This window comes from Phaenicophaeus curvirostris, chromosome 23, assembly GCF_032191515.1.
Source record: "Phaenicophaeus curvirostris isolate KB17595 chromosome 23, BPBGC_Pcur_1.0, whole genome shotgun sequence".
In the NCBI taxonomy this organism is placed as follows: domain Eukaryota; kingdom Metazoa; phylum Chordata; class Aves; order Cuculiformes; family Cuculidae; genus Phaenicophaeus; species Phaenicophaeus curvirostris.
The window spans coordinates 2,800,326-2,936,192 of record NC_091414.1 but is presented as its reverse complement, the minus strand read 5'-3'; the positions used below and the strand labels follow the sequence as shown (position 1 = coordinate 2,936,192).

General features: G+C 51.7%; 4 protein-coding genes and 2 long non-coding RNA genes across 7 annotated transcripts; 5 read left to right on the top strand and 1 right to left on the bottom strand.

Moving 5' to 3' along the window:
* Positions 1 to 81: 81 nt before the first annotated feature.
* On the top strand, positions 82 to 3,279 carry YRDC (yrdC N6-threonylcarbamoyltransferase domain containing). 2 transcript variants are annotated; one of them, XM_069875115.1, is made up of 6 exons: positions 82 to 236; positions 999 to 1,194; positions 1,427 to 1,541; positions 1,859 to 1,978; positions 2,648 to 2,790; positions 3,068 to 3,279. In XM_069875115.1, exons 1-6 carry the CDS (start codon positions 98 to 100, stop codon positions 3,129 to 3,131), a joined length of 777 nt encoding a protein of 258 aa, XP_069731216.1. In that variant the 5' UTR covers positions 82 to 97; the 3' UTR covers positions 3,132 to 3,279. The 2 variants fall into 2 exon arrangements, with proteins under 2 accessions (XP_069731216.1, XP_069731218.1); XM_069875117.1 differs by lacking the exon at positions 1,859 to 1,978.
* A 17,510-nt stretch (positions 3,280 to 20,789) lies between these two features.
* On the top strand, positions 20,790 to 23,479 carry LOC138730326 (uncharacterized). The gene is made up of 3 exons (XR_011339008.1): positions 20,790 to 21,788; positions 22,353 to 22,572; positions 22,708 to 23,479. It is a non-coding gene; the product is annotated as an uncharacterized lncRNA (long non-coding RNA).
* Positions 23,480 to 32,415: 8,936 nt separating this feature from the next.
* LOC138730327 (uncharacterized) lies at positions 32,416 to 35,686 on the top strand. The gene is made up of 3 exons (XR_011339009.1): positions 32,416 to 32,514; positions 34,464 to 34,519; positions 34,760 to 35,686. It is a non-coding gene; the product is annotated as an uncharacterized lncRNA (long non-coding RNA).
* Positions 35,687 to 38,523: 2,837 nt separating this feature from the next.
* EPHA10 (EPH receptor A10) lies at positions 38,524 to 85,294 on the top strand. Its single transcript, XM_069875335.1, has 17 exons — positions 38,524 to 38,644; positions 40,801 to 40,865; positions 42,417 to 43,086; positions 61,222 to 61,377; positions 62,346 to 62,687; positions 70,538 to 70,662; positions 73,639 to 73,801; positions 75,337 to 75,445; positions 75,713 to 75,768; positions 77,043 to 77,168; positions 79,533 to 79,718; positions 80,332 to 80,393; positions 80,784 to 80,987; positions 83,196 to 83,345; positions 83,498 to 83,691; positions 83,787 to 83,951; positions 84,970 to 85,294. Exons 1-17 carry the CDS (start codon positions 38,524 to 38,526, stop codon positions 85,082 to 85,084), a joined length of 3,009 nt encoding a protein of 1,002 aa, XP_069731436.1. The 3' UTR covers positions 85,085 to 85,294.
* Positions 85,295 to 111,236: 25,942 nt separating this feature from the next.
* CDCA8 (cell division cycle associated 8) lies at positions 111,237 to 116,494 on the bottom strand. Its single transcript, XM_069875105.1, has 10 exons — positions 116,410 to 116,494; positions 115,787 to 115,915; positions 115,548 to 115,588; positions 114,927 to 115,002; positions 114,464 to 114,603; positions 114,081 to 114,160; positions 113,647 to 113,745; positions 113,192 to 113,318; positions 112,803 to 112,889; positions 111,237 to 112,462 (listed from the first exon to the last, which is right to left on the bottom strand). The coding sequence occupies exons 1-10, from the start codon at positions 116,489 to 116,491 to the stop codon at positions 112,418 to 112,420; spliced, it is 906 nt and encodes a 301-aa protein (XP_069731206.1). The 5' UTR covers positions 116,492 to 116,494; the 3' UTR covers positions 111,237 to 112,417.
* A 226-nt stretch (positions 116,495 to 116,720) lies between these two features.
* Positions 116,721 to 118,319, top strand: AIRIM (AFG2 interacting ribosome maturation factor). The gene is made up of 4 exons (XM_069875398.1): positions 116,721 to 116,980; positions 117,074 to 117,253; positions 117,330 to 117,448; positions 117,822 to 118,319. The coding sequence occupies exons 1-4, from the start codon at positions 116,727 to 116,729 to the stop codon at positions 117,887 to 117,889; spliced, it is 621 nt and encodes a 206-aa protein (XP_069731499.1). The 5' UTR covers positions 116,721 to 116,726; the 3' UTR covers positions 117,890 to 118,319.
* Positions 118,320 to 135,867: the final 17,548 nt, after the last annotated feature.

The window sequence follows — 135,867 nt, the reverse complement described above, 5'->3', positions numbered from 1 at the left end:
CCGCCTCCCGCCGCCATGGGGCCGGCGCCGGAAGTGCGTCAGCGCCGCGTCGTGCGTCATCACGCACGGCGTCGCGGCGGCCGGAAGTGGCTCGCGCATGCGGCGGGCGGCGGTGGTGGCGGCGCTGGCTCGAGTGGCGGAGGGAGGGCCGGGACCGGGCTTCGGCCCCGGGGGCAGCGGCTGCGGGGCCCGCCTGCTGCTGCCGCCCGGCCGGGCCCGCCCCAGCGACCACACCGGTGCGGGGGCCAGCGGACGGGGCAGGGGAGCCGGCACGGAGGGGAGCGGGGCCCGGTGCTGACAGGGAGGGGAGACCGGGTGGGGGGAGTCTGGCCGCGTCGCCGTCACCGCTGTTTCTGCCACAGGGGCGGGCAGGCAGGGAAGGGGGCTCGGGCCCAGGAGCGGGGAGAGTGGGAGAGTGGGGAGTCCGGTGTCGGGGATGCGGGCAGAGAGGGGAGTGGGCCCTGGTGTGGGCAGGGAGGAAGCCGGGTCCGGGGAGGGCAGCTGGTAGGGAGAGGAGCCGGACCCGGTATTTGATTTAGAATCATAGAATCACCAGGTTGGAAAAGACCCATCGGATCATCGAGTCCAACCATTTCCACCAATCACTAACCCATGTCCCTCAGCACCTCGTCCACCCGTCCCTTAAACCCCTCCAGGGAAGGTGACTCAACCCCCTCCCTGGGCAGCCTCTGCCACTGCCCAATCACCCTTTCTGTGAAATTTTTTTTCCTAATGTTCAGCCTAAACCTCCCCTGGTGGAGCTTGAGGCCATTCCCTCTCGTCCTGTCCCCTGTCCCTTGGGAGAAGAGCCCAGCTCCCTCCTCTCCACAACCTCCTTTCAGGTAGTTGGAGAGAGCAATGAGGTCTCCCCTCAGCCTCCTCTTCTCCATGCTGAACAACAAATTTGAGAGATTTGAACCTGATGTCGGTGGTGCTGGTGGGGAGGGAGACAGGGCACAGCGGTGCCGGTTGCCCCCCTGACTCTTGGGTGTCCTCAGGCTGGGGGGAAGCAGTGGCGGCCACCGCGAGGGCTTTGCTGTCGGGAGGGCTGGTGGCGGTGCCGACAGACACGGTGTACGGCGTGGCGTGCCTGGCCCAGGACACCGGCGCCGTGCAGAGCATCTACCGCCTGAAGGGACGGGATGGTGGGAAGCCGCTGGCTATCTGCCTCGGGGATGTGGAGAACATCCACAGGTGGGTGTGTGGGGCTGGGCTCGGCGGGGCTGGCACAGAGCGAGTGGCCTGAGAGTTTGTGGCGTAGAGCGGCTGCTTTCTGTTGAGTGCCATGAGGGTGGGGGGCTGGAGCGTGGTTCCCTGGGGCTGGAGCGTGGTTCCCTGGGGGCTGGAGCTGCTCGCAGACCCCAGCAGCCCAGGCAATGCTGTGTGCTCACCATGAGCACACACACCTGCTTCCTCTCACCCCCAGGTACTGCCAGGTGAACGTGCCACACGAGCTGCTACAGGACCTCCTCCCAGGGCCCGTGACCCTGGTTTTAAAGCGGTCAGAAGAGCTGAATAAAGACTTGAATCCTTTCACATCGGTAGGTCTGTGCTGCAGGGCGCAGCTCTGTGGTTCTCTGCTCCAGTTTGCTGTTTCTGTGCTCCTGCTGCAGCAGCTTTCACTTTAAGCCGTGTGCTCCGCGAGTTTAGCAGCTACTGGTGTGCCAGCCCTGTGCCGTCGTGGCTGATTTGAACACAGCATAACCCAGCGTGAGGCCGACTCGCGGCCCATCTCGTTATTGCTCGTTCAGCAGGTGCTAACGTATCGGTTCTTCAGAGAGAAGATGAGAGGACTTGAAGCGATACAAGGTTAAAAATGGTAATTGCCTGTAAAACCGTGCTCTCTTCTTCCTTGTAGCTGGTCGGTGTTCGCATTCCAGACCACTCCTTTGTTAGGGACGTGGCACGAGCTTGCTCCGGGCCCCTGGCTTTAACAAGCGCTAACTTCAGCTCTCAGGCCAGCACGCTGACTGTCTCGGTAAGGCTGTGATTGCCCCTACGTGACACTGTTGTGGTGGTGTCTGTCAGAGCCCCAGGCTCTTGCTGTTTGAGGCTGGCTTTAGCAGTAAAACAGGGATGTCTCCACTGCTGTTATTTTGATTTTCTTAATGATACTCTCTAATTAAAATGTGGAGATGTGTGGGGCAGCTGCCTGCTGGGATCCTCACCTTAAAAAGCGAGGAGGGCAGAGCTGATGCACGTCTTTGGGGGTTGGTGTTGTGTCTGAAAGACGAAAGCTGCTGTGAGAGAGGTGGCTGCGGAGCGACGCTGCTGCTGTGTGTCCAGCTCTTCACAGCGTGGCTCTGGTGAGCCTGGTGATGGTGCTGTTGGGCACGGAGCTGGACATGTGCCCTAGCCTTGCCCCTAGCTGTTTCTGTTGATTTCTGGCTTTTTTGTGCACTCCTCAATAAGCATCGGTGCAGCAAAGAAGTCTGCAACGAGGGAATCCCTGGGGCTGTCTTGCCTATCTGAGATAAATCTGTTCTCAGGAGTCAAAATGGGGTGTGTTCATGACAGAAACAAGTGCTCTGAGCTGACAGGGAGGAGGGAGAGGCCACCTCCCTTGACACTGGAGCGCCCAGCAGTGCCTGTTAAAGCACCATCACAATCCACCCTCAGGGCTGTTAGCCATATCTCTCTCTTTCAGGAGTTCCAAGACCTGTGGCCTCATCTGTCCCTAATCATCGACGGAGGCCCCATAGGGGATGTCCAGAGCCCAGAGTGTCGCTTGGGGTCGACAGTGGTTGACTTGTCTGTGCCGGGGAAGTTCAGCATCATCCGGCCTGGCTGGTAAGCACTATGGCTTTTTCTTTAATTTAAAGGAAATGAAGCTTTCGAGTTCAAGTGGGTTGTGTTTTACTTCTTTTCCCAGAGCAGTTAACCTTCATGTTAATGATGTTTAGCTTATTTACCAGCCCAAAGCCTCTCTGGAAACACTCCAGTTTCCGGAGTCCGTGTCCTTCTTGATTCAAAGTGCTGTACTGCATCAGGCTGATTGCTCTTTCTGAGAAAATGCACTTTAATCCTTAAAACCCTCTCATTCTGATGGTTCTCTTTCCCCCCTCAGTGCGCTGACATCGACAGTTGAAATCCTGAGGCAGAAATACGGCTTGATACCAGGATCGTCTTAAGGCTTCAGGCTGGGAAGAGCTCTGCAGAGCTGGTAAAGCTGGGCACCGTGTGCCTGCACATTCAGAAAATGGGTGGTCATGACCTTGTTTAATGAGGTCGATGGGTTATGTCATGGTAAATAAAAGCTAAAACAAGATTAAAAACTCAGAGCAGTCGTTGATGGGTGTCTGTGCTTTAGTGTCACATCTGCTGTGGTCTGGGAAACCAACCCAAATATGTATGTGGACCTCTTTGTGCTGCTGTCCCATTCCCAAATACACTTCTGATTTATGAATGAGGCCAGGCCTTTGAAATACAGTAATTTGAATGTCATGGTGTTCTCAGGATGATGCGATGAAGACAGCGGCTGACATGCCCTCCCTTTAACACTTCATTTGTGTTGAAAGAAAAGCAGAGATGGAAAAGAGGATTTTCTAGCTTTGGCTGTGATGTCCTCTGGCTTTTTTTCTCTGTTCTAAATGCAAGCCAAACCTGTGGCAGGGACAGAGGCAGCAGGGCTGGGTAACCCTGCTTTGATGGGAAGTTAAAATTGCTCTGTTCAACCCCTCAGCCCACAAGCAGCTGCTGTCGTTTTCTTTCAAATAGCTGCCTTTGGGCTACTCGGCGCAGTGAAGTTGCAGAGCGTGGATGCTCCAGGGAGGTGGGAAGAGCTTTTTCTTTCTGTGTCTGGTGCCAGGGACCAGGGGTACTGGACAGAAATCTGCAGACCATGAATTTGCTGTCAGTCTTCTCCCTCTGTGAGTTCAGTGCTGCTAGAAAAGGTCTTTGAAGTTTAATTTATGAACTGGCAGATGAAGGAGCTGAAGGCAGGGCAGGACCATCTCAGTAAAAGTGATTTGGAAGTACTGAGCCAGGGGCTGTGGTTTTCACGTGTTTTAGGTCTAACAGCCACATCTCACCGGGTGAAACGATGGTGTGGCTCAGTCTGGGGCTCCACGCTGCCTGCGTGGTTTATGTTCCAGCAGCATCGCAAGGATCAATTTTTACAGAGTCTTATCTCTAGGCCCATCTGACTCACCTGCCCTGCAGCACAGAAGGCCCAGAAACACCTAAATTGGCTGCACCAGGACTGCTGCGTTGCTGGAGGTGATGCTTGTCCTAAACTACTTTCCTGTTGGCTTCCCTAATGCGTCCGTTCACATGGGTTTGGTCTCTGAGCAGCATTGTGAGTCGAGCTGGACCTCCAGCCTTTTTGATGCGAGGTGGCTGAGCTGCTGGAGTCACGTCTCCTGCCGCTAGATAGAGCCAGGCCCCCTGCAGGGAGCCTTGGAGCTCGTGGTTGGACTGAACTGGCTGCGTGAACGCTTGCTTAAAAGCATTTGTAAGCGAGTGCTGCGCTGGGGCTGTGCAGCGTGATCTTGGTGTGGTGCAGATGCGGTTTGCGAGCTGAGCTGCCGGGGAGGGATGGATGTGGTGCTGCTCTGCCTGTGCCGGCTCCTTGCACAGAGTATGCTGGGATTTTTCCAGAGGTGATTTTTCCCAGTGCTCAAGTGCCACAGAGCGGGGATTTGTCTTTATTGCGTGTGAGCAGCTGTCTCAGATGCTGTTAATGGGCTGTAATACAGACAGAGCAGACCCCTAAATGATGTCTCTGCAGGAACTGTCTGTAAAAGCCCAGAAGAACAAGGCTGGGGGAGTTACTGTTGACTGCAGAGCGTGTGGGGTCCCTGGGTGCTTCCCATTCTTGGGGTGTTTGCTCTTACCTCTTTTCTAAATCTGGTATCCTGTGAGATGGAGGGCAGAGGGAAATAAGAGGCATTGCTTCCCTTCCTCTGTCCCTCCCTGACTGTCCCTGTGGTGCTGATAGTTCCTGCTCCGAGCAGAGCCCAGGGCTTGGTGGAGGGAGTGAGCAGGGCATGGAAGTCAGTCCCTCTGGGCACTGGCTGGTGGGGACAGTGGGTGATCTGCCCTCTGCAGCCCCCACTTTGCACCAACCTTGAGCAGAGCCAGAGCTGGCTGCCCGATGCCTGGTTTCCCCCGTGGCAGGGCTATAAAACCTCTTTGGGGTTCGCTGTAATGCAATTTCCTTACCGATTGTGCTCCCTCTGGATTTGCATGGCGAGCTTCGCCCGCCTCTGCCTCAGCTCATCAGCTATTCATTGATCTCTGCCCAGCTCCTCCAAGCGCTCGTTCATCACTCTCCCATCCGCCATCCACTTTCCCAATGTTTCCTCTTTTTCTGGTGATCTATTTCCCTGTTCAGACAAGCAAATCTCGTGCTATTGGTAATGGGGGGTTGGCTGAGCTCGTGACCTCTGGGCTGGCACAGGCAGGGTTCTCTGCTTTATGAGGATGGGGAGGTGCAGCCCCAGGGCCCCCCAGGAGCTGTGGGTCTCTGCTGCAGGAGGTCGTTCCTCCCCGTGGGGACTTTTAGTTTGTGATAGGAATGGTTGGACTCGGTCCAATGGGTCTTTTCCAATCTGGTGATCCTATGATTCTATGACTTTGAAGCGTGTAGATGATGTCCTCACAGCCAGGAAGGGCTGTTTTCCCATAGCTGGGGGTGTGATGGTCTTGGAGAAGGTGAAGAGAAGCTCAGAGGTAGAGAAGTCTTGCTGGAAAGGGGCTGGGTTTGTGCTCTGCTCTGGGGTGCCTGGAGCCTGGTGTTTGCTGCAGCCTTGGTGGGCAGAAAACTGGGGAATTATACTGGCATCTCAGCTGATGCCTCTTTCTGGCTCGTTCCACGCTGCTGGTGTTCAGCGTCCCTGCGAGTGACAGCTTTATTTATGTCACCAGCATCAAGAGGATGAGCCATGCGTCAGGCATGGGTGAAACCGCCAGTGCCCTTATTCCCTTGCAGGAAATGCAGGTGCTATAAATTACCCCTTTCCTCTGGCTCTGGGTGGCTGTGGCTGCCAGGGTGATGGACTCAGCACCAGCTAAAGCGACCAGCCTTGTGTCAGCCAGCGCCGGGGCACTCTCAGCACCTCAGGAACGCAGCAGCATGGAGCAAACCCATGCTTGGGTGCTTATTGAGGTGTTCTTAGTGCTTTCCACCAGGGGAGGGTCAGGCTGAACATTAGGAAAACATTTTTCATGGAAAGGGTCATTGGGCACTGTCAGAGGCTGCCCAGGGAGGGGGTTGAGTCCCCTTCCCTGGAGGGGTTTAAGGGACGGGTGGACGAGACGCTGAGGGACATGGGTTAGTGATTGATGGGAATGGTTGGACTCGATGATCCAGTGGGTCTCTTCCAACCTGCTGATTCTACGATTCTATGATTCCAAATCCTTGGGGCCAGGACCAGCGTGCGCAGGGCAGACACGGGGTTGGGATCGACAGCGATGGTGTCTGGGACGCGGCGAGCTGTCTGCTGAGGTGTGTTGTGAGAATATACTCCTTGCCAATTAGGACATATGGATTAGACAAAAGGCTTCTGCTGGAGTGGAGAGAGATGCCTTTTTAGATCTTGTAGGAGGAACTACCAACACTTCCATAAGCCAATTCACGGGAGTGGCACAGATCAGGGTGACTCTTGTGTTTGCGAGCCTTGTTGAAATCACATTGGCATGAGTGCTCGGAGCAGGAAATAACATGGTTTGCATTTTAATTAGTGCTCGCCCTCCAAATATAAATGCGTCTCTAGGACCTCATTAGCACAGCCAGTTCAGATTCATACAGTGATGATTCAAACGGGCAGCAGCGGAGCGGGGAGGCTGAGTCCTGATACCAGTCAGAGGTGAAGCTGCTGCACGTCTGACCCTTTCTGTCCCCGTTGAAGCCATTGGGGAAAAATACTGTCAGGGGGTTGTGTTTGGAAGCTTTGATCGGAGTAATCGGGTCTGTCTGATGTGAGGCAGCTGCTGGGTCACTCTTGCTTCTCACCGTGCTCTTATCTCCTGATGTTTATGGAGCGCTGTCACAATGTCATTCGTGCTGCTGCAGCTGGTGGCTAAAAGCCTGTAGCTTCTCATACCCTGTGGTTTATTTCGGGTGGCTGTTACATGGCAGAGGTCCTTGTGCTGAGAACTTTTCCCAGCCGGTATAGTTGGGATTCCCTTTATCACAGACTTTTGGTTATCGTTTGGAGTGCTGTAGGAAGCAGGATGTAAATTAGAGCTTTTCCTCTCATGCCATTGAGGGCGAGGCAGCTGTGTCCAGCAAGGCTGGAGCATCCTCCTGCTCACAGAGCCATACAGGAAACCACCAGAGCACTGTTCATGCTGCAAAAAACAGCCTCCCCCCAGAATCTGGTGGCCCGAGGCACCTGCTAGCCCCAACCAGGGATAAACACGCCTCCATCACCACAAACAGAGACCTGCAAGGCTTCTTCTAAATGCCCTCCCTCAACTTCACCACACAGAGCAAAGAAACCCGGCTAATTAAGCTGCAAACATAACATTGCAATTTGTAGCTGATTAAATCTTTCAAACAATATTTATGTTAATCTCCTTCTGATTTCTTTTCTTACAGTGTCTTGTCTAGGAGATCATCCAGGGCACGGGGAAACGCTTCCAGATGGAGCCTGGTCCGCCTCGCCAGATGCTCGAAGCTCCGAGTGAGGATTTTTCCCTTGCTATGGTTACAGTCGGGAGAGATGATCTGGTCCACCTTGGCTGCTTTTGTACATAGAGGGGGATGCTGAGCTGCAGTTCTTGTTTTTACTGCAGGAATGAGTCCGCCTGTGACAGGAGAGGGCTGGGAAGGGGCATCCTGAGACAGCTGCTTCTGGGCTGGGGCTGTTCTGCCTCTCCTACACGCACACCTTGCAACTCTGAGCTGGGGCGTCGCTGACTCAAGAGGAGGCTGTTAGAAAATGCTCCTTTGAGTTTATCTCTGGGGAATATAGGGGCCTGTTGCAAAAAACCCTGTTTCCTTTTACACGCTGCGCATGCATATCCACTTAGAGTGTCCTCCAGCCCTTCTTCCAGCTCCCGAGCTGGCAAGATGCCTGGCGAGTTTCCAGAGGATGCTGATTTAAGGAATTAGTCTGTAGAAGCCTAGACGATAGAGACAGAAGGGACCTTGAGGCCATCTGGAGAGCCCGCTTCCCAGACATCACCTCCTCTCCTAAGTCACTCCAGACACATTTGTCAGATGTGATCTCAGCTCCCTTTTCTGGAGGAAATCCCACCTGGCTGCTGCTCGTCTTCCTGTTCTCTAGTTCCTTAAAAAAATATTTATTTGGGCTAGAATTTTTTGGGGGCTTAAAGGTAATGTGATCTATGTACACCCATCCCTTCCCTTTTTCTCTCCCTTTACTAAAAGAACTTGTTCAGCCTGGAGGAGAGAAGGCTTCAGGGAGACCTTCGAGCAGCTTCCAGTGCTGAAAGGGGCTCCAGGAAAGCTGGGGAGGGGCTCTTGATCAGGGAGGGCAGGGACAGGAGGAGGAGGAGTAGTTTTAAGCTGAAAGGTGGGAGATTGAGATGAGATTTTAGGCAGAAATGTTTTGCTGTGAGAGTGGGGAGGCGCTGGCCCAGGTTGCCCAGAGCAGGGGTGGCTGCCCCATCCCTGGAGGGGTTCAAGGCCAGGTTGGATGGGGCTTGGGGCCCCTGATCCAGTGGGAGGTGTCCCTGCCCATAGCAGGGTTGGGACTGGATGGGCTTTAGGGTCCCTTCCACCCCAAACTGTTCTATGATTCTGTGATTTCCCCTTTCTAGCCTTGACACCTTGGAGGTGGCTGCAGGGCGAGGCTCCAGGCGGCGCAGGGCGAGGTGGGGATGTGCCAGGGGCTGGGGGTGCCATGGGGTGCCCGAACCAAGTGCAGGAGAGATGAGCAGGCGGTGCTTGCCAGCAGGGTAGCTCCAGAGGTCAAGGGGTTTTCACTGCGGAGTTGTTAAATTAACTATTCATTTAATTATATTTTGATTAAATTAGATTCTCGCCTTTTTTTTTTTTTTTTTTAATTTCACCAGCAAATGATTCTCTGCATAATTAATGCTGGCTGGGGCTGCTGATTCACTTACTGCTGCTGAGGGAACGGAGGTTTCGGTTCCCATCTGAGCCACGTGAGGGTTTCCAGGAGCCGGTGCTGCCTGTGCCATGGCAGGAGCCCATCTCCACACTGGGGAGACTCTTGTCCCCAGGGTGTGGGGACCTCCAGGACAGAGGAAGGAATGGAGCAAACCCTTCCTTGCAATGAAGCTGTTGGGTTTTATTCATGAGCTGCTCTCCCTTGGGTGTGATGATGCTCGCCGTTAACTCTGGCTGTGAGTAGCTGCCTCAAGCTCCACCAGGGGACGTTTAAGCTGAACATTAGGAAAAAAATTTACCCAGAAAGGGTCATTGGTCCCTGGCAGAGGCTGCCCAGGGAGGGGGTTGAGTCCCCTTCCCTGGAGGGGTTTAAGGGACGGGTGGACGAGGTGCTGAGGGACATGGTTTAGTGATTGATGGGAATGGTTGGACTTGATGATCCAGTGGGTCTTTTCCAACCTGGTGGTTCTGTGATTCTATGATCACTGTTCAACATGGGTTGTTTGCATGTCCTGTGCCTTGAGGTCTCATGGTGGTCATCAGGTCTGCCCTTGTTTCATGCCATTCCAGCAGCAATGATGGAGCTTTCTGGGCTGCATGGCTGTCGCACCAGCAGAAGCAGCCGGTGTGGTGAGATAGGACTGAAAATGAAATGCTGGTGTGCTTCCCAGCACCGGGCACGCTGCCCTATGGAGAGGAGCCGGGATAGGAGGAGCTGGTGGTCCTGCAGAGACCAGCATCTTCCCACCTCACCCAGGACCTGAGCAGCTCTTGGAGCCGATCAAGGAAGGCAAACTGGGGTAAAGCATCTTTAGGATGATGCAGTGGCCAGCAGCCACGTGTAGGGCAATGGAGCAGCAGAGGTGCCAGCTCTGCAGGACAACCAAGAATATGGCATGGCTTGAGCCTGCTTCTCCTTGGGGACAAACCCCAAAGCATCTCCCACTTCTCAGGGCCGTGCGGGAGCTGCGGAGCTGTCATTGCTGCAGGCTGAGTTGATGAGCTGTCTCCTGATGAGAAACAAATTTAGTTAACCTCAAATTAGTCAGGAGAATGGGAGACTCTTCTTTGAGACGATGTCATTCAAACCGTTGCACCTGAAATTATCCCCACTAGAAATGCAGCTGGAGATAGTAATTAATTCACTGCACTCTGATATTAATTCTGCAGCCGCTGTACTCCAGCATGACTTTGACGAGCCGTGTCCGGCAGCAGCTCTGGGCAGGGAGCCCTGGGGCAGGCAGCCTGGTCCCCCCGGTTTCGGTGTAGCTGACCATCAAAAAGATAATTTTCGGGTGTTTCTCCTTGGTGTGTGGTTTATCCTTTAAATACCCTTCAGACTCTGACAAGCTTCCTGAGGCGTGGAGAAAGCACTTCCCTGCCTCCAGGTGTCTGAAGGCAAAAGAAGTGGTGAGTCTACAGGGATTTGGGGTTTTAATCGTGTAAGATCATCTTTTAAAGTGTGAGCAGGACAATTGGTTTAATTATTCTGAGCGTGTTTGGTCAAAATCCTGTGCCTGTTAGGACACGGCCCTTCGCGTCTTGTCTGGGATGGGGGGCACAGTGGGACGGCTGCGGGGGCAAGTGGTGGAGCAGGGATTGCTGGTGGAGCAGGAGCTACAACAGAGCAGGGATCACTGGTGGAGCAGGAGCTACAACAGAGCAGAGATCCCTGGTGGAGCAGGAGCTACAGGAGAGCAGGGGTGGCTGGTGGAGCAGGAGCTAGAGTGGAGCAGGGATGGCTGGTGGAGCAGGAGCTAGAGTGGAGCAGGGATGGCTGGTGGAGCAGGAGCTATAGTGGAACAGGGATTCCTGGTGGAGCAGGAGCTACAGGAGAGCCGGGATTGCTGGTGGAGCAGGAGCTAGAGTGGAGCAGGGATGGCTGGTGGAGCAGGAGCTAGAGTGGAGCAGGGATGGCTGGTGGAGCAGGAGCTACAGTGGAGCAGGGATTGCTGGTGGAGCAGGAGCTACAGGAGAGCAGGGATTGCTGGTGGAGCAGGAGCTAGGGTGGAGCAGGGATGGCTGGTGGAGCAGGAGCTACAACAGAGCAGGGATTGCTGATGGAGCAGGAGCTACAGGAGAGCAGGGATGGCTGGTGGAGCAGGGATTGCTGGTGGAGCAGGAGCTACAGGAGAGCAGGGATGGCTGATGGAGCAGGGATTGCTGGTGGAGCAGGAGCTACAGGAGAGCAGGGATGGCTGATGGAGCAGGGGTTGCTGGTGGAGCAGGAGCTACAGGAGAGCAGGGATGGCTGATGGAGCAGGGATTGCTGGTGGAGCAGGAGCTACAGGAGAGCAGGGATGGCTGATGGAGCAGGGGTTGCTGGTGGAGCAGGAGCTACAGGAGAGCAGGGATGGCTGGTGGAGCAGGGATTGCTGGTGGAGCAGGAGCTACAGGAGAGCAGGGATGGCTGATGGAGCAGGGGTTGCTGGTGGAGCAGGAGCTACAGGAGAGCAGGGATGGCTGATGGAGCAGGGATTGCTGGTGGAGCAGGAGCTACAGGAGAGCAGGGATGGCTGATGGAGCAGGGGTTGCTGGTGGAGCAGGAGCTACAGGAGAGCAGGGATGGCTGATGGAGCAGGGATTGCTGGTGGAACAGGAGCTAGAGTGCGCCAGGGGTGGCTGGTGAACAGCAGCCGCAGTGGAGCAGGGGTCACCAGCATCTGGGCTGCCCCGGGAGCCCCGAGGACTGGCTGGAGGAACAACCAGTGTGGTCCTCAGTGCCTGGCTTTGGTTGGCAGGCTGCGATCATCAATAAACCCAACCTCAGCATCCAGCTTGTCCCCGAGAGGCCAGCGAAGTGCTGCTGGTCCTGCCTGCAGTGCTGGCAGCGCTGGGCGGCTCGGCCGAGATGAGCATTCGGCACAGAGACCACGTGTGGCTCCACTTGTGCTTTCCGTGGTTAACGCTTCTGCGAATAACCTCTTCGAAATGATTCCAATTAGGCTAGCACATCTCTTTGTAATCTGGATCCCTGTTGTGCTGTCAGACTCAATTCAAATTTAATTTGCGGAAGGTGTATATCGGGCAGCTTTTTTACTTAGCACAAAACTGAGAGGAAGATAACATTGATGGAAAAAATAATACAAGTTCATATTCTTCTTACCTTAAGGAAGGAAAAGAGATGCCAGAAAACTTAACCAAATTTACATTTTAATGGGAAATGTTACAACTGCCTGCTCTGGGAGGCACAAATTGCTTTCCGGATGGGACCCCGACTTTATACCAAAGTGCAGGGAATTAAATCTAGCAGGCTCTGAGGAGATGAAAGGGATAACTGGAAATAAGGAGCTGCCACCAGCGAGGACAGCCCGGGTGCTGCTGTCCCATCCTGCAGGACAACCAGAGGGACGGAGGCTGCTGGACCAGCTCTGGGAACTGGAGATGTCGTGCGGGGAGCTGGAGGGCTGTTTGCAGAGCAAACCTTGGGGTAACCGATGCTCCCCCAGCACTAAGTGGGTGACAGCAGAGGAAGAGCTGGCCGAGAGCGCTCTGTCCTTGTTCCCTGTGCAGCGAGGTGGAGGCTCCTGCAGCATTGGCGGCGTTTGCACAAGCGCCACTTTCCCGCTGGCAGCTGGATCAGGAGCCCTGCCGAGCGCCCGTGTCAGAGGCAGCCGCTCTCGTCAGGCTCTCTTTGCCCTCTTGTCTAATTGTTCCTGATCAGAGGAGCTCGAGCCTGCAGACTGGCTCCGGCAGTGTGTCTCAGACCTTCACGCAGGGAAAAAAGCGATGCCCAGGAGGAGCTGCCGGTGGTTTCTTAGCATCTTCAAGCTCTTTGAAGATGAAAACACAGCGTGGTGCTGCGTAGTCTTATCTCTCTGGCAGCGCCTGTCACCTGCAGCCATTTCTGGCACGTTTGTGAGCACAGCAAAAGCTTTATCCCTGCTGGGACTGTGTCTGGGGAGTCACAGGGCTGAAACGAGGAACGTGGTTTGCGTCTCCTGGGGCTCCGCTGGGCTCAGGCACAGAGCAGCTTGTGGCTGGGGCAGGCAGCTCATCTGCTCTTCTCTACCCCTTGCACTTGCAACAAAAGAATCCGTGAGCTTTTCGTAGTCCTCTGCATCTCCCACTGCTGCTGGGGTGTCCCAGCTGTCCCCCAGTGTGGTCCCTGCTCCCCTCTTCGTGCGTGCGGTTGCCCTGTCCTGGTGCTATAATGACCCAGCCAGCCTCTTGGGGGATTCTCCAGCCTTTGAGCTTGTTTTTCAGATGATTTCTCTGTGCTTGAGCCTAGCTGCTTTCATAAACACATTGAATTTTTTAATATTGGCAGCACAATAGGCAAAGAGTTTTATTGGCATCAGATGTTCTTGTTAGTAACGACCGCGGTGTCTGAACAGTTGAACTGACCATTAATAATTCAAGCAGCTCAGCTCACCGACTATTTATTTACTTCCAAAAGTTGCTGGTAATTATTTTTCCTGCTTTTAAAGTGAGAGAGGCTGCAACTGCCAGTGTGGACTGGCAGGGTCTGGCTGTGAGGAGTGCTTGTCTGTGCCCTTCGCTCCTGCCCAGCTGCTCCAGGCTTTTCCAGCCCTGGAGAGGCAGAATTAGAACTGAGAGGAGAGGGGAGAGCCCCAGGGCAAGTGGATGCAGGCACTGGAGTGGGATGCAGGCACAGGAGTGGGGTGCAGGCTTTGGGTATCACACTCACCACGGTGGCTTGTGCAGTGGGAGCATCTGTTTGAGAGAATTTGAGCAGGAAAAAGCCATCAAGGAAGAGGCAGGGGGCTTGGAGCCCCTAAAATGTTGCCCTAATTTCAAGGCCCCCTGCCTCAGAGCTGGGATGGGGGTGCTTCAGCAGAAAAAAAGAGCCCCTGGGAGGGTCCAAGCGCATGGAGAGGCATGGAGGAAGGGTCAGCTTCCAGCTCTGCAGGTCCCTCGCTCACAATTAAGATCATGCTGAAAGGAGCCGCTTTCCCCTGGAGCAAAGCATCCTCTGCTCCTTGTGCCAGGCAGGGCAGGGGGTTCGCAGCGGGGCTGGTGGAGCCGAGCTCATCCTGCTGGGGAACAGCCTGCGGTTCCTGGGCTTTATCCTCTCCCCAGACGGTGCTTTTCCAGTTGTCAGAGCAGTTGTGCGCAGTGGATGGGATGTAAATTCACAGTGTTGTGTGGCAAAGGCATCACTCAAACAAGCAGACAGTGAGTTTATCGGGGACGCTTCCAATCCAATAAAGAAAGCAAAAACATCGTTGTTAGAGGCTCAAGCAGAGCAGATGCTCTGGCACCCATGAGGCTGCTTCCCTGGGTGAAGCAGTGTCACTCTCTGGAATCCAAAGCAGTGATAAATCATAGGTGACCTTCAGTAATTTATTACTGCCTCGCGCAAAACACTGCTGTTTCTCTGGGTATCTGCCTGGGATCACAGTAATTCCAAGCTTTAGCGTCGTAATGGGTTTGTCATGGGTTAGGTAATGATAAAAGGCAGGGGATGTCGGGGAATGGTGGATACTGAGCTGCTAGAAGCAGAGCAGCATGTGCAGCAGTGGCAGCTACCGCCGACATTTGCTGATGTGGAAAGGGCTGTCCTGGGCTGTTGGGTCTGCAGAGCCAGGTGGGATCTCTCAGAGGCACTGGTGGCTTTTTTTGGGGGTGGGGAGAGGTTGTTTCTAAAGTTTTCAGGCTGCCAGACCTTGTGCTGCTCTCTCAGTTCCTAGCAGTAAGACTAATGCTGTTAGCGGTAAGTGACGGGAGAAGCACTGAACGCTCCGTGTTGTTTGCAGCCTGGCAGATGTTCTGTTAATGATATGGAACAGCTCAGAACGAGCACCGTGGGTTTAGATTTTACAGCAACGCGCTGAGCTCCTGCCCAGACGTGGAGCTGAGTTTGGAGGTGGCGGGACAGCAGCTGTAGAGCCCGTGGGTTGTTGGGGTAAAGCCGTGGGACAGAGCCCCGTACGTGGTGGAGTGATGGGTGCTTGGTCCTTCAGAAACCTCGGAGGGCACCTCTTTGGGTTTGAAATCCAAATTTAGGTGCTTTAGCTTGGATAGTCAGCCTTGCATCGTTCACAGCAGCAGGGAGCTGTGTGCCTGCTCCATCCTGAAACGCAACAAGGGTTTGGGATCCTTCCTGCTGGTGCAGGAGCAGGAGAGCAGCTGGTGGGGCTCACCTGGTGGTGGCTTTTGGGAGACGTAGTGGGGGCTTGCAGGGTTTGCCCTGGTCCTTGATCTCACCCTGCTTGCTCTCAGATGCTTCTAGGTCAACATTTCAGCATCTGGAAGGCTTCTGAGGACCCTTTGCGATGCTTGAAGCCAGGTGAGCTCCGGGGTGTGGGTGCTTGAGCTTAACCATCTCACTCTGTGCCCATGAGAATTCTGTGGGCTTGGCTGGACCGAATGTTATTTCCCCCCCTCTAAAAGTCACAGGGAGAGAAAAAGACTTTCTAACAGCAAAAAAAAATTCCGCCGATACTTCAGTTGTGAGGCAAAATTTACATTTTGATTTTGGGAATCAATTGCAATTCACAAATAATTCTCCTGCGCTGGTACAGGTCATCCATCAGCTTTGGGGCTCGGCTCGATAGAAGTCATTATTGGGTTTTGTTTGTTTGTTCGATATTAGTGGTTTGTTCAGCCGTTCTCCTGGTCTGTATTATAATGACAAATTACAGACTCGTGGGCTTTTTTTTTTTCCCCCCCGAACAGTCCTAGGAAATGCAGATGGATGATATCACGGCAGCGCCACTGAGCCAGGACACACCAGCTGGGAACATCTGGGATGAAACAGAGCTGCAGAGGGCCTGTCTCCATGCAAGTGAGAACCAGGTGAGCCTCTGGAGAGGCACCTTGGGCAAGATGATGCCTCCGTGCCCATTCGTCCTCCTCCCACATGTTTATCTTCGTGCTTGGTGACAGGCTAGAGGGGCTCTTTGAGTATTCCTTCTTCTCTCTGGTCAGCCCCATCCCTCGTGCCTGCGTTCCAGTTATGTGGTGGGCTCGCAGCGTGACGTGCTGGAGGAACATGTGCTGCATGGCTCTCTCCAACTCCCTGAAAGGAGGTTGTGGAGAGGAGGGAGCTGGGCTCTTCTCCCAAGGGACAGGGGACAGGACGAGAGGGAATGGCCTCAAGCTCCACCAGGGGAGGTTTAGGCTGAATATTAGGAAAAATTTTTTCACAGAAAGGGTCATTGGGCAGTGGCAGAGGCTGCCCAGGGAGGGGGTTGAGTCACCTTCCCTGGAGGGGTTTAAGGGACGGGTGGACGAGACGCTGAGGGACATGGGTTAGTGATTGATGGGAATGGTTGGACTCGATGATCCGGTGGGTCTCTTCCAACCTGGTGATTCTATGATTCGGTGGTGTGGTGCAGCCCACCATGAATGTCCATGAGTGATGATTTCAGGGAATGGAGCAGCCGTGCAGAGCCCAGAGCCTGTGAGGACACAGGAAAGCCCTGAGATGGGGTCACCTTGGGGAGCATCCATGAGCCCAGAGCTGAGGCCACCCCAGACTCGCTGGGCTCTGCAAGCACAGGGCTGTTTGCCAGCACTGGACTTACGCTGTTATAGGTAAATTACCTGTAGAATGCCTTTTTAACACTGAAAGTAATAACTTGATTAGTAATTATTGGTGCAGGACACTTGGGGAGTCTCTGCAAAAGGCGAGGATGGGCGGTTTCGCTGGAGCTGCCTGTCATTTTTGTCATCTAATTACAAGACTGTTCGGTGCCAAGGCTCTGGACAGAGGGAGGAAGAAAACCCTCTGTGTAATCGTATCAGTCAATTTTGGTAGCCACTAATTGCTTGCTTAGCGATTAATGTTTCTATGGCTGGCTGGGGAGCTGTCATGGCCATGGCTGGATCGAATGGCTCAGTGCTTCTCATTGCATGGCTTCCAGACCTTGTTAAATGTGGAGCTGGGTGGAGAAGAGCATCAACCCCTGGCTTTGACCCCCCAGCAGCTCCAGCCCCACTGCAGCTGAGCAGGAGGGTCAACTCGGTTTTGCCCAGTATGTTGAGTTTTGGGTCACTCACTGCTAGAAAGAAATTGAGGGACTGGAGTGTGTGTGGAGAAGGGGCTGGAGAGCAGGAATTATGGGGAGTAGCTGAGGGAACTGGGAGTGTTCAGCCTGGAGAAGAGGAGGCTGAGGGGAGACCTCACTGTTCTCTGCAGCTCCTGAAAGGAGGTTGTGGTGAAGTGGGTGTGGGTCTCTTCTCCCAAATAACAAGTGATAGGTCAAGAAGAAGTGGCCTCAAGTTGTGCCAGGGGAGGTTTAGGTTTGATATTCGGGAAAATTTCTTTATTGATAGAGTGGGAAAGCCCTGGCAGAGGCTGCTTTGGGCAGTGGTGGAGTCTCCATCCCTGAAGAGGTTCAAAGCTGTGGGGCTGTGGCACTTCACGACATGGTTTAGCAGTGTTATCGGGCTGATGGTTGGACTGCAGGTTAGATCTTCCAGATCAGGGTTACATCTTCCAGTTGGGGTGGGAGAGGCTGTTGTAGAGAGCTGGGTGCTACTGCTCGTGGCTGCTCTGCTGCGGAGAAAGGCAGAGCGTGAGCCTGAAGGAGAGGAGACACAGGTACTGAGGTTATTAATTGTTTACTGTTTGTTTCTAGCAAACATCATTTTCAGCTTATTAATTGTGGCAGGACGTGAGCAGAGTGAAAACTGATCTGGACAACAGCATCTAAGTGGTCAAACTGTTAAGTACCTATTTTACGCTCTCTAAACAGACATGGTAATTTTTCTCTTCGCACAGTGTTTTACACCAGCTTAATTCCAGCAGTAAATTGAAATCAAATGAAAAGCAGCTTTCCAGCCCAGAAGGCCTTCCTGGCACATGTGTATGGGAATCATAGAATAGTTTAGGTTGGAAGGGACCTCGAAGCCCATCCAATTCCAACCCCCCTGCCGTGGGCAGGGACACCTCCCACTGGCTCAGGGGCTCCCAGCCCCATCCAACCTGGCCTTGAACCCCTCCAGGGATTGGGCAGCCACCACTGCTCTGGGCAACCTGGGCCAGGGCCTCCCCACCCTCACAGCAAAACATTTCTTCCTAAGATCTAAGGACATCGGAGATTTGTGTCCTGAAGCACCAGTACCAGATGAGCAGAGTTGGCAGACAGATGGACCAGGGCTGTGCCTGTGTCTGTATTTGCTCGCTGTCTCATTTGCCATTACCATGGTGCTGCTACAAAATGAGGCTGTCCTCAGCCTTGCAGGTCGAGGAATCACAGGATCATAGAATCAGCAGGTTGGAAAACACCCATCGGATCATCGAGTCCAACCATTCCCATCAATCACTAACCCATGTCCCTCAGCACCTCATCCACCCGTCCCTTAAACCCCTCCAGGGAAGGGGACTCAACCCCCTCCCTGGGCAGCATTGTTGTCCACGTATGGGATAAGGTGCTGGCCCTGGAGCTGGTGGCTCCACCTGAGCTCTGTGTGCTCATAAATCAAAATCTTGATGTGCACTTTAGCAGCATCCATAAATTCTTCATTTATCATTATTAAAGATACGTCAACATGCAAAAATTGATTTATAGCTGGTAATTTAGATCATGGATTGTCTCTGATACAGTAAACTCTTCCTATCCAAAGCCCATCAGGCAGTTTTCTACTTATTAGGAATTAATGACTCATATAACAGGGCCAGAACAGGCTGTTAGTGTGAGTGAAGGGAAGGCTGTTTCTGTTGGGGTTTCCCTCTGCAGCAAGAATGAAGGAACCCCTCATAAACCCTGGGTCCATACAGACTTTTGAAGATGGCTTGAGCTGGGCTGGACGTTGCGGAGGGTCTTGGTCCTGTTTGGCTTTGGATGGGGCTTGTGCCAACCACCATCAGGTTGCACCATCAGGTCCTCTTCTCTTAAATTTTACAATACATATGTTAAACCTCCAGTTCTTCTTGGCACTGGCAAAGCTTTAAGTCCTTTATCTCCAGGAAAGACCATCTGTTGCTTCAACACCATGGAAACGGTTTTCGCCAGATAAAAACTTCAGTTTATCATTTTAATTCAGCACCAAATGCCATCAAGCCAATAATTTATCGTGCGGCTTACAAGGTATTTCTCTAAGTCTCTAGGATGCCTGTTGTTTATTTCTAATGTTGTAGTGATTTTGCATTTGTGTAAGTGCCCCAGAATTGATGTTGGATAACGAGACAGATTGTCCCATCTTCAACGGCGTCTCGTAGTAAACCAGCAACAGCTGCTGAATTGATGTGCTGTGTTGATATACCTTCATAAATAACATATTAACTCCTAAAATAAAACTCTTCTAACATCTAAATTAAACGGAACCAAAGCTTAAATCACCAGCTAAACACTTCTGCAGATGCCAGGACATTGTGGGCGATGGGGTTGGGTTCTGTGCTGACCCAGGCTCCCTCTATGGCCACCAGCAAGTGTGAAGGGAGGATGGAGGCCCAGGTATGAGTTCAGGTGAGGTCTAGTAACAAGGTTTATTAAGCAGAGAAGGTGGCTACAAGATTTTGGGTGAGATCTTAGGCAGTGGTGGCTGCCCCATCCCTGGAGGGGTTCAAGGCCAGGTTGGATGGAGCTTGGAGCCCCTGATCCAGTGGGAGGTGTCCCTGCCCAGGGCAGGGGTGGAACTGGATGGGCTGTGAGGTCCCTTCCATTCTATGATTCTGTGATGGTTGGTTTCATCTGGCTTTGTAGAGGGCATTTTGCGTCTCAGCGCCTGATGGATTAAAACCTGCTCACCCTCTGTGACAAACAATTGTATTTTGGTTAAAATCTTTCAGAGTGATACTGATGTGATAGAACACGCAATGTTATCTCTAATAAGCAATTATGTTTCATAATATGAATTAATTAAAATCTTACACTTTATCCAAGTAGCTAATTACAGACCTTTTAGCTTAATAAAGATAGAGTGCGGAAAGGGATAATATATACGGTGATTATTGAGTTAAGCAGAATGTAATGTGCATCTGGGGCTCACTTAGGACATTCTCAGTCAATACTTAATTACTTTACTGTTCTCTGAAGTCCACATGGCATCTGGCTGCTCTGCTCGTGCTCCGCCTCCTGAGACATCGTCACCGCTGTGATTTACCTGTGTGGGATGCCAGTCAGGGACATGGTTTAGTGTTTGATAGGAATGGTTGGACTCGATGATCCGGTGGGTCTCTTCCAACCTGGTTATTCTATGATTCTGTGATCCTATCTCACAGGGCTGATGTGCTGAGGGAGCCACAGCCGGCTCTCGGTCCATGCCTGAGGTGTGGTGGACCTGTCCACACTTGGCTCATCCCATCCAACCTGCAGCTTGTGCACCAGTGGCTCAGCTCTGCCTGGCTCCTTCCTACGGGGTCTATGCTTGGCTCTGGGCTCCAATCACAGACCCTGCTCCGTTCTTCGTAGCCTGGTGAAACACTGCGGGGTTTCTGCCATTGCTCTGTTCTGCAGGGATGCAAACACATGCCTGGTTTGGGCATCACGAGCTGCGGGTCTGTGCTGGCAGCTGGCAAAGCTTCCCAGCCCCGTGGTGTGCCCCGCGCAGACCCTTTGCTCCTCCAACTTGCCTTGATTGAGCGTCGTTCCCGGCACCGCGCAGCCCTTACGGTAACACAGAGGAAAAATTTATTTAGCGGGGCTTAAGGTCAGGTTTTGAGCGTTAACAGTTACGAGGTCGGGAACAGGGAGTTACAAGAGAAAACAACACAGAAACCGCAGTCGTATGGCGAGTGCAAGGGCCAGGCGGCTGCCTCGGCTCTGGTCCCGGTGCCGCAGGGCTCCCACAGGGACGCGCAGAGCCCCGCTGCCTGCCCGAGGCTGGCTGCGAGTGCCTGTTCATGACATTTGCTGCCAAGGAAAATAAAGGTGATGCTCCTCGTGCCTTCCTGCAGGGTGAGGATAGATCGTCATCGCAATCCTGACTGCCACATTCCCTTATGGGGACGTTCGGTGAGGCTAAACCTTTCCGCAGGCGAGTACACGGCCCCGGAGAGCTGTCAGTGCTGACTGCAGCCGTCCTGGTGCTGTGATGACAGGATGACATGAGCTTAATGACTGGCAGGTAATGGGTCTCGTTGGCTGGGGAAACTGGAGCTTGACACAAAGCCAGAGGGGTCTTGGCTGGAAAATTCAGGCTTGTTTGGGAAAGGCCACTGCGACGCTGCAACGCTTGAGCTAGCTGGATTGCAAACAGCTCCAGAAAGCCAGTGGTAAATGGAAAGTGGGATAAGATTACAAAGTTGGTAAAGGGTTTACAGGGGAAGTCGTATGAGGAGCAGCTAAAGTCGCTCGGTGTGTTCAGCCTGGAGAAGAGGAGACTGAGGGGAGACCTCATTGTGGTGTGCAGCTTCCTCACAAGGGGAGGAGGAGGAGTGGGTGCTGAGGTCTTCTCTGTGTTGATCAATGATAGGACCCAAGGGAATGGCAGGAAGATGCCAGGGGAGGGTTAGGTTGGCCGTTCGGAAAGGGTTCTTCCCCCAGAGGCTGGTGGAGCACTGGAACAACTCCCCAGGAAAGCAGTCATGATGCCAAGCCTGGCAATATTCCCAGACCCATTTGGCCAATGCTCTCATGGCGAGAATGTTGGGGTTGTCCTGTGCAGGGACAGGAGTTGGACTCAATGATCCTTGTGCATCTCCTCCTACTCGGGACATTCTATGATTCCATGACGTACCACGGGTTCCTCAGCGAGTGATCCGGGCAGGTGGCCGAGCATTATTTCCAGAGAATTGGAGCGCAGGAGATTTACACTTCACGCACTGCAGTCAATTGTGAGACAAACTGCTGGATAACACACAGCAAACCGAGACTGGAGCAAGAACAGTGAGGTGAGGCACGGGTGGACGAGGTGCTAAGGGTCATGGTTTAGTGTTTGATGGGAATGGTTGGACTTGATGATCCAGTGGGTCTCTTCCAACCTGGTTATTCTATGATTCTATGAGTGAGAGCTGGGTAAAGATGGAATCCACGGGTAGATGGCGTAGGGAGGTGAGAATCCTCCTGGGAGGACCCCTTGGGGCTGGGAATGCACTGCAGGCGCAGGGCACTGCTGGCTCGTGATGCTGGAATATTTCAGAGAAAAAGGCAGAAGCAAAGTAACCAGGTTGAAATTTATAATTACAAGGTGCAGTGCTGCAGTGCTGTGCTTCAGGCTTGGCAATGCTCTCTGCTGTGGAGTTTCTCAGCTAGAAACAGCCACAGTGGAGAAAGACCTGAGCTTATCAGTGTGTCGTAAGATGATTCCTTCTGGCCTTTGATGCCATCATCCTCTGGCTTGTGGAAAATGGCCTGGGTGGTTTCGGGAGGAGGTTTGTCCAGTAGATGCAGGTCTTATAGGGCTCGAGCACCGGATTTTGTGTCACAGATATCTCTTCACCCTTTGATGCCTTCAGACGTGCTGCAAGCGGAGGGCTCAGTCTCATCTCCAGCACGGCCACTGCCCGGAGAATGTGCTGGAGGGACGGTGAGAAGAGAGACCTGCCTGATGCTGCCAGAGGCGTGGGGTCCTGCCAGCATCAGCTCCCATCCTTGAAGCAAGTGGTGGCACCGTCTCCACCCCATCAAAGGCCAAACGCTCATTCCAGTCTGAGCAGAACGAGCTGCTAATTGTATGTAAGTCCCTTCTGTGATATTTGATTTGTGCTTCCCAACGCACCCCTGTGAAGGGTTTGAACAAGGTTGAAAGCCTCCTTTTAGGAAGAGAGGCTGTATGATTAAGCAACTCTCTTCCTTTTCACTCCTGTGCAGGTTGGCAGCTGCTCTGTGCCGGCGATAATTATGTCCAAGCCTGGGGTGCCATCAAGGGTCTCCAACCATCTGCAAGTGAAGAGCTTCTTTCCAATTACCACCACTGGCATCCCATGTCCTCTTTGGTCCGAGACAATGTTTGCTGAGGGATATTGGAAGAATTAGTAGATATATTTCTCTCTAATCCTGTCCCAAGTGACAGCAAAATCAAACTAAAAGAGCACCAGCTTGTGGGCTGTTGTTTTAGGCAATAGCCCAGTGGTATTAATGAAGGTTCTTATCATTCCAGGAGCCGCATTGATTTAGAGAATGAAATATCCAAGGTAACAAAGCTGGGTGAATTAAAAGCTTAACAGCCTGAAGAAGTGTTATAGCACCACAAATTCGTTGGGAACTTGTCTGGGCTATCCCACTCCTTCTTGAGGCTGGCATCCCTGCCAGGCAGTCTCATCCTTCCCTCGGGGGTTGTTCATGCACTTACGTGCTGGATTTCCTCTTTCTAAGGATGCAGGAGAGTGGTGATGCTGCTGCTCGTCCTGTTCCTTGCCAGGGCTGCCTGTCCCAGCCCCCCAGGGTGACCCGGTGGTCACAGCCATGGGATTTACCAATCCCCACGACCTCTCCCACAGACACGCTGCAGCTGGGAAAGAGGCAGAACAGTGGAGAACTGGGCTTTGCGTTGGTGATTTGGCAGGGACACAGCGTGGTGGGGCTGTTAGGGGGTTCAAAAAGCCAGGAGGACATTTATCCCTGTCTGTGTTTTGACCTATATTTGATGAGCCAAATAATACCAGTAAATGGGGTGTATTTGCCAAGGTGATGCCGCTGCATTTCTGACTGGGGTAAACAAGCAGCTTTGGGGAAGAACAGCAGGGTGGGGATGGTTCTGAGAATCTTCTTCAGTCATTGCTCTTCTTTCCTGGCAGTATCAGCAAGCTCTCAAGCACCTCTGCTCTCTAATCTAATCAGTCCTCAGAAAACAGGATTTGCCACAGTGTCTGACCACTTAGGCACCCAACTAGCAGAATAAAGACCAGATAGATTTTGTAAGAATGGCCAAAAGCTATTCTAGAAACTTTAAAATGCGGTGATGGGGTCTCCAGGACCTGGACCTCTCCCTGCTTTGTGCTGCTGCTCCAAATTCCACCGCTGCCAGCTTTGAGGAGGACTCTAGCAGGCAGGTTCATCAGAACAGAGGAGGATTTTTACATGGAGAGCTCCAGAATAGGGAAGTAATTGCTGTTCTTTCTAAAGCCCTGTGATGAGGGCTGGTACAGCAGCTCATCGTACAGCTCTGTGCTGCTGCTTGTGTGCGTTTCTAAGGGAAAAAGTGTTTCAAAGAGTGTAAGGAGCTGCTTGTGCCCAGAGTCCAATGATAAAATGTGTTTGCTACCACTGCAGTTAAAAACGGCACTTTTGAAAATATGGCTTTGCTTTTCCATGGATCTGAGCTCTGTCAGCTCTGGCTGACCTGCCAGTACCTGAAGGGACTACAAGAAAGCTGGAGAGGGACTATTCATAAAGGCTTGTGGTGACAGGACAAGGGGGGATGGGTATAAACTGGAGAGGGGCTGATTTATGCTTGATGTAAGGAAGAATTTCATCACTGTGAGAGTGGTGAGGTACTGGAACAGGTTTCCCAGAGAAGCTGTGGCTGCCCCATCCCTGGAGATGTTCAAGGGCAGGTTGGATGGGGCTTGGAGCCCCTGATCTGGTGGGAGGTGTCCCTGCCCATGGCAGGGGTGGAGCTGGATGATCTTTAAGGTCCCTTCCAACCCAAACTATTCTATGATTCTATGATATAGCCCATCCCATCCCTTGGAGACTGCAGGTGAAGTGCTATCATCCAGGTGCCAGGTCAGGACTCATTAGTCCAACTCTGGCTTCCAGGTGGCAGGGTCCCACTAAATGACTGCCCAGTTTCTTATAGACCTGGTGTCCAGATGCTGGTTTTCTGACTGCATCACATGTGTTTTCCAAGCAGCAACCAGACTTAGTGGTAAGGCAGGGGAGATTCGATTACTCCTGTTAATGCTCCGTTATTAAAGCTCTAGTGATGGTCCCTCGGGGCCCATCGGCCTGAGGAGTGTGAACCTGGCAAAGCTCTGGCTCTGGATCCAGTGTCTTCATCCTGGTGGCTGGAGAGGAGCTCCTATCATAGAATCACAGAATCACCAGGTTGGAAAAGACCCACCGGATCATCGAGTCCAACCATTCCCATCAATCACTAACCCATGTCCCTCAGCGCCTCGTCCACCCGTCCCTTAAACCCCTCCAGGGAAGGTGACTCAACCCCCGCCCTGGGCAGCCTCTGCCAGTGTCCAATGACCCTTTCTGTGAAAAAATTTTTCCTAATATTCAGCCTAAACCTCCCCTAGTGGAGCTTGAGGCCATTCCCTCTCGTCCTGTCCCCTGTCCCTTGGGAGAAGAGCCCAGCTCCCTCCTCTCCACAACCTCCTTTCAGGGAGTTGGAGAGAGCAATGAGGTCTCCCCTCAGCCTCCTCTTCTCCAGGCTAAACACCCCCAGCTCTCTCAGCCTCCACTCCTGGTGTCTGTGTCTCTGTTGGGTTAAGGCCTTGGTCTCCAAGGTGTGGTGACGGGGTTGGACGGCTGGTATCGCGCAGGAGTCGTGTCGCTGGAGCCGCTGCCCCGTGCTGCGAGCTGCAGTGCTGGGGCTTCCCTGGGGATGCATTAGGGGATTTATGGATGTCTTCCAAGGTTTTCTCTTTTATGATTCTTGATTAGTAGATAAAAGGCCCATTTCTTGTTTTAATGTAGTCTCTGATGTTAATGGCCTCCTTCCAGTCAGATTAAGGGGCTTTGGCCTGTTTTACTCTAATAGAGGATGATTGAGAAGCGTCTGGCTGGTTCACAGTTGGTTTCCTCGCACGTCTTGCTGTGCCGCGCTGCTGCTGCTGGGAAGCATCCTGAAAATGAAAAAGGAGCTCATCCCCTCCCTTCACAGGGGCTCCAGCGCTCCCTCCTCCCAGCCTCTTCTTTGCTGTGGGCACGAGTTGGGATGGTCCCAAGGAGACCCAAGGGATGGGAGTGAGGGAAAGGCTGCGCTGGAGCTGTGTCCACCCTGCTGAGCTCCTGGGGTAGCTGGGGTTGTAGCTGTGGCCTCCTGTGATGTGTTGGAGCTGCGCTACCTGCCCTCCCGCGTGTACCGTCCAAGGGCAAAGCAAAGCTCCGGAGTCTGCAGGATAATCAGAGCTATTAGAGGCACTCGTGTGTGCAAGAGGGTGTGAAATGCAGATGGATGGAGGCCCCTGGGGAGCAGGAGAGAACGAGTAGGGATGTGCCTGTGTCCTTGCTGAGGCTGGAGCAGAGCACGGGGCATCCCCGTGCCCTGCTCTGCCCCGGGCATCTCTGAACCAGCATGGAGCAACTCCCCAGGCTGCAGCCTCCTATTAACAAGGCACCGTTTCTGCATTTTAAGTGCGTGCTCCTTGATGTTGTCCTGCCTCTAAACGATCCTGGAAATGTATCGTCTACTTAACTACCTTTTAATTAAAAGTCAAGGATATTAGAAAAGAGAAATCAATTCCTGTCACAATTAAGACTTGGTTTGAACAATTGCAGCGTGTTTCAGCGAAGGATCCTCTCTGGACTTATTGATCTGTATTGTCATAATGTCTGCTTTATTACCATGGCTCAGACGGTCTTAAATGAATATTTCACCTGAATTATGCATGTCATCTGGCAGGCAGAGGAAGCTGCTTGCTGCCAGTCAGAGGCTGCAGGGCTTCCAGACCCCTGTGCCTGCTGACCAGGTCCAGAGCTGGGGCTGAGTTGAGCACCCTCATCCTCTGTAGCTGTTGGGCTCATCTGCGAGCACGATGCTCACACCGAGGGGAGTCTCGGTGTTTGCAGCCCAGGAGCTGTCTCAAAGCCTGGAGGCAGCCGCGGCGAGTGGTCCTGAGCGAGCAGAAACCAGCAGTGCCCATTTGGGTTTCCCACGCGTAGCGCGGTGCTGTGGGTCCCTGCTGATGGGAGCGGGGACAGGACCAGGGTGGGCAGGCTGGCACCGAGGCTGGAGCCTTCCCCATGGGTGGTGGTGGCTTCCCCAGCCTCAAAAGCCTTCCTCTCACTTTCCTTCTCCCTCTTCTTCTCCTTCTCCCTCTCCCTCTCCCTTCCCTTCTCCCTCTCCCTTCCCTTCTCCCTCTCCCTTTTTTCTTCTTCTCCTGCTCCCTCTCCTTTTCCTTCTCCCTCTCCCTTTTCTTCTTCTCCCTCTCCCTCTCCTTTCTCTTCTCCCTTTTCTTCTTCTCCCTCTCCTTTCCCCTCTACTTCTCTCTCTCTCCCTTTCCTTTCCCCTCTCCCTCTCCAGCGCTTTCCCCTGTGAAAGTAGTGGGGGGGTAGGAGGCTGATTAATCAAAATCTAACATGATGAAGGACCTTTTTAAAGGTAGCAGATGTCCCAGTTATAGTTTCTCTGCCCTTTAAAAGTTCTTGAGGAATACGGGGTCTTGGAGGAAGGAAAATTGATTTCTCGTGGTTTCTTTTGTACCTCAGGGCAGAAAGTAAATTCAAAGGGCCCCTGACATGAAGGGTCAGAGTCTCTCTTGCTGCGGCTGATAATGAGAGCTCTCACAGATAAATCAAAACACCTGGATTTCACCACGGAGGATCTACTGGTTTAACCCAAGATCTTGGGATTAGGAAGAAGAGAGGGCACGTGCTACAATCTTGTCTGCCGTGGAAGCTGATGTGGCAGCTGGAATGATGCAGCGTATCCTGCTGTTTTGTGGTACCTGGCACGTCCAGTTACCCTGGGATCAGGGCTGTATCCTGCTGTTTTGTGGTGCTTGGCCCATCCAGTGGTTCCCTGGACTCAGGGGCTGGAGAAGGAGAAACCCGCAGCTCCCAAGGCTGCATCCTGCTAGATACCATTTGCTTTGTGATAAATAGGATTCGCACAATAATTTCTGGCTCTTATTAATGCTGTTAATCTGCAGCCCTCAGGAGCAGTCAGGCAGGGAGAGGTGAGCCAGGGAAAACCGGGAGAGAGAGAGATGCTCAAAGAAAAAGGCAAGCAGCAGAGAAAAGTGAGTAGGATGAACTCTTTACCTCTTTATCCCATTAGCACATTCACTGCAGATTGCAAAATCCTATTAGGAGCCGGCAGCTGGTGGAGCTGGAAGGCAGCAGGGTGCTGGGCAGTGGTTCAGCTCTGAGGCCATACCTGGGCTCACAGGTGGTGCAGGATGGGGTGTTGGGGTGCCAGGTGCCTCCCCTCACGTGGACACCTCCAGCTTTGATCCGTGTTCCTCTCACTTGTGGGTTAAGCGGCTCTCGGGCTCCGCGTTCACGCCTTTGGTGTATGACTAATTGGAGAAGCGTCTAATCTTGTCCTCCACCGATGTCACCGTTACACAGCCTGTGATTAAACACGCTGTCAGCCACTGCTGTTTACAGATAATAATGCTTTCTCTTCATTCCTACACTATCAGCCTCATTAGGAAGGTTTACAGATAAATTAGTCTGTCTGGGATTGACTGATGTCCCAAATGCATCCACTGAGCCCTGCGTCCTCCAACGGAAGGTGGCTGGGGGGGGACTCCAGTGACCCTGAACCACGGTGTGGGGCAGAGACCCCACACCAGGATGACCCCCAGCTCCAAAGCCTGACTGCTGTCGTGAATGATAGAATCATAGAACGGTTTGGGTGGGAAGGGATCTCAAAGCCCATCCAGTCCCACCCCTGCCATGGGCAGGGACACCTCCCACTGGATCAGGGGCTCCAAGCCCCATCCAACCTGGCCTTGAACCCCTCCAGGGATGGGGCAGCCACCCCTGCTCTGGGCAACCTGGGCCAGGGCCTCCCCACCCTCACAGCAGAATATTTCTTCCTAAGATCTCATCTCGATCTCCCTTCTTTCAGCTGAAAACTATTCACCCTCATCCTCTCCCTGCCCTCCGTGACCAAGACCCCCTCCCTAGCTTTCCTGGAGCCCCTTTCAGTTCTCAAGCTGCTCTAAAGTTTCCCCACAGCCTTCTTTTCTCCAGGCTGTATGACTGCAAATCTCCCACCCTCTCCTCGTACAGGAGGAGCTCCAGCCCTCGGATCATCTCCGTGGTCTCCTCTGGACTCACTTCAACAGCTCCATGTCCTTTCTGTGCTGAGGACTCCAGAGCTGAATTCAGAGCTGAATTGAGGTCTCACGAGAGCGGAGTAGAGGAGCAGAATCCCCTCCCTCACCCCACTGGTCACGCTTCCTTTGATGCCCGTGTTGGTTCTCTTCGTGGAGACTTTCGGAGGTGCGACCCCCCACTTTTACTACCAGACTGGAGACAGCGGTAAGTGTCTGGGCTGATAAAATTCGCTCTGATGCTTCATTACAGCGGAATCTGCAATACATGAAAAAGATGCTTTTTCTACTCTTGCTGAATGAAACATTCATACACTTCCAGAGAAAGCTCCTGGTACGGATGGTGCATGGCCTTTCAGATACAGTAGGAACAAACTGCAGCTGCGGATGGGAACAGGTTGTTTCTACCATTTGTTATTCTTTCCCCTAATTATAATGCAGATTGGACGCTCTCTCCAGCATTTCCTCCTTTTCTGTTTATTTAAGCAGTATTTTTGCAAACCTGCATGGCATCTCGCCCTGGGACACGAGCGCATTGTTATAATGAATATGAATTTATTGCTTCCCCAAGCTGGAGGCTTTTTCCCTCGATTCTTTTTCTGCCAGCGCTGAGCCAGGGGCTGAAAGCAGAGCTGGATGTGCTGGTTGGGGAGGATCCTTTTCCATCGTTAGGACTGAGCAGGTGACCTGTGGGACAGCGTGGCCAGTGCCTGGTGGTCTCTCTCGGGGGGCTGCACCCACCCTGGCACAGAGGCAGGTGAAGCAGAAATCCCCGTGGGGGTGGGAATCCATCCAGCTCTCCGCTGCGCAACAAGCGCTCCGTAATTAACACAGAGCTTTAATGGAGCTGGACATACCATGCTGGTGCCTTATTTAGAATCTACCCGTGTGCTGAGTCCTGGAGTGCAAAATGCATCTAGGAATTAGCCCCAGCTGGAGTAAATTGCTAATTATCATTTGCAAAGTATATTACCCTCTTTTATCATGGGCAAATGCAAAAGCCTGGCTCTGCATGACCTGCCCGTCACCCTCACCCCGTGACTAAGGGATAATTGGTGAGTGGCTTGTGGTGATTGAGTTACTGAGCGAGTCCTGGGATGTCCTTCTTCATCAGCGTGTCATGCAACTTGCATCTTTGATTGCCTAATGAGTAGGAGATGGAGCAGCTTTCACCCCAAGGAAATCCACTGCAGCTCAGTGCCGTAACTTCTGTGTCCTTGTTGTTACCGCGTGTTTGCTGCCACTTTACTGAGGTGCCAGTAGAGTTAGACGTCCTGGTAATTGATTTTAAATCCTGGGCTGCATCCAAAGCAGCGTGGCCAGCAGGGCAAGGGAGGGGATTCTGCCCCTCTGTTCCTCTCTTGTGTTACCTCATCTGGAGGATTGTGTCCAGCTCTGGAATCCTCAACATGAGAAGGAGATGGAGCTGTTGGAACGGGCCCAGAGGAGGCTACAAAGATGATCCGAGGGCTGGAGCACCTCCTGTATGAGGACAGGATGAGAGAGCTGGGGTTGTTCAGCCTGGAGAAGAGAAGGCTCCGAGGAGACCTTATAGAAACCTTCCAGTACCTGAAGGGGCTACAAGAAAGCTGGGGAGGGACTGTTTACAAAATCTTGTAGTCAGAGTTTGGAACCAGAGCAGGCACTGGCTTCATCTATAGCCACGTTGGAGCATCCTTCCCATCCCTTGAGGCTGGGGCAGCTGTATGGCCACCAGGACCACTCTGCCTGAAACGCGTGTGACCATGAGTGATGGCCACCTGCTGCAGATCCCTTTGTAAAATATAAACAGCCTGCTGTGAAATTATTTCCGATGCCACTGAAAGTGAAAATCCTAATGACAGCACTTCAAACAGAACTGCTGCAAATCGCTATAAGTGATTTTAATGAAACCAGCCAGGAATACAAGGAGAGCAAATCAAAGCTAGGACAACTCCTTTGTTCAAATTACACATAATTGGTATCAAAATTATGATAATGGCTGTTTGCACCATTATACTTGAGGTGTATCATCATTTCTATCCCAGACCTCGGCTCTAAGAGGCTCAGACACCTGAGCTCTCAGTCTGTAATTCTCTCTTTCAACCAGAGTGCGAGTTGAAGAAGCAGAGGGGCTGTTTGAGTGTGGAGAAGGGTTGTGCCAGGGATGCCATCAGCTCCAGTAGGTTCTGGGGTCCTGCTAGGGATGGAATTGGCCTCTGTTTTCTGAGGTTGTGCTGAGGATGACACTGGCCCCAGCGCCTGAGCTCGTTGGCTCGTTGAGAGTGCAGGTAGATATTTCTGATCCTGGTGCTCAGAAGTGACTGAATGGGTGGGGCAGGACACAGTCCCAAATTCAATATGTTTACTTGAAGTAATTGGCCATTAATTGGTGCTAAATTACAACTGGATTCCTGTTGAGCTCTAAATTACTTTATTCTATTAGCACCAAATAGCTTCCCCTTGGTCAATGCAACCCAGGGAAGCACTGGAGCCATGGTCAGTTGTCCAGAGAAGAGCAACGAAGCTGGGGAAGGGGCTGGAGAACAGACCTTATGAGGAGCGGCTGAGAGAGCTGGGGGTGTTTAGCCTGGAGAAGAGGAGGCTGAGGGGAGACCTCATTGCTCTCTCCAACTACCTGAAAGGAGGTTGTGGAGAGGAGGGAGCTGGGCTCTTCTCCCAAGGGACAGGGGACAGGACGAGAGGGAATGGCCTCAAGCTCCAGCAGGGGAGGTTCAGGCTGAACATTAGGAAAAATTTTTCCCGGAAAGGGTCATTGGTCCCTGGCAGAGGCTGCCCAGGGAGGGGGTTGAGTCCCCTTCCCTGGAGGGGTTTAAGGCACAGGTGGACGAGGTGCTGAGGGACATGGGTTAGTGATTGATGGGAATGGTTGGACTTGGTGATCTGATAGGTCTTTTCCAACCTGCTGATTCTATGATTCTATGAAATGAGTAGTTCTTTCTCCTTCATGTGTTCCAGCCCCACATCAGACCCACATGAGGCTCTGAGTTCTGCTGTGGCTGGGCTGGGATTGGATTTGTCTTGCTTTGTCGTGGCCAGGGCTCCCTCAGCTCTCCTGCCTCAGTAATTTATATGCCATTGTGTGACTCTGACAGAAACCTCCTATCAGATAATTGCTTCCCTTTGTTTATTTGTAATCCTTTAAAATCTCCTTTCTGATACTAATTACCTATCTGGGACCTTATCCGGGCAGCAGGTGGGTTTCTGCCTGGCCCCCAGCTCAGGGCTGTGGAAGGGCAGGAGGGGTTGGGAGAGCCCTGGGACCTGCAGGGGCTGGGGATGCCTCAGATGCCACCGAAGGAGAGCTTGATGATGCTGAGTTTGCCTTCCCCCAAGCAGCTAGTGGCTTCGCTGGCCTCGTCCTCTCAGCACGGGCTCCGTTTCTGCCACGCACGCACATCTCCACGTGTCACCGACACTGAGCTGCACGGCTGTGGGTCTGAGTCCCCTGGGAATAGCGCAGGGATTCCAATTAATGCTTCTAATAAATCTGCAGAATTAGGTGTCCCATCTGCACTTGTGCATCCTTTTCTTCCTCCTCCACTGAGATAATTACATCAGACAGCTCTTAAAATAGGTGCTTTTTCTCTTACAGGGGTTCTGTGAAGGCAGCACGAGGGGTTGCATCCAGCCTGGGCTGAAGCACTTCGGGATGTCTGGGTCCTGGGAATGCTGCTGAGCGCCAGGGGCCCTTCCAAACCCCTTGACTCCAGGAGAGGTGAGATCTTCTGTGAGAGTGCCCCTCACTCCCTGTCCCTGCCCTGTAGGGTGAGTGCATGAGTGCTTGGCTTCTGTTTCTTCTCAGTAGGGCTGGGAAGGTGGGTGGCTTCCAGATGTTTGCAGGCAGAGAGAGGATGAAAGTCCCAAGGAATAGAATCATAGAATAACCAGGTTGGAAGAGACCCACTGGATCATCGAGTCCAACCATTCCCATCAATCACTAACCCATGTCCCTCAGCACCTCATCCACCCGTCCCTTAAACCCCTCCAGGGAAGGTGACTCGACCCCCTCCCTGGGCAGCCTCTGCCAGTGCCCAGTGACCTTTTCTGTGAAAAATAGCAGCCATGTGTGGTGTTCCCTGCTCCTTCAAGGCGGCTGCAGCTCCCACCACCCCTGCCAAAGCCACTGGTGTGACTGGGGATGCACTTCCCTGGTTGGAAGTACAGTAGAGGGGCAGGTAGAGGCACAGGGCAGACCCACTTCTACAAAGTAGTTTCCCCTCACCTCTTGCCTTTGCCAGCTGCTTGGCTCCCCGTAGCAGAAACCGTGGCATCGCTCTCCTCGAGCCCTCCTGTGGCTCCCCGAGCGTGATTTGAGGTGGGGAGAGGCTAATGTTTTCCACACACAATTCCTGAGCTCGGTAAATGCCTTGGCTTGCCCTTCAGATTCTGTCACCAGACTGCAGTGCCTGGATCCCTCCTGTCTGGCTCTAATTAATAGTGTGTGATAATTTGTCTCCAGTTGAGTTGGAGTTGAACGCTGAATGGGTCCTTGCCCCCTCTGAAAGGCTGGGTTTCACGTTGATGATGACAGAACGGAGTATTGCTTATATAAGTGCAATGATCTTGCGCTGCCTGGAGCTCTGGATTTTCTCAGTATGTGACAAATGTGAGGCATTTAAAAAAATTATCCGCTATATTATACACTATTTTCTAGAACTTGGATCTCTGTGGGCTGCCTAGAAATCCATTAGCAAGAAATGTAAAGATGCTTAAAGGCATTTACCCAGATCAGCTGCCTTTAGGTAGTCAAGGATCTTTTATGTGATTACCTTAAAAGCTAACGAGCTGCTGCAAAACATTTATAATACAGAGATCCTGAAGCAAAGAGCACATCTGACAGACAAATGAAGCTGTTAGAAACAAATGCATTGTTCTGCTTGCTTTTATTTTCAGACAAACAACGCAGAAGGTAAAAGGAGTTAATACACAGAGTATTTTCCTGACGGTGTAGGGCTGGGCAGCTTTGTTAATGAAATTTATGGGGAAGCTTTACGTGAACTTCTATTTTCGCTGCGATTTCTGCCACTTAGCAGGGAGGAGATGGTGCAGGGAGGAGACGGCGCTGTCGGCAGCGGGCTGGGAAGGAGCTGGCTGCCAACCGAGCGTGGCCCTCCTGGGAAGCAGTGTCTGAGCCCCGGGATCAGCCAGGGGCAGCGGATCGTCTGAGCCACGCTAACTCAGCCTCTTTGCTGCGCAGGATATTTCCTTAATGCCAGCTAGATTTGAGCTGCATTGCTGTTGCCTGCCCTGCTCTGACTCCAGCATCATCGCAGCCAAACCCCATCCTGGAGCCTGTTTTTGTGACATGCCCAAACCAGCACAAAATCGCACAAATCCCTTGTTTTCCATTGTAAGAAAATCCTTTCAAGTGTGGAAGAGGAAGGAGAGGTGCAAAAGCCTCTGTGAGGTTTCTACCTGCTCCTTCTGTCTTCAAGGGCAGCTCTTGCAGCTGCAGAGCGAGGCCCGCGTCCTCCTGGCTCCTTTGTCCTTTAGCGTAACAAGTCATTTGTCAGCAAAAGAAACAAAGTTTTGTTTTTTAGCCCAGATCTGGCTGTCCTCCCACTGAGACTTTCAACTCTTTATCTCAGGAATTGATGGTTTCGGATTCTGATCCTTTTTCCTTGGTGTTTGTATTGATTTTTTTTTTTTTTTTTCCTTTTCCAGGAGGGTTATTTTCGCCGTGGTTTCAAAAACTGTCTCTCTGTCTCCACTTACAGCAGGTAATAGCTCAGCTTGGGGCATCACACCTTTTCTGGGCCGTGCTGGCCCCAGGTCTTTGCAGAAGTTTGCAAGGCAATCTGGAGCTTGGATAACCAGGCGTCTTTACTTTCCCACTCTTATCACTCTGGGCTCATCCCGTGGCTGTGGGAAAGCTCAGGAGTGGGGTAAGGGAAGCAGTCTGAGTGCTGGATGTGAGGGACAGAGGTAAGCAGGACGTATTCCTCTTCTCTCTCCTATAGAAACCGGCTCCTTGTTCTGGTGGTGGTGCTCGAGATGGTTTCTGGCTTGTTCTGCTGTGCCAGCATCCCTCTAGCCTAGAGGGTGATTCTCTTCATGCCCGCTCGGCCATGCCACAGCCCAGTTTTGGGCTTTGAGGTCCGCGTGTGGTCACCAGGTCTGCCTGGGAATGAATAAATCCAATAGTCTCAAGAGGCTGCTCCGTTTCCTTCACCCCAGCGATCGTGTTTAGTCATCCGGTCTTGCTAAAGAAAAATTCATGAGATCATTTCCCCCAAACAACACGATCCTTCAAAATCGTAATTAAAATACCTCTGGCTGTTTATAATATGAAGCTTTTATAAGTGCTTGGAATAATATATCAGATAAATGGAAAAGCTTTGTGCTCAATTAGCATAACATGCTCTTCTTTTTGTGAAACGTATCTCTAACATCAAATCCTCTGTATATGTTGAAAATACTCTTCCCTGTTTCGATGCCATGGATGCGCATCCCTCCCGGAGGTCTCTCGGCGGTGAATGGAATTATCCCAGGGGTCTGTATCGATTTGCTTCATGACATTAATACCTTCCATTGTCCCAGCAGCAAGATCCTGTGCATGAATACTAAATGGGAGGCTGATGTGCCCCAGAGGCTGCTAAGCGCGATCCCATATATTACACCACGCGAGTCGTGTGTCATATTAGAGCAATCTAGTTTTAAAGGGCATCTTTCAAGCACAAACTAGCTTTTTCCCACACTTGAGTGATCACACAAATAACTGTGATTAAAGGTCAAGTGCCTGGGTTTTTCTATTTTACTCCTTAAAAATTTAGATGCGAAAGAAAACCTGGAAGTTAACATAGCATGAAATTGTTATGCAGTTATGAGCCTTTAGCGACAACTAAATATCACTTTGCTTCCTGGGTGGCTTGAAAAATCTCCCATAATAATGGGTCACTTCTGGTTTCCACTTGAGGAAGATCATAAATAAACCCTGTCTTTTGCTTCCCTGCCCTGTAATGTGATGGAGGGAGAATTTTAATCATGTGAGCTTGTGATCCTCATCACCAGGGCTCTACCCTGAGCTTACCGGGAGCTCCTGGGATTCAGGTGGGAGCATCAGGCAGGCTGGAAGCACTGGCAGCAAAGCATCAGCCCAAGATCAGCTTTCCCAGCTGGAAAAAAGAGCCCTGATAAGATCACAGGCTGCCCAGGGAGGTGGTAGAGTCCCCATCTCTGGAAGGATTTAAATGACTGGTAGATGATGCGCTCAAGGATGATTCAGTAGTGGACAAGTATTGTTGGAGTCGATGATCTCAAAGATCTTTTCCAACCGAGCGATTCTATGATTCTATAAATGGACAGGATTTTCTAGCCAGTCAAGTTACTATAGTGAAAAGGTAGTGGCTGTGTTTCCAGAGGGGCTGAGAGATGGAGGGAGAGGTGGGAACAGCCTCCAGGTTCAGGCATCCAGCTGGGCTGTCTGCATCCCATCATGGGTCTCTCCAGGCCGTGGCTATGGTGGCAGCTGAATGGTGTTTTTGGGGTCTGGGCTGGGATATGGAGGGGGTCAGTGCTTTGGGGTGGGAGGGAAGTGCTGGAAGCTGCTGGTTTTGAGTGATCCAGTGAGAGGTGTATTCCCCCCATGGCAAAGGGTTGGAATTGGATGGCCTTTAGGGTCCCTTCCAAACCATACTGTGATTCCTGATCCCACAGGGACTTTGACATATGGTTAAATGTATTCACATGGGTTGTCTTATTGACTTCAGGAAGAGAGCATTTGGAAGCTGGGGCACAAGGCAAATGAACTGCAATCACCATATCTAATTAATCTTATTATGCAGTGTGCAAATTGGAGTCTGATTGGCAGCAGGTGTCGGTAGGAGCTCTGCTCCAGTAAACTTCTGCATGTGGGAGGCGATGCAGCATCCAGACTTCAGTGCCCAGCACCGAAAGGTGTTAAATTATAGGCACAGGCTCTTCTCCTGCAGCCCTCAGCTCTGTGTGCTCCCTCACCTCCCTAAACAGGGATCTAAAAGCAAGGATGAGGGCTACGGGAGCCCCTCGGTGGGGATTTGGGGCTGTGTCTAGGGTGTGACCTGTGATCTCATTGCCGTAGCCACAGGTGCTGTGTGTGGGGTGCTATAGCCCAGCCTGGCTGCATTAGATGGAGACTCAGTATTTGTATTCCAGGCTTGCGATGTTTTACATTTGACAGCACATAATTACAGCGAAGGGAACATCCCACAGGCAGCAGCGTTGCTACACAAGCAAGCTTTGGCGTCGCGGTGTCAGCCGTCAGGTGGGAACCTGTGGGCTGTTTCAGCCTGACTAAAAATCGCAGCGACCTGCAACACCTACAATTAGCCATCATCAAAGCTCGCCGAGTTCCTCCCCCATGAGAGGAGGCTGGGGGCTCGGCGTCACGCGAGTTGCTTCCCCCAGACCTGGCAGCCTCCCTGCAGCCTCTTCACTCTGTGCTTTCACCCGGTGGAGGTCAGGCACGATCCAGATGAAGAAAGCCCTTCCCTGTGCTGTAGAATCGTTTGGATGGGAAGGGACCTTAAAGCCCATCCAGTTCCAACCCCTCTGCCATGGACAGGGACATTGAGGAGGCCATGGAGATGATGCAAGTGCTGGAGCACCTCCCATCCAAGGACAGGCTGAGGGAGTTGGGGTTGTTCAGCCTGGAGAAGAGAAGGCTGCGGGGAGATCTTAGAGCAGCTTCCAGGACTAAAAGGGGCTCCGGGAAAGCTGGGGAGGGGCTCTTGATCAGGGAGGGCAGGGACAGGATGAGGAGGAATAGTTTTCAGCTGCAAGAGGGGAGATTGAGATGAGATCTTAGGAAGAAATGTTTTGCTGTGAGGGTGGGGAGGCCCTGGCCCAGGTTGCCCAGAGCAGGGGTGGCTGCCCCATCCCTGGAGGGGTTCAAGGCCAGGTTGGATGGGGCTTGGAGCCCCTGATCCAGTGGGAGGTGTCCCTGCCCGTGGCAGGGGTTTGGAAATGGTTTTAAGGTCCCTTCCCACCCAAACCATTCCATGATTCTATGACCAACAACAGTTGCGGGTGCCCCAGTGATCCCTTGGCTTCCGTAGAGAGGCTAGCCATGGAATCGCTAGGTTGGAGAAGACCTCTTAGATTGTTGAGCTGGACACAGCGGCTGAGAGAGCTGGGGGTGTTTAGCCTGGAGAAGAGGAGGCTGAGGGGAGACCTCATTGCTCTCTCCAACTCCCTGAAAGGAGGTTGTGGAGAGGAGGGAGCTGGGCTCTTCTCCCAAGGGACAGGGGACAGGACGAGAGGGAATGGCCTCAAGCTCCACCAGGGGAGGTTCAGGCTGGACATTAGGATGAAATTTTTCACGGAAAGTGTCATCGGGCACTGGCAGAGGCTGCCCAGGGAGGGGGTTGAGTCACCTTCCCTGGAGGGGTTTAAGGGGCGGGTGGACGAGGTGCTGAGGGCCATGGGTTAGTGATTGATGGGGATGGTTGGACTCGATGATCCGGTGGGTCTTTTCCAACCTGGTGACTCTGTGATTCTACGAGTCCACCCACCCTCCCCCAGCCGGCAGTGCCCACCCCGAGGCGCCCCGGCCGGAGGGGAATCACTCGGCTTCAGAGTGAACGGAGCCGCTGGGCCCGCCCCTCGTGGCGGATTGGCCGAGCGGCCCGGCGGCCTCTCCCCGGCGCCGGCGATTGGCGGAGCGGGGCCGGGCCGGGCGGCGGCGGCCGGAGCGGCGGCGGCTCGGGGCTCGGGGCTGGCGGCGATCGGCGGGGCCGGCGGAGCCATGGCGACCGCGGGCGGCGGCGGCGGCTTCCCCGGGGCGCTGCTGCCGCCGCTGCTGCTGCTGCTGCCGGTGCTGCTGCCGGTGCTGCTGCCGGTGCTGCCCCGCGCCGCCGCCGAGCAGGGTGAGCCCCTACCCCGGGATGCGGGGACCGGGGAGGGATGCGCCGCGCGGCACCGGGAGAGGCTGGAGCGGCGCAACGGGTCCCGGACCGGCCGCATCGCTCCCGGACCGGCGTGTTTTCGGCTCTACCGGCGGGGCGGGACCCGTAACCGGCGGGTCGGGTCTTGTACTAGCGGTTGCGCTCCCGTACGGGCGGATCGGGTCCCGTACCGGCATCTTCTCTCCCGTACCGGCGTGTTCTCTCTCCGTACCGGTGGATCAGGTCCCGTACCGGCGTGTTCTCTCCCGTACAGACGGATTAGGTCCCGTACCGGCATCTTCTCTCCCGTACAGACGGATCGGGTCCCATACCGGCATCTTCTGTACCCTACCGGGATGTTCTCTCCCGTACCGGCATCTTCTCTCCCGTACCGGTGGATCAGGTCCCGTACCGGCATCTTCTCTCCCGTACAGACGGATCAGGTCCCATACCGGCATCTTCTGTCCCCTACCGGGATGTTCTCTCCCGTACCAGCATCTTCTCTCCCCTACTGGGGTGTTCTCTCCCGTACCGGCGTGTTCTCTCCCGTACCAGCGGATCGTGTCCCATACTGGCATCTTCTCTCCCGTACCGGCGTGTTCTCTCCCGTACGGACGGATCAGGTCCCATACCGGCATCTTCTCTCCTGTACCAGGGTATTCTCTCCCGTACCGGCGGATCAGGTCTTGTATTACCAGCTCCGCTCCCGTACCGGTGTGTTCGGTCCCATAGTGGTGGACTGGGTCTTGTACTGGCAGCTCCGCTCCTGTGCTAGCAGATCGGGTCCCGTACGGGCTGATCCGGACCCGTATCAGTGTGTTTGCTCTCGTATCGGTGTGTTTGCTCCCGTAGTGGCTGATCGGGTCCCATACAGGCAGCTCAGCTCTCATACCGGCTGATCAGGTCTTATATTGGTAGCTCTGCTCCCATACCCACAGGCTGGACCCATTAAGGGCATGGCTGGTCCCATACGGGCTGATTGAGTCCTTTACAGGCTCATTGAGTCCCGTATGGGTGGGTCGGGTCTCATACCAGCTGATCGAGTCTTATATTGGCAGCTCTGCTCCCATACCCGTAGGTCGCTTCTGTTACGGGCTGATTGGGTCCCATACGGGCTAATCAGGTCCCATATGGGCTGATTGGGTCTTGTATGGGCTGATCAGGTCTTGTACTGGCAGCTCTGCTCCCGTACCTGTGGGTCGGTTCCGTTATGAGCCTGTTCTCTCCCGTACCAGCCGATTGAGTCCCATACTGGCAGGTTGGTTCTTGTACCAGTGGCTCTGCTCTAGGTGAGTTCTCCATTCCTTTCTCTCCTGGTGCTGCTGTCTCTGGGGCAGCAGAGACCCTCAGGAGGAGTGTGACAGGGCTCCGTGGGCCCTCATGGGGTGGCTGGGTCAGTCCTGAGGCGAGGGGACTCCAGCATCCTGATCCCCGTGATTGCTTGGAGGGACGAACTCCTGTGGTGCCCGGTGCCCACATGGTGCTGCCAGTACTGGGTACCGGGCACTGGGCTGGCCAGCGGGAGCCTGGCCGTGCTGGGGGTGATGGTTTGGTTTCCCCATCCCTGCACCGGGGAAAGCGTCCTGGTTTGTGAAGGGATCGGCCAAGGATGTGTCCTGGGGTGGTGAAGCTGAGAAGAGACAACTTGCCGGTTCAGGGTTGCCTCCGCTCGCTGCCTGTGGAAGGATGGCGAGGCTGTGGATTTTGGGAGAATCCCTCTTCCTTGTCAAAGAGGGAGTGAGCTGTGTTGTGGAAAAGGGACGTGGTCTTTTAAGGCAAGGCTTGTTTCAAACAGTGCTGTTCCGTTCCCGGAGATACTGATGCTACAGGCGTGGTTGCAGCATTGGCTGGTGGTGTTGGAGGGGTTGTCCTGCAGGGAAGGACCGCAGCCTTCCTTGGGACATTGTCCTTGTTAGGTTAGGGTGCTAATTGTGGAACTATGAGGTCTGCTGTGGGTGTGCAGCCTGGAACTCTGCAGCGGGAGTCTTGCTTTGTACCACGCTCTGTGCTCACATGACGCCCAGTGGAGGCACAATGGGAGCTGCTCCCCATGCTCTGGGACCTGAGCCACCATCCAGGTGGGCGCGTGGCACGGTGCTGAGCTCAGTTTGCTTCCTAATGTGCTGTCTTCCCTGCAGTTGTCCTGCTGGACTCGAAGGAATCGCAAGCAGAACTGGGCTGGACCTCACACCCATCGAACGGGGTAAGTGTGGAGGTGGGACTGTCCCGCTGCCTCTTGGTGCTGGGCAGTACTTGAAGACCAAACGTGAAGCTGGTGGATGGGTTTGGCAGCCATGGGGTCTCCTTGAGCTCTGGCATGTGGGCAGCTGTGTTGATCAGCACTGGGGATCCAGGGGAGTGGAGCAAGAAGTGAAGTACTGGTTCTGTGAGCTGTAGGACCAACGTGGAACGCCTCATCCAAATGAATTTTACGCTCCTGTACGAAGTAAATGAACACCAGGTGGTAAAGGCTTTGTGTTGTAGTTTACAGGGACTGGTGCAGCTCTTGGAAGAGGGCTGTGGTTGGACTGGGACCATCAGGAGCTCTGTATCTCGTAGGGCTTCCTTGATTGGGTCCTTGCTTTGCTGCCAGCATCAGTACATAGCTGCTTTCAGAAGAATACGTTAGCAGAATTGTATTTCTTGCTGCTTTGGGTTCATTTTCGAGAATGGAAACAAAGTGTTCAGAAGGAATATTGATAGATCCTGGAGTCATCTGCTTTGCCCAGCTGTTGTCTGCAGAAGAAACTCTGTTTTGGGTACATTTGGCAATCTTGCATAAATTTACCCCCAGAAAGAATTGCTTTGGGAAGCTGCCAGGTCATCCTTGAGGCTGCGTGGGTTGAATCATCATTTCACTAATCAGAATCTCTGCTGGTAATTTTGGGGAAATACCGTTCCACTTGCAGTCAGAGCATTTGTCCTGTTCCAGCTAAAACTTCTCCTGATGCAGAAGCTGCTTCACGAGGATATTTGTCCTGGCATGATGGTGTGACTGGTGTCACATCTCCTTAGGCATCTTAGGCTCTGGGGAGACTTTAGAGCAGCTTCTAGTGCTGAAAGGGGCTCCAGGGAAGCTGGGGAGGGGCTCTTGGTCAGGGAGGGCAGGGATGGGACAAAGGGGAACAGTTTTCAGCTGCAAGAGGGGAGATTGGGATGAGATTTTAGGCAGAAATGTTTTGCTGTGAGGGTGGGGAGGCCCTGGCCCAGGTTGCCCAGAGCAGGGGTGGCTGCCCCATCCCTGGAGGGGTTCAAGGCCAGGTTGGATGGGGCTTGGAGCCCCTGATCCAGTGGGAGGTGTCCCTGCCCGTGGCAGGGGTGGGACTGGATGGGCTTTGAGGTCCCTTCCCACCCAAACCATTCTGTAAGCCTGTGATTCTCTGATCTTTGACTTCTCTGGGTATGCTACGTGGTAACGCTGTCCAGACGCACCTTCCCAGGGATGGAATATCCGAGGGGGTGTGGGAGAGAAAGGCTCTGGCTTCTCAGCAGATATGTCTGGTTTCATACTAGACTTCATTTCAGAAGGTCTGATGCCAACACCTTCTTTCTGGTTGCATCTCCCTGTTTACACCTCTGCAGAAGGCTCAGTGGTCCAGCAGCACCACGGTGCTACCACAGCTCTGCAGCTCGTGGTTTTGGTGGGCTAAGGGCTGTCAGTGGAGAGGCTGTGGTGGTGAGATTTATACTGACCCGTGTGTTCTTGCTCATGGCAGCTCTTGAGCTGTTACAGCCCTTTGTGTCCTTTCCTCAGTGGGAAGAAATCAGCGGCGTGGATGAGAATTACAAGCCGATACGCACGTACCAGGTCTGCAATGTCATGGAGCCAAACCAGAACAATTGGCTGCAGACGGGCTGGATTGCCCGGCGCGATGGCCAGAGGATCTTCATCGAGCTCAAGTTCACCCTGCGGGACTGCAACAGCATCCCTGGTGTGACGGGCACCTGCAAGGAGACTTTCAACCTCTACTACGTCGAGTCCGACTCCGACCTGGGCCATCGCGTCCGCGAGAGCAAGCACACCAAGATCGACACCATCGCTGCCGACGAGAGCTTCACGCAGGGGGACCTGGGGGAGCGGAAGATGAAGCTGAACACCGAGCTGAGGGAGATCGGGCACCTGAGCAAGAGAGGCTTCCATTTGGGCTTCCAGGATGTAGGCGCCTGCGTGGCGCTGGTCTCCGTGCGGGTCTATTACAAGAAGTGCCTCGCCACCGTGCAGAACCTGGCCGTGTTTCCCGACACGGTGGCGGAGGCGGCCTTTGCGACTTTGGTGGAAGTGAAGGGCGCTTGCGTGGCTCACGCCGAAGTGGATGTGGATAATCCCCCCCGGATGCACTGCAGCGCGGAGGGCGAGTGGCTGGTCCCCATCGGGAAGTGCACGTGCGGTCCCGGCTTTGAGGAGAAGGATGGAGGTTGCAGAGGTAAAAGCGGCCGTCGGTGTCCTCTGGCAGCTCTTGTCTGTGTCTGTCCGGGTTGCTGCCAGACTGCTCCAGTCTGCCTGGAGTCTGAGCACACTGGAATTCCCTTTTGTCAGCAATATGTGTGTTTTAGTTGATTGCAGCTCCCCAGCTAACAGCCAGACCTTAATTTGAAGGGTGGCAGTTGGGTGAATGGGACGCGTTGCCAGTGGCCTCTCTGCAGCCCAGAGCTGGCTGGGCAGATGCACCAAAGCTCTGAGTACAGTGAGCTGATTCCCACAGCTTCATCCGTAACTATAAAATCACTCTGGAACATTAATAGCCCCATTGTCATGCTCTAGACGCAACTTAATCTGGTGACTTTATGACTTGCAAGGTTATGTTTAATGACAGCTGTAAAAACAGATATAGCCTCTGCCTTAATGGGTATCCCTCTAACGAACCTGGTGTTGTGACTACTTTGATCTCGCTTTCAAAGCGAGAGCCAGGCATGGGATCAATGCTGAGAGTGTGGGATACGGGCTGCCGTGCTCCTCCTCTTGGAGTGTGGGAGCCTCGGGAAGGAGAGAGATGCCAGGCTGAAGCCTCCTTGCAGGCGTCTTCCCACTTTGGACTGTGGTCCCAGCACGGTGTGGTCTCAGCTGCCTCTGCATGGAGCTGGGTGCCAGCTCAAGTCCTGGGTGAGCGGAGGCTGCTCTGCTGGTGTGCATCTCCCACCCCAGGAATGACTGTTCCTCTCTCCATCAGCACCCAGGGACTTTTCTTCTCCAGAAGGTGTAATTTGCTATCGATTATTACCTGGCAGTACGTGCGGTGGCCCGTTAGCAAAGCTCCTCGGGGCAGAGGAGAGCTCAGACCACCGGCTGGGGTGTGTGCGAGATGTTTCTTCAGTCAGATATGCCTGAAGAGACCTTTTACTACCTGCACCTGGTGTCCCAGACCTTGACCCTCTGGTGTTTCACCTGGTAGAAAATGGATTGTGAGAAAAACAGCTAAAAAAGTCCCCAAGAGGTGGAGTTCTCGTGTTTAAGGTCCATGGTGCAGAAGGAGAGTGAGCTTTTCCTGAGGAACCAGGAGCTTCAAGAGCTACTTGGGGCTTTGCAGATTTGAATGATGATCCGGTGGGTCTCTTCCAACCTGGTGATTCTATGATTCTATGAATTGTGCCAATGGTGCCACCACCTTCTGGGTGGTGAGAAGGTTTTCCAAATGCTCCAGGTAGGGGCTATTCGCTGGGTGCCCTCCTTAAGAAGGACCTTATTAAAGCGATCGAATTGAAATCTCAGCGCTGTTCATTGCTTCAGTGGCTGCGTGGCAGCTCGCCATGCTTTCCCCATCTGTTTGGAGTGGGAATTTACATAGCGAGTCCCAGAAGGCTTTTGCTAATGTTTCAGGTTTCTCTGTGTTGAGTTTAAATAATTCATATTCTCTAAGGAAAAATATTTGAAGTAATTTAATGGACATAATTAAGTTTTTCCCCCTTCTCCCAGAAAGCAGGTCATTAGTCTCTCTCTGCGGAGCAGCGTCTGATGTCTGGTCAAATATCAGAAAAGAGTTTTTTAAGGGTTGAAAGTTTGTTTTTTTTTAGCTTAGCACGGAGTGAATAACTTGAAAAGATTTCTGATGAAAGCATCCCAGGCTGTGGAAATTCTTCCACAAGGACAAAAAGCCTTGAGCTGGAGGCAGGTAAATACGGTGGGAGATTGGGGCTGTTGCCCTATTGACACCAAGAGGGGTCTGAGAAAACCGGGGAGCAATTGCCGAGGGTGTGAAGTTTAACAAGGGCAAGTGATGTGTTTTGAGTCTTGGACACGACGTGGATGAACATAGAGGCTGGAGAGTGAGAGGCTGGAGAGCAGTCCTGCGGAAGGAGATCTGGGGTGGTTCTTGGGGCCAAGCATGTGGGTCTAAATCAAAAGGAAATGGGGCAGCAGAAGAGAAGTTTCCGCAGGCTGTTTCGTGGCTGGGTGCTGCCTTCATTGTCATGTTCGGTTGCTGGACACACGGTGCTGTCCTCTACTGGGACTGGCCAGGGCCAGGGTCCTTGCTTGCCAGGCATAAGGACCAGTGGAGGCTGTAGCCACCAGCTCATCTGGCACCATAGAATCATAGAATCATGGAATCACCAGGTTGGAAGAGACCCACTGGATCATCGAGTCCGACCATTCCCATCAATCACTAACCCATGTCCCTCAGCACCTCATCCACCCATCCCTTAAACCCCTCCAGGGAAGGGGACTCAACTGCCTTCGCAGCCGTTGTGCCCTTGGCTGGGTTGGTGCCCGCAGGTGGGTGGTGCTGGTCTCTTTGCTCAAAAATATGGGTTAGTAGTGGACAGGTATGGTTGCTCTTAATGATCTCTAAGGTCTTTTTCAACCGAATGATTCTATGTCTCTGACTCTACGGTGTTGGCTGTGGTGCGACCGCGAGGCGTGGGAGGCGTGGGCTTCTCTGCAGGAAGAGTGAGCTTTGTTTCTGCTGAACTGGTGAAGCTGTTGGAACTAAATCACAACACTGGGAGCCCTGTAACTGTGATTTAAGTGCTGAAATCATCGCTGAGAGAACATTTGTATCCTCACAGTGAATTTAGGAGAGATGAAAGAAAGACTAATAGGCTTTACGGCATTGCTAATTACTGCTGTGAGAAAGCCAAGACTTTTTACTGTTCATCTTTCTGTCTCGCACCCCTTCCCTGAAGAAGCCCCCATGTTCAGTTTTGGGCCCCTCACTACGGGAAGGACATTGAGATGCTGGAGTGTGAGAAGTTTAGAGCCTTATGAAGAGTGGCTGAGGGAGCTGAGGTTGTTTAGTCTGGAGAGAAGGAGACTGAGGGGAGACCTCATCACCCAAAAGGAGGTTGTAGCGAGGTGGGGTCTGGTCTCTTCTCCCTGTTAGCCAGTGACAGGACAAGGGAGAACAGCCTCAAGATGTGCCAGGGGTGATTCAGGTTGTATGTGAGGAGGAATTTCTTTACTGAAAGGGTTGTCAAGCATTGGAAGAGGCTGCCCACCCAGGGAAGTGGTTGAGTCACCGTCCTTGGAGGTGTTTAAAAGATAAGTAGACGTCATACTTGGGGACATGGTCTAGTGGTGGACTTAGCAGGGCTGGATTGATGGTTGGACTTGATGATCTTAAAGGTCTTTTCTAACTGAAACCATTCTGTAATTCTCTGTACCTGGGTTCCATGGGTCAGCACCTTTCCGATGAATCATTTCAGTGCTGGTTGAAGTAGAGCCGTCTCTAGGGTGAAACCGAGCAGCTTTAGCATCTGTTTAACATCCACTCTCAAATAAGAGGAGAGGTTCTGTCGCTGTAAATACATTTAGGCTGCATTTCTTGACTAACGTACATCTATAGCTGGTCTACGCTTACTCTCATTTTAAAACCTATTCCCAGCAGATGCATAGCAGGCGAGCCAGGAGTCCTCTTGCACTGTGGATGATCACCCGTCCATCCTTATTTTATTTTCAGTAGGTTTCTCAGCGCTGATGCCTTTTTACCCTTAATTCTACCAGGCGTGAATCGTAGCCTCTTCACGCCATTTACTTTGTGGTGCATTGCAATAGCTTTTGTGTAAATGAAGCTGTGATGTGGCGGATCTGCCTGACATTTGCTGTAAAGTTGTCTCTTTCTGCTTCATCTTTTTTTTTTTCCCATCCAATCCCTCGTAATATCTGCAAGGAGAATTTCAACAAAGCCCAAGGTTAATATTTACCAGCCAGATTTGCTGCAAATGAGACAACTTCAACCAGACGTTGAATTAATATGATGGAGACCAGTTTCCAAAAATAGCCGTCAGCCACTCTTCTTTGACAGAAACGTAAATTTGGGCTGTAGCAAAGTTTCCTTTCTGGGGACTGGAGGCAAATGTTCCTAGGGAGCCTCTCCCAGGAGATGATGTCCCTGCCCGTGGCAGGGGGGCTGGAACTGGGTGGGCTTTGAAGTCCCTTCCCAACCCAACAATTCCGTGATTCTATAAAAGGCACGCGTCAAGGCTAATTAGAAGAAAACGGTCTTTGTTAATAGTGACTGCCAGTGATACAACATGTAATCCACGCTCAACACAGGCAAGAAATATCTTCTCTGATCCACTGTGGGATTTGTCAGTGGCCTGCTAAAAGCTGGAGGACACCAGACTGTGAGTCCTCTCCGCTTATCAGGCTGGGGTGCACTATTAATGGCTATAATTGCCTGATGAATCTACCACTGCGTGCAGTATAATTATCCTTTATGGCAGCTTATAGTTGTTTCTCTTAATGAGGAGACAAGATTTGTGACAGCACAGCCTGGATTCTGATGTGACCCTTGGTTTGTTGCTGTTCTCCCAACCCCTTTTCAGCCCCCCCTGTAATTACTTATGGAATTGTGCCTGTGCAAAGGCAGCGGGGCTGCTCCCTTCTCTTCTGCCTGGGGTTCTTGGCTGCTGGGATCAGCTCTGCTGGGTGTTTATCCTCCTTTCCAAGCCCTCCAGCGATGACTTTGCTGCCTGCCCGGGGAAGCCTGCCCTAGCACCTCGCTCTCCACGTGTCTAACCCCAATTGCCCTCGCAGTCATTTAAGCTTATAACTCCTTGTCCTAGTGCCAGGGAGCAGCAAGGACACTTCTCTCAGAGCAGATTGTCTTGCTGCAGATACCTTGAGAAAGTCGGTATTATCTTACCTGTGCTTGGCTTCTTGAATAGCAGGGGAACAAGCGGATAAGCTAAAGCTTTGAGATCATCCTGCCTGTTTTGAGTAGAAGGTTTGTGGACAAAACCACAGCTGCTTCAGCAGAGAAGCCTGTGCCTGCGCGTTCTGGGTTGAGATTCTGCTTTGGGAGCTGGTGATGTGCAAGCTGAGGGTCCTGGGGGGGCCCAGGGAGTGGGAAGCTCCTGCCTGAGCAGCCCCCTCCTACCTGCCCCACGCTGCCTGGCTGAGCTGGTGCCTCCCAGCAGCGACTGTGCCTTTTCTCCTGCCAGCAAATTGCAGAAATCGACTTGAAAAAAAAGGGAAAAAGAGTCCCAGAGCGGTGGCCTGGCCCTGAGAGCCCCTGACACCATCTTTCTCTCAATGACAGCGAGCTGTGAGCGAGGCTCACGTCCTTGGAAGTCTCAAGGGCTGCGTGGCTGCCTTGCACATCAGCAGCTCTCTGCTGTGAGGGGCCAGCGGGCAGCGATGCTCGTGCTGCAGCTACGTCTCACTGGGGATGTGTAGAAGCGGTTTCTGGGTGTGGGCAAAGGCTGTGATTCCCCTGGGCTGGAAACATGATGCTTTGGACCAACCTGAGCCCCTCGTGCTGTTCTGGGAATCGGACACTTCGTTTGCCTGGTAGTAGAGAAGTAGGAAGGAAAGCATCTGAGCTGGAGACTTCCTGAGCAGGCTGTCTCCTTCTGGAAGATGATGATTTCGGAGGTCAAGTGTGTGTGTGTGTGCTCTGCATGGCTCCTGCTGAGTCCAAGTGTGTGACAGGAGTGGGAAGTGGTACTGGGAAGATGCTTTCCTGGGCGTTGCGCGTGTCCCATCAAGACATCGTGTCATTACAGCATCCTTAGGCAGAAAATAAGTAGTTTGAGTGGAAGTTAGAGAAATCTAGGATAATAAATTGCAATGTTTTGTCATTTAGTGCAAAGATACCTCTCAAAGCCTGAGGTCTGCTTTTCCGTTTAAATACAAAAAAGATGGATCCAAATGTACAGCGCTTGGGGCTTTTGATTTGTTTCATCTTTTACACATTAGCTTATGAACCTGTATGTGCTTCTGGAGCTTATTTTATCTTCTGACTGATGCTTGAGTATTATGCATAATCAGTTTATTTTTCCTCCTGGGATTCTATAAGTTGCGCAAAGCGCCAGGTTTTGCTTTCATCACTGATGCGGCCACCGGCACCCGGCACAGACGCTGCGCTTGTGTGCAGGTTTAGCAGCGCTCGGCACGACTGGGTGGTAGCAAGATGGGAAACGGGGGCTACGCATCAGGTTGGGGCAGGGGGAGTAAATTTTTGCCTGTTGCCTCCCATATCAGGGCAGGCTGAGAGAATTGGGGTTGTTCAGCCTGGAGAAGGCTCCAGGGAGACCTTAGAGCAGCTTCCAGGACTAAAAGGGGCTCCGGGAAAGCTGGGGAGGGGCTCTTGATAAGGGAGGGCAGGGATGGGATGAAGGGGAAGGGTTGTCAGCTGAAAGAGGGAAGATGGAGATGAGAATTTAGGAAGAAATGTTTTGCTGTGAGGGTGGGGAGGCCCTGGAACAGGTTGCCCAGAGCAGGGGTGGCTGCCCCATCCCTGGAGGGGTTCAAGGCCAGGTTGGATGGGGCTTGGAGCCCCTGATCCAGTGGGAGGTGTCCCTGCCTATGGCAGAGGGTTGGACCAGATGACCTGTAAAGGTCCCTTCCAGCCCAAACCATTCTATGATTCATTTCTGAATTACAGCTTGGCTTTCCTCCTCCTGGCTCTTGTGTTCTGGCTGGAGCACCTTTGTGACCTGTGCAAAGTGACAACTTGAAGGCCTAGAGAGCTTTGTGCTGAATGAACTCGGAGTATCCGCCTCCTCCCGCCTCTGTGGTCGCTGTAACGCCGTATGGTAGATGCTGCTTTCCATCCGTCATGCGTACGAAACACCCATGTTAAATATGCTTTCTCTTCAGCCTCTTTTTGAAGTAATGATCAAGCCCAGAGATATTTATTCTTCGGGATTGCATATTATATCGCTGTTTTACAGTGCGTCTGAAATAATTATAGCTGTGGAAATTGTGGCAGAGCCAGGCACAAATTACTCTATGACACTTAATTTTAGAGCAAACTACTCAGAAAATTATGGGCATCACAATTTGTTTGTGGAATCCTTGTCAGGCTTAAGGTTATCAATACCTGGCTGCTCGATGGACACGCTGCTTATTTGGTTAGAATACAGCAGCAAGCGTATCTTGCCCATGGCTAAAGGGGGTTTGTGTGAGATAAAGCACTTGGCAGGAGCGCAGCGCGCTGGAGATGCAGGTCAGTCAGTCCTTCGGAGGGAATCATGTGGTGGATGCATTAGGGAGCTGGAAGAGACAACACTAAATTGCAGTTGGCTCGCTGGATGTGCCCGCTTCAGTGTGTCCTTGAGGACCAATCCTGCATAAAATAGCAGTGGGGTTCTGTTCAGCGCTGCCGTAGTGCTGAATTCTGGCATTCTTTTAGATATTTCAAGACCATCTTGCTAAGTATTCCTGGGTACTTCATTTCGCCTGGACTGAATCACTGAATTTAATTTCAGCTATTAAGAGCTCATTGTTGGAGACACAAAGATCTCGCCTCTGGACATAGGTTTTCATTTCAGTGCTCTTCAAATTATTTAACAAGGGCAAAAATTATAGAGTAGTGTTGTCCTAGAGGTTTCAGAGATGCTGGGAACATGTTGGACTGTAGGCTGCTGAGAAGTGTTATTGAAAAACTGTTATTAAAATAAAAACGCTTGCAGAAAACAAGCTGCCTTTGAATTCTCTTGACTGGCGCAGCCTGAAATACCCATCCTGGCAGGGCAAGGTGTAAGAGGAGGTGGGACCTGATCCGGTTGTTCCTATTGATTGCTCCCTCATGCTGACTTTGTCCCCCTTGTACAGGCACGGGGATTGGACACGATTTCTCTCCCTCCCTCTCAGTGGGGCTCTGTAACGGCGTCGCTTTCTGCCTGCAAAATATTGATTGCAGTCGTTGCAATAAGACAAGACGAGATTGCAAACCCAGCATGTGAGGGGAGGAGAGGAGGCTCTCCATTACCTGAGGACAACTGTTGACAAGGCTCTTTCACCAGCTCAGTGCACCACTGGGACTTCGTTCCGTTGGTGTGTTTTGCACAAGGTGCCCTGTCTGGTTTCAGGGAGCTTGTCCGTGTCCGTGGGTGCTGCTGGCATCCATCCCTCTGGGATGCCTGCTCTGAAGCTGAGCTTTCTGTCCCTCAGTGCTACAGGCTAGGAGAAGTCTGGCTGGAAAGCTGCCTGGAGGAGAAGGACCTGGGGGTGTTGGTTGAGAGTGACTGAACATGAGCCAGCAGTGGCCCAGGTGGCCAAGAAGGCCAATGGCATCTTGGCTTGGATCAGAAACGGTGTGACCAGCAGGGCCAGGGAGGTTCTTCTCCCTCTGTACTCGGCACTGGAGAGACCGCTCCTTGAATCCTGTGTTCAGTTCTGGCCCCTCACCACAAGAAGGATGTTGAGGCTCTGGAGCGAGTCCAGAGAAGAGCAACGAAGCTGGTGAGGGGGCTGGAGAACAAGAGGAGCGTCTGAGAGAGCTGGGGGTGTTTAGCCTGGAGAAGAGGAGGCTGAGGGGAGACCTCATTGCTCTCTGCAACTCCCTGAAAGGAGGTTGTGGAGGGGAGGGAGCTGGGCTCTTCTCCCAAGGGACAGGGGACAGGACGAGAGGGAATGGCCTCAAGCTCCACCAGGGGAGGTTCAGGCTGAACATTAGGAAAAACGTATTTACTGAAAGAGTGGTGAACTGTTGGACCAGGCTGCCTATGGCAGTGGTGGGGTCCCCATCCCTGGAGGGGTTCAAAAAACACGTGGATGTGGCACTTTGGGACATGGTTTAGTCAGCACGGTGGTGTTGGGCTGGTGGTTGGACTGGGTAAGCTTAAAGGTCTTTTCCAACCTTAACAATTCTATGATTCTTCTTACACATTGATGAAATATTTGGAACATAATAAATAAACAGCGACTTGTTTGGCTCGATAGTGGAATTAAGATAGCTGGATGCTGGATGTGCCGGCGGGGTCTGAGAGGGGTCAGCAGTAGCAATAGCTCCTGTGAGAGATGTGTTGAGAACATCTTCATCTTTTATACGACCGATGATAACAGTGAGTTTACAGAGACAGGAAAAATGGATATCGATGCAGTGTGCGGCACGTGCTGTTTACTGGTGGCTGGTGGTGTGAGGAGCAGAGGACATCTTCCCATTGGTGCTCAGAGGTGCTCGTGTGAACCTTTGGTGTGCCTTGAGTTATGTTATTCCCAGGAGCAGATCCATCCGTTCTCTGAGCTCTGAAGTTATGCCCTGCGTGCACTGGGTGCACAGACCAGCCCCGCTGGAAGTGTGCAAACAGTTCCCAAGTGAAACCCAACTGCCTTGTTGGAGGGAGGGATGGTCCCCAGTGTGGACACCAGGCAGCTGAGACTTTAGGCTCTGAGGAGATCTTATAGCGACCTTCTAGTACCTGAAAGGGTAAGAAAGCTGGGGAGGGACTGTTCACGAAGGCTTGGAGTGATAGGACAAGGGGCAGTGGGTATGAACTAGAGAGGGGCAGATTTAGACTGGATATAAGGAAGAATTTCTTCACCATGAGAGTGGTGAGACAGTAGAACAGGTTTTCCAGGGAAGTTGTGGCTGCCCCATCCCTGGAGGGGTTCAAGGCCAGGTTGGATGGGGCTTGGAGCCCCTGATCCAGTGGGAGGTGTCCCTGCCCATGGCAGGGGTGGAACTGGATGGTCTTTAAAGTCCCTTCCTACCCAAGCTATTCTATGATTCTATGATTTGAGTGAGAGTGATGTAGAGTTTTGCCTTGTATTTCCCCCCCCCCCATTTTGATGGTTGCAATTGCAACTTTGACCGTTGCAAGGAAAGGTTGGATGCAAGGTCCCAGTGCTCTGAGTCTGTTCTTCAATAGGAGGGGCTGTTGGTCTCCTGGAGTGTCTTGACCCCGAAGTTCTATGGTGTTTCTCGCTGCAGCAACCCTTGGTGCTGGCTGCTTGTTTCCCCTAGCTGCTGCGTGTCCTAAATGGCATTTTTATGAATGCCTACCTCAGCAGAGAAAATTAACACGCGCTAAGAGCAGATGAACTTTGTCAAATACAATTTCATGACAAAAAATGGGAAGGAATTGATTTTGGAAGACAACTGAGTTGTAGTGTTAATTATAAATGACTGTATAGGCGTTTGGGGTGAAACTGCAGGCGTTATTGATTCATGCTGGTACGCACGCGGCTCTTCCACTATCTGCAGGAGTTCAGCAACGTGGAGAAGTTCAATAGTGCTCACGCAGGCAGTGTCCTTGGTGGCTTTTTTCTTTCTTTGAAGATTTCTGCAAGGTTTGTGGGTCAACAAGCTGACCCGAGGCAGTTTGGAGAGGGGAAAAAAGAGATGGAACCCATCAAAAGCATTAAGGCTAATTGCTGGGGAGGGTATAAACAAACTGACAAACTCCAACACGAATAAAATGATACCAGATGGCAAGGGGGGAAAAGTGTGTCTGTGAGGGCATTTCTGGAGCTCGCTACTGAGACAGTGAATGCCTTCCACAGCCAGCAAGGCGTTTGTCCTGCTGGTGCCCAGAGGAGCCTGCAGAGGGGTCACTCCGGACCCTTTAACCCCTGGGTCACTCTTAACAAACTGTGTTGACACATAGCGACCTTTCAGTACCTGAAGGGGCTACAAGAAAGCTGGGGAGGGGCTGTTTCCAAAGGCTTGGAGTGATAGGATGAGGGGCAATGGGGATAAACTTGAGAGGGGCAGATTTAGACTAGACATAAGAAGGAATTTCTTCATGATGAGAGCAGGGAGGCCCTGGAACAGGTTTTCCAGGGAAGTGCAAACCCATCCTGAAACGGTCTTTAGGGTCCTCTGGAGCTGCACCCCATGGTGGGATCATCAGGCAAGTCTGTGGTGTAGCACATCATGACTGGAGAGGCGGAGAAGGGAGCACACACATGCACACACACATTTTTTCCAGCTATAAGAGATGGGCAGGCAGTACATTTGATGGGTTTTGCCTGATTTTTGTATTAACATTAACATGAAGTTGTCTGGGTTAAGTAGCTTTATTCCTAAACCCATGTTACGAAGCAATTTCAGCCTAGTATTTAATCTTCAGTCGGTGCTCATTCTTAATATTTTATGCTAAGCTTCAGTATTTACTTAGGTCTCGGCCCCTTCCTTTCTGTAAAATGATGGAATGCTTTTTAATGAGAAGAAACTCGTAAGCTGCAGGAAATGGATTTTTGGTTTTTCTGGCCCCTGCGCTGTGTCTGAGGCAGTCAGCGAGCACTCCCTTCCTTCTGCTCATGTTTCTCTGTCGAAACCCGCAGCTGAAGTTACAAACCGTGTTGCAGCTGAGGCAGAGCAGCCGGATCCTCCTTGCACGAGCTTGGAGAAGGATGGATGGCTCGTCTCCATCATCCCACAGCTGCAGCATCTCCCCTGGAGGACCTACATGGTCCTTCATGCAGTCCCCAGGGTGGTGGCAGAGGGGGACTTTCCTTTTGAATGGCTGAGTTACAGGATTGCACCTTCACTGTCTGCTCTTTTAAAGACTGTTTTCCCTAGGTGAAGAGTTGCTGCCAATGTAATTACAGTCGGAGTCGTGCTGCTTGGTCCTGCTCTTGATAAGGTTGCATGTGGAAGCCACGGGTCTGCAGGGATGGGGAGATGCTCTGTGGACAGAGACTTTGCATTGAGCTTAACTGCTCCATGGGACAACGCTCGCAGGTGCAGCGTCTGTCTCAGAGGCTGCTGGAAAAGGATTCAATCTTTGCTCTTACTTGGTTAAAAGCCAGTTTTCCCCTTTGTGTGCATGTAAACTGACGTTTGCGGAGGAAAGCTGTGAATCACCTCCTTGGAGGGGTTTAAGGGACGGGTGGATGAGGTGCTGAGGGACATGGCTTAGTGATTGATGGGAATGGTTGGACTTGATGATCCGATGGGTCTTTTCCAACCTGGTGATTCTATGATTCTATGCTGAAGGGTCAGCGTCTGCCTTTGGTTGTGCAGTCAGTGTGCTGACTGGCTCTCCAGAGACCCAGGTCCTGTTCTTGCTCCTCTTTGTCCTGAATGACTTTGTGAGCATCATATGATCGTTCTGTCCCAATTTCCTGCTCATCAGTGTGGTTAATGTTCCCATCCTTCAAAAAGAAAACACAGGTTAACTTAATTGTTTGAGGTAGTCAACTGTTGCAGTGATGGGGGTGAGAAGTGCACAACGTGAAAGGCTGCTGACCAGCTGGTAAATACTGCCAGGGTGATTAATAACTTTGTTTTACTGCTGCATGCAAAATCTTGGCCATGCTTCACTTGAACAATGACTACCATCAACCCTCCGCAGCCTGTGTCCTGCAATCAGGTTGTGCTGCTTGATGGACTTAGTGAGTCACTTCTAATCACTGTTCATCAATTAACGAGATAAAACTGCTCAAGCCCCGATGCCTTTTTGCCGATGAATCAGAATCTCTTTTGCCATTCTTAAAGCCAAAAGTTAAGCACGTGGCTAACTGTGGCTTGGAAAATGTTGAGATCATTGCTGGTGAAGGAGCAGGTTCAGCAGCCTTGGAGCTGTGTCTGGAGGGGAAGGTTCTGCTTAGGAGCTGCTGGAGGAAAACTCTTCTTAGAATCATAGAATCATAGAATCACCAGGTTGGAAAAGACCCACCGGATCATTGCGTCCAACCATTCCTATCAAACACTAACCCATGTCCCTCAGCACCTTGTCCACCATCCCTTAAACCCCTCCAGGGAAGGTGACTCAACCCCCTCCCTGGGCAGCCTCGGACAGGGACCAATGACCCTTTCTGTGAAATATTTTTTTCCTAACGTTCAGCCTGACCCTCCCCTGGTGGAGCTTGAGGCCATTCCCTCTCATCCTGTCCCCTGTCCCTTGGGAGAAGAGCCCAGCTCCCTCCTCTCCACAACCTCCTTTCAGGTAGTTGAAGAGAGCAATGAGGTCTCCCCTCAGCCTCCTCTTCTCCAGGCTAAACACCCCCAGCTCTCTCAGCCGCTCCTCACAGTGCTGCTCTGAGGCACTCCATGTGTTACAGAGGTCTGAACTGCTGGGGAGGGAACATTAAAGCTGTCCCATGCCAGCTGAGTAGGAAACCATCTATTTTTCAACTCTACATCCTCAATTGTCCCTGCTCTCCTTACGTCTCTCTCGATGAGAGAGGGTGTTGCCTTCTCCTCCCGATAGAGCCATCCGCTCTTGTCCGAGGAGCTGCGGCAGATGAGTCGGGAAGAGAAACTCTTCCCCTGGGTGCATCACGCTGGCTAATCTGCCAAGCTGCAGCACAAATCAATGTAGCTTGTTCTGCTCTGGTTTGATCGTGTGTGCATACAGTGTTCTATCAAGGAGGGAACGCGTGCTCTCGCTGTCAGTGAAATGAATGCGGCACGCCTGGTGAAGAGGGAGCAGCTTGTGTGGGCAGCGATGACGGAGCCAGAGAGAGGCAGCTAATGCCTGACCCATCCAGCTGCTTCTCTTTGGCTCTGGGAGGGTGTATTAATGAATTGTATTATTTAATAACTAAGTCGCGGTAGTACCAGAGGACGAGGAATAGGCTAGCAAATAGCATCTGAAAAAGACAATGTCATTCTCTAAGTGGATGGCCGGATCTCTTGAGATCTGTCACATCCCCACGGCAAAAACGAGCGCTGTGAAATAACCTCAGCCAGCTGGGGGCCAAGAAAAGCTCTTGTAGGATGAGGTGGAAGAAGGTGGGAGTTTATCTGAGAAAAGAAGAGAGATGCGCGCATGGTGCATCACATGCTCTGGGGCGCTTTTGTTCTTCTGAAGTGTAAGGTTCCGGCAACCAAAGAGCAAAATTAAGAAGGAAGCTCAGGGGCTGAGCTGTGCCCAGACTCCTCGTGGGATGCGCTCGTGCTGCCTTGTTTCTGGGAAACGCAAATTGAGCTGTTTCAGACCCTTTTGGGAGCAGAAAGACGTGGATCTATTGGAGTGACTCCAGAGGAGGCCACAGATCAAAGGCTTGGAACACCTCCCCTGTGAAGAGAAGCTGAGAGAATAGGGGTGGTTCAGTTTGGAGAAGACCTCTATAAAGACCTTATAGTGGCCTTTCAGTGTTTAAAGGGGATAAGATATACGGGGAAAAACTTATTAGCAGGGTCTGTAGCAATAGGACAAGGAGTCATGGTTTTAAACTAGAAGAGGAGGAGATTAGACTGGATATTAGGAAGAATTTTTTTATGCTGATTGTGGTGAAACACGGGCCCGTGTTGCCTAGGGAGGTGGTGGCTGCCCCATCTCTGGAGGGGTTCAAGGCCAGGTTGGATGGGGCTTGGAGCCCCTGATCCAGTGGGAGGTGTCCCTGCCCATGGCAGGGGTGGAACTGGATGACCTTCCAGGTCCATTCCAACCCAAGCTATTCTATGAGTCTATGGTTATTAACTGATGTACCTCTGGCAGACACTTGTAAACTTACTCCTAGTTGTTAGAAACTGGGGAAGAACAGCCTGAAAGATGCTTCTAATTGAAAGCGTTCTGTTTCCCGTGATGAGATGTCAAATGGATGTGACTGTCGGGCTCGGAGGAACGGCGCAGTGAGCTTTGGGTTAGTGCTCAGGACCCATCAAGTTTGTAAACAAGATTGATTTTTCTGTTCCGCCTGACAGAGGGTGCGAGGAGGAATCTCGCGCCAGTGTTCAGACTTTGATGCTGTAACGAGACAGGCGTCTCCCCGCAGGGAGGGATGAGCTGGAGCTGCCACATACGGAGGCTGAAGTTGATGTGCAGAACTGAAGCCCCGGAGCTGCTGTCCCCTCTCTCTTTTGGGATGTGCACGTCCTTGTGTCCTCTAGGCTCTAGGAGGAGGTGTCTCTGTGTGTCCTGGCACTGGATTCACCTCTCTGGAGCCAGGAGGAGCTGCTTGAGTGTTTGGTGAAGTTCAAACCTTGTCCCTGGCATGCGACTACTGTGGGATCCAGGGGTCTGATGATTCTCTGCGTCCCTGGGGTGGGCACAGCGTGTGTTTGGCTCATTGTTGGTGGCTTTCAGCAGAGACCTCTATGTGCTCAGTGCTCCTGATGGGTTTCTCTGTTGAAAGTTGGTCACCTCCTCCATGCTCTCAGCCTTCTGCACTCTGGAAGGGGCTGTGCACACAGGTTGTTGGGATCTTTAGTGACCCACTGGAGGTATTTCTGCCCTATGTTGTGGTCGGTGCTGTCCATTTAAAGGAAAAAGTAAACTACGTCTCCATTATTGGAGCCTGATCTAGTGGAACATGTCCTTGCCCATTGCAGGATGATCTTTAAGGTCTCTTCCAACCTAAACTATTCTATGATTCTATGATTCTATGATTCTATGAATGTAACAGTAATTTTGGTTTGGTTTCTCAAATATGAAGAAGAAGCTGAAAGTTTTGGGAGTAATGTAAATATTAGCTAGTTTTTCCAGTTTTATGTAGCACCTGTGGTAGAGAATGATATTTACTATGCATCTTGGCTCACTAGCTTAATCTAGCTTCTCTATTGTGTTGTCAAGCCCGTGCTTTTAAAGGTTAGCTTCATCTGGTATTGCAGCATGCAGGCTGTGAGACAGGAAAGGTGAATACGGAACCACAAGCTCTCCAGTCCCATACTGGCAGCAGCTGGTGCTGAGGGTTTGCAGGATCAAGGAGCAAATGTCACTACTTCTTCCTAGAAACATGAGATTTCCTAGAAATCCCTCCTCCAGCCCCTCTCAGGAGAGGATGCTCCAGCGGTCCAGCAGGCACTGGCAGCTGGTGAAGGTGTCTGGGCTCCTGTTGCAGCCAGAAAGAGCATCAGGCCCTTCTGGCATGTGGATTATCTCAGCAGGTGGAAACTTTGTGAGCAGCTCAGGCAGGTCAGAAACTCCTGTGTGTGTGTCTGGTGCCTGCTGGGGGGATCTTGATGTCCAGCTTGGTCCCCAGAGCCTACTGGTGAGTCTGTCCTTTGTGTCTGAGTGGCTGCAGCGTGTGCTGAAATGCTTCATCTTGTCCAGTTCAGCTGGAAACCACAGCCAAGAGAAGCCCAGGAATAATCTGTTAATTTGCGTTCCCTCATTTTTTTGTTTTTTTTTTAAAGTTTTGGGTTTTTTATTCTCCGTTTTAACAACTTGACTCTTCAGTTTTGGTATAGAAATTGAACACTGAGTCTGCATCAGTTGGAAAGCTGCGATTTCCATTCCAGATAGAAGAAAGTCTCTCTTCATTGTTTAGATATGGCTTGAATGGGTGTGAGGAGGGGAAATCTGTTGCCTTTCTGCAGGCTTTGCTTGCACGGAGTGACCCGACAGCGCAACGTCTGCTCTGGCAAGGAGCAGGGCTTTTAAGAAGCTCTTGAAAGGCTGTATCTGTTATGTAAGGCGAGCAAAAATATCTCATGTGCATCGTTGCTCCCGGCTCTGCCAAGCTGCTGTGTGTTGTGTGCCAGGGGCCAGGGGCTGCAGGGACCACGGGGAGTACAAACTGGGCTGTGTCAGAAGAAGTGGGACAGCAGGGCGAGAGAGGAGATTCCAGCTGTCTACTCTACTCTTGTGAAAACTCACTTGGAGCTCTGCATCCAGTTCTGGAGTCCTCAACACAGGAAGGACATGGGGCTGTTGGAGCGAGTGCAGAGGAGGCCACGGAGATGATCCGAGAGCTGGAGCACCTCCTGTATGAGGACAGGCTGGGAGAGTTAAGGTTGTTCAGCCTGGAGAAGAGAAGGCTGCGGGGAGAACTTAGAGCAGCTTCCAGTGCTGAAAGAGGCTCCAGGAAAGCTGGGGAGGGGCTCTAGATCAGGGAGTGCAGGGACAGGACAAGAAGGAAGAGTTTTCAGCTGGAAGAGGGGAGATTGAGATGAGATCTTAGGCAGAAATGTTTTGCTGTGAGGATGGGGAGGCCCTGGAACAGGTTGCCCAGAGCAGTGGTGGCTGCCCCATCCCTGGAGGGGTTCAAGGCCAGGTTGGATGGGGCTTGGAGCCCCTGATCCAGTGGGAGGTGTCCCTGCCCATGGCAGGGGTGGGACTGGATGGGCTTGGAGGTCCCTTCCAACCCAAACCATTCCATGATTCTGTGAAATGTCAGCCACAGCGCTGCGGTCTCTCTTTGTGGGACACCAGAGAACACTGGATTTCTAAAGACCTTGTGGTAGATGAAAAAACCTTAAATGCTCACCCATTCTCAGTGTCCTAGGGAAGGATCCTCCCCGCCCTGTGCTGTGTCGAGTGCTTTGTCCTCAGATCACAGCTGTAGCTGCCAGTTTTATATCACGCTAAAAATTAATGAACCCGAGTGCACTGGAATAATCTGCTTTAAAAGGGACAGTCTCAGCAGCCAGCTCCTTAAAAATGATAAGAGAGGGAGCTGCGTTAGTGGAGTTGTTCATCTAGGAATGTTACAAGTGATTAAGTTTAAATATTTGGGGACCTGATGAAGGGATAAGCAGGCGGCAGCACCACACCAAGAAGACGAAGAAGCCAAGTGAAACATGAGTGCTTCTGTTTGGCTTGAAATCCATCTGAGATAAACTCCTGGCCCTGATGGGGGTGACCCCTCGGCGCAGAGGGGCTACCAGCCCTGGGGACGGGACCTGGCACGGGGCACGCCTGTCCCAGCGCCTTCAAACCCTCAGCAATTGCAGTTTGTTTGCAGGCTGCTTCATTTTCAGGTGTCGTAGGGTCAAAACGAAGCTGTTGCAAACTGCTTTATGGAGTTTCGCAGCCTTGTTTTGTTGTTTTGTAAGGTAATAAGTCTGTCATGAAGAACAAGCTTCTAGGTGTCCTGCCAGGGGTATTGCTGCTTGTAGTAAACATCAAGCAAATCCTTGACCAGCATGTGAATTACTTGTTTGTTGTGTTTCAAATGTACTTTTCAAAGGACAAGGGAAGCCTGTGTCTGACCTATAAAAGCAAATTTATACTACTGTTGTTCAACTTCAGTACATACCTCATTGCCCACAGTGACTGCTGCATAATCCACAGTGATAAAGCCGTAGCTGCCAGTGATATGGCCCTGTGGCTTGGGTTTGTAGACGAAACTGGTGACTGATGAGGTCTCCGACTTCTCCGTTTCCATATTCCTCTCCCTTCGGGGTTGTGGTTGAGTCTTGTTGTGGCTCCTGTGTCATTTCTGCTCTGCTCACCTGACTTTAAACCCTATGCCACTCAGAACCTCCAGCTTCCTTCATGTCTTGCTCCAGCTGATGTCTCATCATTCCTCCAGCCCCTTGAAAGAGTCCCACAAAGAGTCGGTGCGAAGCTACAGCACCTGAGTGTCCCTTCTGGGTCGAACCAAAGGCACCAGCACTCTTGGTGCCAGGATCATACAGGGAATGTAGCTTGGAGAATAATATCTGCTGACCAGTAACAGGGAAATATTGTCCCAGGCAATGGGGAAATGCAGTCATCAAACGTGCCCCCTATTCACCAGGTGATGTTCTTGAAGTAACTCCCTCTCTTTGTCTTTCCAGCCTGCCTTCCTGGATTTTACAAGCTTTCCCACCGTCTCCCTCTCTGTTCTCCGTGCCCTGAGCACAGCTTCACGCATGAAGAAGCCTCCACGTTCTGTTCGTGCCAGAAGAACTACTCCAGGTCCCCGTCAGACCCACCATCTGCCTCCTGCACACGTATGTCTCGCTGAAACCACGGCTCTTGGTTATGTGAGGATATGGGGATCCAGACGCCGCGTCTGTCCTGTGGTGCAGAGCCAGGAGGGGGCTTGGGAGGTTGTCCAAGCTGTCCCCCTTCTCACACAGGGTCCTGGCTCAGGGGAGATGTGCTGGGCACCCCTGTCTATGGTGGGGAGGGCATGGAGGGACTGTCCCTACACCATGAAGCACGCAGACTGAGGCTGCAACCTGATAAGATGTGTGGCTGGGCTTGCAGACTCCCTGCTAAAACCAGGGCACAGTCATTTAGTCAATATAGTTCACAGATTTTAATTGAATGGCCTCTAGTTAATTGGATTGGACCTCAGCTACATCAGTGATGGATGCCATAGAGCTGCCTGCACAGTAAAGAGAAACCCTCCTGCTTTGCTCAAGAGCTGGGCGGCATGGATCCAGTGACGGAGCCCCTGGACCCCTTGGAGCTGAACCCTGGGGAGGTGCTGGGTCCAGCCTGGAACTTCTCGCCTGCTGTGTGAGCTGCGACTCCCACCATGGGCATCAGGGTGTCCCTTGCTCTGCCACCGGTGCTGTTGCTCCTAGAGGACCCGCAGCTTTGCCGTCCTCCCCGGGCAGCACCCAGCTCTCCTATCACCCGTGCATCAACAGTCTTCTGCTTCCTACAAGAAAGCTGGAGAGGGGCTGTTCATAAGGGCTTGGAGTGATAGGAGGAGGGGCAATGGGTATAAACTGGAGAGGGGCTTGATGTAAGGAAGAATTTCTTCACCATGAGAGTGGTGAGGCACTGGAACAGGTTTTCCAGGGAAGTTGTGGCTGCCCCGTCCCTGGAGGTGTTCAAGGCCAGGTTGGATGGGGCTTGGAGCCCCTGATCCAGTGGGAGGTGTCCCTGCCCATGGCAGAGAGGTTGGAACTAGATGATCTTTAGTGTCCCTTCCAACCCTAATGATTCTATGATTCTATGATTCCAGGTCCACCCTCTGCCCCGAGGAACCTGATCTACAGCCTGCGACAGTCCTCGCTGGTCCTGGAGTGGAGCGCCCCTGCTGATGCGGGTGGCCGGAGTGACCTGACCTACAGCCTGTGGTGTGGCCGGTGCCCGGCGGCTCTGCGGGGCCGCTGTGAGCAGTGCGGCAGCGGCATCGGCTTCGTGCCGCAGCAAACGGGGCTCGTGGACCGCACCGTCACCCTGGTGAACCTGTTGCCTCATGTCAACTACACCATCCGCGTGGCGGCTGTCAACGGTGTCTCGGGCGTCAGCCCGCTCTCGGGGCAGCAGTACGCCGAGGTCAACGTCTCCACCGGCCTCGCAGGTATGGCTGGTGCAGAACGCGGGCGAATGAATGGTGTCCATCCCTGTTGCACCAAGACGATGTTGCCTGCACTGTCTTATGCTTATGTCTTATGCTTATGGGGGTGTTGGTTGACAGTGACTGAACATGAGCCAGCAATGGCCCAGGTGGCCAAGAAGGCCAATGGCATCTTGGTTTGGATCAGAAACGGCGTGGCCAGCAGGGCCAGGGAGGTTCTTCTCCCTCTGGACTCGGCACTGGTGAGACCGCACCTTGAATCCTGGGTTCGGTTCTGGGTCCCTCACCACAAGAAGGATGTTGAGGCTCTGGAGCGAGTCCAGAGAAGAGCAACAAAGCTGGGGAAGGGGCTGGAGAACAAAAGGAGCGTCTGAGAGAGCTGGGGGTGTTTAGCCTGGAGAAGAGGAGGCTGAGGGGAGACCTCATTGCTCTCTCCAGCTCCCTGAAAGGAGGTTGTGGAGGGGAGGGAGCTGGGCTCTTCTCCCAAGGGACAGGGGACAGGATGAGAGGGAATGGCCTCAAGCTCCACCAGGGGACGTTCAGGCTGAACGTGAGGAAAAAAAATTTCACAGAAAGGGTTATTGGTCCCTGTCCGAGGCTGCCCAGGGAGGGGGTTGAGTCACCTTCCCTGGAGGGGTTTAAGGGACGGGTGGACAAGGTGCTGGGGGACATGGGTTAGTGATTGATGGGAATGGTTGGACTCGATGATCTGGTGGGTCTCTTCCAATCTGGTGATTCTATGATTCTACAATTCTATGTGTCACTTCCATGGTGGATGGTTCTGCTTGTTGGCTGTGTCTGTGGCTTTGGTGATGGGAGGATGCAGTGTCTGGAGGGGTGTGGGCACTGTCCATGGGCAGAGCCTGGATTCTCGAGGCGCTGAGGGACATGGTTTAGTGTTTGATAGGAATGGTTGGACTCGATGATCTGCTGGGTCTTTTCCAACCTGGTGATTCTATGATTCTTCTGGTTTTGTCCCACTGGCAGGGACGTGGTGCTCAGCAGTGGCAGGCAGCACAGGCGGGAAGGGGAGACCATCCTGCAACAATCCTGGGGGTTTTGGAGATGAGGAGCTGGCTCTGCCAGAGGAGCCCTGGCCCGGTAGTCTCTCATGGTGCTCTGCTGGCTCACAGCCGGGTGGCAGCGAGCGTGGTGACAGCCTGGGCTCTGCAGGGATGAGTCTGCTCTGTCATCCGGCTACCGTTTGAATTTACAAATCACAACAAAGTACCTTGAAAGAAGCAACATTTTCATCCCATTCTTTAAGAGCCCTCCTTAAAATAGATAATTCGCTGATTGGCTTTGGAAACAAAACCATCAATTTTGTCTTTTCTCTACTGGTCTGTGGCAGTTTCTTACTCTCAGTGTCCTCTTCCACCTCATGTTTCATATATCTGCTCCCTTACTTGAAAGGGAAGCGAGCACCCAACCTGCCCTTCCAAAGGGGTTTGATCCCTCCTCAACTGTTAGCTGTGCCAAAGGAAAATCATCGCTGGCTTGTTGTGTCCTTGTCTGTTCCTCTGCGGTTGCGTTATTAATTTGCGTGAAAACCCTTTGCCAAGCCACAGTTAATGGAGACAGATGATCCTCGCGTACCTTTTGGCAGGAATTGGCCAACAATTTCATCTGAAGATATTAAACTTTGATCTTGTTATAAATAATTTTCCCACCGCTTGATCAAATGTTTTTTTTTTGCGCCTGTTGTTGCTTTCTCTTCCCCTCTGTAACAATTCCAGTGACGGCGTTGGGTGGATGCTGTGCCGCAGACTGCTCTTCGGTGGAGGTGTCATTCCTCATTAGGATCTTTGCTGTTCGAGGATGGATTTAGCTCTGGGGAGATCTTCTGTCTCCTGAGCACAGGCTATTCCTGAGCCAGAGTAAAAGAGAGGGAGGGGTGAGCTTAACAAGGTCTAATAATGTGTTGGGCTGACGGTTGGACTAGATCATCTTAGAAGTCTTTTTCCAACATTAATGATTCTATGATTGTAATAACGAGCTGTTCCTCCAGAGGCTCCTGCCTGGGAGAGGCAGAGGGGCTGGTGCTCAGGAGCTGCCTCTGTGCCTGGAGCTTCGGGGCTGAGCTGGGGACAAGAGGCAGCGAGTGCCCCATCCTCTGTAGGGCGTGAAGCAACAAGTCCATCATCCCAACCCAGGCCTTAGCTGTTTGTCTGTTTAACCCAGCTTTTCTTCTGGGTGAGTGGGAATCTCAGCCCCTTACTCAACGCTGCGTATTCCTGAAGGAACTGAAACTCGCATAAAGAATACGGCATAATTAATCGTGTAATCTGTTCAAAATCAATGTCTCTTGTTGAGCTGTCAAGTCTCCGGATGCAGATGGTGGCGCAGAATCAGCTGAGCAGCTGAGGCTAAGGAAGCTTCTTAAAACATTTAAATTTTTGGCTGCCGAAGGTGTCCCCTCCAGTGGCCAGGCCAGGCTGGAGCTGCTCCTTTCCAGGTGCCCAGGTGGCTCGGCTCCTCTGGCTTTGGCACTGTGGGCAAGAAGGTCATGGAATCATAGAATCATGGAATGAGTTAGGTCGGAAGGGACCTCAAAGCCCATCCAGTTCCACCCCTGCCATGGGCAGGGACACCTCCCACTGGCTCAGGGGTTCCAAGCTCCATCCAACCTGGCCTTGAACCCCTCCAGGGATGGGGAGGTGGCTTTTCTGGCTGGTTGTGGTGCGGGTGGGACACAGCTGCAGCTGGCACAGGCAACGTGTGGGGACACTCTGTGGTGTGTGCTGTCTCCAGTGAGTCTTAAGCCTTGGAGTTCCTCAGCATGGAAACCCATCAGAAGTGCCAGTTGGGGACAGACATCAGGAGAAAGGGAGACTTCAGGACTGTCTGAAGCAGTGTTGGCTTCCTTGGCAGCTGCGATGTGCTGCTCTCCGAGTCATTCGCAGCAGCAGGGAAGCTCTGACTGCAGGTACACAAATTCTGAGGAAAAATTAAACAGAGAAACAAGACCCTATTTAGCTGTCAGATCCCTGCTCCTCTAAATATAGCCCTGAGTGCAGCTTTCGCACTGCCCTTCCCCTTCAGGAGTGACACGAGCGAGTTAGCAGTGGTTCATTGTATTTGCAAGGGAAAAAGAAAAGATGCTATTTAGTCTGCGGGAGGCAAAATTAATACTGTGTTTTTTCTAATCTGGCCCCAGCGTGGGACTAAATAAAAGTGTTTGAGGAGGGAGCGGAGCTGTTTACCTGCAGGAGTAGAGCTGCATTAGCTATGTAAATGTACACTCTGGGACGATGTCATTTATATTCCCTGCAGGGATCGGTTCCTATCTTAAAGGGCTTTTAAATCTGTTGCAGATTAATAATGCAGCCGGTGTTGAAATGCATTCTCCTTTCTGAGGCTGTGGAGAAGTGGTTCGTGCTGAATTAGGTCCTCTGAAGGAGATTTCTCTGCGCCTGCTGGTTGTGGGTGCAGCAACATCAGCCTGGCTGCAGGGCGAGGGTTTGTGCTCACCAGGTCTTTGCTCCTTCCTGCAGGGAGAACCAGACCTAGGAGAGCTGCGTGGTGACTGATGGAGCTGCTCTCTGCTTTGGAAAGGAAGATCCTGGAGCAGGATTTGCCTGGGCTGGCGCCCTGTGTGTTTTCTGTGCTGGGACGTTTGTAGCTGGTGATAAGATTAGTTCTCCTGGCATGAGCGGTGCCACCTTGCAGGGTGGCAGAGGCATTCGTGGGTGATGGCAAGTCCTCTCCATCCTAGTGTCGTTCACCCCATATGGGGAATCGTAGGATCGTTAAGGTTGGAAAAGACCTCTAAGATTGTCTAGTCCAACCATCAGCCTAGCCCCATCGTGCCTACTAAATCATGTCCCAAAGTGCCACATCTACACATTTTTTGAACCTCTCCAGGGATGGAGACTCCACCACTGCCCTGGGCAGCCTCTTCAGCTGCTTCACCACTCTCGGTAAAGGCTCTTTGCCTAATACCCAGTCTAAACCTGGTGCAACTTGAGGCTATTTCCTCTCATCCTACTTGCTTTCTGGGAGAAGAGATCAGCACACGCCTCACCCCAACCTCCTTTCAGGTAGTAGCAGGGAGTTGTCCCTCCCTGATCCCTTCTGGTGTCGGACACAGCAGGCTGTTCCGTGGAGGCACACGCTGCCCACAGCTGGTTTTATGCCTTTTCTGCTGCTACACTGGTTAATTAAGAGGAGCAACCCCCCTTATGATGGACTGGAGTTTATAAAATCAGGCAGGGTGGTGAATAATTTAATGTTTGCTTTTGCGGAACAGAGGCAATGTTAGGAGAGCTTAAAATATTGATGGGAAACACATCTTTTTTCACAGTGTGAGATGCTTTATAGTCTGTGTGGTTTTCTTTAATCCCTTTTAAACATGTTTGAGGCATGTGCCATGGGTTCTGCTCTACACCCCGTTGCTAAGTGAGTGTGATTTTTCCTGATGGCTTTGTTAACAGTCAGGACCACTTGTTCAGGTCTCTTCAGTCCGGTTGCGAGATTCACAGATACAAGAGGGCATCTGTGTGATATTTTATTGATGGGAAACACACAGAACAGCAAGAAGCACTTAAGTTGGTTTACAGGAGCAAAACCCAAGTCAAGTGTCAGGCTGGCCTCAGCCACCTGGATCGCTTGTTGGTTTGTTAAACATCTAGCGGTGTGCGCTCATGCAGAGGCCATGGGCTCAGAGTGAGGATTACCCACTGTCCCGGTGGGGAGAGCTGCGAGCGCGCCCGTGGATCAGGCTGTGATTGTGAGACTGATGGAGGAAGTCGAGAGTATTTCTCTTTTTTTCTCATCTTATCGAAACCCTTCTTACATATGACAACCATCCTCATTACTCTGCCCCAAGAGCAAGTCATAGAATCATAGAATGGTTTGGGTTGGAAGGGACCTCAAAGCCCATCCAGTCCCACCCCTGCCATGGGCAGGGACACCTCCCACTGGATCAGGGGCTCCAAGCCCCATCCAGCCTGGCCTTGAACCCCTCCAGGGATGGGGCAGCCACAACTTCTTGGGGCAACCTGTTCCAGGGCCTCCGCACCCTCACAGCAAAATGTTTATGCCTAAGATCTCACCTCCCTCTCCCCTCTTTCACCTGAAAACCGTTCCCCCTCATCCTATCCCTGCTCTCCCTGGTCAGGAGCCCCTCCTCAGCTGTACTACAGCCTGTGCTGCCTAAAGCTGGCTTGGATTAAGTGGGAATAAGGAGCAATTTGGAGTAAAATAGGCGAAGTGGTGCAAATTCAGTTGTACTTATTGGTGTTCGAAGGGACAGGGGGCTCCTTGGTGGCACCAGTGGGGTAGCAGGTCTCGGGCAGAGGAGGGGAACCGATGCCACACGCGGGTGCTGTTGGCGCTGGCCCTTGTCCACGTGTCCCATGGACTGGGGAGAGGAGGACGGCAGCACCGTGAGCACCACGGGACTGCGGTGCTGGAGGAGTCGCAGACCTCCCTTCTGCAAAAAGCGTGGGCTAAAAAAACCATGGAATAGTAGAATGGTTCGAGTTGGAAGGGACTTGAACGTGTGGGAGGTCTGAAAGCTGGGAGGTGCCTTGCAGGCTGTGGTGAGCAGGATGGGTTCACTCCATGGGTGCCTGCAAAGATCTCTGCAGTCGTGATGTTTATCTTGGTCCCCAAGGAGGAGGAGGAGGAGGAGGAGGACGAGGAGGAGGAGGAGGCAGACTTTGGGCACACGCTTGTGCCACGCTTTGGGGTGCAGCTGCCTGCGGGTTGCATCCTGCTCAGCCTGGTGGGAGCGTTATAACCTCTCTGCTTTGCTTCGTGTTGCTGGGTGAGCTCTCTCCCTCTTCTTCACACACGGGATGTTTGGTAGCCCCTAAGAGGTTGGCTCTGGGGCCAGTGCGTTTGCTTGGAGAATTGTTTTTGAGGTCAGTGACAGGGGGCTGCGTGCAGAGGCTGGGAGCTGACAGAGCTCCTCCTGCCCTTTGGGCTCTCCTGCTCTTTCAGCAGAAGCCGAAAGACTCGGAATCAAGGAGTATATCATGAATAAAACATCAGGAGGGCTTTTTTCTTCAGCGAAGATTAATGAGCTAAGTAATAAATACAGAATTTCACAGATACTTAAGTTTAGTTTCCAGGGATTTGTTCCTCTCCACAGGAGTCTCCATGGGATAGTCAGGGTCCAGCACACATCCTGCTTTGATGGAGAAGTGGGACAAGCTAGGATCAGCTGATTGCCCCTTTCAGATTTCCCTGTGCCTGCTGCAGGGCTGCTGGAGTCAGTGAGTGAATCGCTCCCTGAGCCCCTTCACCCTGCTGGATTTTGGCCCCTGGCACTTCCCAGGGGGATCAGGGACCACCCTTCTCTGTGCCAGCACTCTGCTTTCCAGCCGCGGTGGTCTGGTGGCTGCAGAGGGCAGGCAGGCAAGCCCAGAGCCACATTTACAGGAGGCTTTTCTGCCATTCCTCATCCTCTCCTCAGCTACAGAGGAGTCTTTCTGCCTCCTGACCAGGACAGCTCGTGGCACTGCCCCAGGAGAGCTGTGAACACCTCACTTGTCATGTTCAGCCACCGAGAAATCGGTTTTTCTAATCAATCCTACATTTTTTCTCTAATCAATCCAAAACAGAACAAGTCACCTTCCTGGAGGTGTTTAAGGGACGGATGGATGAGGCGCTGAGGGCCATGGTTTAGTATTTGATGGGGATGGTTGGACTTGATGATCCGGTGGGTCTCTTCCAACCTGGTGATTCTATGATTCTATGATCAAGGCACCAGCTACCCAGTTTATTTTCCTGACTTACATGTTTAGCATCCGTCTTGAATTGCAGCAAAGACGGGGATGTCCTGGCGTGACCCGAGCAACCCCTTCCTCCCTGCTCTCACTGGTGCACGCCCTGGCCATGGGCAGATCATCGTGGCTGCCTTGCTCAGGGCAGCCGGGGGATGCCGCGTCCTTGTCTGGCTCCTGAGATGCTGCAGACAGTCTGACAGGTCCAGCTGGCTTTCCAGTGGTGCAGGAGGCAGTGGCTTTTGGAAGGGTTGTTGGGACGGTGTCTGCAGGTGGGGAGCTGCCTGTCAGCAACAGGAGCTGTACGGGCACCGAGCACAGCTCGGCGGCGTGATGGCAGGAGAAAGGGGTCCGAGGAGGAGACGGCGAGGAGGAGGCTCTGAGCACAGCAGGGTGAGGCAGGCAGACCCTCCACAGCAAAGATGTTGGACAGAGAGCCTGCAGGGAGCTGGGGAAAGCAAGCTGCCTGCCGCTTGCTGGAGGAGTCAGCGCGTTTGGAGCCAAACCTGGTTAAAATGGGAATAGCTGGCAAAGTGCATCTTGCATAGTGAGAGGGACTAAACGGGAGCACGCATGCCAGGGAGGCAGATTCAGCGTGGAGCTAACTAGAAATAACTACATAATAAACAGCCGGCTCCTGGGGCACAGGCTGTGTGCTTGGCAGCGGGAATCATAGAATCATAAAATCACCAGGTTGGAAAAGACCCACTGGATCATCGAGTCCAACCATTCCCATCAATCACTAACCCATGTCCCTCAGCACCTCATCCACCCGTCCCTTAAACCCCTCCAGGGAAGGGGACTCAACCACCTCCCTGGGCAGCCTCTGCCAGTGCCCAATCATCCTTTCTGTGGAAAATTTTTTCCTAATGTTCAGCCTGACCCTCCCCTGGTGGAGCTTGAGGCCATTCCCTCTCGTCCTGTGCCCTGTCCCTTGGGAGAAGGGGCTGTGGACCAAGAAACAAGGAGGCTGTGGACCAGGGTGATGCTCAGATATTGGAAACAAGGAGGCTGTGGACCAGGGGGATGCTTTGCTGCTGGCAGGAGGGAGGCTGTGGGCTGGGGGGATGCTTTGCTATTGGCAGCACCACGATCACCCTCTACTTTCCTCTGCTTTTTCAGCACCGACATCTGTCACCGACATCCGCACAGATAAAGTGGAGCAGAAAAGCGTCTCCTTGTCATGGCAGGAGCCGGGCTTTCTGACCGCCAATGGCACTGAGTACGAGGTCAAGTACTACGAGAAGGTAAGTTCTGGAGATGGACTCTGGCTCTCAGGTGCTCCACAGCCCTCCCAAGCCAACTCTGGGGTGCATCCTTCACCCTCTTCATCCATCCCTCGGGAGCAACACGTGGATGGTGCTGTGGGTGCCGTCGCTGCTGGTCACAGCCAGGTTGGGAGGGAAAAGGCGGGGAGTACGTGTCTTCAGAGGGTGGTGGTGTGAAGATTTTATTGGCACCTGAAAGCAAGAGAAGCGTTTCAAAGCGGGACCAGGGAGGTCTTTTCCTCTCCCACAGTGTTATGCAATCTGCTTATGCAAGTTTTTTTGGAAATTGTGATTATTTGTAGCGTTTCTGTTAACTGCTGCTTTTTTTTCGCCCATCTGTGCAGTAAGATTTCATCCAGTCCTAATGTTGACATCTCTCTTGGAGAAGGAGTAAAGCTAATAATCTTCATTCATTCTTTTATTTTCTTTATTTATGCATTGGATGGCTTTTTTTTCAAGGACATTGGAAATCTGAGGTTTGGGTGCCTGCCATTAGCCAGCTAGACAGGGACTGCTAAACCATATGGGGTTTCTAAATCTTCTGCGAGATGACACCTACATTCATAGCTGCTCCCTGAGGAGGTGTTGGACCTCGTGGTCTTCACTGGTTTAGGACTGAGGGCCACTGAACCCATGTCTTTGGGGAGTTGTGAGTGGGGGGGGACACAAGGAAACACTGGGGGGACTGTAGGAAAGCTGGGGAGGGGCTCTTGATCAGGGAGTGCAGGGATAGGATGAGGGGAACGGTTTTGAGCTGAAAGAGGGGAGATTGAGATGAGATTTTAGGTAGAAATGTTCTGTTGTGAGGGTGGGGAGGCCCTGGAACAGGTTGCCCCAAGAAGTCGGGGCTGCCCCATCCCTGGAGGGGTTCAAGGCCAGGTTGGATGGGGCTTGGAGCCCCTGATCCAGTGGGAGGTGTCCCTGCCCGTGGCAGGGGGTGGAATTGGATGGGCTTTAGCATCCCTTCCAACCCAAACCATTCTGTGATTCTCTGATTGATTTTTAGGACAGTCTCTTCATTTTAAAAATCGCTGCTGTTTGATGGGTGCGGCGAGTTGAGAACTTTAGAAGAAATACCAGCGAGCAGAGAATGGGGACAATGCTCTCCATCAAAATAAATTCGTTTATGACACAGTTCCACACATTACCTTATCTGCGTGTGCTCAGGCTCGTTATGAAACTGATTACATGTCAGGCAAACTGTGCAGGTGACACGCTGGCATTCTGTATTTAGAAACAAGCTACCTTGAAGCTGATTCATATTAATGTGATTTTCAGCATCTGATAGATTTGAAAGGAGGCATCTGTGGGTGAGGGTGAACGCCAAAGCCTGAGACAGTAATTCTGTCTTGCTGCAAATGGGCTGCTGCAACAAGATACTCGGGGTGTGTGAAATGGGGAAACGTCCTGCTTGGGTAGGGAATTCAAACTGTACTTCAGCAATTATTCACTGAAATGAGGCTCTTGGTGCTGACACAAAAAGCAGCTCGGTTCCTAATCTTTGCTTTTAAAGAAGTGCTTTAACTAGGGAGGTTCAAGGGGGAAGTGTATCAAATGGAAAATACATTTCACAGCAACATCTGCAGCTTGGGAAGCGACGCCATGAATGGTTGCTGTGATGGGTCACAGGGCTGAGATGCTCCTTGGGGCTGGTCCTGGGCGTAAGGAGGGTGCAGCACGTGTGTGGGGGCTGATGCTGAGGCCACCCTGCTCTTGGTGCAAAGTGGCCTCAGATAACCCCAGTCTGGGACCGCGGCGACACCAGCATCATCTTCTTTCTGGGTAGTTTGGGCAGAAGAACCAGACAGAGCGAGAAGATAATCTGCAATGGTAGCAGGGGAAGTTTTGTGAGAGCTGAGGCTTGTTTTGCTTTGCAAACCACGGGAAGCAGAGGCACAGGGATGTGCTGCTCTGGCAGCAGGAGTTCACGACTGGTCCTGGCATTGCCTTCACTTCCAGCAGCCGCTGCAGGAGCAGGGCTCCCATCGTGCTCTCCTGTAGTCAAAGCAGAGGGGTCTGTAGGTCTCTTGGCAGGTGAAAGATACCCTGGGGCTCAGGACTGTTGGCAAACCCAGCTGCCAGATTTGAATACTCAGTGTGTGCTGATCCATGTTTCGTAGAATCATAGAATCACCAGGTTGGAAGAGACCCACTGGATCATCGAGTCCAACCATTCCCATCAAACACTAAACCACGTCCCTCAGCACCTCGTCCACCCGTCCCTTAAACCCCTTCAGGGAAGGTGACTCAACCCCCTCCCTGGGCAGCCTCTGACAGGGACCAATGACCCTTTCTGGGAAAAATTTTTCCTAATGTTCAGCCTAAACCTGCCCTGGTGGAGCTTGAGGCCATTCCCTCTCGTCCTGTCCCCTGTCCCTTGGGAGAAGAGCCCAGCTCCCTCCTCTCCACAACCTCCTTTCAGGGAGTTGGAGAGAGCAATGAGGTCTCCCCTCAGCCTCCTCTTCTCCAGCCTAAACACCCCCAGCTCTCTCAGCCGCTCCTCTTGTTCTCCAGCCCCTTCCCCAGCTTCGTTGCTCTTCTCTGGACTCGCTCCAGAGCCTCAACATCCTTCTTGTGGTGAGGGGCCCACAACTGAACACAGTTTCATTTACTCCAGGGCTTGAACAGCTGTAAGGGGGGAGTGGGATGGGGCCGGACAGTGCCAGCAGCCCCGGTGTGGGGACAGGCAGGAGGGAAATTGCAGTGTGGGGCAGCCCGTCCTCCCTCTGTCTTCATAGCACGTCATCTGGCTCCATCTGCCATTTCATGTGACCTTTCTGTGTAATTTCTATTAATGAGACATCTCAGAAATGTATTCTTTCTGTTGAAGGTTTTATGTTTAGATAGAGTGTCCTGATGGGCCCCAGAGGCTAGCGGGAGATGCAGCCGTGCTGTGCCTGCTCCGTGGCGCAGCTGTCAGTCCTGCTGCATCTCAGGTATCTCATTATTCCACAGGATCAGAGAGATCAAAGTTACTCAACTGTGAAAACCACATCAACAGCCGTGACGGTCAATAACCTGAAGCCTGGCACCCTCTATATTTTCCAAATCCGGACATCTTCCTCACCAGACTATGGAAACTACAGCCCTAGCATCGAGGTGGAGACGCTGGCGGAGTGTAAGTGTTGGTGAGGCTCGTGGTCTCTAACACACCCACCTGCAGACAGGAGGCTCTCTGAGCAGAGTCGTGGGGATGCTGCTGCTTGCTGCTCCTGCCCAGAAGCCCTTGGTTTTATGGATCATCTGGTTCCAACCCCCCTGCCATGGGCAGGGACACCTCCCACTGGATCAGGGGCTCCAAGCCCCATCCAACCTGGCCTTGAACACCTCCAGGGATGGGGCAGCCACAACGTCCCTGGGCAACCTGTTCCAGAGCCTCCCCACTGTCACAGTGAAGAAATTCCTCTTTATGTCTAGCCTAAATCCACCCCTCTCCAGTTTATCCCCATTGCCCTTCATCCTATCACTCCAAGGCTTTGTGAACAGCCCCTCCCCAGCTTTCTTGTAGCCCCTTTAGCTGCTCTAAAGTCTCCTCGGAGCCTTCTCTTCTCCAGGCTGAACAACCCCAACTCTTTCAGCCTGTCCTCATTAGGGAGGTGCTCCAGCCCTTTTATTTTTGTTTTCTTATTTGGTTTTCACAAGGCTGCTGCTGCTGGCCTGGAGGTGTCTGCCCTTGCTCTTCTCAATGCAGCTGCTGGAGCAAATCTCACCAGGTCCCTTTTATGGGGCCACCAAACAAGTGCTGGAAGGGGGCAAGTGTCAGTCCTTGCCAGTGTAACTGCTGAGGGCACAATTCTTCCTGGGTCTATGAAGTTCTGCAGCCCACAGCAGGCGCTGCAGGGACAAGGTGGCTGCAGCAGAGGAGACAAGACCAGCCTGCAGATCCAGCTGGCCTTGGATGTCCCCCAAAGAGGACATGACTTCTTACCCCTGCGGCCATCCTGGCTCACGAGGCAGTTGGCTTGTTAGACGCTTGGCTGCATACGGTCAGCCAGCATCAATGTTATGTTCTGGGGCTTTTCCTTGTTGCAGTTTCCATTCATAACGATAGTTCAGAGGCATCTGATTTCACTGACTAAAAGAGGGCTTGGAGAGATGGTAGGGCTTCAGCTTAATAACCCACCCTGGCCAGAAATGAAAGCCTTGAGATGGTTGGCTCAGTACGACTCTCACAGATTGTGTTTAACAGGGCTTTAAATTGCATCCATTTGCCACACAGAAGACATTTTCAGTATGAATTGAAGTCAATAAAAATTTTATGTAGAATGTAGGTTTCTCATACCCCTGTTTGCAAAAGCAGGAAGGGAAGGGATTAACGTGATGAAGGAAAACTACTTGTAAGCCATAAATTTTAATACGTCCCTCTGATAAACAGGGACCTTTCCTCAGCGCTGATTAACAAAACCAGGAGCCCGATGTGGCAGCGCTGGCGTTGCTCCATCCACACCTGCAATGCTGCCCTGCACGTTGTCTGAGCTTTTAGAACTGGATCAGAATGTGAATTGCTATGAGGATGGTGACAAGCAGCCTGGCGCTGCAGGTGTATCATCCCACAGCCTTGCTGGAGGGCACAGGGAGGAGCGGCTGGGGCTGCCCCATACCTTGGATCGTCTCCACAATGAGTTGCCAACTGCTTCTGCTTCCCTCTCGCAGTGACAGTGGCTTCCAGTGAGAAGAACCCTGTCCTGATCATCGTGGTGGTGGCCATCGCGGCGCTGATGGTGCTGGTGTCCATGGTGATCGGTGTGATGGTCTGGAGGAGGTGAGTGGAGCCACGACTGAGCTGGGGCACCAACCAAGGAAATTTGGGACTGGGGTAGGAAGGAGGGACAATGTGAAGCCTTGGGAGCTCTTGAGCTCTTGGGAACACGGGCCAGCGCGAGCTCTAAGCATTGGAACTGGGCTGAACTGCCTGCTGGCTCCTTGTGCCACGGGGCTGGACTCGGTCCTGACCACTGTGCCTCGAGGCTTTTATACCAGCGAGAAGCTGCTGCCCAGCTAACGATGTGCATCTTCGCTCTCGTTGCAGACAGTGTGGGTACAGCAAAGCCAGCCAGGACGGGGACGAGGAGCTTTATTTCCATTGTAAGTGAAGCCTGGCCGCCGTGGCTGTGTGGAGATGCCTGTATCTATTGCTGTTTATAACCCAGTTCCCAACAAAGCAGCCCTGAATCTTTGCTTTTTGAAGTGTTGTCATCCCACATTATCCCAGAGAAGAGGCTCAGCACAACCAGGCTCTCTGGGGTCGGTGGGCTTGACAGCTTCATAAGCCAGCGTCCGTCCTTCCCGCACACGGGTCGTGCCAAAGGAAATGCGGCTGCTTTCAGCTTTCCATGGAGCACATGAATTATTCTGTCAGTGTTCCACAGACGGCTACGTGAGAATACAGCTTTGTTTTCTGGGGCTACTCTTGATTATGAAGCAGCAATAATTTTACAGACAACGGTTGCCAAAGGAAATTCAGATGTCGGGATTGATGAGTTTCTTTGATTCCTGGCATATGCCCGTGAAGCGCACACATGCTCTTCTGCTCCCTGAACCGTTTCAGAAGCAGCAGCGCCTGCATCTTTCTCGGATGCAGCTTTGACCCTTCCACCTTGCTTTGAAGGGCCTCGTCCTGCTGAGTTGCCCTTGAGGGCTTGCCGAAGGTTTTCTGTGCAGGGCAGCTGCCTGGTCTTGGGAAGGAGAATGGAGCTGAGGTGGAAGGAGGAAGCCTTGTGTGGTGGGACATCTTCCCTAGGCCAACAGGGCTCTGCTGTTTGCCCCTACACTGGTCCTGGATAAGCCAGTTAGCTCGTGCAAAACTTCTATAGTTGTCTTTGCCTTGCCCAGGGAGAGAATGAAATGTGGCAGTGCTCTAGCAGGTGCCCAGCAAGCAGCAGAACCATAGTTTTGGCTGGTTTTGTTCAGGAAATGTGAATTAGGGTGGTTGTTTCCCCTCTGGAGCTTTGCAAAGGCTCCTGTAAGCAGGTCAGCCTGGTTCCTTGTGGCTTCCTGGATGTGCTTCTGGCAGGGTCTCTCTTTGCAGCAGATGGTGGGCACCTGTGGGAGGTGTTTTGCTGCCTGTCCTGCCAGTCAAAGGGACCTGGAACATGGCTGTTGGTCATTATTAGAATTCTTTCTCCTAGAGGTCTTGAGAATGGAGGCAATTTGGGTAGAATCACAGAATGGTTTGGGTTGGAAGGGACCTCAAAGCCCATCCAGTTTCAACACCTGCCATGGGCAGGGACACCTCCCACTGGATCAGGGGCTCCAAGCCCCGTCCAACCTGGCCTTGAACCCCTCCAGGGATGGGGCAGCCACCCCTGCTCTGGGCAACCTGTGCACACTCATACATTCCCTTTCTTCTTTTCCTGCAGTTAAAATTCCAACCAGGAGGACGTACATCGACCCTGACACTTGCGAAGACCCCATGCAGGCTGTGCACCTCTTTGCCAAAGAGCTGGATAACTCTAGTATTAAGATTGAGAGGATCATCGGGACAGGCAAGTTCCTCCTCCTCGCTGGTCCAGCTCCTGCTCTGCTGCTCCTTGTCCTTCTTATGGTTGGACTCGATGATCCGGTGGGTCTCTTCCAACCTGGTGATTCTATGATTTGGCACCGTCAGTGCCGTGGACATTTGCTCTTGTCTCGGGGGGTCCCTGCTGGCACTGGGGAGACGGGAGTGGGGCTGGGGAGGATTTTATTCGGGAGCTTGATTTCGCATTCCCATCTCTTTTCCTGAGGCGCTGTGTACAGCCGCCTGAGTGATGCGCAGACCAGAAAGCATCAGCAATTATCTGCATCTGGGCAGGTTTTGACAGCGGCATGAAAACTATTTATAAATACGTGAACCTAATGATTTATTGATTTCCAGCAACTTCACTGCCTAAAACTTAAAAGCGAATTAAAATCCCCTCACTGGGCCCTAGAGCCTTAATCACTAACGTGTTCCAGAACACGGGAAACGCGATTATTCTTTGTCGCTTCTTTTCCTAAAGATAAATTCAGCTGCGGGAAAAGAAGAGGCGGAGGAAGGGACGAGGGGAAAAGGACAGTGCTGAAGGGAAGAGGACACTGAGAAGAGGAGGTTATCTTTGTAGCTGTTGGGTGGAACAGCCAAGACTAATCTCAAATACCTTTCAGAAGCAAACTGGTGCTTGAAAGATCGAGAAAGAAATTACTCGAGAAGACATTTAAATATAAGGAATTTGAGATTGCGTTTCTCTGCTGACCTAACAAGTACCTGGCTTTCTGATCAATACAGCTTTTCATAGCGATGCATTTTTTTTTGCTGTAAAACCAATATTGGCAAATCGGTGGCTGGGGGTTAATCATCTCCTGCTGGGAAAAAAGCACAACATGCACTTGAGCCGAGCGTGGGGAGAACGGCTTAGAGGTGTAGGAAGAAGAAGAAGCAATTGCATTATCACACGTTTTTAGGATCACATGCTGATGCTAAACTTGTGTGATGGGGGTTGTGCGTTCAGTGAAGGTGGAGGAAGGTGGTAAAACAGGCTCTGCAGCCACACAGGGCTCTGCATCTTTCTGAGTTTATGGATTGGCAACCTTTTGTGATTAATGATGGGGAAGTCTTGCTCGTCTATACAGCAAGACACATTGCTTGTGATGCAGAAAGGCTCTTTATGGTCCCAGAGGAAAGCAAATATCCCCTAATGGGAAGCTGACTTCCAGAAGAGGACTGCTGCCCTTTGCTTTGTGGCATATATACAGAGAGAGTCATAGAATCATTAAGGTTGGAAGAGACCTCTAAGCTCATCCAGTCCATCTGTCAGCCCAACCCCACCGTGCTGACTAAACCATGTCCTCAAGTGCCACAGCCACATGTTTTTTTAACCCCTCTAGGGAAGATGACTCTCCCACTGCCCTGGGCAGCCTCTGCCAGGGCGTCACCACTCATTCATTAAAGAATTTTTTCCTAATATCTAATCTAAACCTCCCTTGGTGCAACTTGAGGCCATTTCCTCTTATCCTATCACTTGTTACTTGGGAGAAGAAACCAACACCCACCTCACCACAGCCTCCTATCTGGGAGCTGCAGAGAGTTATCAGGTCTCCCCTCAGCCTCCTTTTCTTCAGGATAAACAGCCCCAGGTCCCTCAGCCACTCCTCATAACCCCTGTGCTCCAGACCCTTCCCCAACTTATGTGTATGGGTATATAAATATAAACCCTGTCTTTATAGATGTTGCAACGCCTCAATAAAACATTACCCTTAAAACCGAAAGCTGTGAGGAAGCCATGAAGGCAAGAGGTGTCTATCTCATTCTTTCATGGTCAGGCAAGAGCAGTGAGATCTTCTGGAGCGAGTCAAGAGAAGAGCAACGGAGCTGGTGAAGGGGCTGGAGAACAAGTCTCACAAGAAGCGGCTGAGGGACCTGGGTTGTTTAACCTGGAGGAGAGGAGGCTGAAGGGAGACCTCATTGCTCTCTCCAACTCCCTGAAAGGAGGTTGTGGAGAGGAGGGAGCTGGGCTCTTCTCCCCAGTGACAGGGGACAGGACAAGAGGGAATGGCCTCAAGCTCCACCAGGGGAGGTTCAGACTGGACATCAGGAAAAAAATTTTCACAGAAAGGGTCATTGGGCCCTTGCAGAGGCTCCCAGGGAGGTGGTGGAGTCACCATCCCTGGAGGTGTTTAAAAGACAGGTAGACAAGGTGCTCAAGGGCATGGTTTAATGGTTTGACTCCATCTAAGAGGTCTTTTCCAACCTGGTGATTCTGTGATTCTATGACCTGTGACAGTGCGTGGAGGAGCGAGGTGAATGTGGTTTCAGGGCTTTCTCTGGGAAGGCGTGGAGCTGAGTGACATCCTGCCAGGGATGCAGTTTGACTCCTCTCTCTGCGGCGCAGGGGAATTTGGGGAAATCTGCCGGGGCTGCCTGAAGCTGCCCAGCAAGCGAGAGCTGCCGGTGGCCATCCAGACCCTGCGGGCAGGGTGCTCGGAAAAGCAGCAACATTCCTTCCTAGCTGAAGCCTGCACCATGGGCCAGTTTGACCACTCCAACGTCATCCGCCTGGAAGGGGTCATCACCCGCGGTAAGAGAAGTCCTGCTGCAATTTCTCTCTGGAAATCAGGTGTTTCCTTATGTATTAGCATTCTGATGATTAATAAAATGCTTACAGCTAGATTAATAAATCCAGGGAGTCAGACTGGCTTAGCAGCGCAACCGCGCACTCTTAATAAAAGCAAATTGAAGTGAGGTTCTGTCAGTAAAACAGATGACTCCGACTGCTCTCGGCTCTCATGGGAGCGTGCGCACTGAACTAGTCTGTGGATGCTGTAGTTAAATGGATATTCATGCGAATCCAAAGTAACGTGAGCACGTGTGCTGATTTCAACTAGGCTGGTTATTAGCCAAGGAAGTGTTTCTGTCCTCAGTCTTGGGCTGAGCTGGTGGCTTTTGCTCTCACCGAGTAGTGCCACCTTCCTTTGTGGCGTGGTTCAACGCCCTGATAAAAGGAGCATTGGATATTGGGATCCAGTGGGCACCACAGGAAAGCTCGAGCCCATTGAGGTGAAGTCCTTGTCTCCCCTCACAGCCAGTTCAGGCTGGCCAGGATGGAGATTAGCTCTCAGATTTCTCCCACCTGCAGCATTAGAGCCACCCAAGCATTGGGCAAGACTCATGCTTCTTGTCTGTCCCTGCAGGGAGTACCATGATGATAGTGACTGAGTACATGGGGAACGGCGTGCTGGACTCTTTCCTCAGGGTGAGTGCTGTGATAGCTCCTGGTGAGGCCCCTCCAACCAGGCATCCCTCACTTTCAGCTTGTGATAGAATAATTAATCATAAAAAAGATTAAATCATAGAATGATTTAATAAAAGGCATGTATAGTTGGAATTGATGATCTCAAAAGTCTTTTCCAACCTAATGATTCTATGATTAAAAGGTTGGAAAAGATCACTAAGCTCATCGTATCCAATCACCAGCCTAACCCCATCGTGCCTACTAAATCATGTCCCAAAGTGCCTTGTCTACACATTTTATGAACCCTTCCAGGGATGGGGACTCCACCGGTGCCCTGGGAAGCCCATTCCAATGCTTCACCACTCTTCCAGTGAAGAAATTTTTTCTAATGTCCTGCTCTCTTTTTTACAGAAGCATGAGGGACAGTTCACGGCCACCCAGCTCATCTGCATGTTGCAGGGGATTGCCTCTGGCATGAAGTACCTGGCAGAGATGGGTTACATCCATAAAAGCCTTGCTGCCCATAAAGTCCTTGTGAACAGCAGCCTGGCTTGTAAAATAACTGGTTTCAACCGGCCACAAGACGATAAGATGGAGACCATCTTCTCTACCATGGTAAGCTGCATTTCCAAATTCATATCAACATGCTCTGGAGGCAAAAAAAATAGCTGAACGGCTCCAGGACCTCTGCAGAGGTTGAATCTCCCTGGCTGCACCCACAGCCGTGGCCAGGAGCAGTTAGACTGGGGTCTGGCATTGCTGGAGAGGTTTGCAGCTTGCTCTGAATGTGCAATAATGCCAAGTCAGCCAGCTTCTACAAGCGTAGTTAATAAAAGACCTATAGCAATCCTGCTCCAGAATCGATATTTTTTTCCTAGGCTCTCATTTCCTTCCTCGTGCGTGGTCTCTGCATCTTAAAAGTTTCTTTTTGAGCTAGAAATCAGATGCATTCGACCAGGGAGCTGCAGAGCAGCCACAGCAGCCGCTCTTGCTCTGGCCACAACCCTCCCGCAGGTCTGCACGAACCAGCAGAGAGGCGGCTGGAGGCAGCTCTGGCAGCCTCAGGGCTCCTCATGTCTGTTTTATCACTTGTAATGAAATTCAAGGTTTTCAATTAAGAATTTAAGTCCTGCCTGGTTCACACTTGTGCCTTGTCAGCTCTGCTAGCCAGCGCGTCTCCCGAGTGCTGGAGTGAACTTGGAGAAGCTCCTCGGGAGCCCTTGGATGTGGATCTGGGGGTGTCCGTGCACCCATGGGTCCCCGAGGGCTGCAGCCCCTTGCCTGACCTGCTCTCCCTCCCTGCTTCTTTCACGCTTGAGGTTGCATCAGTGCATTTTTAACCGCAGATGTATTCTGTTTGGTACCCACAGCTGCCCTGTGCCAGCCAGGTCTGTTAGCACATCACGGTAACGGGGCATTAATATTTTAAAGAGCATTGATTCCTCAATTGAAAGGGCTCTTATTGTTTACAGGGAGCAGTGGGCAGCACCAAGGGAGCAGGAGCTGGTGTGCGCCGCCTGCAGGGACCCGATGCCCGTATCCCGGTGCAGGATGTGGGCATCCCAGCGGGAAAAGGCTCTTTGCTATGTTCAGCCCGTGCTCTGCCAGGAGCTGCAGTCATTTACCAGCTCTCAGAGGGCTGGTGGCAGAAAGAATCTTGGAAAACCTTTCCAGCTGTTATCAGGGAGCATAAGAAGGAGATGGAGCTGTTGGAATGGCTCCAGAGGAGGCTACAAGGATGATCTGAGGGCTGGAGCACCTCCCGTGCAAGGACAGGCTGAGAGACTTGGGATTGTTCAGCCTGGAGAAGAGAAGGCTCCAAGAAGACCTTATAGTGACCTTCCAGAACCTGAAGGGGCTAGAAGAAAGCTGGGGAGGGACTGTTTACAAAGTCTTGGAGTGATGGGACAAGGGAAAAAGGGTATAAACTGGAGAGGGGCAGATTTAGACTAGACATGAGGAATTTCTTCACTCTGAGAGTGATGAGGCATGGGAGCAGGTTTCCCATGGAAGCTGTGGCTGCCCCATCCCTGGAGGGGTTCAAGGCCAGGTTGGATGGGGCTTGGAGCCCCTGATCCAATTGGGATGTGTCCCTGCCCATGGCTGGGGGTGGAACTAGATGATGTTTAAGATCCCTTCCTACCCAAACTATTCTATGATTCTATATTGGGATGCAGGGAGAGCAGCACTGTCCCAGAGAGCCCCTGGCACAGTGTGACCCCTCTGGCTGGACGTGGCGAGTGCTGCCTGCAGTGCTGTCGTGGCACAAAGCTCTCGAGTGGAGCTGCCCTGGCGCTGGGTACCGAGCAGCCCGCTGAGTGAAGGGGATGGAGATCCCAGCGGGAGCTTTGGCTTCTCCCACGGTGGTGCAGCAGGGCTGTGGCTTTGGGGTTAAGGTCTCCCCACTGCTAATTACAATTAGCTGCAGTGTCTGTCACCTGCTTCCCCAATTGCATCCAGAGGGCTCTGCAGGCACCGAGATGGGGATTGCTAATTACAGGAGAGCAAGGCAGGGTGGAGGGACTGTGTGTTTGTGCAGCTCTGAAACGGTTTTCATTAAATATTAACATCTAAAATGCCATCAGCTCTTCCCAGAGACATTCTCCTCTCCCATTAATATTTCAGGACTCGCTCTCCCGTGGAGCATACGGTTGCATGGCCATTTTAAAACAAATTGAGGCAGAAGTTTTCTCTTGGTATTAAACCTGCACACGGTGTGGGGGCTTACTCAGTGTCTGCCCCACGGTGCCAGGCGGGACACGATGAACGGCCACCCAGGAGCTGTGTGCAAGCTCATCTTTGCTCCTTTTTCCACCCTTGCAGCGTGGGAAGAGCCTGGTGCTGTGGTCGGCCCCCGAAGCCATCCAGTATCACCACTTCAGCCCAGCCAGCGATGTGTGGAGCTTTGGCATCGTCATGTGGGAAGTCATGTCCTACGGGGAGAGACCCTACTGGGACATGTCCAACCAGGATGTGAGTCACCGGCATCTGTGAGGGTGATGTTGATGTTGCTGCTGGTGGCTCTGTGGTGCGTGGAGGAGCTGCTGCTGCTCCCCAGGCGGGTTGCGAGGAGGGAGGTTTGTCCCTGCATCGCAGCGCCTGACCCCATCCCTCACCTTCTGCAGGTGATGAAGGCCGTGGAGGATGGATTCCGTCTTCCTGCCCCGGTGAACTGCCAACCACCCCTTCACCAGCTCATGCTTGACTGCTGGCAGAAGGACCGCAGCCGGAGACCCAAGTTCTCGCACATCCACAACATCCTGAGCAAGATGGTGCAGAGCCCGGAGCCCCCGCAGTGCCCCAGCTCCACGTGTACCAGGTGACGACCCTCTTGCTTTGCTGCATCTTGTTCCGCTTTGCCCACTGGTTCCCACCGTGTTCTGCTCCCTCCTCACCGCCCTGTTTTGTTGGCAGGTCCCACAGCACATCCATCCCCCTCACCGAGCGCACCTTCTCAGCCTTCCCGTCTTTCAGCTCCGTGGGCGAGTGGCTGGAAGCGATAGAAATGGGCAGGTACAAAGACAACTTCACTGCTGCGGGTTACTGCTACTTGGAGTCCGTGGCCAGGATGACAGCCCAGTAAGTGAACTGGTTTTGTGGCTTTTACCTGGTGTGGCTGGGTGCAGCATGAGCATCCTCTGCTTTGCAGTTATAGTCAAGCATGGTAGAATCATTAAGGTCCAGCTATCAGCCCAACCCTCACTGTGCCACTAAACCATGTCCCCAAATGCCACATCTACACGCTTTTTGAACCCCTCCAAGGAAGGGGACTCCACCACTTCCCTGGGCAGCTCCTTCTGCTGCTTCACCACTCTTTTGGTAAAGAAATTTTTCCTACTATCCCCTCTAAACCTGGCTCAACTCGAGACCATTTCTTCTCATCCTGTCTCTTGTTACTTGGGAGAAGAGACCAGCACCCACCTTGCTCCAACGTCCTTTCTGGGAGCTGCAGAGAGTGATGAGCTCTCCCCTCAGCCTCCTCTTCTTCACACTAAACAACCCAAGGTCCCTCAGCTGCTCTCCATAACCCCAGAGGGGTTCAGACCCTTCCCCAGAGGTCAGATCTTCCAAAATGTGTCTGTAGAGCAGACTGGCGTGCGTTGGGCTGCGTGTGTTGTGCATCTCATTGCTGTTTGTTGAAGCTGCGATTTAAACCTGTAGTTTCTGTCCCTTTTCCAGAAAGCAGAGTAAAATCTCATGTGGTTTATTGATAATCTGTTATGCAGGCAGCACAGCAGGAGCCGTTTCACGCCTGGTGTGCTGCAGGCATTCCCCCTGCCTTCCCTCTTGGGGTCTGTGCCTGGGACAACAAGATGGGATTTCCCACACCGGTGGGTCTGCAGGAGGCTGACCAGGGAGCAGTTGAATCATAGAATCATAGAATCATAGAATCATAGAATAACCAGGCTGGAAGAGACCCACTGGATCATCGAGTCCAACCATTCCCATCAAACACTAAACCATGTCCCTCAGCACCTCGTCCACCCGTCCCTTAAACCCCTCCAGGGAAGGTGACTCAACCCCCTCCCTGGGCAGCCTGTTCCTGTTGGTGTTGGGGCATTTTACAATTGGTTTTACCACGGGGTTCGTTTTGCAGAGATGTCCTCAGCCTGGGGATCACGCTGGCGGAGCACCAGAAGACCATCTTGAGCGGGATCCAGACTCTGCGAGCTCAGGTGATCCAAATGCACGGCCGAGGCGTGCAGGTGTGAAGCGACCCCCGCAGAGGTGCAGAGCACTGACCCGGCGCTCCCCGGGGAGCAGGCAGGCAGGCAGCCAGCCCCAAACCGGACCAAATCTCTGAGACCTGGTGGTTTCAGGTGGGACGTAGGAATCACCAGGCTGCCAACCAAGTCATTCCATGGGGCAAGAGAGCAGGGCCTGTGCCAGGGAAGCCGGAGATTCCTGGGACATGTGCAGTGCGGCTGTCCCTAGCACTGTTTTGTAAGATGAGTCAAAATGTAATGATGCCATTTCATATGGTCGTGAGGTGAACAGGGTGGATGGACATTTGTGCACTGTCTTAATCCAGAGCCGACGGCATTTGCGTATCTAGCATCCTACTGGTGAAATCCATGGGTATTTATACAAGCTGACATGTTCTAGCAACCCCACAAGGTGCTTTTATTGCTTTTATTTTTAGAGCCCGGAGCACAGCTCCCACCCAGCGCCCAACTTCTGGAAGGTGACTTTCCCCATCTGCTGTGCTGGAAGGAAACACTTTCCCAGCCGAGTCCCTTCCGTTCCAAGAGTTACTTCACTGAGTCTTGACAACGCAGGTGGTGAAGAGAAACAAATATTCTCCACTAAAGTGCAGAGCGAGTGGTGCTGGATGTTTCTAGGGCTCTCTTGACAAGATGATTTCAGGGGAAGAATTGAAAAGCTTTGATGATGAGAGCCAGAGCCAAGAGAGGGAAGCAGTGGAGCCCTTGGGCTGCCCTGCTGCTGCTCTCAGCCTTCACTGCAGGTTGCTGCACCCTTATTTTTGCAGGTCCTGGTCCCTTGTTTTATTTCTGGAGTGCAGAAGTGGGGCAGGAACACAGACACCAGAGCAGCAGCAGGCAGCACGCTGGGCAGAATGGATGCAAGAGCATCTGTTGCTACTTTAGCCTCTCTTCCCTGCTTCCTGCAGTTTTGCAGGTAGAGTGTCCTGTATTTTGCTTTCCCTGGCTTTGTGGGCAGCTGTGATGAGCTCTGAGTGCTGTCCTGAGCAGGCAGAGCATCGCTGTGTGCCCACAGCTGCCTGGTGTTCCCTGCAGTTGGCTCAGCTGGAGCATCCTGCTCGGTGACATCCTCTCTTGCTCTGGAAGCTTTTATGGAGAAAAAGGTGTTAGGAGCAACACTTATTCAACCTGCAGAGGCAGAATGGGACCTCCCAATTCAGCCAGAAATGCTGTGAAAACCTGAATATTGGTTTGGAGTCAGACAGAAAGTGGTCATGGCTGTGCAAACTGGGGCACATCAGCACTTTATTTTGTTGCAGACGGTAGCGTGGCTCTGCCTGCCTCTGCGCTGGCATCTCCCACTGATGCAGGCTTGGTCCCTGGCGGAAGACATAAATAGCATCTGCTTAATAATACAAGTTTCCTTGAAGTTAGTTAATTAAATGGGTCTTTGCAGCCTTGTACAGAGTTTTGTAGGCCTTTTATTATATCTGTAAGTATTGCAAATGAATTATTAATGATGAAAGGCAAAGATTTACAAAGGGAATGAATGCTGTGGGAGATGTTCACAGTGCGGCTGGAAATCTCTTCGAGGCAGATCCTCCTGTCAGCCTGCTCGGAGGGGATGAGACTTTAAATGGTGACTGAGCAAAGGGCACTGAGGCAGCCTCTCATGGGGCTGGCACAGCACCTGCCCTGCCTGGCATAACATCATGAAATGATTTGGGTTAGAAGGGACCTTAAAGATCATGTAATTCCAGCGCCCCAGCCATGAGCATCATCTCTCCTGCCTGAGCAGAGTAGGTGCTGGGGGCTGTCTGGCACCTGCTGGTGTTCACAAAAATCATCACCGTAGGGATCAAGCTTCTGCCTAATAAAGCCTCAGTCACAGTGATTTCCTTTTAACTGCCCCTTGGGCTCTTCTGGCTTGGCTGCGTGGCCAAGGCTGGGTCCAGGATTGCTCAAGGCATTCTCATTTTTCACCTGTTTTAGCTTGATTGTGTCAGTGACCAGACTCTCTGCCTGCACTTCACCATCCAGTGGTCTCAAGAAGGTCTCAGCTGATGTTGATTTATCATTTTTCTGCCTGGTGCCAGCGTTCCCCAGCAGCCACGGTGAGCACCACGTGCTCCCAGCCATCCCTCAGCCCTGGGGATGCAGGCTGGCAGGGAGAAGGCACCTTCCCCTGCACTGGTTTTGAGCTCCTGGTAATGAATACAGAGAGAAGGGACGCTCCAGGGAATTGGGTTAAAGGATCTCTCTCCTTTCTGCCATCTCTGCAGTCTAATCAAGATTCCTCGATGTCGCTTGATTAGGGGTTTTTTTTTGATGGAAATAATCTGTCTTTAAGTTTGGCTCATGTCCTATCTGGTTGGTCACTCACCGTCCTGCTGTTTCACACTCAGAAGAGTAATAATGGTGAACTGAAACCTTCATTTGATAGGAACGCCAGATCCCAAGGATCAAGTGCAATTTGTATGCTCTTTATGTTTACATTTTATCTATAGAGAAGTATATTATAGTTCTCTAGGCAGGGAGTTGAACCAACTTGATTCCACATCCTCTACCCCTGTCTGCTGGGGTTTCCAGCAGCCTCCAGCGCTGGGATGCAGGGAGCGGTGCTGGGAGGTCGTTGCTGGAGGGGCTGCTGTATCTGCTTTGAAGGAGCTCCAGGGCTGGGTGACATCCAGGCCTTGGTGACATCCAGGGCTTGGTGACAAGGTAACAAAGCATTTCAGAGTCTGGGAGACACCTGGCTGTGAGCACACAGCAATATGTTCCTCTTGAACCCTGTTTTCAAAGCTCAGGGTGTGAGGATTGTCGGGCTCTGAGAGCTGCTGGGATCTGCTCTGTAGTCCCTCTGAACATTGTCTGTCTGGAGAAAGAATCATAGAGTCACAGAACAGCTCCACGAGCACTCCAAGTGAAGATGAGCCCATCTTTCAATCATTTCTTTAGCGTTTCCCCCACTGAATTAGGCTCCCACACTGCATTCTCTAGCGCAATCACAATTGAAGGTGTAATTTCTTTGTCTCTCTAGCTGTTCCCAGAAGAAATTCAGCGTTTAATTACTTTTCTGCCTCAGTCCGGTGAGGGACTTGGATGTGGGGTTTCAGAAAGCTTTGCTGTTGGATGATGTGGCTTTATGGATGGGACTCGGCAGAAACAGGAGGCGTTTGCTTTCCTGGCTTCTCCTTCAAGAAAGAAAAGAAAAAGCACATAATGGAAGTACACATTCTAGCTTAGCTTTTTGGAACGATAAATACATATAATTAAGCTCCTCATCAACACTGAAGATAATAAAATGAGCAGATTAACCTATAGATTGTTGTTATAATTTTAAAATTACCTTGCATCCTCTCAGCACCTCTCTCTGGGGAAGCATTCGATGCCTTATAATTAATTTAATTAGCAACACTGTTTTGAAGCTGCTCGAGCAGGAGAAATGCCTCAAAAAGGTTTCAGTCTTGTTGCCTGTCCAGCCTCAGAGGGGGTGTGGGGCTCCTTCCTCCTTCCTTGGATGTTGGGAGCCCTGGCTGCAGTGATGCAGGTAAGGACTCAAAGCTGGTTGGACTCACCCAGCTTCTCTGCAGCAGTGTGAGCGTTTGTTGGCTTGGGGAAGCACTAAGGGCAAGTGTTTTGTGATCATAGAATCAGAGAATCACCAGGTTGGAAAAGACCCATCGGATCATCGAGTCCAGCCATTCCCATCAATCACTAACCCATGTCCCTCAGCACCTCGTCCACCCGTCCCTTAAATCCCTCCAGGGAAGGTGCCTCAACCCCCTCCCTGGGCAGCCTCTGCCACTGCCCAATCACCCTTTCCGTGAAAAATTTTTCCTAATGTTCAGTCTAAACCTCCCCTGGTGGAGCTTGAGGCCATTCCCTCTCGTCCTGTCCCCTGTCCCTTGGGAGAAGAGCCCAGCTCCCTCCTCTCCACAACCTCCTTTCAGGGAGTTGCAGAGAGCAATGAGGTCTCCCCTCAGCCTCCTCTTCTCCAGGCTAAACACCCCCAGCTCTCTCAGCCGTTCCTCATAAGGCCTGTTCTCCAGCCCCTTCCCCAGCTTCGTTGCTCTTCTCTGGAAGCTTGGCTGGAGCTGGTAAATACAAAGAGGATTAGAGGTTAGGTGTTGAGGCAGGGTGGAAGCCAGTTGTGAACTAGAGGAGCAGGTCAAGCGAGCGTGTCTGAGCTCCTGCATGAACAGGACTGATGGCCAGAGAAGCAACCCTGATCCCTCAGTGTGTCCCATCACCTCGTGACTGTAAAGCAGGACACTGTTTCCATCGTGTGTCCTCTGGAAGGGCAACGCAGTGGCTTTCGGTAGCCAAAGGCTGAGTGCTTTGGAGGGGAGCAGTGACATGGACCTGGTGTCCTTCCCTGTGGCATCGTGCTGCCCCGCACCAGCAGCAGGAAACCTTGTGGGATCAGACCTCACGGGGCTTAGGGATGTGTCTCTTCTCCCCTGGAATGGCACAAGGAGGCAGCTTTAGGGTTAGAATGATGTCCTGGAGCCAGACTTGGAGGAGCTCTGGCCACAATCCTATGTGGGGCTGCTCGTTGTGGGCAGGACACGTGGTGTCACCATCGCCAGCACCCAGCAACACCCCCAGCGCGAAACCAAACCTGGAATCAAGTTGTTCCATCTCCAGATGCTTTTTGATATTCATTAACCACGTGTTATATACTGTAAATACATACTTGAGAAGTCGATATATATTTTTATAAACTTCAAACAAATGTGATATAATCTCATAAAGGACACTGTGTGCATTTCATGTTTGAACTATAGTCAGACATTTCCAGGGAATCACAGTTGGTTTGGAATATTTAATAATAATAATAATAATAATAAATGGTAATAAAGATCTATTGACATTTTTGTTAATTTTGTATTTATTGAACTCTGAAGATTGCAATGAGGAGATAGCGAAACACCTAAGTAAACCCAACCCCTCGTTCTGCCTTGGCTTGCCTGTGCGGCTCATTTCAGGTGTTCTGGGGAGAAGAACCACTTCAGCAAGGGTACTCGGTGTCAGGTAAGGAATAGTTCTAGTGGCAGCGAGGTGGGAAATGATGCATTGTTTTATTAAAGAGCATGTGCGCTGAGAGCCTTTGCTCCTTCTGCAGCAACTGTGGAACCCAGGATGGTGGTTTCTTGTTACTGATGCTTCGTTAAGGGGGAAAAAACCCTATTATTTAGCTGATGTGGTGTGTGGTTTGTGGACAGCAAGGTCCATCGGTTGGCTTGTCAGGCCAGGAGCTGTTTGGACAGGCAAGAATCTTCTGTCCAGCCGAGGAGCAGCTAACCTTGGCAGCTCTGGCCGCGTGGAGCTGTCAATACGAGTGCGATTGTCAGTCCAGTCTCTGCATTGCTGGGTAAGTGCAGGGATGCTGCTGAGCAGAGGGAAAGCACCGCCGAGTTCCCCTGCTCAAGGCATGTAATTAATTGTTTAATTGAGCCGATGGAAGCAGTGGACGGCCAGCATGTGAAATGCAAGCGCTGCACAAACAGTGATGTTTAGAAAGAATTCAAGGCGACTCTCTCACCGGTTTGCAATTCTCCTCTTTTGCTCAGGCTGCTTTAATGCCAAGGAACACGCACAAAAGCCTCAGCTCAGTGTGCTGACAGCAGTGACAGCTGCTGGGGAAAAGGAACTGAATGGGTGCTTAAAATGGGTGAAGTCTATTTGCCTTCTGTCGATCAATTAATTCAGCCAGTCTTCACTAGGAGCCTGGCCAGGGCTGTATTGGCACTATAAAGAAATAATTAGAGCTCTGAAGCGGGGCTATGAAGAGCGGATTGCAAGTCACAGCCAAGCAGATGTATTTTTCGCCTGGCGATGTATATGCTTGTGCCTCTTGTGCTCCGTGGGTGATGGTTTTACCTCTCGTCTGTGACCTCCCTGGTATGGGCTTGGTTGGGATTGTGGAATATATCCCCTCTGGGAGGTGATGGAGAACAGGGGATGCTGCTGGGGTGGGACTGGTTACCCCCATGGAATCATTAAAGTTGGAGATGACCTCTACGCTCATCCAGTCCAACACCAGCATGTCGTGAAGTGACACCACAGACCACGGCGGGTGCGGTGGAGGATGTGGGTGATGCTGGGGTGGGGAAGGTCTCCAGCACTGCCCTTCTTTGGGGACGGTGGGCAGGCAGGAGTGATGGCAAAGGTTCCGTGTGCTTGGTTCCTGCAGGAACAAGCCCAGCAAAGGCTGCGGTGCCACCTAAATTGAGTCATTAATAACTGAGAGCATGTCATACTGCAACCACTCTGCTCTGGGCTGCATGCAGTGACTCACAGAGACAGCAGAGAAATCTACTGCCTCCCTGCATGTTGGGAAAGGTCAGTGTGAAAGGCAATCACAGCAGGATGGGCTCTGGCCACAGCCCATGTGGGAGGCAGCAGCTCTAGGTACCCTCCCAGCTCTGAGCCTTGGTCCCAGCTTTCAGACTCAAGAGCCCTTCTCCTCCCTGCCCTGGCAGATTTGAGCTCATTTCACTTGATGCCTTGTGGGGAAACTGGAAAACATAAAAATAAGGAAAGTCGTTGCGCAGAAATGAGTTGTTACACACCTGTATAATTAGTTGCCATCAATTAATGGCACAGAATGGCCTTTGTCCCCTCTGCTGCCCGGAGAGCAAAGTTCCCTGGCTGTCTCACCGCAGTGCCACACTTGAGCAGGTCACTGCTGGAGGCAGATTTTCTGACTTACTGGGTCAAGCTGTGTCACGGAGCCGTGTCAGTGTCTCCCTGCCCTGCCTGACCTGGAAGCTTTGCCTTTCTAACTCAGTTTTACGGCTGCTCAGTTGTGGTGATGGGTTGCACGGGCAGGCAGTCAAGCTACTGGTCCTTCTCCCTCCGAGCTCAGCTGATGGAGCTGAGCAGACTGTGAGCATTTTCTGCACAACAGACCGGAGAAAGCCTCTCTCCATCTGATTCTTCTACAGCCTGGTCTGCAAATGTGCATGTGTTTTATATGTTCAGTACAGGATGGGGGATGATGTGACTGAGAGCAGCCCTGCAGGGAAGGACTTGGGGTGCTGGGTGATGATCCGATGGCTGGAGAGTTGGGGTTGTTCAGCCTGGAGAAGAGAAGGCTCTGAGGAGACCTTATAGTGACCTTCCAGTACCTGAAGAGACTACAAGAAAGCTGGGGAGGGACTGTTTATGAAGGCTTGGAGTGATAGGATGAGGGGTAATTTGTATGAACTGGAGAGGGGCAGAGTTAGACTAGACTTAAGGAGGAATTTCTTCGCTATGAGAGTGGTGAGACACTGGGACAGGTTTCCCAGGGAAGTTGTGGCTGCTCCATCCCTGGAGGGGTTCAAGGCCAGGTTGGATGGGGCTTGGAGCCCCTGATCCAGTGGGAGGTGCCCCTGCCCATGGCAGGGGTGGGACTGGATGGGCTTTAAGGTCCCTTCCAACCCAAACTATTCTATGATTCTATGTCCAGCAATGGACTCACCAGCTTCTAACAGTGTCTCCAGCTGCCTCCAGTGCCCCAGAGCGCTGAGGGCTGCCAGTCCTGCACCTCTGCTCACCTCAGAGCTGAGGGAACGATGCTCTAACAGAGGGCATTGCTCCCTGGTGACAAAGGAGGGATCAATAAGCTGCTGTGGCTGTAAAACACGAGATGCAGCAGTGATCCGTCAGGGAAGGGCTCAGCACTTGGCAGGTGCTGCCTCATATGAGGGTTTTTTTTTTAAAATAGAACATTTATCGCGTGGTGAGAGCAGCTGGTGGCAGCATCCAGCCAGCCCCACCGGCAGCTTCCCAACTCTGGGAGAGCGAAGGAAGAGCCTGGTGTCCTCCTCTTGCCCCTCATTCCCACTTAGCAGCCTCGGACACGAAATCCATTACCCTCCTCATTCCTCTTTTGGACATTTGCTGCAGGGAGGCTGCGTGGCCCCGGCTCTGTTGTGATGGTTGAGCCACTGCTCCTGTGACGGTGGGGTCAGAGAAGCCTGGTCTCGCTGGCTCGTGTCCCTCGTCCTCCCTGCTCTGCTTCTTGGATGAGCAAGGGCAGGAGATGGGCAGGAGAGCGATGCCCAGGGAATATTAAAGAGAACTTGGCTCTGGAGGCAGAGTAACTGTTTAAATGTGAACGACTGCTAATTATCAGGAAGAGCCAGTGCCATCTGTCATTATAATCAGTGATCTGTCAGATCAAGTGTCACCGGGACGGATGCATCTTTCCTCCTTGTATTAATCTCCCACTGGCTTGGGATGTGAAGAAAAACTCTCTGCATGCTCTGGGGCAGAGCCAGAGCCCCACAGATCCTCCTCACCCTCCCCAGCACCCACCTCCCTGCCAGGACTTCAGCGCAGAGGCCAGGTCCGCTCGCAGCTGCTGGTGGTATCTGCCCTGGCTAACACAGGGTCTGCCTGGTGGCACGGAGGGATGGTCATTGACTCATAGAATCATGAAATCATTAAGGTTGGAAAAGACCTCTGAGCTCACCCAGTCCAACCGTGCCTGCTGAACCATGTCCCTAGGTGCCACGTCTACATGGTTTTTTGAACCCCTCCAAGGATGGAGACTCCACCACTGCCCTGGGCAGCCTCTCCCAGTGCCTCACCGCTGTTTTTGGTAAAGAAATACTTCCTAATATCTAATCAAAACCTCTCCTGGCACAACTTGAGACCATTTCCAGCCAGAGGCAGTTGTGCAGCCTCCTGGGGGTGACCAAAGCTGCCTTTGCACTTGTGCCCAGCAGCAAGAGATGCCTGGAAGGCACAGGAGCCATTTAATTACACAATTATAAATGTCTCCGGCCTTTTTATCTTGCCGAGGCTGACAAGTACCTTCAGCATCAGACAAAGCGAAGCTGTTATCGCTCTGCACAGCCGCTGCCTTCCTGGGCAGCAGCCACAGCTGAAGGGGCACAAACAAAAGCAGAGGAACAACATTGAGGCAGCGGGTCCGGATCGGTCCCCAAGCCACCACCTTGGCACAGGCTCTGCTGCACAACCACACCTCGGGGGGCTTGAGGTGACCCTTTTCCAGCTAACTTTTGTTGTATTCCAACAACCTGCCACATCCAGAGCCCTGGCAGCAGGAGCTCAGGGGCTGACAAGGGCTGTGTTCCCCCTGCTGTTGCCTTTTTAGCTTTGTCTGTGTGGTGTTTGGAAGCAAATCATACATACGATGCTGGCTGGGGTGTAGCCTTACCTGGCTGCTTGCAAGTGTCTTGGTGGCGAAGGGGGACAGAAGAAGGATGAGAAGATGTTTAGAGGGTTTCTGCTGTTTCTGTTCTCGCCAGACACCTGCCCCCTTGCCTCTTAGAGGACGTATGCAATTAAAATGCTATTTTAATGAGTCCTGGTGTATTGGCAGACCAGACTTTCAGCAATCAGGGGTGCCAGAGGTGTTACACAACTGTTCACAAAGCTCACTGGGTGCTTTTAAAGGGAGCTGGTGGGCTGCAGCGCGGCCTCAGCACCTCTCAGGAGAAGCAGATGTCCCCAGTGCTCCATGAGGTGGAGCAGGCTGAGTGACCATCTGGCATCCGGAGATCGCACAGGGCGCTGCGGCCAGTGCCAGCACCTCCTCTCCCCAGCACTGCAGCAGCCCTGGATGCTTCTGTGCCCAGCAAGGCACCCGGAGCTGCAAGAGGGGGAGGGATGCAGAGGTTGCATGCATGGGTCTGTATCGCACCTAATAAAACTTTCATTAGAGGAGAGAAACTCCATGAAGCGCTGGGATCTGGCAACAGCTGAGCAAATGCATTTATTAGAGCTGCAGGCTCGGGGGCAATGAAATATTTACCCACAAACATTTAGCACAGACGAGCAGCGTGAGCCGTGAGCGGAGGGGCAGGGGCATCGCGAGGTGGGCACCACCACTGACCTCTGGGACACAAGCAGCGTGTGGAGAGCTGGGCTCCCCCTCCACACAGCACAGTGAGAGCGCAGCTCGCTGCTTTATGTACAGTCATAAACATCTCCATTAACTTGCACAGTATTTAAATTCCATAATGGAGCTGAAATACAGCAGCATTATCTTATCCCCGCCGGAGCCTTAGATCATCTGTTACAAATTGCTGCTTTGGGGAAACTCTGTGCATTTGGGTAAGAACTTAGGACTGGGTGATTCGGGTTGGTCTTGCAAGTCTTTCCCCTTTAACGAAGCCTGTTCTTGCTGAGTATTTCCCGGGGAATTCTGCATCTCTGTTACCTCAGCGCTTAATGAAGTGCTCAGATGCAATGGAGCAACAGGGTAGCAGTGGGGTAGCAATGGGGTAGCAGTGAGGTGGAGCAGCAGTGGAGCAGTGATTGGACATTTGCTAATGAAAGAAGCAAAAATCTGGATGGGTTCTCGAGAATCAAATGAGCACCAGAGGAAGGGTATCAAAAAATCAGCTCGAGGCAGGGGTGCGAGGCCAGGTGCTGGGGTGTTACGCATCCTGCTGAGCCTCCCTCTCGCAGGGCAGCAGGGACGCTGCGGGGGACTCCAGCTCTGGACTGGGTCTTCTGCTTTTTAAAGCAAAAGCATGAAGCCAGGAGGAGTCAGGGCAGCGACAGGAGTGTTCCCACGCTGGGTCACAGCAGCCCGGGTCCTGCTTGTGTTTATTAGCAATGGATAAACCACACTGCAATGGATAAACCACACTGCAAGGTTTAGGTAGCTGAGCTTAATTCATTCCCTGCGAGTGGCTTTATCCCACCGCGCTGTGGATGCCACGATGCATGGAGGTGGCACCATGCAGGCAGTTATCTCACCCCAATCCATTCTGCAGCACATTTTGGGCTGTGCCAAAGCCCAGGTGCCATCTCCTGCTCCAGCCCAGGTGCTATCTTACCTGTGCAGACCACGAGATGTTCGGAATTCCATCTGATCCCAAGGAATACAGCCTGGAAACCAAAATCTTTTAGCCTGATTCATGTGCCAGCCCCCAGCCTCGGTGCAACTGCTGTGTCTGCTGGACAGATGGACCTTGGAGGACAGCTGGTCCCTGCCTCATCCCTGCTGGTGGTGATGGTCTTATCACCCAGGGGTTGTCTGGCCGCAGCTCTGGGGCTGCAAACTCCAGCAGCCCATGCTCGATCATAAAAAGGAGGCTGCAGGTTCAGGGGTGAGAGCAGAGCAGAGCAATGTTCTGGTGTCCCAAGCATGGAGGGAGCAGGGCAATCCCTCCTGGCAGCTATAGGGACGGCACGGAGTCACGGGGGGGCGGTTACGCTGTTAAATATTTTTAAGTGAATTCTATTAAACACCAGGAGACATGGAGATTAATAGAGCAATGAAAATGTTTTTGTGAGATTTAGGTGCTCTGTGGGGTTGGCAATTGGTGTGCTGGATAAATAGCAGCCTGCGACTGTAAATACGAGCTCCCAGGGTAAGTGGTATGTAAATCCGTAATGCTGAGAGTCTCCAGGGAAAAGCAGGCTCAGGGACCAAAACTGCTTTCACGGTGGCTGTTTCTGGGCAAAGTTAAATTAAATGGAGCTCTAATGCAATTTTTGCAGGAGAAGCAGAATTCATTACAGCGGTTCAAGGGAGGGACAGCAACAGAGTCATTCCCTCTCCACTATTGCATCACCTGGAGAAGTGGGGCTGTGAGAACCTTGTGAGGTCCAACAAGGCCAAGTGCAAAGTCTTACACCTGGCTCAGGGCAATCCCCAGTTTTGATACAGGATGGGGGATGATGTGATGGAGAGCAGCCCTGAGGAGAAGGACTTGGGATGCTGGTTGATGAGAAGCTCAACATGAGCTCTCAACGTGCACTCACAGCCCAGAAACCAACCATGTCCTGGGCTGCATCCAAAGCAGCGTGGCCAGCAGGGTGAGGGAAGGGATTCTGCCCCTCTTTTCCTCTCTTGTGAGACCTCACCTGGAGTGTTGTGTCCAGTTCTGGAATCCTCAGCATGAGAAGAAGATGGAGCTCTTGGAAAGGGTCCAGAGGCTGAAAAGATGATCAGAGGGCTGGAGCATCTCCCATCCGAGGTCAGGCTGAGAGAGTTGGGGTTGTTCAGCCTGGAGAAGAGAAGGTTCTGAGACCTTATAGAGACCTTCCAGTGCCTGAAGGGGCTACAAGAAAGCTGGGGAGGGACTGTTCACAAAGGCTTGGAGTGATGGGATGAGGGGGAATGGGGATAAACTGGAGAGGGGCAGATTTAGACTGGACATAAGGAGGAATTCCTCCACTATGAGAGTGGTGAGGCACCGGGACAGGTTTCCCGGGGAAGTGGTGGCTGCCCCATCCCTGGAGGTGTTTAAGACCAGGTTGGATGGGGCTTAGAGCAACTGGATTTGGTGGGAGGTGTCCCTGTCCATAGCAGGGAGTGGAACTAGATGGGATTTAAGGTCCCTTCCAACCCAAACCATTCCATGATTCTACAAGCCTTGATTCTCAAATCAGGATTAAGTGCATGGCAGGGTCCACAGTGCCTGCCAGCTGGGATAGTTTTCCACTTAAATTCTGTAAGGAAGCTCTGATATGACCTTAAAATTCACCCACAAAAGGATAAGGGCTTCTTGGAGTCTGTTAAAATTATTCTTAGAGTATTGTCTTGCCTAATAAGAGCAGGGCGGCTCACAGAAGCCGTCGTGCTGGCTCACAGCACAAAGCCGAGCGATATATAAATCTCTGCTTTGACTTGCGGGGAAATGCGATGTGTCAGGTATCACATCACGCTGCATCAAAATGTGATGTGGCATAATGAATCAAACTTCCCAAAATAAAACTTTCTTCTAGAAATACACTTGTCGCTGACAATTTAAACTCTTGCCAAAGAATCGTGATTTGACGTGAGTTATTTTGCCAGCAATTTACAGGAGTGGGTGGTTTTAATGACTATTTTTAACATGGGTAAGAGTCTAAAGAGAGAGACGAAGGTGTTTTTATCTAAATATGTGTTAGCTGTACAACAGAATCCCAGATCCTTACAGCAGATCCAACACAGCAGAGCTTGAGAGAGAGAGCAAAACAAAAATCCACTTTGAGCAATTAAGGACAAGAAATATTTCCTCCATTCCTACTTATCCAAACACCCATGGAAGCAACAGGAGCCGTTCGTGCAGGGAGGAGCGGACCCTGATGTAGGGTTGCAGTAGCTCTGTGCTGCCTTTTAAACCAGCATCAAGAGATGAAAGAAGATAGTGAGATAAATGGGCTCAGACCAAGATTTTGTCAGACTGCTCATGTCAGTGAGGAGCTGGGAATAAAAGGAAATCTGTCAGAAAGAGTCTGAAACCCAGAAATATGAGACGCAGCAAGAAGCCGTGGTTATTGATGGTGAAATCTCTGAAATCTGGCTCCTCCGCATCAATGTCCAACTGCACCAAGAGGGTCTGGGTGTTCCTCTGTGTTAGTCTTTAAGGAAGACAAGAGCTGAGTAAAATTCAGCACCCTGAGGTATTTTAAGTGGTTATGGAGAGGCAAAACCTGACAAAATTCTGCAAGAATGGAAGAGACCTCATCTTGTCAGCAGAACGTGAGAAAGACTTCAGGCACCCAACTCTGGAAAGGGCATTTGTCTGGGAAAAGCCCCAGTCTGGTGAGGGGGCTGGAGAACAAGAGGAGCGGCCGAGAGACCTGGGGGTGTTTAGCCTGGAGAAGAGGAGGCTGAGGGGAGACCCCATTGCTCTCTCCAACTCCCTGAAAGGAGGTTGTGGAGAGGAGGGAGCTGGGCTCTTCTCCCAAGGGACAGGGGACAGGACGAGAGGGAATGGCCTCAAGCTCCACCAGGGGAGGTTCAGGCTGGACATTAGGAAAAAAAATTTACAGAAAGGGTGATTGGGCAGTGTCAGAGGCTGCCCAGGGAGGGGGTTGAGTCCCCTTCCCTGGAGGGATTTAAGGGCCGGGTGGACGAGGTGCTGAGGGACATGATTTAGTGTTTGATAGGAATGGTTGGACTCGATGATCCGATGGGTCTTTTCCAAGCTGGTGATTCTATGATTCTCTGCCGGGATGTGACAAAACGCAGGTGAGAGAGGAGCGAGGTGGCGGCTGCTGTGGGCTGGGGGGAGCGGTGGCAGCTTGGGCTCCATTATTGATTTGAGGAATGTTTCAAACAGATCATTTATTTTCATTAGACTTCTGCCGACGTCTTCATATCAGTGTCCCCTACGTAGGGCGACATCTGTCCTCAGGAATGCTTTAATTGCATTTTCTTCGCTTTACGCAGCTCTTAGCTAATGCATTCTGGCTTCATTAGATTAGACACCTATTGTCCTGAGGATGTTGTCATGTTTTCAAATGGCTTCAATCAGCACCTCCCAGGCACTGGCTATTTCGGGAGATAATAAAAGCAAAACCTCATTCAGGCTGGGTGAGTAATGGAGGTGCATTTCCCACCCCATCCAGCCTGGCTTTAAATTTGACTCGCTGACATCCCCCTGGATGCTGGCAGAACACAATTAAGCCTCTTGTCTTGCAGGCATCATCTGTGCGGTTACACACAGCTCGGGAGGAAAAGCTCCCGCAACAGGAACTGGGTTTCTAATGATCTTGTCATCGTGAACAGCACCGAGAGATTAAATGAAAGACCGAGGGAACAGTCAAGATTGAAACTCTGATTTCCAGATGTCCGGAGCGCGGCAGGCAGCAGGCTGGTGGTGCTCTGTCTTCTCAGATCCAACCTGGCACTGCGGCTCAGGGTGCGCCTGCACGCGCCCTCTTAATGAAGGAGAATGGAACGCAGAGTGACAGGACCAGAGCTCGTTTGTGACCGCCAGCACGGGGGCGTCTCTCCTTGGCAGCTCCGGGCAAAGACCATGCTTAGAATCATGGAATTCTTTAGGTTGGAAAAGGCTTTTAAGGTCATCGAGTCCCAGCACTGAACCCTGTCCCTAAGTGCCACATCTACAAGGTTTTTAAACCCTCCCAGGGATGGTGACAGTCGCCTTCCTGGGCAGCCTCTGCCAGTGCTTGACAAACCTTTTGGTGAAGAAATTTTTCCTGATATCCGATCTAAACCTCCCCAGGTGCAACTTGAGGCTGTTTCCTGTCTTCCTATCGCTTGTTACTTGGGAGAAGAGACTGACACCTGCCTTGCTACAACCTCCTTTCAGGCCATTGCAGAGAGTGATAAGAATCACAGATCCGACCTTGTTCTGCAGAAGCTCTTGAACTCAGGGAAACCTTTACCAGTGCTTACAGCAGCTCCTGTCCCTACAGCACAGCTGCATGCGGTCACATACTCAGGAGATGAACCGAGGGAGGAAGGGACCAGCTGGACCGTGGGCTGCGGTCAGAGATGCACGGGGACAGCAGAAGGTGGCCAAGAAGGACAAGGGCATCTTGGCTTGGATCAGAAACGGTGTGACTAGCAGGTCCAGGGAGGTTCTTCTCCCTCTGTAGTCGGCACTGGGGAGACCGCTCCTCGAATCCTGTGTTCAGTTCTGGGCCCCTCACCACAAGAAGGATGTTGAGGCTCTGGAGCGAGTCCAGAGAAGAGCAACGAAGCTGGGGAAGGGGCTGGAGAAAAAGAGATCCTGCTCAGAGAGCTGGGGGTGTTTAGCCTGGAGAAGAGGAGGCTGAGGGGAGACCCCATTGCTCTCTCCAACTCCCTGAAAGAAGGTTGTGGAGAGGAGGGAGCTGGGCTCTTCTCCCAAGGGACAGGGGACAGGACGAGAGGGAATGGCCTCAAGCTCCACCAGGGGAGGGTCAGGCTGGACATTAGGAAAAAATTTTCACAGAAAGGGTCATTGGTCTGTGTCAGAGGCTGCCCAGGGAGGGGGTTGAGTCCCCTTCCCTGGAGGGGTTTAAGGGACGGGTGGACGAGGTGCTGAGGGACATGGGTTAGTGATTGATGGGAATGGTTGGACTCGATGATCTGATGGGTCTTTTCCAAGCTGGTGATTCTATGATTCTAAGTAAGGTGCTCTGCTCACCTGCTGCGGGCTGACGGCTCCAGGATGGTCCTGGTGCTGTGGGATCAGCCCAGCACGCAGGTCCCCAGCTAAGGGCTCACCTTCCCCCGCTGCTCTCCTCCACACAAGCCTTGCCTCAGCCTCATCTGCTTATCACAAGCCACCACAATATCCACATCTATCCTTTTCACCCCACAGGCAGTATTTTGACTTCTGGAATTCATCTTACCTACTGAGGGACCCTAAATATATCCCAGACAATTTCCTCTCCTCATTTTTAATAATCTCTTTCAGCCTTAAATTAGTTTTTGAAAATATGTATTGGGATGATAGGCTTTTTATCACAGCCGATAGACAATATTCATCACACCTGTGTCCTAATCCCCACAACACATGCACATTCATTACAGTAGCTCTGCATCAATTTTAACAGCACTTAATTCATTACAACTCCATTACTGCCTGTACATGCTCCCCACAAGAACTTTAGCTGTGATTTGTCACCCAGGTTCCCATCAGCAGCTCTGGTCCCCACCCTGCGGAGCTGTGGTTGCTCCTTGAGCCACGGGACAAGATGGAACAGCCCCACTGGGGCTGTGCAGGCATCCTCCCATCCCTGTACCCTGGTGAGACCCAACCAGGAGTGATGGGGACAGCTCTGTCAGGAGGCCAAGGGTGTTTCTCTGTGCCCTCAGCCTCGTCGAAGACTCCAGCTCCCAGGGAGATAGAATCACAGAATCATCACAGTTGGAAAAGACCTCTAAGCTCTTCCAGTCCAAGCGTCAGCCCAACACCATCGTGCCTACTAAACCACGTCCCGAAGTGCCACGTCTACATACCTGTTCAATGAATTCCTGGTTTTTGACTCCAAACTAAACAACCCCAGGTCCCTCAGCTGCTCTTCGTGAGACTTGTTCTCTAGACCCTTCACCAGTGCTGTTGCTCTTCTCTGGATGCTCTCCAGCAACTGGACGTCCTTCAGGATGAACCTGCTGGCAGAAACTATTGGAGCAGAGGCCTCTCTAGAAGAACCTCTCCCACAAAACTGCAGTTTTACAAGAAACCTCTCTGTAAGCAGAGACCTAAACATTGGAGCCGAGAGCAAGAAGAGGAAACGACCTGATCTGGAGAGTGGTGACAAAGAGGACGATCACTGAAGCCTCAGAAGCTCAGCAAGGTGCATTACAATGAACGTTGTGGAGATGGTGAAGCTACAACATCTGTTGCGTCCTGGGTGCGTGGAGTTGTCTACTCAGCAAAAACTGAATCTCATCAGGCTAGCTGTACGAGACCAAGGACACGGCGACCTGGCACCCTGGTCTCCGTGTCAGCTCATCCCATTCTGCGTCGTGCCCCTGTCATTCACCAGAGTGGAGAAGAGTAAGCGCAGGATTTACACTCCTTAGCCCACGTGCCAGGCGGTTTATGGCCCTGTAAAAAGGTTTGGACTCTGAACAAACAACGCTGAGCGATCCTGCATGGCCCTGCGGTTGGCCAAGCAGCTTTATGATCCCGCTTTAACGTGACTGATTCCCTTTCTACTGATTAGAAGCGTTCCTGAGACGGGGACTCTTCACTCCTGCTTGTGCCCCGCGGGAGGTGGGACAAGGAGAAGGTTCACCACACTCCCCAGTTACGCTGTGGGCAGCTGGACTGGGAGCTCTCTCCTCCTGCCAGTCGTGCAGGCAGGAATTAACCCAGAATTGATTAGACTCACTCCACCAGGAAAGGAAATACCCTGCAATGCTGCTGATACTGCACATGTGGCCAGGAGAGCGCTGCCATTGAATACCCGCAGAGAAAGCCTCATCAGTAATCGTTGGAGCCAAAAGGCAATTATGACTGTAGCACATAATTCCAGCCTGCAAACAGGGCGAGAATGTTGTCAGCGTGGGGAGATCTTGGGAAGCAGGAAAGGCAACACAGTGATTCTGCGTTTAAAATGGCATTTCTACATCTCTTCAAAAGCAAAATGTTGTTTTTTTAAGGACAACAATAGATGCAAAGAGCAGAAGGGTCTGACTGCAAGTCAAGATTTAGCTGGAAAAAGGAGCGAGAGCCAAATAGCCAAATGCTTCTTGAATGTTGTCCGGCTTGGTGCCGTGCCTGCTTCCCTGGGGAGCTGCCCCAGTGCTCCACCACCCTCTGGGGGAAGAACCTGTTCCTAATGTCCAACCTAACCCTCCCTTGGCACATCTTCCTTCCATTCCCTCGGGTCCCGTCATTGGACACCAGAGAGAAGAGATCCATGCGTTTTTGACATGATTCACGGGTAGGGATGGCACAAGCAGGAGCTGCCTGCAGAGAAGCTCCACTTGGGGTTCAAGCAACCATGGTGAGCATCTAGTCTTTGAAAATACTGATGCTGTGCTGCCTCTGGGTCCCAGCCCACGCTGGGGCTCGTTCCCCTATGGAAGAGTCCATCCCAGGGCTCGTTGCTCCACGGCAGAGGCAGTGTCCTTCCTGGGCCTCCAGCCCTCTGCATGGAGAAACTTCCTACAGCAAACCTTAGATAAGGCAGGGAGCATTGTGGGGAACAGATGGCAAGTGCCAGATGGATAAGGAGTCTGAGGAGGGAGATGTTATTATGTGGAGCGAGCCATAGGCTCCAATGATTCCGCTCCAAACACTTGGCAATTAACTTAGGCTATTAGCATCCAACTTTGACTCCAAAGTTGCCTCCCTCCTCCCTTTGCCATCGGGCCTCCTTATTTCTAGGTGAGCTGGGTATTTGATGAGAAAATTAACCTATAATTCATTCACAGCAAGATGCCTGGTTCTGCAAACAAGCAAAAAAATCACCAGAGGGGTTATTTGCCAAAAATAATGGGATTACTATCGGTCGGCACTGTCCCAAAGGAAAAGGGAAATAGGTTCTCTTGCAAGGGCTTTTATTTATAGCGAGCAGGTGGAGCCTTGTCGCTGTTTTGTCTTGTGCTGGCAGAGGCTTGGGATGCGTCCTTCCAAGGGATGTCCGCGGGCAGCGCTCTGGATGCTCCCATCTGGAGATGAGCTGGTGCCTGCTCAGCGCAGAGCGGCAGCAGCAGCTCCTTCCCTGCTACAGGCTAGGACCATGGCTCAAACCTTCCCTGCTGCCGCTTCCCTCGCTGCTGGCTGGGAGCAGCTCCAGCCACGCATCTCCTCCTGCCTCCTCCCCTCAGGTCACCTGTGCTCAAAGCTGCTGGCACCAAGGTGCCGATGGTTCCTCTGCCAGGTGAGCAGTTCAGGGTCCCCGGTGTCCCACCGCGTTCGTCCAGCACAGGGTTCAGGCATCCACTAACGGGCACTCACATGGGAACTGTTTGGGTGCTTACATCTGATCCAGCTGGGCGTTCGTGTATGAACTAATCAGGCACTCATGCATCAATTAATCCGATGCTCATGCATGAGAGCCGCGGACTCTGTAATTTATGCTCGGCACCACCTGACCTCCCCTCCGCTGCCTGCGCTGCCTTCGAGGGCTGAGCCGTGCCAGCCCCGGAGGGGATGCACTCCAACCACCCTGGAGTTTTATCTTCTGCCAAGGCTTTGCCGCAACGTGAGCTCAGAAAGTCCTCGTTGCTGCCCTGATCCCTTGGGATGCCTCCTGGCAGCCCTACTCCCCGCACAGAGTTTTCCTCCCTACCAAGGCTGACTTCATAGAATCACCAGGTTGGAAGAGACCCACCGGATCATCGAGTCCAACCATTCCCATCAATCACTAACCCATGTCCCCCAGCACCTCATCCACCCGTCCCTTAAACCCCTCCAGGGAAGGTGCCTCAACCCCCTCCCTGGGCAGCCTCTGCCACTGCCCAATGACCCTTTCCTTGAAAATTTTTTTCCTAATGTTCAGCCTAAACCTCCCCTGGTTTGCTCTGCGTCCTTTGCTGTAAAATGCAAAGCTATCGCGTTCCAGATCTCTGCCCCTTTCTTCCTGGCAGGGTAACAACATCTCTTTTCTTACGTGCATGAGCTGTTCGGAGCTGGCAGGACTCGGCGCTGGCAGCTCTTGGCAAGCGTTTTCCTTGTCCGGCGGGTTCCTCTGGAGCTGCATCTCCCGTCATCTTAGTGTGCAATAACTAAACAGCAGAAAGAGAAGGCGAGAGCACTTGCGAGAATGCACGAGCTGCAGTGCCCTAGCCAAGCTTCCCTCCTGGGCCGCACGCTCCAGGCAGAAGCATTTTCAATTGCACTTTCCATCTGGCATTGATTACTGCCCAATTTCTCGTACCTTCATTTGCAGTCAGCAGAGGCGAGCTAACTGACATTGAGGGAGATCGACTCCTCTGATCCCATCAATCAAGTGCCATCGGGATCCAGCTTCCCAGGCTCCCAGCCACAAGGTCCCCCTCGGTGGGAAATCACTTTTCCATCTGAAACAGAGTCCTCTGCTTGTTCCCCTCTCCCATCGCACCCCAGGCTCTGCTGCACCATGGGCTGGGAGGGAGATGGATCTGCAAGCTACCAGCGCTCACTCTCCCACTCCATCCCACCCCCTTTGGGGGATAAGCAGGAGGAAAACGGCATGAGCCATCCCTTGGGCTCCCAGTGCTTGGCCATTCAGCAGCAACTTTTCCTTAGGGAAAAGCCTTATCCATGGATAAAGAGAGGGGCTGCTGTGCTCAGCAGCTCCGAGCTGACTCAGTTTCCCACCACGGCTGCAGAGCAGGGAGGACAGAGAGGCAGCCTGTCACCAGTATGAACCCAGCCCATCGATTGTTTAGCTGAGAGCTGAAGTCTGACCATTCCCTGCTGCACAAATTTGCTCGTTTGAGGGGAACCTCCAGCTTCCATGCCCCCTGGGCAGCCAGGGGCAGAGCCCCTGGTGCAAAGAGCTGGAGCTTGGTGTCTGTCGAGCTCCAGCTGCTGAGCTTCACTCACTTCATTCCTCCAGAGAAAACCAAGCCTGACTACAGCCCTTCCTGCAAACTGGGTGGACGCTCAGAGCCCCAGCGCCTGGGAAATGGTGATCTGGATCTGGCCTCTGCTTGTGTGTTTGAGCCAGAACCACAAACAGAGTTGCCCAAGCCAGCTTGTCCGCCCTCGTTTGCACGCTCAGGACAGATGAATAGAGTGAGATACGCCTGCACCGCTAATGGATGCTGCAGCAATGGGAAAATTTCCCCTTACTGCTCACAGAAGGCATCATTTGCAGATGCTCATCACACCAAATTACTCTGAAATTAGCATTCGTCATGACGGTGAAGTGAGGCCCTTTGCAGAAGGGAAGGTGCAGAAGGTGTTTCCTAAAGGAAACCAAAGAAACCATCTCCCAAGGTAGATTTAAGTGCTTTAACAACAAATACCCAGAGGTTGGGTATATCAAGGCCGGGTTGGATGGGGCTTGGAGCCCCTGATCCAGTGGGAGGTGACCCTGCCCATGGCAGAGGTGTTTGAACAGGGTGGGCTTTGAGGTCCCTTCCAACCCAAACCATTCTCTGATTGCTCTTAAATCCAGGGACTCTCCTTGCTGCTCTCCCAGGAGCTCTCTGCCTGCCTCAGCCCTGGAGCCTTGCTGCCACACGCTGCCTGGAAGATGCAAAGGTGGCCAGGAGAGGCTGCAACCACCCCCTGATGCTATTTTTGAGTGATGCAGGACGAGAATAAATTGCTCCTTTCCCCAGCTTTGTGCTGTGATGCTAAAAGGATGGATGGTCACTCCTCCCACCCCCTCCATCCTCGCAATTTGGGGCTGCAGACCTCCTGAGCTCGTGGCCAGGGAGGAGCTCAAAACAGCAGCCAAGATCTCGTTACCATTTCCAGTTACCGCTTCTCAGCAAATGAATTCATTTCAAATTGTGTATGAAACACGTTGGCTTCCCTGCTCCGTGTAACCCTGAACTGTGCAAAATCAGCAGGGTTTGTACTTGATAAAGGCAGATTGACCCATAACCATAACTATTGATTTTTCCCTTGAAAGCTGCTCTCAGCCAGTTGCTGCAGGGCTGTGCGACACCAGCAGAACAGGAGATGACAAACGCTGGTAGAGCACTGGATTGCGAGAGCAAGACTCCCTTTTAATGAAAATAATCGCGGCTGCAGTTCGAGGCGCTCTCACAGGGAGCAGTTTGGCTGCTGCTCCAAGGCACTGGGAGCAGCTGCTTTCATGCTTAAATGCCTTGCACCCTCCTGTTCCTCCTCCCTTGGAGCTATGTGGGATGTGTCCCTGCCCATGGCAGAGGGGGTGGAACTAGATGATCTTTAAGGTCCCTCCCACTCCAAATTATTTTATAATTCTATGCAAGTAGCTCACCAATTCGCTCTGGGTGCGAATTGATGAGCACATCCAGGACCCCCAGCCAGGAGCAGCTCAAGCCCAACAACATCCTCCCATGGGAATGGGTGCTAGGCAGAGGGAGTCGCTCCCTTCACTCTCTCACAGGGTGATTTCTGCTCCAAATGGGTCTTGCCCAGTTCTCTGAGCACAGGCAGCACCTGGGCGCCCACCCAGACACTGGGGTGAGAGGAGGAGCTGCCCTGGCCACGCTCCTCGGCACGGCTAAGCTTAGGGACACCAATTGAATCGGAGGACACGACTTCCCTATTAACTGTCTTGCCCTCATTAAGGGAAATTAGATTAATTACATTGTAGCAGGCAATAAATCTTTCCCTGGAGAGACCAGGAGGGTGCCTGGGATTTTGCTCTCCATGTGCGATGTTAAAATTAGCCATTCTGTCTAATCCCATTTTTCAGTGTAATAATGCTCCTGGGTGAGAGGAGCGTAAAGCTCGGTGGCTTATGGGCACTAATTTTCTGAGATAAATAGGGAATTTTGTCCCCGCTCTCATCAGAGCTTGGGCTGAAATTGCTCTGAAGTCTGCACCCTGGAAGCTCAGTTTCCCACCACTGTATTTTAAGAGGACATTCATGCTTTCCCCAGCTCCGATGTGACAGGCGAGCAGTGGCACCCTGCAATTCCACAGCCACATCAGTTTTCGTATTATCTCGCTGTAAATGAGATTCACTGGACAATATGGATCTGATTTGCAGCACAGCTGGGAGAGAAATCCTGCCTTTGAGGAAGGTACCATCTATGAATAAATTGGATGTACTTGTTTTGGTCTCCTGACAGGCTCAAACTTTCAGGCTGGGAAAGCTGAGACCCTGTGAGCCTTGTGGGCACCTCTCACGGAAGGGAATCCTTGATGTAAACTCAGGAAAGGGCTGATCTTGCTGGAGGGCACACAGCACACGTGATTTTCTCACCCTGTAGAATATCCTTACTCACCACGATGATACTTGCCAAAGGGCGACAGCCATAGCTCTCAGCCCTGGGCAGTGCTCATCGTAACTGAAATTGCAATCATGAAACCCACTTTTTTTCTTATACACCCAACAGCTGCAGCCACTGCAGCTTGGGCATCAAATTTGGAGATGCAGGCTGTTCAACTAAAGTCACCACAATGTCAGGGGCTTCCAGATACGCATCTCGCCTTAGAATCTGCATTTCTCCCAATCACATATTTAGAGAAATGACTTATGAATTCATCCGTGCCTTTCTAGTGATGCTAAAGAAGAGTTCCCCTCGTTATGCTTTCGGCTGGTGCAGGAAACATGGATTTCTGGAGAATTATACAGGTCAGCTGGAGGAGTTGCATGTGCTGTCCTACACCTTCGAATCAAAAAACTCCTGCATGAAAAAAATAGCCTTGAGACAGCACTAATTTGTTCTAAACTATCATCCCTTCCATCAGCAAGCAGGGAATTGTTATCTATTTATTTCTTGCAATGTCATCGAATCAGTGACCACCTGCAAGGTGTCCAGGATGATAAACTCTCTCTTTGTACATGGAGCAGATTCTGACAATGCTCGATAGTGCACATCTATCAAATTGCCTGCAAGAGCCACCCATTAGGATCATTATCTGACACAGTCTCTTGGTGGGAGTTCAATGTCAGGGAAGGTACCTCACCAGGTACCTGGGTTGCTCATTGTTTCTCTAGATTAATAGTTTCATACTTCTATCATGAATTTGAGCTGAATTTTGGGGTTCTCACACCCAGAGCAAAGCTGGAGCACAAGCACTGAGACTCTGGAGCATCAGCCCAGTGCCTGCTCACTTGGTGTGAGCCCTGTGCCAGCCAGGGGAAGGGGCAGGAATGTTTTTTCTCCCGCTCTACAGTAGTGACCCAGCACTACAAACACCTTGATTAAACACAGACACCCTACGATTCACTTGTTCTCTGCTGAAAGCACCACCAGCTCTCCCTCTGCAGTTTGTGCCGTCTCAAGGGAAGTTTTTTTTGAAAGAGTTCTGGCTCAGGTCAGAAGTTCTGATCTTTAAAAGTCAGCATTCAGCAATCTCTTAGCAAGCCATGGCCATTACTTGCCAAATGGTGACAGCCACAGATCTCAGCCCTTGGCAATAATTGAAATCACAACCAGAAAACCCACTTTTTACCATCAAGTCAAAACATGGGGGGGTCTTGATTTTTTTTTTCTGCAGAACCTCGCTTATTAATGCAAAACCTAAGCTCTGAAAGGTCAGGGAGTCCAGATCTTGGGAGGAACACACAGAAATGCAGTATTCTGAGGAGACACCTTAATGTCCTGCAGCCTTGCCCCTCACACCTGGCTCTTTATGGTCCCAAACGCTGTGCCCACAGCATCTCAGACGACACAAACCAACCTCAGCCTCTCTCCGTAGGCTGAGCTGCTCTGGCCAGTGATAGACACAGTCTCTTCCAACCTGACAGAACAGTTATTTTCCTGTGTGGCTTATTATTTCCCATCACTGAGTTTAAAAAGCAGTTCACACCACAGCCAGGCTAGCACACAAATGACGTACAAACAAAACCTCCCCCAAACCCACAAAACCATCAGCCAGCTCCCCTACTTTGCCCCAGCAATCCTTGAACTGAAGGGGGAGATTCTAGCTTTGCTCAACACACTGCAACCACAGAAAAATGAAATACCGCTTCCCCACGCTCTAGAGGGGCACGTGGCGCAGGCAGCATGCAAAATGGATTTGGGCGCTGAATCTGTTTAGCTCTCAGATGCCAGATAGCTCTAATTCATGTCAGATACAATTAACTCACTCTGACAATAGGAAAAGGAAGCTTGAAAATTAACAGCGTTGGTTGGGTTGCACTGGGAATGCCGTCCTTCGGCAGCACCACCTCTGCCAAGAGGAGCTTGGAGTTGCTTCCAGTCTTCCAGGGGCTAAACAATATTCTGGAAGCATTTTTTTTTTTCCCCTCTAGGAATAAAACAAATGCGTTAACTCCAATAATAGCACAAATATGGCCTTTTGTGCTGCAGAAGAATCACAAATGTAGAGCGTCTAAATCCAGAGTCAGAAACAAAGATACAGCTCTATTGTGGGAGAACTGGGACACGTGGATTTCATGTCTATGTTGGAAGAGTCCACAGAAGCAGCCGAGTCCTGTCTGCATCTCCTTAGCATTCAAGACCCATTAATCCAAAGAAAGATGCTACTGCCCAGCACTAGCAAACATTAATTCCCGAGTTTGCTACGTAACGATACCACAGCTCAACAGCAAACAGGAGACCGAAATGGCCAATAGCATAACAAGCACACCACAGAGCCTTAAAGATGTCCCTAGAGCTTGGAAAAGCAGACAGTATTAACAGAAGAATTCTCTAGGCTAGCTAAGCATTCTAGCTCATTTGGTAAAAAGGTGTTTAAAGAAGAATCTAGACTTGCATATCTGAGTCTAAGCAAGTGCATTACAGTTTTATTTACAGCTTAACTGGTTGGTTCTAATTACTATGTTAACAGAATTCAATAGAGACAGCAAGTGAAGTGCATTTGGAACTTAGCAGTTTACAATATTGCCACCTGCAGTTTAGACTTAGATGATGCCAAACCCTCTCAGTGATTTCCAAATAGATGGGATACTCTTGAGGTTTGCATTACAGTGACATTTGTTTTTTAAAGGAAATCCATGCATGAATGCTGTTGTATGAACTTTCTTCCATGCCACATACTGCATTAAAGATCTACACCAAAGCATAAGCTACCTCCAACAGAAGCTTGTTCCAGTCTTCCTTCTTAATCACATTTTAAGTGTTGGCTTTTAAACCCAGGACTCTTCCAGACCTAGAAAAGTTCCCGAAGTCCCACCATCCTTGTTTATAGCCCCAAGAGGCTCAGATGAAGGACAAAAGGTACCTCTGGACAGGACAATGTCAGCTAATAAAGCAACAGGCTTACTTCTAGAAAACAAACCTTAGACAAAGTTACAGAATCAAAGTACTTTACTTGGAATGCACTTTAAACACGCCAGTTAAAATGTTCTCGTGTTAACTTCTGTGTTGAAGCACAGGAAGGATTATCAAGTTGTCTCTTGCAGATGCCACTTTACATACTTGACTTTGTATGATCCATACAAAACAATGCTTCAGGACTCAAAGCCAACCAAGGAAAGAGAAGAGACAAGAGTCCGTCCTGTACTAACCCCAAAGATCCACACTAAAAATTAAAGGCTGGGTTTGCGCAAGAGGAGCGTTCCCTAATTTGACCCTATGCAGTCTTCCTACAGACACCTGGTGCTTCACACAGAGTGCTGGTTTTCCAGGCTGCTGGAACATAAGATGGTGCTTGGAGGAAAGCAAATATAAGTTTTCTTCCCTGCTTCATTTTGCAAGGAAGCGTTAAGCCAGATGAGTACTCCTGCTTACATTTTTAAAGGCACAGAGTCACTCTTTCCCAAGCGGCTACATTTAAAGTTGAATTTTCATTAATTTGAAACAAAGCAAGATTCCCCCATATTTTCTGTAAGCAAAGCCAGGGGGTGGGAAAACATTAATGACCGAGGAAGCTACATTATTCAAACAGCATTTGTGGGATATGGCTCTTTGTCAAAGAAATGCAAGAAATCAACTCAATTTAGAAGAAAGGGTAAAACAACGTTTTGCTTTCTTCCTCCCCATCTACACTCAATTCCAGGAGTACTGCTTCTCCTAAAGCTTTTGAAGGGGACGTAGGAAAAATCAAAGCTCTCTCTCATTAGATATACCAGCCTAACTCTAAGGCTACTCTCAGTAGTGCAGTTAAGCAGTGGTCTAGCCGATTGATTCTGTTAAGTAAAGTACTTATGATTTTTAATTTGTTTAAAAACAATGACATTCCTAAGTTCCATATAAAAATCTCAAAATCAGTTACAAATACACTTGCTACCCTAAGAACAAAGGGGCTGCTATTCACGGCAGCATCATGAACTACAAGAAGCTCTCTGTTGAGTCCCAGACACCACTATCTCGCCTTTAGGTATCTCAGGTTCCATACTGAGATAGTCATGACCTTTTAAGCAGATTTGCAGAGAAAGGACATGCCTGGAAGGAAGCACAAGTCTGATCTGCTGCTTTCTTTGTCCAGACAGATACAAACCCCAGTCACTTGTGTCCACTGCTTACATCTTCTGCAAGATACCAGAAGAGCCTTTGTACCCAGCTTGCTGGTCTGCAAGCCCAAGATAACTGTATCTTGGTCTCAGCCTTAAAGGAAATATTGATAGAGGTAAGACACTAATTAGAACAAGAACTAAAAAAGTAGCAGTCCTAAACGGAATATTCTGTATTTACAAAGGGATGTCAACATCCATCAAGTTTCATCTCAGGTTTTTTGCACCGCTGCAAGCTTGTGCAAGACGAACCTAGAAAGAGAGAGAAATCAATCAGTACTTTAAGTGACTACTGTATCCCGCATGCATTTACACTTTCTGCCTGAAGTAGAAGCAGCTTTCAGTTTTGATTCAGCTTTTCAAAACACTGATGATAGCTCTTTTTCAAGAGGAGCCTAGTTTATCCGCAGTTTGTACTAAGCACAACATGTAAAGTTACTTCCCCCTCCCTTCCCTTCATGATGCTTCTTGACTCATGACACATGCCAAAATACAAGATAAGGGTGTAAAAAATGAATTTCTGTTGCAGCTCAGCAGTCCGGTGACTGATGAGAGGGACAATGCTGGTCACAATTGATGAAAACAGACTTACTGATAGCTGTTTCATAATTCCTTGGGCTTCTGGATTCAGATGAAGAAGATTCTTCTTGGTCAAATCATTCGCTGTTAAACAAATGCTCTGTGAAAAGGAAACAAATCTTAGGTTTTCTGCATTAACGCACTACAGCTAACAGAAGCTACTTTAAACGTTACTGAAATGCACAGTAAAACATCATTCCACATTCTGTTTCAACCAGCACGAAGTTCTCACTTCTAACTAAGAATCTTTTAAGGTTCTTTTTAAGCTCGATCAATCCCCTGATACACTACAAGGGCCTGACAGAAGAGACAAGAGCGGATGATCTAAAACTACAAAGGCCCCCAAGAAGCTCCAAGCTCTCCCTTCAGCACAGATTTTAGAGATCAAAGTTTCTGCTTTACCTCCCCTCCTCCAACAGGGACTGTGATGAAGATGTCGTTGTTGTTTGCGAGGGGGCTGCCGTTGGCAGAGATGGTGTAAACACGTTCATTTACTGCGGGTGTGCGCAGACCTGGTGTCTTGAAAATTCTGAAACAAAAGGTTACAGGTAAGTCATTTCACTACAATTGTTCAAAGCACTTTGACTTTAAGTTTTTCATTTCAGGTTCAAAAAGCCACAAGGGGTATGTCACAAATAGCTGATGAATACATACATAAAGCATTTAAACTGAAAGTGGGGAGATTGAGATGAGATCTTAGGGAGAAATCGTTTACAGTGAGGGTGGGGAGGTGTCCCTGCCCATGGCACGGGGGCAGGACTAAGATCCCTTCCAACCCAAACAATTCTGTGATAAAAGAAAGGGCAAGACACTCCCTTACAGAGGGGATTAATGGAGAAATCTAACAGAATACAAACCTAGAATCAAATCTGGGCGTGATCATGGATGTTCCTCCCTGAGCACATAGAGTTTCGATTCTACCAGTAGCTGGAGTGATAAGGTTGGTTTTGCTTGATCTGTTAAAAGGAAAGAAATAAAAATCTGCTCAGAAGAACACTTTTAACACGTTTGGAAGCACTATCTCATTAAGGACTAGGATGAGGTTATCACCACAGAAAACCAGGGGTTCTTACTAATCAAAGGGAAACCTTGAAGTAAGTGACAGCTGGTCGGTGAAGGAGAGGAAGCTGCCCATCTATCATTCACTGTCAGATCACCCATTTTTTTCCTACACACGGCACAACTATATCAGCCAGCCTACTAAACCACACTCCATTCCAGGTAAGAGTTATGCTACCGCTATATACATTCTCCATTTTGGAAATCTATTGAAAAAGACACCCCCTCTTACCTTTTACTCATGCGCTTCACTCTCGCTGAAGGAGGCCTTCTGCTCCTGGACACTGGCACTTTTTTAGTGGACGCCTTCACCTGAAACACAAAGCACTCGCCAAATCAGTTACGTCACTCTTCTGTGACAGCACAGTCCACAAAATACAAAGGCTTCCATACAAAATGTTTGGCTCAATAGGTTCTTTTTTAAGGCACAAGAGTCCAGAAACAAACATCATACAAGCTTCTATGACCTTCTCCTTTTGCTAGAAGTTTCAGGAAGCGACACCTGTTTTGAAGTCCTCCTCAAAAGTGTCCTGGACAGCTTTACTATCACAGGCACCATCTCAGTAAGCAGTTTAAACCTTGGGAATAAGGTCGTCACAAAGAGCAACTATTTACCTTTCCAGCTTTTGGATTAACATTTTCAGCTTCTAGCTCTTGAAGACTCTGGCCATTATGTTTTGCTTTCTTTGCTAGAGGAAGCAAAGGAGGTTCTGCTTCTTTTTCAATAGCTTCAACATGTTGTTTGGACTTTTCCACTAGAAAGAGAAAACATTATCCAAGTTATAAATAAATAGTAGCTTTATATTATTAGATACCAGCTGAGGTAAACAGTGAACAACCACAAGCTCTTTTGGCAACAACCCGTTTCTGAAATCCAAATTGCAATGCAATCCAAGTGGCTGGTAGAGCACTATGTTGAGTGTTTTAATACAATTAGACGTACTTCATAGACGTAAAAGTAGGATTATTTTCCTGTCTTTAAATATGTTGCAGGTTGCAAGAACAGAATTATTATTCACAGTACGTTAGCCATGCATTCATCTCACTGAACTCATCATGGTGCTTAAAAAAAACTGACCTTTCTCGACAATTTTTAAAGGAGCCTGGACAACTTCTGCTGTTAACTTGTTTATTTCTTTGATTTCCAAGTCTACCTAGAATTAAAAACAGTCATGACACTGTTAGGACGATCAGTAACACACCATTCTGAGAAATCTGAGCTGTAGAGCAAATCCCCGATTATTTTTATCAAGAATAGCTCCACTTTGAGCATTGACCTGATCTTTGGGAAGAGGAAGCCAAACATAGTGGGTGTTCAAACACAGAAATGTTATTATTAGCTAAAAACTACTTCACAGGCAAAGTGCTGTGGGCTAGCATTTTGTCTTGGTGTGAACTCGCTGTTCGCTGTTGCACACCAACATTTTCCAGCCAAGGGTAAGAAAACATCACTATTCGAACACGCATCCACTCGCACTGAGTGAAGGGATGGTGTTGAGCCTTGTTTCGCTGAGACAGGCTAGAACACGTTCTATAACCATCTCTTTGTCTCTCCCCTCCTACTCTCAGTTTCCAATTTATAGGGTCAATTGTGTTTGTTTTCTGTTGGAACTCTGCTATTGTGGCTCAAAAAAACCCCTGTTTCCTGTAGAGGCACATGATGTCATCAAACAGCCAAATATTCATGCTACAAACCTACCTTTGCTGCCTCTTCCAGCGCCTTTTGGCTTCCTCCTTTAGCTGAAAAGACAACGTTTTTAGAAAGTCAGTACACATCTCTGAGAGCTCAAATCCCAGCGTGAACCCATTCCCTCGGCAGTGAGCTCAACGACCACCATGCTCCCGAGCTGCCTGCCCGAAGCCTCCAGGGGCTCCCCGAGCCTCCAGGGGCTACCCTCCCGCTGTTGCTGCCTCCTCCGCTCTCATCCCATTCCATACCAAAGTAATCCAGCCAGTTCATCTCGCGGAGAGGCATGGGCAGCCGCAGGATATCCATGTTGTACAGGTTCTCCATCTCCTTGATGAGGCACTGCCCATTGGTCTGTAGCTCCTCAATCCGCTTCTTCACTGTGGGGACGCGCAGGGCTCAGGGAGGGGAGAGCTCAGGGGCTTGGGTTGGGGCTGGGTGGGTGAAGGGGGGTGTGTATGTGGGTCTAGAGGGCTGAAGAAGGGCATGGGTGTATCTGGGGACATGAAAGGGTGTGTGGGGTGCGTGTGTGTGTGTGTGTGTCTGGGGGCACAAAAGGGGGTGTCACAGGGGTGTCTGAGGGCCCGAAAGGTGTGTGTGTGTGTGTCTGGAGACCCAAAACAGGTGGGGAGGTGCTTGTGGGCCCGAAAGGGAGCGAGGGGCAGTCTGTGGGCCCAAAAGGGGGTGGGGTGGGGAGTGTCTGTGCGCCCAAAAAGGGCGGGGGTGGCGTCTCGGGACTCGTAGGGGAGTTCTGGAGGCCGCAGCCCTGGGGAAGAAAACTGGGGATGGAGGAAAAGGGGCCATTTAGAGGCCGGGGTCGGGGGGGGTGTCAGGGGGCTGGGAGAAGGGGATCTGGGGCCCACCCGCCGCCTACCCTCACGATCGAAGTCCTTCAGGAAGGCCACCGCCTTCTTATCGCGGGTGACGGCGCCACCTTTCTTCCTCGCGGGAGCCATGGCGGCGGGAGGACAGCGGGGCCGGGGGTCTCGCTCGGGGCCGGGAGCGCCGCCGCCCGCGCACGTTCAAACCCAACCGCCGCCGCGGCGCAGCCAATCAGGAGGCGGCGCGGGGTGATGACGTCAAGCAGAAGGGGCGGGCGCCTTCCGCGGCGGCGGCTATGCTTGCGTGATGACGTCACTTCTGGCGGCGGCGCGCGTCGGTGACGTCGCAAAGGAGCGACGCCGAACCGCCATGGAGGCGGTGGCGGCGGCGCTGCGGGAGTGGCTGGCGGCGGCGGCGCGGAGGGACGCGGCCTGGCGGGCGGCGCTGGCGGCTTGGGAGCCGCTGCTGCGCTCGCTGGCCGGGCTGGCGGCGCAGATGCGGGCGGCGCGGCGGGTGGCGTGGGGCTCGCGGCCGCTCGGCGCCCACCCCGGCCTGCGGGAGCGGCTGTGGCGGAAGCAGCGCGGCGCGGCCGAGGCGCTGCTCGAGGAGCTGGCCGGGCGCCGGTGAGGCGGCGGGGAGGGGGGACCGGGGCTGCTCCTCCAGGGCGCGTGAGGGGGCGCCGGGTCTCGGCTGAGCGCCCCCGCTGTGCCGCGCAGGGCCGAGCTGAGGGCCGTGCGGGACGCGGCGGGTGCCGGTGTGGCCGCGGTGCTGCGGGTGTACGAGGAGCGGGCGGCGGAGCTGGGCCTAGAGGCGGCCCTGAGGCGCGGACCGCGCTGCCCCTCGCTGGTCGACACCCTGGAGGGGCTGCAGGACGTGGAGCGCTATTACCGGCACCTGTATCCTTCCACGGATGAGCTCCCGGGCAGCGCGGGTTGGGCACTTCTTCCTTACCGACCTTAACTGGGTGTGAAGGTACCTGGAGAGCAAGTTTCTGTTGCTCCGCATCAGCTGCGATCGCCTGGCAGATATGGAAGCCCTCCCACAGGCCTGGGAGAGAATTCTTGAGCACTACAAGGAAGACACCGTTCCAGGTAGGAACCACGTGCCGGCTCCCCACTGACATCCCAGTCCTAAGGGCAGCGCACAGGCCAAGCCTCCCTCGTTGGGCCACTCTCAGCAGTGGTTGGTGACCTTGCTCAGTTTGCAATTGGTCTTAATGACCTGCTGTGACGTCTGGTGAACGATTCTAGTCATAAATCCTCACCATCACACTCTGGGAAAGCTGGAAGCCGTGTCCTTCCTCATGGTGATGAGGACCCTAGTGATTCCTTTCGCTTAGCCTGCGAAGTTGGCTTTACTTATGTGTTTCTTCATTGCTTTTAGAAGCAAGTGGAAGTGTTGTGGATGTGGAATACAGATAAAATGCTTTAACCTAAGGCAGGTGTCATTTTCTTTCTGATTCAGATGTGCTCCTGAAGATCTCCCTGTTTGTGGAGAACTATCGAGAGCTGTGCTGCTCACCAGGCTCCTGAGGGAGAGCGAGGGGGCCTGACGCTGACCAGTTTCTCCTGGCATGTTCTGAGGTGGCCACAAAGAGGAGGAGGAGGAGATGAGGAAGTTTTATGGCTGCTTTTCGGAAGCTGAGTAGGTTGGATTCTTGGCCTTAGCAGGAAAGGCTTGGACTGTTTCATTTTCAAGTGGAAACGGACTTGGTGTCTGAAGAAGAGGCTGAGCCAGATGAGCCACAAAGATAGAAGGGAGTCATCTTCCACCATGAAAGTCATTATTTTGTCTGCTATAGACATTTTGTGTGTGGAAAAAAATGCTGAGTCTTACTCACTTGAGGTGTGCTGCAAAGAAATGAGCCTACCGCAAGGTCCAACAGGCTGGCACCGTGTCAGAAAGGTGTTTGGGTACCATTCTTATGAGTAAATAAAAGATGTCAAATAGGACTTAAGAGCAGTTTGCACCTCTGAGCAATGTGTTTGCTTTCATCCCGTGTGTGTGTTGAAGAGAAAGGAGCAAATTTGACTTGGAAAATGTAATTATGGAGGTGCATGGACATCTGAGCACTTCTCAGATATCTCTGCTGGGGGAGGTTAAATAACAGCCTCAAAGCTTCCTGCTCTGTGGCAGCAGCGACTGCTGATGGTGTTTTTGGCTGTGACACGAATCCTCTGTCATGTTCCTGGGAAGTGATGGGATGCCTGTCTCTAAGTAACACAATGAGTAAGAACTGTAGCCTCTCAAAGAAGGCCATAGGGTCATTTGGTTGGAAAAGACCTTTGAGGTGATCGAGTCCAACTGTACCTGTCCGCTACTAAATCGTATCTCTGAGCTAATAAAGGCTTGTGGTTGGGCAAGTGGCAAACCTGTTGGTGTTCCCTGTTTTCCTGGCAAAGCAGGTCTCGGATCTGGGGCGTCCCTTGACCACCCGAGGGCACTGCTCAACCTGTGGAGAGCAGTGAGGCCTGGAGGCTGCAGGCTGGGCTGCTGCTCTCCCCATAAGCCAACATGGGATGGTGCTTTAGATGCAGTTCTGAGTGCAAAGAGCAATAACATCGCCGTCTTGGCGGTGCTGTGGCTGGTGAACACCGTATTTACTAAGGGGAAACGTGGCGTTAAACCTAGGGAAGTGAGGCGAGTTCTGCTCCCAGAACAGGGGACCTGGGGGCTGGTGGGGAGCTCGGCAGGCTTGGCAACTTCCCTCTGCTGCTGAAAGTAGTTCTGTGTTGTGCTGCGTGCTCCAGGAGCACGGACTGGTGTGGTCCTGTCCTCCAGCCGGCTATGAGGGCTCTCGTGGCTGGAACAAGTGCCCTTTGCTCTATGTGTCCCCTGTAGACCCCGTGCGAGTGCAGCACAACCGTGTGCTGTGAGTCTCCATACGACCATTCAAAGCTTTTCGCTTGGCCGTCTCTTCTCCAGGGAAGTTAGGGGAATGGAGCCCTCCTGCTGCTTCAGCTCACAATAAAGCTGATGAAGGGAAGAGCCGGGTTTGGCACATCAGCCAGGAATGCAGTTTATTTAGCAAAGGGCTGTGCAGCAGACACTTCTGTATGCAAAGTGCTTCCCATCCTTCCTGAGTGGCTCTGTCTCACCATGACCTGTCACTGACTCATTTTGTCAGCGCTGCTGATGCTGTGGGTTGCATCACAGCTGCAGTTCAGCATTTATTTTCCTGTCCACAGCAGAGTGAGAGACTTCATCTAGTTTCTTTTTTCCAGAGCTTTGATTCCAGCCACAAATGCCTCCCAATACTAGAAATTCACCTCGCGTGTTTGGGTCAGTGAGCAGCACAGGTAAATTTTGTCAACCATCGCCTGCTGCTAGGGCTCTTCCCTTGGGATAGCACTGACTGCTCCTCCTAAGGATGCGTTGTGGGATGACACAGATTGCAGGAGGTTTATAGGCAGTTCCTGTCTCTCTGGCAGCTGACTGCTGGTGTCTGCAGAGGCTGCCAGTCTGAAATCCACCTGACAATGGAAATTGGGTGTTGTGAGACAGCAGAGAGCGAAGGTAACAGCAGGATTGTTCATCTATCTCCTCGTTTTGAACCTGTGGCTGATGGGCAGACTTGCTGCTTGTGGTAGGAGCGTGCACACCACTGGCTGTCACCTCGACGAGTGACCTGCACGGCCCTGGTGTTGGGATGGGGGTGAGGAATAGAGAGCAGAAGTAGAACCTCGTGTTCATCACAAAGGGCTTGGTTGGCATGCAGCTGGAGCACTGGAGGATGAATCCTGTGGTGTCACCCCTGCTCAGGCCTTGAGGCATCGTCATACAAAAGTGAATTGTGGTGGTTGTGAGCGCAGAACTGTTTACATGTGCACACGCTGTACAGCCCTTCAACACCCCTCTTCTCTGGCATCTGTCTTAAGTGCAGCTGCATAAAGAACAAATGGATTTAAATTCTGGAAGATCTTCAGAACGGTTTGGTTATGGCCCTTCTGCTTCTCCAGATGTTTGTCCCTCTGATGTCTGTCTTTGGGCTACCAGCACCCCTGCTACGAGTGCTGAGAGAGCTTTCTGAAACAACAGCGGCTGCAACCTGCCTCTGTCTCAGCCTGTGGTGGGGTGAAGGAGGTGCGCAGTGAGGTTTTGCTGTGAGTAATGACTCTGCTGTTGTGGGCTGATGGATCGTGTCATCGGCTGCGTTTGTCTGCAGCGTTCTCGAAAGGCACGGTGGAACCTCCACACCAGAGCACTCTCATGGGGTACAACTGCAGCTCTGTTCCAGTTCAAGATCTGGATGTTCCAGCTCAGGACGGCTGCCAGGGGCCCCAGTTGCTAACAAGAATATGGTTCCTTGTGTGTGTGAGACTCCCTTCAGTGAGCATTCACTGGAGAATCTGTGAGCTCCATGGTTCCCACCATGAGGACAGCCAGGGTGGGTGTTCAGTCTTGAAGGGTTTAATTTAGGAGAACCCAAGTGGGAAGGCTGCTTTCCATGCCTGAGCTTTCCAAGACCAAGCTGTGACATGGCTCACCATTCGCAAACTGTGCCATCAGTGAAGGATGTCAGCATCTGTGTGAGTACAGGAATAAGTGGGAGGTGAGTAAAGAAGCAGCAGCATCCCCTGGGTGGGCAGAGGGTTCCTCTCTAGCTTACTCACGAGGCTGGTGAGTAAGGGCAGTCGTGTCAAGGGCTCTGAGACCAACTGGCAAAATATACTTAACCATAAAAATAATTCTGAGTGCCTTTAATTTTAGAGCAGAGCTCTTGAAGTGTTCTTGCATGGAGATCTGTCTCTCAGGAATGCAATAAAACAGAGTTAGCAGCTGGAGTTACCTTGTTAAAGTAACATTTTTCAGGAAACACAAAGCTTGTGCTTTGATTTTCAGCTTTGCCTCCTGTTAACTTAATTTGAAAATAGTTATTCTTCACTTACAGGGAAAGCGCAGACTGAAATCAGTTGCTAAATCTGAATAGCCGTGAACATTTATGGAGCTCATCTGACTTCTATCTGGTTAGTTTGTGTTCTCATGTTGGGTGAGAGTTCACTTCTGATGCTGCAGTGTCTGTGCAGTTCTGCTTCAGAAACGAGGACCTGCTGTGGGTAGCCCCAGGCTTTTAACAGAAACCCAAAAAGCTTCGCTTGAGCCTAAGCTCATAGATTTCAAACAGATTTAAAAACTGAATCTGCTACAAGGGTCCCTAGTTAGGAAAAAGACAAAAGATTTGGCACCTGAATTTAAGCGTAAAGTCAGTTGGAGGCAGAAATACGTGATTAAAAGCTTTGTGAGTCATTTCATAAAGCAAGCATGGGTTTCACATGCTCCTGGGGGGTTTCATGCTTATTCTTTGAGACTTCTGTCTTGGTCTGGAGCAGAACTCCTTTGTGCTTCTGCAGGGCCCGGGAGGCTGTGGGAGCGCTTATCCGCTCTCTGTTCAACCATCTACGCTAAGTGGCTGTGCAGCTCTGCTCCTAGTGCTTGGCTGTTTGCGCTTTGGTGTTTCTCTAGTGCTCTTCATCACTGCATTTGCCCTGTTGAGTTGTTGGGGAGCTCCAAAGGGAGCAAAGCCTGCTAATCATACAGATTGTGGGGACACATCTAGCCTGGAGAAGAGGAGTCTGGGGGGAGACCTCATTGCTCTCTCCAACTACCTGAAAGGAGGTTGTGGAGAGGAGGGAGCTGGGCTCTTCTCCCAAGTGACAGGGGACAGGACGAGAGGGAATGGCCTCAAGCTCCACCAGGGGAGGGTCAGGCTGAACATTAGGAAAACATTTTTCATGGAAAGGGTCATTGGTCTGTGTCAGAGGCTGCCCAGGGAGGGGGTTGAGTCACCTTCCCTGGAGGGGTTTAAGGGACGGGTGGATGAGGTGCTGAGGGACATGGGTTAGTGATTGATGGGAATGGTTGGACTTGATCCAGTGGGTCTCTTCCAACCTGGTGATTCTATGATTCTATGATCTAGCCGAGGAGTGGGATGTGCTTTCATAGAATCATAGAATCACCAGGTTGGAAGAGACACACTGGATCATCAAGTCCCTCAGTGCCCAGGAGACCTTCCAGGCCTGCCGGGTCTGCACTTCTCGCTCCTGCAGAACACAAGCTGTTCTCATCGCTTGCCTTATCTGCCAGTCCTGTGTAGGTTTGATTTCAATCCTCCCTTCCTGCTTTTCCCCTCAGGCCTCTCACTCCCCCTCCCTCCTTCTGTGGATACAAATCCACAGTAGGTGTCTCTTGAACTTGCCTGAACTCCTTGTCCCAAGCACCTTCCTGACTAATCCTTTCCAGATGTCCAGGAACTTTTAAGTTTAGCCATTCTGCTCAAGTTCCTCATTCATTCTCTGGTGGAGAAAACAAATTTCCTAATATTATATCAAAAATAAGACCAGTCATGGCCTTCTGAGGAGTGGTTGCAATCTCAAAATGCAGCGAAGCACCACTGCAGCCTTTTACCCCTAAACTGAGCACAACACACACAGCACAGGAGTTTTATTTTGCATCGCAGGCTGTGCTTGATGGTTGACTATGAAGTTTTGGAAGCACTCAGGACTGCACTTGCACCCAGCCAAGTAACAGAGGTATTGGCCTGCAATGTCCCAGCTACAGCAGCGTGGAGAAATTAGGAGAACTAGCCAATGTTCCTCCGACGGTGACCCAACAGCGGAAAGCAAGTTTTCCTGCCCATCCTCTTATCTAGTTTCCAGCATAACTTTGGTTTTGGAGAGATGAGTGTTGCTTCAGGCAGGGGAGGTGGTCAGCGGCTTCATCTTCTCACTATCTCCAGGTGACTTCCGCGTCCTCTCTTGGCTGCTGAGTACGTCAAACCTCATGGTTTCTCTGTCCATAAAGGCTGCGCTCAGCACGGGCCTCTGGGGAAAAGGAATGTCTGCATCCCAAAGTCTGGTAGGATCATGAGATTTTTTATGACTGGAAGCAATGCCTGAGCCAAGCCTGGAGACTGCTTCTCCAACACAGCCTCTTGGAAGTCACATCCTGCGGTTCTCCATGCGCATCCAGTGGCTTTTCATGCCACTCCATGCGCAGTGAGGCTTGTGGTGGTTTTGGGGCTGTTCAGTGGGACTTGGGAAGTTCCTGTCTTTCTCCTTCCACTTCCCCTTGCGTTGGGATTCACCTTGGCACATTAGATGTTGAGAGCAAAATGCTCGGGCTCCTCCATCCCCTCACCTACCACAGCAGCCTGATGAGGGATGACTCCCTGTTCCTTTTTCTCTGCAGTCCAGACCATCTCTAGGCCACCTGGGGAAGGCAGAATGAAGAACATCAAACCGGTAACTCTCCTAACCATTCTGCTATGCGAGGAATGAATCCAAGAGCCTTTGCACACTATTAATCTTTTCCAGTTCCTAAGAAACCAAATGATCTCCTCCAGCTCCCATAAATTCAACCTCTCTCTCCCACATCCCCCCCCAGTGTTTGAACTGCTCGCCAAGAGCTTTATTAAAAACTACAAGATGCAGTTTTGTTTCTAACTGAATCCCAAACAACTGCGTTAGGTGGAGAAGAAACATTTGGTGCAGTCAGCTTTAGAGCATTTTTGTGTGGAGTCCATAGCCACTTGTCAGCCAGAGACCAGATTCCACTCTGCACTGAGCGTAATGGGACCTCTTTCCTCCCGAGGTTAGGAGATGAACTCAAGCTGGTTTTGTTTCCAAGAGCACCTGGCAGTGACTGCTGGGAGTAACCCATATGGCACAGCAGAAGGGCTGGTGCCCCTGGGACAGCAGCGAGCTCCAGTAACGCCTCACCCTCCCCTGGCTCTGCGTGACCTGGCCTGCTGCTGCGCTCCACAGCGCTGCTGCTCCTCGCAACGTGCCTTCAGCCTGGGGAACAAGCTGTGCTGTGCAGCTGCCAGGTCTGGACAGCTTTCCTGCCATCCGTCTTTCCTTCCCTTGCTGGGGAGGTTTCTGGAGATGCCGCAGCCCCTGCCGCCTTTCCGCTTGGCACCATCCTGGCCAGTGGCACCTCTGTGGGACGTATGGAGCCACAGGGGATTGTCCTCAGCTTCTGATGTGAGCAGAGAGGCTGCAGCTGGTGCTAGGAGGTAGCGCCCCGTGGCAGGGGTGGGCGTGCTGGGATGGCCAGGGCGAGGATGGCGAAGTCCCATGGAGGGTGGCTGTGTGCAGCAGCGCTGGCAAGGCGCTCCCCGCCAGCTGCCGTGCGTCACCACCATTCCTTGGCATGGGAGCACTGTGTCACAGCTTTCTCTCTTTCATTTCCTAATGTTCCCTCAGTCTGAAACCCATCAACCAGTGCTGAGGAAAAACATTTGCGGAGGAAGCCAAAGTAGAAGTAAGCAAAGCTGTTCCTTTGGCTGAATTCCTCCAGCTCGTCTCCTGCTACTTCATTTGAACGAGAAGAGCCTGTTCCAGCCTCGTGCACCTGAGCTGTGGCAAAGGACAGCAGTGACAGCAGCCTGATTTTTTGCTTGCACTGACAGAGAACGTCACATCCCTCTTTTGGAGATTAAAGGGCGATTCTGCCTACTTGAAAGCTGGGGAGGGGCTCTTGATCAGGGAGGGCAGGGATAGGATGACGGGGAAGAGTTGTCAGCTGAAAGAGGGGAGATTTATGTGGGATCTTGGGAAGAAATATTTGCTACAAGGGTGGGGAGGTCCTGGAACAGGTTGCCCTAAGAAGTCAGGGCTGCCCCATCCCTGGAGGGGTTCAAGGCCAGGTTGGATGGGGCTTGGAGCCCCTGATCCAGTGGGAGGTGTCCCTGCCTATGGCAGGGGATGGAACTGGGTGGGCTTTGAGGTCCCTTCCAACCCAAATCATTCTATGATTCTAAGAAATCCTATGATTTTCATTGATTCAGGTGTCTGATAAATAAAACACCACCATTCAGTTTCCTTCTTTACATGTTACCCTCAAAAGTGAGATCCACCATCTCCCTCTCCTCTTGGAGAAACTGAAATGACTTTAAACAGAGCTGATCTTGGGAGCAAAATAGAAAATCAGGGGCTGGTCCACTAGGAGTTTGTAAAGGAAATGCCTGCTGGAATGCTGAAATCAGTATCCTGAGTCGTCCAGGCTGGTTCTATATTCAGAGCTTTCCTCTCAAGGAATTTCTGTTGCCCAAAGCAAGGAAGAACTTGCCTGGTGTGGCTTTGCTGAGGAGAACTCAGTTTCATGATATGGTTTTGGTACCTCTCTGCTCAAACCCTGGGAAAGAAGGACAGAGCAGGTTGTGCAAGGAGGAAGATGGGGCTGTGGAGGGCGGCTTGCACAAGGAATGCTTTTAAACTTCATAAATCTGCCCATGAGTCAGATGTCAGGAGCAGAGGAGGGGAGAAGTAAGGGCTGGAAAAGTCCAGATAGTTGTGCAAAGCCATCTGAAGCAATTCTGGAACCGGGGAGCCTGCGGCTGCTCTGTCTGGAGCAGGGGGCTGGGAGGGCATCTGAGCCAGAACTGTTCTGCTAATGAGGAAGCTGCAAACGAGCTGCCATTTGTGTTAGTCACATCTTGGGGGGAGTCAGGGCTTCAGGTGGATCGAGGCCCCGGGAGCAGAGGGGTTAGGGCAACGGTTCCCGTGCTGCATCACGATGGCAGCTGGGGTCCTGCATCTCCAGGGAGCCAGCGACGTGGAATAATCCAGACCAGCTTTTGCTGGACATGACTCCCCCAGACTCTAAAAGGCTTTTTTTTTTTTGGTCAAGTTTAATAAGATTAGTCTGTAAGCTCTGGAGATGTCAGCTTGCTGGCAGGTCTGCGTTCAGTAGTTCCTCGCGTGCCAGGGAACGCTGTTGCTCATTCCATTGGCCTCGACTTCGCTGGATCAGGCTGTTGCTTTGCTTCTCAATTAGCCGCATCTGCACAGCAGTAACGAGCTGGAGATGAGAAAGCCTGGAGAGGGGTGCAGAAAAGTTCACCCGTGTGGAAGGGAGCTCCCTGTGCTCCTCAGCCTGGGAACGCCACGGCTCAGCACCCAGTTCCCAGTAGGAGCCTCGCTGGAGTCCAGCTCCCAGTATCGCTGCAGCAGTGACACTGCACAGCTTGTTCCTTCGCTGGGGAGTCTGTGTTCTCCAAAGTGCCAGTTTGGGTCTGTGCTGACATTATTGAAGCTACTGGTAATAAAACATGTCACTACAGGGGCCAGGGCCACATCTGATCCTGTGAAGGGAAAGCAAAACATAAACAACCCCCCTAAAACCCGAAACGCTGAAACCACATTCATGATATTGGCTGGATTTCCAGGGATGTGGAGCACTCGGTTCCTGCTGCCCAGTCCTGTCAGGAAGCACTTCCCAGACCTGCCGTGTTGGCTCTGCGGGAGGAACAAGTGGCACAGAGGAGTCCCAGCTCCCCGGTGCCACGTCATCCTACAAGTGTTGAACGCTTCCAGTGCAACGAGTGACAAATAAATGCTGGCGATGCTTCTGCCACCCCATCAGGGATTAGTACATGGTGGAGCAATTTGTATGGGAATGAAACTTGGAAGAGAGGGCAATGCTGAGGGAATCCGGTATTATTTATTATTGCAACGGAATAGCAGCAGCCTCCAAGCTTGTATAACTCTGGAACATGACTATTATTAGAATGGAAACTTAGCAAGCAATTAGCTAATTGCAATTCACATTGTCTGTTGGCAATTATAAGGAGAACAGTTACAAACTCCCAACAGATGGAACTCAAATGGGTCAATCTCTCTTTTTTCCACCCCTAAAGGGCATTTGCCATGAACTCAACTGCAGGTTCTGACCAGGGGTTCGTGGAAGAAGCCAGTCCTAGGAGCAAACACGTTGAAGGGGTCCCTGCAGAGAGTTTTCCCCAGCCAAGAGGATGCTGAGAACCTCCGTGCACCTCTGCTCACCAGCAGCAGACCTGCCGTGTGCTCACAGGTGGTGACGTGCTGGAGCTCTCCTTTCCCAACTATCCCAAATAGGACATCTTCTTCTTCTCCAAGTAACAAGAGACAGAATGAGAGGAAATGGCCTCAAGCTGCTCCAGGGGAGTTTTAGATTGGACGCTAGGAAAAAATTTCTTCACAGAAAGAGTTCTCGGGTACTGGAAGAGGCAGTGGTTGAGTCACCATCCCTGGAGGGATTTAAAAGAAGCCTAGACGAGGTATTCAAGGATGTGGTTTAGTAGTGGACAGGTATGGTTGTACTCACTGAACTCAAAGATCTTTTCCCACCAAGTAATTCTATCTTGATGCTGTAAACAGATGTCTCTGAAATGGCTGAGGAATCATCATCTTTACACATCTCAGATCCCTTATGGATGAGAACAGACAGATTTGGCCTTAATAAAAGCATCCTGAGGCAAACATTCAGCTAAAGAACCTCAGCTCTATAGTCAGACTTGCTTCGGCCGTGGGAGGAGCTTTGCTCCTTATCTCCTCCGACTGTTGGTGATGCCATTGACTCAGACAAAAGAAGAACATCCCTGTTTGAGGTCAAGCTGACACTGATACAGAGACAGCTGTGGGGTCTGAAAAAGATTAAACCCAGCTATATGAATATCATAAATAGTAATGCAAACCCCACTGCACACCTTAGGCTGATATTAAACAGAGGATGAGTTGGTATTCATCTTTGAGTGAGTGCATTATAATGAAATGGAAACATCAGGTTTTACTTATAAAGCCCAGGTTTCCCATAGGAGGCAGTTTATGGAGTGACCATTTATTAAAGACAAATGCTATCATCTGAAACATATCTCACGGAGAGCAGGGGACTGGCTGATGCAGAGGACCTGTAACTGGAGATGGAGCTTTGCATTTACAAGCCATTGATTTAAACAGGCTCCGCATGTACGGGAACGTGCGATGATAGCTGCCGGGTGCCCTTGTGACCACCGAGAGCCCCAGCCCGAGCCTCCCACGGTGAACGCGGAGCCGCAAGGTGCCGAGCGCTGTGACCCAGGCCAAACGTGCTTAACTTTAATGTACATTTAGCAGCAGGCAGAAAGATAATCCAGTTATCTCGAGTCAGAGCAGTCATGTGCTTGAAGCAAGCAGGAGTTGGATGGGGGCACTGGCCCCGGGGTGCTGAGCTCCGCTCTCTGCTCTGCAAATCCCCAGAAATGAGAGCTGGCTGCTGCAGAGCATCTGCCAGGGTTGGAGAGGAGCTTGTCCGAGGAAGAACAGAGAGAGAGGATTCCTGGCTTTGTCTGTGGGTCGAGGGACCTCCTCTTGGGTCCTCGAGGCGCTGGGGTCTCTGATTTGAAGTCCTCACTCAAGAAGGGATCTACTTTTCGAAGGGGAGATCCTGTTCCTTCGAGGACCCATTAGTCACCAGCTTGATTTTTCTTTCGTGTCATGAGTTAGTGATGTTGAGCTTCAGGGCAAAAGTTAAATGTGAACAACTGCTGTTAAAGTCCCATCTGCAGGTAATTTCGCTGTTCACCGGGCAAGAAACACTGCTCAGTCCACTGATTGAAAAAGTATATGCTGCTTTTCTGACATCTCTCTGCATAGACCCTGGCACTCTGACAAGCTGGTGCAGTTTGTTCTTTATTTCTGAAATCTGAGGTCTAGGACGAGAATGTCCTTCATAGACAGTAGCAGGTAAAATTTTGCTTTCTAGAAGCATAAATTCCCTTTGTTGCATGTAGGAGAACTTTCTGGCTCAATGCAGTATGACATTTGCAACCATTTAATTTGAATAAATTCCATTTTTATGCTCCATCCGGCTTTTAGTGTCTCAGCCAAACCATTTGTGAGGGACAGAATGTAAATCCTGCCTGTGTTTCCCCTCCTGTGCTATCATCACGGAGCTGTCGTGCTAACGCCGCTATTCCTTTTGCTTTCAGAGCTCCCAAGGGTCAGCAGTTCAGCTCCCGAGGACCTTGATGAAACCACGGATTCCTTTTTGGGTGGAAAGGAGCTCTGGAGCAGGAGGGGTTTGGGATCTCTTGCTGTTCCCTGTGCTGGGTGGGGAGGCAGATGCTGCTGAATTGCACGGCTGGGGACTATGAAGGAAGAAATACGGCTTGGAGCAGGTGAGGTTGCTGTTTTTGGCAAAGGTGCACAAGGAGGGACATCCCGGAGCAGGGAGAGCCTGGAACAGGGACAGCCTGGAGCAGGGCAGGGACAGCCTGCAGCAGGGACAACCCTGGAGCAGGGACAGACCTCAGTACAAACAGCCTGGAGCAGGGACAGCCTGCAGCAGGGACAACCCTCACTGCAAACAGAAGGGACATCCCAGAGCAGGGATGATCTCAGCCACAGAAGCAGCCCTGGGAGAAATGGAGGAAGATTTTCTAGGAGGAAACACCCACCAGGAATGTCTAATCCCTGCCAGCCCTGGGCAGGCAGCTATGCCAGCAGCAGGGTGAAGGAGGTTGTGGAGAGGAGGGAGCTGGGCTCTTCTCCCAAGGGACAGGGGACAGGACGAGAGGGAATGGCCTCAAGCTCCGCCAGGGGAGAGTCAGGCTGGACATTAGGAAAAATTTTTTCATGGAAAGGGTCATTGGGCAGTGGCAGAGGCTGCCCAGGGAGGGGGTTGAGTCCCCTTCCCTGGAGGGGTTTAAGGGACGGGTGGATGAGGTGCTGAGGGACATGGGTTAGTGATTGATGGGAATGGTTGGACTCAATGATCTGGTGGGTCTCTTCCAACCTGGTGATTCTATGATTCTGTGATTCCTATATGTCTGTCTTTGGTATGGATGTGCCATTGGGTGCAGTTGGCAAGGGCTGGTGGGTGTCTGGTGCAGCTGGATGGCTAATTTAGACACCCAGTTTTGGTCAGCCTAGAAAAATGATCATTTTTTCATTGACCAAAACAGGTGTTGAACACCTGTGCCTGGGAGGGCAGCTCTGAGGGGTTCCCTGGCTCCATCAGCGGGAGAGGAGAATGGATCCCCAGGGAGCGAGGAGAGGCCGGCAGGGAAGGCAGGGAGGTCATTTGCCTTAGTCATTGGCCTTGGACAGTTCTTAGGTCTCCTATGAGGGTTTCAGGAGACTTGAGTCCTCCCACTGGATCAGGGGCTCCAAGCCCCATCCAACCTGGCCTTGAACCCCTCCAGGGATGGGGCAGCCACGGCTTCCCTGGGCAACCTGACCCAGGGTCTCACCACTCTCATAGTGAAGAAATTCTTCTTATATCTACTCTAAATCTGCCCCTCTCCAGTTTATCCCCATTGCTCCTCGTCCTATCACTCCAAGCCTTTGTAAACAGTCCCTCCCCAACATCATTAACTTGTTCCTGGGAAGGGGGGTGGAACAGCAACAACCCCCAAAAGGTAAATTGTAATTGCATCTATCAAGGGATCTCCTGGCTGCTTTATCCTCACAGCTCCACATCTGGCAGGGAGAGCAAGAGGGCAAGGGAAATGCATTGCCTGCCTGCCTATATCGCTCAGACAGGCTGGTGACAGCTCAGTAATGTAAATGATGCACATTAAGCCCTAAATAAAGCGCGAGGAACGTGTTTGGGATCAGTAAATCCGTCCTGACAAAAAGAAGCAAAGAAACTAAATCCCTTTTCCCCAAACAGACTGGTGAGTCTGTGGACTAAATGGAATCTAGTCCCACTGAAAAATGGCTCCACAAGATTTATGGTTGCGGTCTCCCTGCTCTCATCAGCGGGGATGCAGGCGAGCATGTACCAGGCAAGAGGGACAGGAGCCTTTGGGGAGCACAAGGCTGGGCTGGGGAGTGGGGTGCATGGTCCCCTCCTTGAAACGCTCAGGTTTCATCGAACCCCCTTTGTCTGGACACATTTCCAGCCAAGCTCATTGCATTTCCCGTTACTCTGCCCCATTTATCATCCCCAAAGAGTGGCTGCAGCCAAATGTCCCCTGGATTTTCAGCAGACTCATGAGCCTTTCGTCTCTGCTGAAGTGGTAGAATTAAGATAAGCCCAGGGGCTCTGAAACACGCCTGCCTCTGAATAAACAAAGTGGGCGTGATGAGTTACAGACTGTGTCACCAAGAATCAACCAGCTGAGGCAAAGGAAACTGTCCTTTTTTTTTGTTATAGAATCATGGAATGGTTTGGGTTGGAAAGGACCTCAAAGCCCAACCAGTTCCACCCCTGCCATGGGCAGGGACACCTCCCGCTGGATCAGGGGCTCCAAGCCCCATCCAACCTGGCCTTGAACACCTCCAGGGACGGGGCAACCACCACAGTTTGTGCTGTTGCCCTCAGAGGTCACCGGGCAGGCTGGAGAGCCTGCTGGGCTGCTTCATCAGGGAGGACACTCACATCGTGACGTTTGGAGGCAATAATCAAAGGCAGAGTGGGCACATTGCAGGCTGCGGGGTGGGGACGAGCCCAGGGGATGTGTTTGCTGCTGCCTGGTTCTGGGAAGGCACAGCTCTGGGTCTGCTCCCAGGGAATAAGGACAGCCCTGTGCGTGCTTAATGCAAAACACGATCCAACCCAGCTTGCTTCAACTTTGCACTGTTAATTTCCCAGCAGGTTTCTGTGCCCTCTCCCTCTGCTAAACCACCTGCTCTGGCAGATTCATATTTTGCAGGGAAAGCTTTTCAAAGGAGAGAAGCACCTGGGCCAAGCCTGCAGGCAGCTGCTGTCTGGCAGCTCCGGGGAGCCCCAGCAGTTACCTTCCCATGTGTGAAGAGAAGCGCTGGCAATGGGAGGCTGAGCATCACAGCCCAGAGCAGCACATCCCTCCCTCCACTGAGCTCTTTAGATGCTTCCCTGGGACTGAAGAGCAAGCTCTCTGCTCCTGAAGACCTTTTGGGTGAGAAACCAGTAATGCTTCTAAGGCAGAAATGCCTGCAGAGGAGGTGCAGAGAGCTCTGCGTCCCCTGGCCAAGGTCTGTGCTGGCTGCAGCCTCCTGGCTCTGCCTGCTGGGCACACAGCACTGCACAGGGAGGTGCTTGAGCTTGCAATCCGCAGGGGACTGGAGGAGCCACATGTAAGGGTCCTTTCTGGACTTAGTTAAGACTGAGTTTCTAACCAGCCTGCTGTATATTCTGCCCTTTCATTTGAATGGGGGCCAAAAAGGTGGGATCCAGATTGCAGGCATTTTCCTAGCGCTTCTTTCTCTTTGGGGGCTGCTCTTCTTGGTCTTCGGGCTGCAGCAAGGTTACCTCACAATCCCTGGCCATGGGCTCCCTCCAGGTTCTGCTGTCTGGGGAGCTGTGGGTCAAGCAATTATTGTCCCAGGACACGGGGCCACGCTGCCAGTACGAGATGCGAGCTCAGAGTGCAGGAGGCTGCCAGGACACCTCACCAGATGCTCATTGTCTCTTTGTTCCTCCAAAAATAACAGAAAAAAATTCTCCCCTCACAATTCAGTGATGCCCAGGCAGAGATGACGTGAAATCTGTGAAAAGACTTATTTTATTACAATACAGGAATTCACAGAACCAGATGTTTAAACTTAGCCATCGCTTCTCCACACGAGCGCCCGCTGCCCCTGCTCAGTGAAGCTGTTTGCAAGGTTATTTACAATGCTTTAAACATGTTCGCTGCTGTTTGGGTCTCCAAAAGCTGCTTGGAATCAGGGCTGATGCCACAGTGAGTCTCATCTGTCCCTCTGTGCCACAGGACTGGGTGGGGAGGAGGTGGTGATGCCGGGGGCGGGGGGGTGATGAAAGGGGAGGGCAGTGTGGGGCCCCTTGGTCACCCCACCATGTCTGGCAGGAGGGGGATCCAGCCAGAAAATCATCCTGTTTTGTGGGAAGTATTTTATAAACCGTGTTTGCCAGGGAGGCATCCTCCCTCCTTGGTGGGAGAGGATGCAGTCAACGGTTCCCGCAAGAGCAACTTTTTGCCTCTGCTCAGCCACTGAAGCCCAGGGGTGTCTCTACTCCCTTTCTCTAGTCCCCAAAGAATCAAATCCTGCCTGGTTTTCTGGTTTTCTCCACTGTTTCTCACCCCGGCTCCTGCCACTGGGCTCAAAGAAGCCCAAGTCTCCAGCTGGAGATGTATCCGTGGTGGGAACAAAGCAGCCAGCAGCTGTTTTGCAACAGCCCGGGGATGGCCTTTCTGAAACCCATCAGCATCTCTTCGTCAACCCAAGTGCAGCCTTTCAGGGTCCTTAGGCTGGAACAGGGAAGCAAGGCTTACACGCATGTCCAGGCTCACAGCATTGTTTGTTTCCCCAGCATCCAGAATTTCATCTTTTCCACCTTCACGCTGCCAGCACAGTCCTTATCCGCTGCCCTGACACCTCCAGGGTTTATTTCAAGCTCAACCACGTTGCCTCCATATGTGCTGCTGCCACTGGTTGCTGGTTATTAAAAGGGGGTGCTGTTGTTGATCCTCCTTGTGTCCATTCAGGAGCTGGCAGTCCTTAAAAGCTCATTCATCTTAAGCAAGCCTCGTGGCAATTACAGCCCTCTTCCCGCAGGATCAGTTAAGTCCTTCTGTCCCATTAGCCCAAGGTGCACGGATCAGCAGTGCCGGCTGGTTCTAATTAAAGTGATGCAGAAAATCAAGCACATTCCCCACACAGCTCACAGGAGACATAGATGTGGCTACAGAAAAGGGGAAACCAGTATAGCTGCCCTGAGGCAGGAGAAGTGTTACTGAATCTCTGACCCTGCATGGAGCTGCTGGTTCCATGTCACCTTGCTGGGGAAGGATGTGGAAGGGATGGGAAACGCAGGAGTGATGGGAAAGGGAAAGAAGTGCTGGGGAGCCCTCTGCGATGATGCGAAGCGTCGGCACTGGGGAGAACCTGTCCCCAGCACACCTTGTAAAATGAACTTGGGGAATTATAAAACTGAGCATCACTTATAGCCCTCCCTGGATTTAAGAGCAATCATAGAATGGTTTGGGTTGGAAGGGACCTCAAAGCCCATCCTGTTCAAACACCTCTGCCGTGAGCAGGGACACCTCCTACTGAATCAGGTTGCTCCAAGACCCATCCAACCTGGCCTTGAACCCCTCCAGGGATGGGGCAGCCTCCCCTGCTCTGGGCAACCAGGGCCTCCCCACCCTCACAGCAAAACATTTCTGCTTAAGATCTCACCTCAATCTCCCCTCTTTCACCTGAAAACTGTCCCCCCTCATCCTGTCCCTGCATTCCCTGATCAAGAGCCCCTCCCCAGCTTTCCTGGAGCCCCTTTCAGCACTGGAATCTGCACTAAGTTCTCCCCGCAGCCTTCTCTTCTCCAGGCTGAACAACCCCAACTCTCTCAGCCTGTCCTTGTATGGTGCTCCAGCCCTTGGATCATCTCTGTGGCCTCCTTTGGACTCACTCTAACAGATCCACATCCTTCCTCTGCTGAGGACTCCAGAACTGGACAGAGTGCTCTAGGTGAGAGTCTGTTTTCCAACTGAGTCCATTTTCCAGCTCATGGAAGATTTAGGCTGTGAATGTGAAATACCAGGTAACTACCTGGGGAAGTGCGATGCTCACACCGGATCCCCCTGTTCCCAGCGCACAGGAGATGCTGCTCCCTCAGACATAGACATTGTTTAACCAAACAATCCAGCAAATCAAAAGCTCTGAATTAGTCCTGAGCACAAAAAAAAACCCAAAACCCAAACATGCAGATTTTAATGACCAGCAAGAAGTGAGCTGAAGGTTTGTGGCCCCTCACAGCAGACCATTTGCAAATCTTTCCCCTCTGGAGGTTTCCCCAGGTCTGTAAGTCACAGCACATGCTACAAAAATATATTTTTTTTTTATGCCAGATGAAGTCTGGAGTGAAACACAGAAACGTACAAAGCAATCTCAGTTGACCATCTGGCTCGAACGTTCCCAGCGCTCACAGCCATTTATCTCTGTCCAAAAGTGTGCTTTAAAGATGCAACAGGAATCTTCCTTTGTAGAGAGAATTTGTGATGTATGTTTGCCCTTCCAACACGTTAACCTGAACGCCAAAGCCTGTGGGTAAGTAGGTAAACATCAGAGGACAACCTAACTCGCTTTTATACCTGAAATGAATCTCGATTTTGAAGGCAGAAATGTGTTTATTTTCTTGGAAAGAAGCAGGTCCTGGCCTTTCAGCTGTTACAGATTTTCTCAAGGGAATAATTTTCCTAGCAAACCTTGTTCCTTCTGTAATCCTTTGCAACAACTCACCGAGTCGCGCTGCCCCAGCTTTAAAAATACAGTTTCAAAGCCCATTAGCAAATTCACAGGTTTTTTTTTATACACTGAGAATTAAAGTGGAAACATAAGACCTAGCAAATTATTTTCACTTTATATACAGTCTCCCTAGTAAACAAGTGTTGCAAGAGCCTGTGTGCTGTCGGCAGAGCACTGAGGGATGGAGAACAGAATGTGGTCACATGTGGTTTTAGTCAGTGAGTTATTTATATAATCTGAAGTATAGTAACAAGCTCCTCGGATCCAGAGGCTCCCAGCTTCGCAGCCCCTGCAGACGGTGCTCCTTGGCTTTCCTACCGTGTCTACATGGATGCCCCTGAGTTCCAAGCACTTTGCTTGTGGATTGGTCAAGACTTTTACTCCCAGGAGTGAGCTCGGATCTGTGGGGCTCGTGCGTGTGTTCCCAAAGCCATGTCCTGATGCTCCCTTGGTGCAGCATCCTTCATCCTGATGCTCCCTTGGTACAGCATCCCGCATCCTGATGCTCCTTTGGTGCAGCATCCTGCATCCTGGTGCTCCTTTGGTGCAGCATCCTGCATCCTGGCATTCCTTTGGTACAG

What these genes read in the sequence shown, in the direction of transcription:
- AIRIM (XM_069875398.1), top strand. Translation starts at nt 116,727, where the DNA reads ATGGAGGCGGTGGCGGCGGCGCTGCGGGAGTGGCTGGCGGCGGCGGCG. An exon ending in GAGGAGCTGGCCGGGCGCCG is followed by an intron (nt 116,981 to 117,073) that starts GTGAGGCGGCGG and finishes TGTGCCGCGCAG; the next exon opens with GGCCGAGCTGAGGGCCGTGC. An exon ending in CAAGGAAGACACCGTTCCAG is followed by an intron (nt 117,449 to 117,821) that starts GTAGGAACCACG and finishes TTTCTGATTCAG; the next exon opens with ATGTGCTCCTGAAGATCTCC.
- CDCA8 (XM_069875105.1), bottom strand. Translation starts at nt 116,491, where the DNA reads ATGGCTCCCGCGAGGAAGAAAGGTGGCGCCGTCACCCGCGATAAGAAG. An exon ending in TTAATCCAAAAGCTGGAAAG is followed by an intron (nt 114,161 to 114,463) that starts GTAAATAGTTGC and finishes TTTGTGTTTCAG; the next exon opens with GTGAAGGCGTCCACTAAAAA. An exon ending in GAATTATGAAACAGCTATCA is followed by an intron (nt 112,463 to 112,802) that starts GTAAGTCTGTTT and finishes CTCTCTTTCTAG; the next exon opens with GTTCGTCTTGCACAAGCTTG.
- EPHA10 (XM_069875335.1), top strand. Translation starts at nt 38,524, where the DNA reads ATGGCGACCGCGGGCGGCGGCGGCGGCTTCCCCGGGGCGCTGCTGCCG. An exon ending in GGAAGGGGTCATCACCCGCG is followed by an intron (nt 79,719 to 80,331) that starts GTAAGAGAAGTC and finishes CTGTCCCTGCAG; the next exon opens with GGAGTACCATGATGATAGTG. An exon ending in GGGACATGTCCAACCAGGAT is followed by an intron (nt 83,346 to 83,497) that starts GTGAGTCACCGG and finishes CACCTTCTGCAG; the next exon opens with GTGATGAAGGCCGTGGAGGA.
- YRDC (XM_069875115.1), top strand. Translation starts at nt 98, where the DNA reads ATGCGGCGGGCGGCGGTGGTGGCGGCGCTGGCTCGAGTGGCGGAGGGA. An exon ending in CCAGCACGCTGACTGTCTCG is followed by an intron (nt 1,979 to 2,647) that starts GTAAGGCTGTGA and finishes TCTCTCTTTCAG; the next exon opens with GAGTTCCAAGACCTGTGGCC. An exon ending in AGCATCATCCGGCCTGGCTG is followed by an intron (nt 2,791 to 3,067) that starts GTAAGCACTATG and finishes TTCCCCCCTCAG; the next exon opens with TGCGCTGACATCGACAGTTG.